Consider the following 144,179-nt stretch of genomic DNA (forward strand, 5'->3'; position numbering starts at 1 on the left):
GTCTGTAAAAATGTCAATTTTAGTCACTGTGGGGATTTAACAAATGGTTATTCAACATGAGGCACAATCCAATTGACATTTTGAATAATTTTTTCGACATTTGAAAAAAACTATTTTTGGATGAAAAACGATGACCCCGGACCTGTCTAACTTTTTCCAGATGGTCAGAAATGGTAATTTTTTATCTTTTCTCTTTTGACTGTAAATGACTACTAAATGTGAATTATCACTTTTGGAACTAAAATAGGTGTGTTAAGAGTCATTTTTCTACCAGAAATTGGTCAAAATAGAAGCTTCTGAGTAGGAGGAAAAGTCTGTTAAAATGGCAATATTGGTCACTGTGGGGCTTTAAAAAGTGGTTATTCAACATGAGGCACAATCCATTTGACATTTTGAATCATTTTTTCTACAATTGAAAAAATACATTTTTTGATGAAAAACAATGTCCCCGGACCCGTCGAACTTTCTCCAGATGGACAGAAATGGTAATTTTTTATTGTTTTCTCATTTGACTGTAAACGACTGTTAAATGTGAATTATCATGTTTGGAACTAAAATGAAGTGTTTAGAGTAATTTTTCTGCTAGGAATTTATCTAAATAGAAGCTTCTGAGTAGGAGGAAAAGTCTGTAAAAATGGCAATTTTGGTCACTGTGGGGATTTAAAAAATGGTTATTCAACATGAGGCACAATCCATTTGACATTTTGAATACTTTTTTCGACATTTAAAAAAAACTATTTTTGGATGAAAAGCGATGACCCCGGACCTGTCTAACTTTTTCCAGATGGTCAGAAATGGTCATTTTTTATGTTTTCTCTTTTGACTGTAAATGACTATTAAATGTGAATTATCACTTTTGGAACTAAAATAAATGTGTGTTTACAGTCTATTTATGCCAGAAATTGGTCGAAATAGAAGCTTCTGAGTAGGAGGAAAAGTATGTAAAAGGGCAATTTTGGTCACTGTGGGGCTTTAAAATATTCAACATGAGGCACAATCCATTTGACATTTTTAATCATTTTTTCTACAGTTGAAAAAATCTATTTTTTGATGAAAAATGATGACCCCAGACCTGTCGAACTTTCTCCAGATGATCAGAAATGGTCATTTTTTAATGTTTTCTCTTTTGACTGTAAATGACTATTAAATGTGAATTATCACTTTTGGAACTAAAATAAGTGTGTTTACAGTCTATTTATGCCAGAAATTGGTCGAAATAGAAGCTTCTGAGTAGGAGGAAAAGTATGTAAAAGGGCAATTTTGGTCACTGTGGGGCTTTAAAAAGTGGCTATTCAACATGAGGCACAATCCAATTGACATTTTGAATACTCTTTTTCGACATTTGAAAAAACTCTATTTTGTGATGAAAAACGATGACCCCGGACCTGTGGAACTTTCTCCAGATGGTCAGAATGGTAATTTTTTTAATGCTTTCTCTTTTGACTGTAAATGACTATTAAATGTGAATTATCACTTTTGGAACAAAAATAAGTGTGTTTAGAGTCATTTTTCTGCCAGAAATTGGTCAAAATAGAAGCTTCTGAGTAGGAGGAAAAGTCTGTAAAAATGGCAATTTTGGTCACTGTGGGGATTTAAAAAATTGTTATTCAACATGAGGCACAATCCATTTGACATTTTGAATCATTTTTTCGACATTTGAAAAAACTCTATTTTTTGATGAAAAACGATGACCCGGGACCTGTCTAACTTTTTCCAGATGTTCAGAAATGGTTATTTTTTAATGTTTTCTCTGTTGACTGTTAATGACTGTTAAATGTGAATTATCATGTTTAGAACTAAAATGAGTTGTTTAGAGTAATTTTTCTGCTAGAAATTCATCGAAATAGAAGCTTCGGAGTAGGAGGAAAAGTCTGTAAAAATGGCAATTTTGGTCACTGTGGGGCTTTAAAAAGTGGTTATTCAACATGAGGCACAATCCATTTGACATTTTGAATCATTTTTTCTACAATTGAAAAAATACATTTTTTGATGAAAAACAATGACCCCGGACCAGTCGAACTATCTCCAGATGGACAGAAATGGTAATTTTTTAATGTTTTCTCATTTGACTGTAAACGACTGTTAAATGTGAATTATCATGTTTGGAACTAAAATGAGTTGTTTAGAGCCATTTTTCTGCTAGGAATTTATCTAAAAAGAAGCTTCTGAGTAGGAGGAAAAGTCTGTAAAAATGGCAATTTTGGTCACTGTGGGGATTTAAAAAATGGTTATTCAACATGAGGCACAATCCATTTGACATTTTGAATACTTATTTCGACATTTTAAAAAAACTATTTTTGGATGAAAAGCGATGACCCTGGACCTGTCTAACTTTTTCCAGATGGTCAGAAATGGTCATTTTTTAATGCTTTCTCTTTTGACTGTAAATGACTACTAAATGTGAATTATCACTTTTGGAACTAAAGTAAGTATGTTAAGAGTCATTTTTCTGCCAGAAATTGGTCAAAATAAAAGCTTCTGAGTAGGAGGAAAAGTCGGTTAAAATGGCAAATTTGGTCACTATGGGGCTTTAAAAAGTGGTTATTCAACATGAGGCACAATCCAATTGACATTTTGAATACTTTTTTCGACATTTGAAAAAAACTATTTTTGGATGAAAAGCGATGACCCTGGACCTGTCTTACTTTTTCCAGATGGTCAGAAATGGTCATTTTGTAATGCTTTGTCTTTTGACTGTAAATGACTACTAAATGGGAATTATCACTTTTGGAACTAAAATAAGTATGTTAAGAGTCATTTTTCTGCCAGAAATTGGTCAAAATAGACGCTTCTGAGTAGGAGGAAAAGTCTGTTAAAATGGCAATTTTGGTCACTGTGGGGCTTTAAAAAGTGGTTATTCAACATGAGGCACAATCCAATTGACATTTTGAATAATTTTTTCGACATTTGAAAAAAACTATTTTTGGATGAAAAGCGATGACCCTGGACCTGTCTTACTTTTTCCAGATGGTCAGAAATGGTCATTTTTTAATGCTTTGTCTTTTGACTGTAAATGACTACTAAATGTGAATTATCACTTTTGGAACTAAAATAAGTATGTTAAGAGTCATTTTTCTGCCAGAAATTGGGCAAAATAGAAGCTTCTGAGTAGGAGGAAAAGTCTGTTAAAATGGCAATTTTGGTCTCTGTGGGGCTTTGAAAAGTGGTTATTCAACATGAGGCACAATCCAATTGACATTTTGAATCATTTTTTCTACAGTTGAAAAAATCTATTTTTGGATGAAAAACGATGACCCCGGACCTGTAGAACTTTTTCCAGATGGTCAGAAATGGTCATTTTTTTATGTTTTCTCTTTTGACTGTAAATGACTACTAAATGTGAATTATCAATTTTGGAACTAAAATAAGTGCGTTTAGAGACATTTTTCTGTCAGAAATTGGTCGAAACAGAATCTTCTGAGTAGGAGAAAAGTCTGTAAAAATGGCAATTTTGGTCACTGTGGGACTTTAAAAAGTGGTTATTCAACATGAGGCACAATCCAATTGACATTTTGAATACATTTCTTCGACATTTGAAAAAAACTATTTTTGGATGAAAAAAGATGACCCTGGACCTGTCTAACTTTTTCCCGATGGTCAGAAATGGTCATTCTTTATGTTTTCTCTTTTGACTGTAAATGACTACTAAATGTTAATTATCACTTTTGGAATTAAAATAAGTATGTTAAGAGTCTTTTTTCTGCCAGAAATTGGTCAAAATAGAAGCTTCTGAGTAGGAGGAAAAGTCTGTTAAAATGGCAATTTTGGTCACTGTGGGGCTTTAAAATGTGGTTATTCAACATGAGGCACAATCCAATTGACATTTTGAATAATTTTTTCGACATTTGAAAAAACTCTATTTTTTGATGAAAAACGATGACCCGGGACCTGTCTAACTTTTTCCAGATGGTCAGAAATGGTAATTTTTTAATGTTTTCTCTGTTGACTGTAAATGACTGTTAAATGTGAATTATCATGTTTAGTACTAAAATGAGTTGTTTAGAGTAATTTTTCTGCTAGAAATTCATCGAAATAGAAGCTTCCGAGTAGGAGGAAAAGTCTGTAAAAATGGCAATTTTGGTCACTGTGGGGCTTTAAAAAGTGGTTATTCAACATGAGGCACAATCCATTTGACATTTTGAATCATTTTTTCTACATTTGAAAAAATACAATTTTTTATGAAAAACAATGACCCGGGACCTGTCTCACTTTTTCCAGATGGTCAGAAATGGTAATTTTTTATGTTTTCTCTTTTGACTGTAAATGACTACTAAATGTGAATTATCACTTTTGGAACTAAAATAGGTGTGTTAAGAGTCATTTTTCTGCCAGAAATTGGTCAAAATAGAAGCTTCTGAGTAGGAGGAAAAGTCTGTTAAAATGGCAATATTGGTCACTGTGGGGATTTAAAAAGTGGTTATTCAACATGAGGCACAATCCATTTGACATTTTGAATCATTTTTTCTACAATTGAAAAAATACATTTTTTGATGAAAAACAATGACCCCGGACCAGTCGAACTATCTCCAGATGGACAGAAATGGTAATTTTTTAATGTTTTCTCATTTGACTGTAAACGACTGTTAAATGTGAATTATCATGTTTGGAACTAAAATGAGTTGTTTAGAGTAATTTTTCTGCTAGGAATTTATCTAAATAGAAGCTTCTGAGTAGGAGGAAAAGTCTGTAAAAATGTCAATTTTGGTCACTGTGGGGATTTAAAAAATGGTTATTCAACATGAGGCACAATCCATTTGACATTTTGAATACTTTTTTCGACATTTGAAAAAAACTATTTTTGGATGAAAAGCGATGACCCTGGACCTGTCTAACTTTTTCCAGATGGTCAGAAATGGTAATTTTTTATGTTTTCTCTTTTGACTGTAAATGACTACTAAATGTGAATTATCACTTTTGGAACTAAAGTAAGTATGTTAAGAGTCAATTTCAATTTTCAATTTAATTCAATTTATTGCATGATTAATAAAAATCTTTGCAATAACACTTTATAATAAAAAATAAAAATAAAATACAGGAAGAATTTCACAATCATGAGTCTTACAAAAAAAGCAGTTAAAATCGATAAAAGAAAATTCAAAGAATGAACGATAATCTATACAGAAACGCAGGCGTGGGTCTTTATGAGTCTAATTCAGTTGCTGGTCTCTGGGTTTTGGAACGTATTAACTGTTTTCATGAAGCGCACTAGTCGACAGGCCAGTTGAATATTTTCTCCTTTAAAGCTAAACAGTCACTGTGGGGCTTTAAAATGTGGTTATTCAACATGAGGCACAATCCAATTGACATTTTGAATAATTTTTTCGACATTTGAAAAAACTCTATTTTTCGATGAAAAACGATGACCCGGGACCTGTCTAACTTTTTCCAGATGGTCAGAAATGGTAATTTTTTAATGTTTTCTCTGTTGACTGTAAATGACTGTTAAATGTGAATTATCATGTTTAGTACTAAAATGAGTTGTTTAGAGTAATTTTTCTGCTAGAAATTCATCGAAATAGAAGCTTCCGAGTAGGAGGAAAAGTCTGTAAAAATGGCAATTTTGGTCACTGTGGGGCTTTAAAAAGTGGTTATTCAACATGAGGCACAATCCATTTGACATTTTGAATCATTTTTTCTACATTTGAAAAAATACAATTTTTTATGAAAAACAATGACCCGGGACCTGTCTCACTTTTTCCAGATGGTCAGAAATGGTAATTTTTTATGTTTTCTCTTTTGACTGTAAATGACTACTAAATGTGAATTATCACTTTTGGAACTAAAATAGGTGTGTTAAGAGTCATTTTTCTGCCAGAAATTGGTCAAAATAGAAGCTTCTAGTAGGAGGAAAAGTCTGTTAAAATGGCAATATTGGTCACTGTGGGGATTTAAAAAGTGGTTATTCAACATGAGGCACAATCCATTTGACATTTTGAATCATTTTTTCTACAATTGAAAAAATACATTTTTTGATGAAAAACAATGACCCCGGACCAGTCGAACTATCTCCAGATGGACAGAAATGGTCATTTTTTAATGTTTTCTCATTTGACTGTAAACGACTGTTAAATGTGAATTATCATGTTTGGAACTAAAATGAGTTGTTTAGAGTAATTTTTCTGCTAGGAATTTATCTAAATAGAAGCTTCTGAGTAGGAGGAAAAGTCTGTAAAAATGGCAATTTTGGTCACTGTGGGGATTTAAAAAATGGTTATTCAACATGAGGCACAATCCATTTGACATTTTGAATACTTTTTTCGACATTTGAAAAAAATTATTTTTGGATGAAAAGCGATGACCCTGGACCTGTCTAACTTTTTCCAGATGGTCAGAAATGGTCATTTTTTATGTTTTCTCTTTTGACTGTAAATGACTACTAAATGTGAATTATCACTTTTGGAACTAAAATAAGTATGTTAAGAGTCATTTTTCTGCCAGAAATTGGTCAAAATAGACGCTTCTGAGTAGGAGGAAAAGTCTGTTAAAATGGCAATTTTGGTCACTGTGGGGCTTTAAAAAGTGGTTATTCAACATGAGGCACAATCCAAATGACATTTTGAATAATTTTTTCGACATTTGAAAAAAACTATTTTTGGATGAAAAGCGATGACCCTGGACCTGTCTAACTTTTTCCAGATGGTCAGAAATGGTCATTTTTTAATGCTTTCTCTTTTGACTGTAAATGACTACTAAATGTGAATTATCACTTTTGGAACTAAAATAAGTATGTTAAGAGTCATTTTTCTGCCAGAAATTGGTCAAAATAGAAGCTTCTGAGTAGGAGGAAAAGTCTGTAAAAAAGGCAATTTTGGTCACTGTGGGGATTTAAAAAATGGTTATTCAACATGAGGCACAATCCATTTGACATTTTGAATACTTATTTCGACATTTGAAAAAAACTATTTTTGGATGAAAAGCGATGACCCTGGACCTGTCTAACTTTTTCCAGATGGTCAGAAATGGTCATTTTTTAATGCTTTCTCTTTTGACTGTAAATGACTACTAAATGTGAATTATCACTTTTGGAACTAAAGTAAGTATGTTAAGAGTCATTTTTCTGCCCGAAATTGGTCAAAATAGAAGCTTCTGAGTAGGAGGAAAAGTCGGTTAAAATGGCAATTTTGGTCACTATGGGGCTTTAAAAAGTGGTTATTCAACATGAGGCACAATCCAATTGACATTTTGAATAATTTTTTCGACATTTGAAAAAAACTATTTTTGGATGAAAAGCGATGACCCTGGACCTGTCTAACTTTTTCCAGATGGTCAGAAATTGTCATTTTTTAATGCTTTCTCTTTTGACTGTAAATGACTACTAAATGTGAATTATCACTTTTGGAACTAAAGTAAGTATGTTAAGAGTCATTTTTCTGCCAGAAATTGGTCAAAATAGAAGCTTCTGAGTAGGAGGAAAAGTCGGTTAAAATGGCAATTTTGGTCACTATGGGGCTTTAAAAAGTGGTTATTCAACATGAGGCACAATCCAATTGACATTTTGAATAATTTTTTCGACATTTGAAAAAAACTATTTTTGGATGAAAAGCGAGGACCCTGGACCTGTCTAACTTTTTCCAGATGGTCAGAAATTGTAATTTTTTATGTTTTCTCTTTTGACTGTAAAGGACTACTAAATGTGAATTATCACTTTTGGAACTATAATAAGTATGTTAAGAGTCATTTTTCTGCCAGAAATTGGTAAAAATAGAAGCTTCTGAGTAGGAGGAAAAGTCTGTAAAAATGTCAATTTTAGTCACTGTGGGGATTTAAAAAATGGTTATTCAACATGAGGCACAATCCATTTGACATTTTGAATACTTTTTTCGACATTTGAAAAAAACTATTTTTGGATGAAAAGCGATGACCCTGGACCTGTCTAACTTTTTCCATATGGTCAGAAATGGTCATTTTTTATGTTTTCTCTTTTGACTGTAAATGACTACTAAATGTGAATTATCACTTTTGGAACTAAAATAAGTATGTTAAGAGTCATTTTTCTGCCAGAAATTGGTCAAAATAGAAGCTTCTGAGTAGGAGGAAAAGTTTGTTAAAATGGCAATTTTGGTCTCTGTGGGGCCTTGAAAAGTGGTTATTCAACATGAGGCACAATCCAATTGACATTTTGAATCATTTTTTCTACAGTTGAAAAAATCTATTTTTTGATGAAAAACGATGACCCCGGACCTGTAGAACTTTTTCCAGATGGTCAGAAATGGTCATTTTTTTATGTTTTCTCTTTTGACTGTAAATGACTACTAAATGTGAATTATCAATTTTGGAACTAAAATAAGTGCGTTTAGAGACATTTTTCTGTCAGAAATTGGTCGAAACAGAATCTTCTGAGTAGGAGAAAAGTCTGTAAAAATGACAATTTTGGTCACTGTGGGACTTTAAAAAGTTGTTATTCAACATGAGGCACAATCCAATTGACATTTTGAATAATTTTTTCGACATTTGAAAAAAACTATTTTTGGATGAAAAACGATGTCCCCGGACCCGTCGAACTTTCTCCAGATGGACAGAAATGGTAGTTTTTTAATGTTTTCTCATTTGACTGTAAACGACTGTTAAATGTGAATTATCATGTTTGGAACTAAAATGAGTTGTTTAGAGTCATTTTTCTGCTAGGAATTTATCTAAATAGAAGCTTCTGAGTAGGAGGAAAAGTCTGTAAAAATGGCAATTTTGGTCACTGTGGGGATTTAAAAAATGGTTATTCAACATGAGGCACAATCCATTTGACATTTTGAATACTTTTTTTGACATTTGAAAAAAAACTATTTTTGGATGAAAAGCGATGACACCGGACCTGTCTAACTTTTTCCAGATGGTCAGAAATGGTCATTTTTTATGTTTTCTCTTTTGACTGTAAATGACTACTAAATGTGAATTATCACTTTTGGAACTAAAATAAGTATGTTAAGAGTCATTTTTCTGCCAGAAATTGGTCAAAATAGAAGCTTATGAGTAGGAGGAAAAGTCTGTTAAAATGGCAATGTTGGTCACTTTGGGGCTTTAAAAAGTGGTTATTCAACATGAGGCACAATCCAATTGACATTTTGAATAATTTTTTCGACATTTGAAAAAAACTATTTTTGGATGAAAAGCGATGACCCTGGACCTGTCTGACTTTTTCCAGATGGTCAGAAATGGTCATTTTTTAATGCTTTCTCTTTTGACTGTAAATGACTACTAAATGTGAATTATCACTTTTGGAACTAAAATAAGTATGTTAAGAGTCATTTTTCTGCCAGAAATTGGTAAAAATAGAAGCTTCTGAGTAGGAGGAAAAGTCTGTTAATATGCCAATTTTGGTCACTGTGGGGCTTTAAAAAGTGGTTATTCAACATGAGGCACAATCCAATTGACATTTTGAATAATTGTTTCGACATTTGAAAAAACTCTATTTTTTGATGAAAAACGATGACCCCGGACCTGTTGAACTTTTTCCAGATGGTCAGATATGGTCATTTTTTAATGCTTTCTCTTTTGACTGTAAATGACTACTAAATGTGAATTATCACTTTTGGAACTAAAATAAGTATGTTAAGAGTCATTTTTCTGCCAGAAATTGGTAAAAATAGAAGCTTCTGAGTAGGAGGAAAAGTCTGTAAAAATGGCAATTATGGTCACTGTGGGGATTTAAAAAGTGGTTATTCAACATGAGGCACAATCCAATTGACATTTTGAATAATTGTTTCGACATTTGAAAAAAACTATTTTTGGATGAAAAGCGATGACCCTGGACCTGTCTAACTTTCTCCAGATGGTCAGAAATGATCATTTTTTTATGTTTTCTCTTTTGACTGTAAATGACTACTAAATGTGAATTATCACTTTTGTAACTAAAATGAGTTGTTTAGAGTCATTTTTCTGCTAGAAATTCGTCGAAATAGAAGATTCTGAGTAGGAGGAAAAGTCTGTTAAAATGGCAATTTTGGTCACTGTGGGGCTTTAAAAAGTGGTTATTCAACATGAGGCACAATCTATTTGACATTTTGAATCATTTTTTCTACAGTTGAAAAAATCTATTTTTTGATGAAAAACGATGACCCCGGACCTGTCGAACTTTCTCCAGATGGTCAGAAATGGTCATTTTTTTATGTTTTCTCTTTTGACTGTAAATGACTGTTAAATGTGAATTATCACTTTTGGAACAAAAATAAGTATGTTAAGAGTCATTTTTCTGCCAGAAATTGGTCAAAATAGAAGCTTCTGAGTAGGAGGAAAAGTCTGTTAAAATGGCAATATTGGTCACTGTGGGGCTTTAAAAAGTTGTTATTCAACATGAGGCACAATCCAATTGACATTTTGAATAATTTTTTCGACATTTGAAAAAAACTATTTTTGGATGAAAAGCGATGACCCTGGACCTGTCTAACTTTTTCCAGATGGTCAGAAATGGTCATTTTTTAATGCTTTCTCTTTTGACTATAAATGACTATTAAATGTGAATTATCACTTTTGGAACAAAAATAAGTGTGGTTAGAGTCCTTTTTCTGCCAGAAATTGGTCAAAATAGAAGCTTCTGAGTAGGAGGAAAAGTCTGTAAAAATGGCAATTTTGGTCAGTTAGGGGATTTAAAAAATGGTTATTCAACATGAGGCACAATCCATTTGACATTTTGAATCATTTTTTCGACATTTGAAAAAACTCTATTTTTTGATGAAAAACGATGACCCCGGACCTGTCGAACTTTTTGCAGATGGTCAGAAATGGTAATTTTTAAATGTTTTCTCTGTTGACTGTAAATGACTGTTAAATGTGAATTATCATGTTTAGAACTAAAATGAGTTGTTTAGAGTAAATTTTCTGCTAAAAATTCATCGAAATAGAAGCTTCCGAGTAGGAGGAAAAGTCTGTAAAAATGGCAATTTTGGTCACTGTGGGGCTTTAAAAAGTGGTTATTCAACATGAGGCACAATCCATTTGACATTTTGAATCATTTTTTCTACATTTGAAAAAATACAATTTTTTATGAAAAACAATGACCCGGGACCTGTCAAACTTTCTCCAGATGGTCAGAAATGGTCATTTTTTAATGTTTTCTCTTTTGATGTAAACAACTGTTAAATGTGAATTATCATGTTTGGAACTAAAATGATTTGTTTAGAGTCATTCTTCTGCTAGGAATTTGTCTAAATAGAAGCTTCTGAGTGGGAGGAAAAGTCTTTAAAAATGGCAATTTTGGTCACTGTGGGGCTTTAAAAAGTGGTTATTCAACATGAGGCACAACCCATTTGACATTTTGAATCATTTTTTCTACAGTTGAAAAAATCTATTTTTTGATGAAAAACGATGACCCCGGACCTGTCGAACTTTCTCCAGATGGTCAGCATGGTCATTTTTTAATGTTTTCTCTTTTGACTGTAAATGACTATTAAATGTGAATTATCAATTTTGGAACTAAAATAAGTGTGTTTAGAGTCATTTTTCTGCCAGAAATTGGTCAAAATAGAAGCTTCTGAGTAGGAGGAAAAGTCTGTTAAAATGGCAATTTTGGTCACTGTCAGGCTTTAAAAAGTGGTTATTCAACATGAGGCACAATCCAATAGACATTTTGAATCATTTTTTCTACAGTTGAAAAAATCTATTTTTTGATGCAAAATGATGACCCCGGACCTGTCGAACTTTCTCCAGATGGTCAGAAATGGTAATTTTTTAATTTTTTCTCTTTTGACTGTAAATGACTGTTAAATGTGAATTATCATGTTTGGAACTAAAATAAGTGTGTTTAGAGTCAATTTTCTGCCAGAAATTGGTCAAAACAGAATCTTCTGAGTAGGAGAAAAGTCTGTAAAAATGGCAATTTTGGTCACTGTGGGGCTATAAAAAGTGGTTATTCAAGATGAGGCACAATCCAATTGACATTTTGAATAATTTTTTCGACATTTGAAAAAAACTATTTTTGGATGAAAAGCGATGACCCTGGACCTGTCTAACTTTCTCCAGATGGTCAGAAATGATCATTTTTTTATGTTTTCTCTTTTGACTGTAAATGACTACTAAATGTGAATTATCACTTTTGTAACTAAAATGAGTTGTTTAGAGTCATTTTTCTGCTAGAAATTCGTCGAAATAGAAGATTCTGAGTAGGAGGAAAAGTCTGTTAAAATGGCAATTTTGGTCACTGTGGGGCTTTAAAAAGTGGTTATTCAACATGAGGCACAATCTATTTGACATTTTGAATCATTTTTTCTACAGTTGAAAAAATCTATTTTTTGATGAAAAACGATGACCCCGGACCTGTCGAACTTTCTCCAGATGGTCAGAAATGGTCATTTTTTTATGTTTTCTCTTTTGACTGTAAATGACTGTTAAATGTGAATTATCACTTTTGGAACAAAAATAAGTATGTTAAGAGTCATTTTTCTGCCAGAAATTGGTCAAAATAGAAGCTTCTGAGTAGGAGGAAAAGTCTGTTAAAATGGCAATATTGGTCACTGTGGGGCTTTAAAAAGTTGTTATTCAACATGAGGCACAATCCAATTGACATTTTGAATAATTTTTTCGACATTTGAAAAAAACTATTTTTGGATGAAAAGCGATGACCCTGGACCTGTCTAACTTTTTCCAGATGGTCAGAAATGGTCATTTTTTAATGCTTTCTCTTTTGACTGTAAATGACTATTAAATGTGAATTATCACTTTTGGAACAAAAATAAGTGTGGTTAGAGTCCTTTTTCTGCCAGAAATTGGTCAAAATAGAAGCTTCTGAGTAGGAGGAAAAGTCTGTAAAAATGGCAATTTTGGTCAGTTAGGGGATTTAAAAAATGGTTATTCAACATGAGGCACAATCCATTTGACATTTTGAATCATTTTTTCGACATTTGAAAAAACTCTATTTTTTGATGAAAAACGATGACCCCGGACCTGTCGAACTTTTTGCAGATGGTCAGAAATGGTAATTTTTAAATGTTTTCTCTGTTGACTGTAAATGACTGTTAAATGTGAATTATCATGTTTAGAACTAAAATGAGTTGTTTAGAGTAAATTTTCTGCTAAAAATTCATCGAAATAGAAGCTTCCGAGTAGGAGGAAAAGTCTGTAAAAATGGCAATTTTGGTCACTGTGGGGCTTTAAAAAGTGGTTATTCAACATGAGGCACAATCCATTTGACATTTTGAATCATTTTTTCTACATTTGAAAAAATACCATTTTTTATGAAAAACAATGACCCGGGACCTGTCAAACTTTCTCCAGATGGTCAGAAATGGTCATTTTTTAATGTTTTCTCTTTTGACTGTAAACAACTGTTAAATGTGAATTATCATGTTTGGAACTAAAATGATTTGTTTAGAGTCATTCTTCTGCTAGGAATTTGTCTAAATAGAAGCTTCTGAGTGGGAGGAAAAGTCTTTAAAAATGGCAATTTTGGTCACTGTGGGGCTTTAAAAAGTGGTTATTCAACATGAGGCACAACCCATTTGACATTTTGAATCATTTTTTCTACAGTTGAAAAAATCTATTTTTTGATGCAAAATGATGACCCCGGACCTGTCGAACTTTCTCCAGATGGTCAGCATGGTCATTTTTTAATGTTTTCTCTTTTGACTGTAAATGACTATTAAATGTGAATTATCAATTTTGGAACTAAAATAAGTGTGTTTAGAGTCATTTTTCTGCCAGAAATTGGTCAAAATAGAAGCTTCTGAGTAGGAGGAAAAGTCTGTTAAAATGGCAATTTTGGTCACTGTCGGGCTTTAAAAAGTGGTTATTCAACATGAGGCACAATCCAATTGACATTTTGAATCATTTTTTCTACAGTTGAAAAAATCTATTTTTTGATGCAAAATGATGACCCCGGACCTGTCGAACTTTCTCCAGATGGTCAGAAATGGTAATTTTTTAATTTTTTCTCTTTTGACTGTAAATGACTGTTAAATGTGAATTATCATGTTTGGAACTAAAATAAGTGTGTTTAGAGTCATTTTTCTGCCAGAAATTGGTCAAAACAGAATCTTCTGAGTAGGAGAAAAGTCTGTAAAAATGGCAATTTTGGTCACTGTGGGGCTATAAAAAGTGGTTATTCAAGATGAGGCACAATCCAATTGACATTTTGAATAATTTTTTCGACATTTGAAAAAAACTATTTTTGGATGAAAAGCGATGACCCTGGACCTGTCTAACTTTTTCCAGATGGTCAGAAATGGTCATTTTTTATGTTTTCTCTTTTGACTGTAAATGACTACTAAATGTGAATTATCACTTTTGGAACTAAAATAAGTATGTTAAGAGTCATTTTTCTGCCAGAAATTGGTCAAAATAGAAGCTTCTGAGTAGGAGGAAAAGTCTGTTAAAATGGCAATTTTGGTCTCTGTGGGGCTTTAAAAAGTGGTTATTCAACATGAGGCACAATCCAATTGACATTTTGAATAATTTTTTCGACATTTGAAAAAACTCTATTTTTTGATGAAAAACGATGACCCCGTACCTGTGGAACTTTCTCCAGATGGTCAGAATGGTAATTTTGTAATGCTTTCTCTTTTGACTGTAAATGACTATTAAATGTGAATTATCACTTTTGGAACACAAATAAGTGTGTTTAGAGTCATTTTTCTGCCAGAAATTGGTCAAAATAGAAGCTTCTGAGTAGGAGGAAAAGTCTGTAAAAATGGCAATTTTGGTCACTGTGGGGATTTTAAAAAGTGGTTATTCAACATGAGGCACAATCCATTTGACATTTTGAATCATTTTTTCTACAGTTGAAAACATCTATTTTTTGATGCAAAACGATGACCCCGGACCTGTCGAACTTTCTCCAGATGGTCAGAAATGGTAATTTTTTAATGTTTTCTCTTTTGACTGTAAATGACTGTTAAATGTGAATTATCATGTTTGGAACTAAAATAGGTGTGTTAAGAGTCATTTTTCTGCCAGAAATTGGTCAAAATAGAAGCTTCTGAGTAGGAGGAAAAGTCTGTTAAAATGGCAATATTGGTCACTGTGGGGCTTTAAAAAGTGGTTATTCAACATGAGGCACAATCCATTTGACATTTTGAATCATTTTTTCTACAATTGAAAAAATACATTTTTTGATGAAAAACAATGACCCCGGACCAGTCGAACTATCTCCAGATGGACAGAAATGGTAATTTTTTAATGTTTTCTCATTTGACTGTAAACGACTGTTAAATGTGAATTATCATGTTTGGAACTAAAATGAGTTGTTTAGAGTAATTTTTCTGCTAGGAATTTATCTAAATAGAAGCTTCTGAGTAGGGGGAATAGTCTGTAAAAATGGCAATTTTGGTCACTGTGGGGATTTAAAAAATGGTTATTCAACATGAGGCACAATCCATTTGACATTTTGAATACTTTTTTCGACATTTGAAAAAAACTATTTTTGGATGAAAAGCGATGACCCTGGACCTGTCTAACTTTTTCCAGATGGTCAGAAATGGTCATTTTTTATGTTTTCTCTTTTGACTGTAAATGACTACTAAATGTGAATTATCACTTTTGGAACTAAAATAAGTATGTTAAGAGTCATTTTTCTGCCAGAAATTGGTCAAAATAGACGCTTCTGAGTAGGAGGAAAAGTCTGTTAAAATGGCAATTTTGGTCACTGTGGGGCTTTAAAAAGTGGTTATTCAACATGAGGCACAATCCAATTGACATTTTGAATAATTTTTTCGACATTTGAAAAAAACTATTTTTGGATGAAAAGCGATGACCCTGGACCTGTCTAACTTTTTCCAGATGGTCAGAAATTGTCATTTTTTAATGCTTTCTCTTTTGACTGTAAATGACTACTAAATGTGAATTATCACTTTTGGAACTAAAATAAGTATGTTAAGAGTCATTTTTCTGCCAGAAATTGGTCAAAATAGAAGCTTCTGAGTACAAGGAAAAGTCTGTAAAAATGGCAATTTTGGTCACTGTGGGGATTTAAAAAATGGTTATTCAACATGAGGCACAATCCATTTGACATTTTGAATACTTATTTCGACATTTGAAAAAAACTATTTTTGGATGAAAAGCGATGACCCTGGACCTGTCTAACTGTTTCCAGATGGTCAGAAATGGTCATTTTTTAATGCTTTCTCTTTTGACGGTAAATGACTACTAAATGTGAATGATCACTTTTGGAACTAAAGTAAGTATGTTAAGAGTAATTTTTCTGCCCGAAATTGGTCAAAATAGAAGCTTCTGAGTAGGAGGAAAAGTCGGTTAAAATGGCAATTTTGGTCACTATGGGGCTTTAAAAAGTGGTTATTCAACATGAGGCACAATCCAATTGACATTTTGAATAATTTTTTCGACATTTGAAAAAAACTATTTTTGGATGAAAAGCGATGACCCTGGACCTGTCTAACTGTTTCCAGATGGTCAGAAATGGTCATTTTTTAATGCTTTCTCTTTTGACTGTAAATGACTACTAAATGTGAATTATCACTTTTGGAACTAAAGTAAGTATGTTAAGAGTCATTTTTCTGCCCGAAATTGGTCAAAATAGAAGCTTCTGAGTAGGAGGAAAAGTCTGTAAAAATGTCAATTTTAGTCACTGTGGGGATTTAAAAAATGGTTATTCAACATGAGGCACAATCCATTTGACATTTTGAATCATTTTTTCTACAGTTGAAAAAATCTATTTTTTGATGAAAAACGATGACCCCGGACCTGTAGAACTTTTTCCAGATGGTCAGAAATGGTCATTTTTTTATGTTTTCTCTTTTGACTGTAAATGACTACTAAGTGTGAATTATCAATTTTGGAACTAAAATAAGTGCGTTTAGAGAAATTTTTCTGTCAGAAATTGGTCGAAACAGAATCTTCTGAGTAGGAGAAAAGTCTGTAAAAATGACAATTTTGGTCACTGTGGGACTTTAAAAAGTGGTTATTCAACATGAGGCACAATCCAATTGACATTTTGAATAATTTTTTCGACATTTGAAAAAAACTATTTTTGGATGAAAAGCGATGACCCTGGACCTGTCTAACTTTTTCCAGATGGTCAGAAATGGTCATTTTTTAATGCTTTCTCTTTTGACTGTAAATGACTACTAAATGTGAATTATCACTTTTGGAACTAAAATAAGTATGTTAAGAGTCATTTTTCTGCCAGAAATTGGTCAAAATAGAAGCTTCTGAGTACAAGGAAAAGTCTGTAAAAATGGCAATTTTGGTCACTGTGGGGATTTAAAAAATGGTTATTCAACTGAGGCACAATCCATTTGACATTTTGAATACTTATTTCGACATTTGAAAAAAACTATTTTTGGATGAAAAGCGATGACCCTGGACCTGTCTAACTGTTTCCAGATGGTCAGAAATGGTCATTTTTTAATGCTTTCTCTTTTGACTGTAAATGACTACTAAATGTGAATTATCACTTTTGGAACTAAAGTAAGTATGTTAAGAGTCATTTTTCTGCCCGAAATTGGTCAAAATAGAAGCTTCTGAGTAGGAGGAAAAGTCGGTTAAAATGGCAATTTTGGTCACTATGGGGCTTTAAAAAGTGGTTATTCAACATGAGGCACAATCCAATTGACATTTTGAATAATTTTTTCGACATTTGAAAAAAACTATTTTTGGATGAAAAGCGATGACCCTGGACCTGTCTAACTGTTTCCAGATGGTCAGAAATGGTCATTTTTTAATGCTTTCTCTTTTGACTGTAAATGACTACTAAATGTGAATTATCACTTTTGGAACTAAAGTAAGTATGTTAAGAGTCATTTTTCTGCCCGAAATTGGTCAAAATAGAAGCTTCTGAGTAGGAGGAAAAGTCTGTAAAAATGTCAAATTTAGTCACTGTGGGGATTTAAAAAATGGTTATTCAACATGAGGCACAATCCATTTGAAATTTTGAATCATTTTTTCTACAGTTGAAAAAATCTATTTTTTGATGAAAAACGATGACCCCGGACCTGTAGAACTTTTTCCAGATGGTCAGAAATGGTCATTTTTTTATGTTTTCTCTTTTGACTGTAAATGACTACTAAGTGTGAATTATCAATTTTGGAACTAAAATAAGTGCGTTTAGAGAAATTTTTCTGTCAGAAATTGGTCGAAACAGAATCTTCTGAGTAGGAGAAAAGTCTGTAAAAATGACAATTTTGGTCACTGTGGGACTTTAAAAAGTGGTTATTCAACATGAGGCACAATCCAATTGACATTTTGAATAATTTTTTCGACATTTGAAAAAAACTATTTTTGGATGAAAAACAATGTCCCCGGACCCGTCGAACTTTCTCCAGATGGACAGAAATGGTAGTTTTTTAATGTTTTCTCATTTGACTGTAAACGACTGTTAAATGTGAATTATCATGTTTGGAACTAAAATGAGTTGTTTAGAGTCATTTTTCTGCTAGGAATTTATCTAAATAGAAGCTTCTGAGTAGGAGGAAAAGTCTGTAAAAATGGCAATTTTGGTCACTGTGGGGATTTAAAAAATGGTTATTCAACATGAGGCACAATCCATTTGACATTTTGAATACTTTTTTCGACATTTGAAAAAAAACTATTTTTGGATGAAAAGCGATGACACCGGACCTGTCTAACTTTTTCCAGATGGTCAGAAATGGTCATTTTTTATGTTTTCTCTTTTGACTGTAAATGACTACTAAATGTGAATTATCACTTTTGGAACTAAAATAAGTATGTTAAGAGTCATTTTTCTGCCAGAAATTGGTCAAAATAGAAGCTTATGAGTAGGAGGAAAAGTCTGTTAAAATGGCAATGTTGGTCACTTTGGGGCTTTAAAAAATGGTTATTCAACATGAGGCAACATGAGGCACAATCCAATTGACATTTTGAATAATTTTTTCGACATTTGAAAAAAACTATTTTTGGATGAAAAGCGATGACCCTGGACCTGTCTGACTTTTTCCAGATGGTCAGAAATGGTCATTTTTTAATGCTTTCTCTTTTGACTGTAAATGACTACTAAATGTGAATTATCACTTTTGGAACTAAAATAAGTATGTTAAGAGTAATTTTTCTGCCAGAAATTGGTCAAAATAGAAGCTTCTGAGTAGGAGGAAAAGTCTGTTAAAATGGCAATTTTGGTCACTGTGGGGCTTTAAAAAGTGGTTATTCAACATGAGGCACAATCCAATTGACATTTTGAATAATTGTTTCGACATTTGAAAAAACTCTATTTTTTGATGAAAAACGATGACCCGGACCTGTTGAACTTTTTCCAGATGGTCAGAAATGGTCATTTTTTAATGCTTTCTCTTTTGACTGTAAATGACTACTAAATGTGAATTATCACTTTTGGAACTAAAATAAGTATGTTAAGAGTCATTTTTCTGCCAGAAATTGGTCAAAATAGAAGCTTCTGAGTAGGAGGAAAAGTCTGTTAAAATGGCAATTTTGGTCTCTGTGGGGCTTTAAAAAGTGGTTATTCAACATGAGGCACAATCCAATTGACATTTTGAATAATTGTTTCGACATTTGAAAAAACTCTATTTTTTGATGCAAAATGATGACCCCGGACCTGTCGAACTTTCTCCAGATGGTCAGAAATGGTAATTTTTTAATTTTTTCTCTTTTGACTGTAAATGACTGTTAAATGTGAATTATCATGTTTGGAACTAAAATAAGTGTGTTTAGAGTCATTTTTCTGCCAGAAATTGGTCAAAACAGAATCTTCTGAGTAGGAGAAAAGTCTGTAAAAATGGCAATTTTGGTCACTGTGGGGCTATAAAAAGTGGTTATTCAAGATGAGGCACAATCCAATTGACATTTTGAATAATTTTTTCGACATTTGAAAAAAACTATTTTTGGATGAAAAGCGATGACCCTGGACCTGTCTAACTTTTTCCAGATGGTCAGAAATGGTCATTTTTTATGTTTTCTCTTTTGACTGTAAATGACTACTAAATGTGAATTATCACTTTTGGAACTAAAATAAGTATGTTAAGAGTCATTTTTCTGCCAGAAATTGGTCAAAATAGAAGCTTCTGAGTAGGAGGAAAAGTCTGTTAAAATGGCAATTTTGGTCTCTGTGGGGCTTTAAAAAGTGGTTATTCAACATGAGGCACAATCCAATTGACATTTTGAATAATTTTTTCGACATTTGAAAAAACTCTATTTTTTGATGAAAAACGATGACCCCGTACCTGTGGAACTTTCTCCAGATGGTCAGAATGGTAATTTTGTAATGCTTTCTCTTTTGACTGTAAATGACTATTAAATGTGAATTATCACTTTTGGAACACAAATAAGTGTGTTTAGAGTCATTTTTCTGCCAGAAATTGGTCAAAATAGAAGCTTCTGAGTAGGAGGAAAAGTCTGTAAAAATGGCAATTTTGGTCACTGTGGGGATTTTAAAAAGTGGTTATTCAACATGAGGCACAATCCATTTGACATTTTGAATCATTTTTTCTACAGTTGAAAACATCTATTTTTTGATGCAAAACGATGACCCCGGACCTGTCGAACTTTCTCCAGATGGTCAGAAATGGTAATTTTTTAATGTTTTCTCTTTTGACTGTAAATGACTGTTGAATGTGAATTATCATGTTTGGAACTAAAATAGGTGTGTTAAGAGTCATTTTTCTGCCAGAAATTGGTCAAAATAGAAGCTTCTGAGTAGGAGGAAAAGTCTGTTAAAATGGCAATATTGGTCACTGTGGGGCTTTAAAAAGTGGTTATTCAACATGAGGCACAATCCATTTGACATTTTGAATCATTTTTTCTACAATTGAAAAAATACATTTTTTGATGAAAAACAATGACCCCGGACCAGTCGAACTATCTCCAGATGGACAGAAATGGTAATTTTTTAATGTTTTCTCATTTGACTGTAAACGACTGTTAAATGTGAATTATCATGTTTGGAACTAAAATGAGTTGTTTAGAGTAATTTTTCTGCTAGGAATTTATCTAAATAGAAGCTTCTGAGTAGGGGGAAAAGTCTGTAAAAATGGCAATTTTGGTCACTGTGGGGATTTAAAAAATGGTTATTCAACATGAGGCACAATCCATTTGACATTTTGAATACTTTTTTCGACATTTGAAAAAAACTATTTTTGGATGAAAAGCGATGACCCTGGACCTGTCTAACTTTTTCCAGATGGTCAGAAATGGTCATTTTTTATGTTTTCTCTTTTGACTGTAAATGACTACTAAATGTGAATTATCACTTTTGGAACTAAAATAAGTATGTTAAGAGTCATTTTTCTGCCAGAAATTGGTCAAAATAGACGCTTCTGAGTAGGAGGAAAAGTCTGTTAAAATGGCAATTTTGGTCACTGTGGGGCTTTAAAAAGTGGTTATTCAACATGAGGCACAATCCAATTGACATTTTGAATAATTTTTTCGACATTTGAAAAAAACTATTTTTGGAAGAAAAGCGATGACCCTGGACCTGTCTAACTTTTTCCAGATGGTCAGAAATGGTCATTTTTTAATGCTTTCTCTTTTGACTGTAAATGACTACTAAATGTGAATTATCCCTTTTGGAACTAAAATAATTATGTTAAGAGTCATTTTTCTGCCAGAAATTGGTCAAAATAGAAGCTTCTGAGTAGGAGGAAAAGTCTGTAAAAATGGCAATTTTGGTCATTGTGGGGATTTAAAAAATGGTTATTCAACATGAGGCACAATCCATTTGACATTTTGAATAATTTTTTCGACATTTGAAAAAAACTATTTTTGGATGAAAAGCGATGACCCTGGACCTGTCTAACTTTTTCCAGATGGTCAGAAATGGTCATTTTTTATGTTTTCTCTTTTGACTGTAAATGACTACTAAATGTGAATTATCACTTTTGGAACTAAAATAAGTATGTTAAGAGTCATTTTTCTGCCAGAAATTGGTCAAAATAGAAGCTTCTGAGTAGGAGGAAAAGTCTGTTAAAATGGCAATTTTGGTCTCTGTGGGGCTTTAAAAAGTGGTTATTCAACATGAGGCACAATCCAATTGACATTTTGAATAATTTTTTCGACATTTGAAAAAACTCTATTTTTTGATGAAAAACGATGACCCCGTACCTGTGGAACTTTCTCCAGATGGTCAGAATGGTAATTTTGTAATGCTTTCTCTTTTGAGTGTAAATGACTATTAAATGTGAATTATCACTTTTGGAACACAAATAAGTGTGTTTAGAGTCATTTTTCTGCCAGAAATTGGTCAAAATAGAAGCTTCTGAGTAGGAGGAAAAGTCTGTAAAAATGGCAATTTTGGTCACTGTGGGGATTCTAAAAAGTGGTTATTCAACATGAGGCACAATCCATTTGACATTTTGAATCATTTTTTCTACAGTTGAAAACATCTATTTTTTGATGCAAAACGATGACCCCGGACCTGTCGAACTTTCTCCAGATGGTCAGAAATGGTAATTTTTTAATGTTTTCTCTTTTGACTGTAAATGACTGTTAAATGTGAATTATCATGTTTGGAACTAAAATAGGTGTGTTAAGAGTCATTTTTCTGCCAGAAATTGGTCAAAATAGAAGCTTCTGAGTAGGAGGAAAAGTCTGTTAAAATGGCAATATTGGTCACTGTGGGGCTTTAAAAAGTGGTTATTCAACATGAGGCACAATCCAATTGACATTTTGAATAATTGTTTCGACATTTGAAAAAACTCTATTTTTTGATGAAAAACGATGACCCGGACCTGTTGAACTTTTTCCAGATGGTCAGAAATGGTCATTTTTTAATGCTTTCTCTTTTGACTGTAAATGACTACTAAATGTGAATTATCACTTTTGGAACTAAAATAAGTATGTTAAGAGTCATTTTTCTGCCAGAAATTGGTCAAAATAGAAGCTTCTGAGTAGGAGGAAAAGTCTGTTAAAATGGCAATTTTGGTCTCTGTGGGGCTTTAAAAAGTGGTTATTCAACATGAGGCACAATCCAATTGACATTTTGAATCATTTTTTCTACAGTTGAAAAAATCTATTTTTTGATGCAAAATGATGACCCCGGACCTGTCGAACTTTCTCCAGATGGTCAGAAATGGTAATTTTTTAATTTTTTCTCTTTTGACTGTAAATGACTGTTAAATGTGAATTATCATGTTTGGAACTAAAATAAGTGTGTTTAGAGTCATTTTTCTGCCAGAAATTGGTCAAAACAGAATCTTCTGAGTAGGAGAAAAGTCTGTAAAAATGGCAATTTTGGTCACTGTGGGGCTATAAAAAGTGGTTATTCAAGATGAGGCACAATCCAATTGACATTTTGAATAATTTTTTCGACATTTGAAAAAAACTATTTTTGGATGAAAAGCGATGACCCTGGACCTGTCTAACTTTTTCCAGATGGTCAGAAATGGTCATTTTTTATGTTTTCTCTTTTGACTGTAAATGACTACTAAATGTGAATTATCACTTTTGGAACTAAAATAAGTATGTTAAGAGTCATTTTTCTGCCAGAAATTGGTCAAAATAGAAGCTTCTGAGTAGGAGGAAAAGTCTGTTAAAATGGCAATTTTGGTCTCTGTGGGGCTTTAAAAAGTGGTTATTCAACATGAGGCACAATCCAATTGACATTTTGAATAATTTTTTCGACATTTGAAAAAACTCTATTTTTTGATGAAAAACGATGACCCCGTACCTGTGGAACTTTCTCCAGATGGTCAGAATGGTAATTTTGTAATGCTTTCTCTTTTGACTGTAAATGACTATTAAATGTGAATTATCACTTTTGGAACACAAATAAGTGTGTTTAGAGTCATTTTTCTGCCAGAAATTGGTCAAAATAGAAGCTTCTGAGTAGGAGGAAAAGTCTGTAAAAATGGCAATTTTGGTCACTGTGGGGATTTTAAAAAGTGGTTATTCAACATGAGGCACAATCCATTTGACATTTTGAATCATTTTTTCTACAGTTGAAAACATCTATTTTTTGATGCAAAACGATGACCCCGGACCTGTCGAACTTTCTCCAGATGGTCAGAAATGGTAATTTTTTAATGTTTTCTCTTTTGACTGTAAATGACTGTTGAATGTGAATTATCATGTTTGGAACTAAAATAGGTGTGTTAAGAGTCATTTTTCTGCCAGAAATTGGTCAAAATAGAAGCTTCTGAGTAGGAGGAAAAGTCTGTTAAAATGGCAATATTGGTCACTGTGGGGCTTTAAAAAGTGGTTATTCAACATGAGGCACAATCCATTTGACATTTTGAATCATTTTTTCTACAATTGAAAAAATACATTTTTTGATGAAAAACAATGACCCCGGACCAGTCGAACTATCTCCAGATGGACAGAAATGGTAATTTTTTAATGTTTTCTCATTTGACTGTAAACGACTGTTAAATGTGAATTATCATGTTTGGAACTAAAATGAGTTGTTTAGAGTAATTTTTCTGCTAGGAATTTATCTAAATAGAAGCTTCTGAGTAGGGGGAAAAGTCTGTAAAAATGGCAATTTTGGTCACTGTGGGGATTTAAAAAATGGTTATTCAACATGAGGCACAATCCATTTGACATTTTGAATACTTTTTTCGACATTTGAAAAAAACTATTTTTGGATGAAAAGCGATGACCCTGGACCTGTCTAACTTTTTCCAGATGGTCAGAAATGGTCATTTTTTATGTTTTCTCTTTTGACTGTAAATGACTACTAAATGTGAATTATCACTTTTGGAACTAAAATAAGTATGTTAAGAGTCATTTTTCTGCCAGAAATTGGTCAAAATAGACGCTTCTGAGTAGGAGGAAAAGTCTGTTAAAATGGCAATTTTGGTCACTGTGGGGCTTTAAAAAGTGGTTATTCAACATGAGGCACAATCCAATTGACATTTTGAATAATTTTTTCGACATTTGAAAAAAACTATTTTTGGATGAAAAGCGATGACCCTGGACCTGTCTAACTTTTTCCAGATGGTCAGAAATGGTCATTTTTTAATGCTTTCTCTTTTGACTGTAAATGACTACTAAATGTGAATTATCCCTTTTGGAACTAAAATAAGTATGTTAAGAGTCATTTTTCTGCCAGAAATTGGTCAAAATAGAAGCTTCTGAGTAGGAGGAAAAGTCTGTAAAAATGGCAATTTTGGTCATTGTGGGGATTTAAAAAATGGTTATTCAACATGAGGCACAATCCATTTGACATTTTGAATAATTTTTTCGACATTTGAAAAAAACTATTTTTGGATGAAAAGCGATGACCCTGGACCTGTCTAACTTTTTCCAGATGGTCAGAAATGGTCATTTTTTATGTTTTCTCTTTTGACTGTAAATGACTACTAAATGTGAATTATCACTTTTGGAACTAAAATAAGTATGTTAAAAGTCATTTTTCAGCCAGAAATTGGTCAAAATAGAAGCTTCTGAGTAGGAGGAAAAGTCTGTTAAAATGGCAATTTTGGTCTCTGTGGGGCTTTAAAAAGTGGTTATTCAACATGAGGCACAATCCAATTGACATTTTGAATAATTTTTTCGACATTTGAAAAAACTCTATTTTTTGATGAAAAACGATGACCCCGTACCTGTGGAACTTTCTCCAGATGGTCAGAATGGTAATTTTGTAATGCTTTCTCTTTTGACTGTAAATGACTATTAAATGTGAATTATCACTTTTGGAACACAAATAAGTGTGTTTAGAGTCATTTTTCTGCCAGAAATTGGTCAAAATAGAAGCTTCTGAGTAGGAGGAAAAGTCTGTAAAAATGGCAATTTTGGTCACTGTGGGGATTCTAAAAAGTGGTTATTCAACATGAGGCACAATCCATTTGACATTTTGAATCATTTTTTCTACAGTTGAAAACATCTATTTTTTGATGCAAAACGATGACCCCGGACCTGTCGAACTTTCTCCAGATGGTCAGAAATGGTAATTTTTTAATGTTTTCTCTTTTGACTGTAAATGACTGTTAAATGTGAATTATCATGTTTGGAACTAAAATAGGTGTGTTAAGAGTCATTTTTCTGCCAGAAATTGGTCAAAATAGAAGCTTCTGAGTAGGAGGAAAAGTCTGTTAAAATGGCAATATTGGTCACTGTGGGGCTTTAAAAAGTGGTTATTCAACATGAGGCACAATCCATTTGACATTTTGAATCATTTTTTCTACAATTGAAAAAATACATTTTTTGATGAAAAACAATGACCCCGGACCAGTCGAACTATCTCCAGATGGACATAAATGGTAATTTTTTAATGTTTTCTCATTTGACTGTAAACGACTGTTAAATGTGAATTATCATGTTTGGAACTAAAATGAGTTGTTTAGAGTAATTTTTCTGCTAGGAATTTATCTAAATAGAAGCTTCTGAGTAGGGGGAAAAGTCTGTAAAAATGGCAATTTTGGTCACTGTGGGGATTTAAAAAATGGTTATTCAACATGAGGCACAATCCATTTGACATTTTGAATACTTTTTTCGACATTTGAAAAAAACTATTTTTGGATGAAAAGCGATGACCCTGGACCTGTCTAACTTTTTCCAGATGGTCAGAAATGGTCATTTTTTATGTTTTCTCTTTTGACTGTAAATGACTACTAAATGTGAATTATCACTTTTGGAACTAAAATAAGTATGTTAAGAGTCATTTTTCTGCCAGAAATTGGTCAAAATAGACGCTTCTGAGTAGGAGGAAAAGTCTGTTAAAATGGCAATTTTGGTCACTGTGGGGCTTTAAAAAGTGGTTATTCAACATGAGGCACAATCCAATTGACATTTTGAATAATTTTTTCGACATTTGAAAAAAACTATTTTTGGATGAAAAGCGATGACCCTGGACCTGTCTAACTTTTTCCAGATGGTCAGAAATGGTCATTTTTTAATGCTTTCTCTTTTGACTGTAAATGACTACTAAATGTGAATTATCCCTTTTGGAACTAAAATAAGTATGTTAAGAGTCATTTTTCTGCCAGAAATTGGTCAAAATAGAAGCTTCTGAGTAGGAGAAAAGTCTGTAAAAATGGCAATTTTGGTCACTGTGGGACTTTAAAAAGTGGTTATTCAACATGAGGCACAATCCATTTGACATTTTGAATACTTATTTCGACATTTGAAAAAAACTATTTTTGGATGAAAAGCGATGACCCTGGACCTGTCTAACTGTTTCCAGATGGTCAGAAATGGTCATTTTTTAATGCTTTCTCTTTTGACTGTAAATGACTACTAAATGTGAATTATCACTTTTGGAACTAAAGTAAGTATGTTAAGAGTCATTTTTCTGCCCGAAATTGGTCAAAATAGAAGCTTCTGAGTAGGAGGAAAAGTCTGTTAAAATGGCAAATTTGGTCACTGTGGGGCTTTAAAAAGTTCATTATTCAACATGAGGCACAATCCAATTGACAGTTTGAATCATTTTTTCTACAATTGAAAACATCTAATTTTTTTATGAAAAACGATGGCCCGGGACCTGTCGAACTTTCTCCAGATGGTCAGAAATGGTCATAATTTATTGTTTTCTCTTTTCACTGTAAATGACTATTAAATATGAATTATCGTGTTTGGGACTAAAATAAGTGTGTTCAGTGTCATTTTTCTGCCAGAAATTGGTCGAAATAGAAGCTTCTGAGTAGGAGGAAAAGTCTGTACAATTGCAGTTTTGGTCACTGTAGGGCTTTAAAAGGTGGTTATTCAACATGAGGCAAAATATAATTGACAGTTTGAAAAAAAAATTCTAGAGTTGAAAAAATCTATTTTTTGATCAAAAACGACCCCGTACCTGTCGAACTTTCTCCAGATGGTTTGAAATGGTAATTTTTTTATGTTTTCTCTTTTGACTGTAAATGACTATTACATGTGAATTATCTCTTTTGGAACTAAAATAAGTGTGTTTAGAGTCATTGTTCTGCAAGAAATTGGTCGAAATAGAAGCTTCTGAGTAGGAGGAAAAGTCTGTTAAAATGGCAATTTTGGTCACTGGGGCTTTAAAAGGTGGTTATTCAACATGAGGCAAAATATAATTGAAAGTTTGAAACATTTTTTCTAGAGCTGAAAAAATCGATTTTTTGATCAAAAACGATGACCCCGGACCTGTCGAAGTTTCTCCAGATGGTCAGAAATGGTCATTTTTTAATCTTTTCTCTTTTGACTGTAAATGACTATTAAATGTGAATTATCACTTTTGGAACTAAAATACGTGTTTTTAGAGTCATTCTTCTGCCAGAAATTGGTCGAAATAGAAGCTTCTCAGTAGGAGGAAAAGTTTGTAAAAATGGCAAATTTGGTCACTGTGGGTCTTTATAAAGTGGTTATTCAACATGAGGTAAAAAACAATTAACATTTTGAATAATTTTTTCTACATTTGAAAAAAATTCTATTTTTTGATGAAAAACAATGACCCCGGACCTGTCGAACTTTCTCCAGATGGTCAGAATGGTCATTTTTTTATGCTTTCTCTTTTGACTGTAAATGACTATTAAATGTGAATTATCACTTTTGCAACAAAAATAAGTGTGTTTAGAGTCATTTTTCTGCCAGAAATTGGTCAAAATAGAAGCTTCTGAGTAGGAGGAAAAGTCTGTAAAATGGCAATTTTGGTCACTGTGGGGCTTTAAAAGGTGGTTATTCAACATGAGGCAAAATACAATTGACATTTTGAATAATTTTTTCTAGAGTTGAAAAAATATATTTTTTGATGAAAAACGATGACCCCGGACCAGTCGAACTTTCTCCAGATGGTCAGAAATGGTCATTTTTTTATGTTTTCTCTTTTGACTATAAATGACTATTAAATGTGAATTATCACTTTTGGAACTAAAATAAGTGTGTTTAGAGTCATTTTTCTGCCAGAAATTGGTCGAAATAGAAGCTTCTGAGTAGGAGGAAAAGTCTGTTAAAATTGCAAATTTGGTCACTGTGGGGCTTTAAAAAGTGGTTATTCAACATGAGGCTCAATCCAATTGACATTTTGAATCATTTTTTCTACAATTGAAAAAATACAATTTTTGATGAAAAACAATGACCCGGGACCTGTCGAACTTTCTCCAGATGGTCAGAAATTGTCATTTTTTAATGTTTTCTCTTTTGACTGTAAACGATGTTAAATGTGAATTATCATGTTTGGAACTAAAATGATTTGTTTAGAGTCATTCTTCTGCTAGGAATTTGTCTAAATAGAAGCTTCTGAGTAGGAGGAAAAGTCTGTAAAAATGGCAATTTTGGTCACTGTGGGGATTTAAAAAGTGGTTATTCAACATGAGGCACAATCCAATTGACAGTTTGAATAATTTTTTCTACGATTGAAAACATCTATTTTTTTATGAAAAACGATGACCCGGACCTGTCGAACTTTCTCCAGATGGTCAGAATGGTAATTTTTTTATGCTTTCTCTTTTGACTGTAAATGACGATTAATTGTGAATTATCACTTTTGGAACAAAAATAAGTGTGTTTAGAGTCATTTTTCTGCCAGAAATTGGTCGAAACAGAATCTTCTGAGTAGGAGAAAAGTCTGTAAAAATGGCAATTTTGGTCACTGTGGGGCTTTAAAAAGTTGTAGTGTAGTTCCTATTATCCCAATGGGCTCTGCGCATTGGAATAATACCTCCAATAGTATAGACCTAGACCAGACGTTAACTAGGTCTTCTACTGTCGATATTAGACTTAAAGTTTTGGGTTTGCCAGCTAGCTCAGAGTTCACTAGAAACTTTCTCGAATAGGCAAGGAGGAGTTGAACCTCCCTGGATAGACAAGAAGGGATTTAGTTTCTGACAACCATAGAACATGACAACTTTGCTCTCCCCTAATCAAGAGTGCATCTCTAGAGTCGTGTGAAAACAAAAGACAACTTATTTTACTCAGTCAGTACGTGCATTCTTAGTTTCACCAGATTGTAGAGAAAAGGAAGAGACGGGCGTGTTCAATAAAAGATGTTATTTATTGATCAGTCTCTTTTCTCGTACAAGAGAAATGGATCGATATTATCGCAATACTTATGGTTAAGTAAAGTGCATACAATAAAAGCAGAATTATAAAATAATACTGTAAAAACATTGATATGGTTTCTAAGCCATACGTTATTTAAAATGGACAGAATATATACATACACATATACATTTGACTACTAGTACTCAACTGGTGCTTCTAACTACGCCTACCCCAGTGTACCTGACCTAAGCCTAATACGTGGGCGGGGATAGAAAGTAGCAGTTTAAGTTAAGTTTGTTTTGCCAAGTGACTGACTCAAGAATTCTCTGCAAGGGGTTATTCAGCTCTGTACCTGTGATCTAGGATGGTTGAGGGATAGTATCTCTCGTCTGAGGTCTCGATATTCCAAGCTGCCTGCGAGGGCTGCTCGGAAGCGCTGGAGCTGGATTTCTCGGCCGGAGAAAACAGCGTCTCGTTCTCAGCGTGTCAGGAAGGCGGGGCAGCGCCAGTGGGCTTCGCTCTCTGCTAGGCTTCGGCAAGTCTCGCTGCTCTGATCTCGTCACCACTGCGTGTATTTGCTTAAGGCAATATCGGTAATATTTATACCTGTAAGGTGCCGAGATTGACGTAAGGATGGACATAGATACGTCAATAAGGATGTCATACGAGCTGGTCGTTAGCACATTCTTTTACTGAAGTTCTCGGTGAAATCAAAACAATGGCCGCAGGGTTTTTCCCAGGTTGTCATAGGTTTGATTTGTTTTGAGGACTCCGTATGGCTGGAGGAATATTGCTTTGCCTAATTAGATGGCAAGCGTTATGACCTAATCAGATAACGCGCTCCTGTGCCGTGGTCTGGCGTAATCAGATAACGGTTTCTGCATCATGGGATGGCTGCTAGTTAACTTGTTAACCAGAATAGGGTCAGGAATAGGGGGATCGATACAGAACCTATAGGAATACATCACACCCACTCCACGCTAACTATGGCCATATTTACGAATCTAGGCATAGTAAAACATACTGTAGAGTATCGTGTATACCTTACCACCCCAAAATACATATAATGCATTTCGAAATTATGTAATGTACGGGAAAATAAAATAGCCATATGTACTATATGCACTTAAGCAGTAGACTAATGCTAAATTAATCACGCATGTATACATTATTAGTAATCGAATATGAGAATTACACATGAAATGGCTCTTAATACAGAAGAAAAGTTCGAGACCACTTCATCACAGTTCAAGAAAAAAAAAATATTTATGAACATACCAGCGGGCAGCTAATGTCTATGAAGTTTCTAAAAACAGAAATTAGTTCTCTAAGAATAGTTCTTACTTTAAGCAGAAGAAAAGTGTCCCGTAAACTTTAAAAAAATATTTTGGGGCTGCTAAAAAAATTGCTGTCCGTGGACTGGAGGAAAAGTTGATCTTGATACTTTATTATTAAAGTTGAAGGCCAAATTCAAGGTGTCGGGAACGCCGTGTGCTAGCTTGTTCAAGAGTCATTATTTCTGCTCTGGTGAGAACATCATATCATTGAGACTACTGAAAAAGCTGTCAACAGCTTCCTGTGAGAGTTCCACTAACTCGGAAAAGGATGTAACCATGCATTCATGTGCATGATTGTCTCCATTGATGTTTTGAGTAGTATTGCTGACAGAAGGTTGTACCTGATCGATGCTGCTTTCATCTTGATCTTCACTACCCCTTAATCGTAGTGGTGAAGTTTCCACGAATGCCGTCATCAGGATTGGCAGCCGTTGAGGGCAGCACAATGCATGAGCCTTTACCGGACCCAACAATGTTTCTGCATCCATTGGCGCATCCGATTGTAGCGTCAGACAGGTGTCCAACACGCATTCTTCTCCGCACAGCATGCACCTAATACAGGTAAAACACATCTTTGCCATATCGGCCGAAATGAAAGAAACCAAGTTATCCGGTCCCGGTATCCAATGGCTCGGATTGTTTCTTCCCTTGTCGCGGGTGTTTTGTCTGTGACATGGTTTGCCATAACGAAATATAAGGACTAAGAATAGGATTCCTGCAATTAGTCCCAAAATGAGGGGAACTCCTCCAAAAATCGAATGGACGAAGTCTGGAAAAATACCCAGTATGGCTTTGAATGGTGTTAATGCCATCGAAAATACTGTCTTAAATACATTTGAGACTCCACTGGTATCAGAAATATTTAAGATTTCATTCAGGATTTCTGCAAAATGTATGGGGGAATTAGTCGATAACAATGAGTGAATCTCTGCAGTCGTCCTTGCGACTAGGAGATCGTACATTTCTTTTGATGACGTGAGCCTGGTCGGCGTCTGAAGAAGCACTGTTTTCATTCTGCTTAAAGCATCAACTCGAATAGAAGTAATTTTCAAGTTAGGCCATGCCCTTGCCTCCCTGTCTGGAAAGGAGCTGGGGAACAATAAGCGTCCACAGCACATGACCTTCGCAGTCGTACTAACGAGATAAGGAACCCCGGGCAGTAGACTACAACATCTGCGATCCACAATTAGAATGTAACTCCCGTTATAGAGTCTTTTAAAGAATGGTTCTATCTCTGTTGCAGGTGTGCCTAGCTGGTGACATGAAAGGTTATTTGAGTTCCCTTCACAGGCTCCATGCAAACTAATTCCAATACACAGAAGTGTACCGCTTAGTGACGTCGCACAATTATTGCCACTAAGAAACACTTTCTGTCCTTTATTACTGACACATGCATGTGAATAGGGCAAGTTCCATGTTGTCTTAATGTACCCTTTTCCCAATTTTTCGTACATGCCAGCCTGTATATATTTTTGGCAGTATTGAAACCTGAAAGTAGATATCGGAATATTAATTATCCCATGTATTATCCATTCAATGACAGGTCGTTCTGACATTGTCAATGGTAATCTCTCGAGTTTCTCAATGCTCAGGATTGTATAATCAGCACCCTTCTGTGCCATACTGATTTGTTTATCAGTAAGGTTAAAGATATTGAATAGTGACGTTGTGTTGATTAAACGCCAAGGCACATAGCCTGAACGCAGATTTTGTAACGTCCAGCCAAGCTGTACAATAGAACGCAATTGAGACTGACCGTGTTGTAACAACAGTAAGTCTTGCGATATTATGTCGATTGCTGATGACACAATGCTGTCCAATGAAAAGATTCTGGAGGACAGAGTCATTAACCCATTGTCCACTACAGAAAGCGATTTTTCCAAATTAATACGGTCACTTTCCCGTATACTTTCTGCTGTCTCAATTTGAGTTATCTTCCAGGCCTCGTTGTAAGCTGCATATATAGAGGCTGCTATGAAGCGTTTTTGACGCTGTTTGCGCGGTCCCATAATGAAATCACGCAAGTCAGCACCATCAGTAAGTAAAGTTAGGTGTTGCTTAATTTCTGTCAGTGTGGAAGTTTTTAGCCATTGAAGGCAGAGTTTGCCCACACTGTAGGTGGTGATTATCCCTGGGTGTTGTCTTTGGGAATATCTAGGGTCTGGCCTGGTCAATGTGAACCCCTGTGTTTTGTTCAGGAATCTGTCTTGACAGTTATTAGTATCTGTGGGCCAGATTAACCATTGTTTCCAATCAGGATTTGTTCTGTTTTGGTTTAATACATAGTTTACGTCTATCTCTTCATCCGCAGAGTTATTGCTGTTCATTGTTGGTTTTGGAATAGACGGTTTATTTAAGTCTTTGATTTTGGCTAATCCAAGACAGGTAGTTTGTTGAATAGTTTCATTCAAGAATATAATTTGTTCTGGGATCATGCAGGCTCTAAACAATGATTCTATACCTTGTACTTGCCATTCTTTTGTACCCCAAACACTTTTTACTTCAACATTTTTGTCCCAATAATCAAAACCAAATGTATTCATTTGTTCAAAAAATGAATCCGAATATATCAATTTCGTGTTTGTAAGCATGGTTTTTGTTCCTGTCTTATTTGACAATTTGAAATAAAATGTTTCAGCATTACTTGTGTTGAACCCTGAAAAGTATGAATATTTGTCATAAAAGGTTCTTGAGCTTCCTTTTGGAGGGGTTGCACAATGTTCCCATTGATTATAATTTAAAACATTTCTAGGTTGTGCTGATTTATGTAAAAAATGGTTACCATAGTGGTTGTAGCAGTACATACTATCATAATTAGATGAACCCTGAAAATAATCATGTTTGGTAAATTTAGCAGACATCACTAGGTCAGACATCATCTCATTAATACTTTCAAAGTCCCAATCATCAGCAAATGAGTTTGGTTTTACAAAGTCACTCAACGAGATCTTGATTTGATGTGGATATTTGAGGATTTCAACCGGACCATAAATTTCATAGTCAGTATTGTCCCATGCTACCCCACCCGGTATAGGATTGGCTGTGAAATTGACTGAAGAAAGTTCTCTTTTCTTGACGTGTGAAGACGTGTGTGGCTTGAGGATCAAGTTGATTTTCTGGCTTGCTGTGTCCATTTTAGCATATTTTCCCTCAATGAAGCGTCCCAAACATAGTATCATGATGAGCCAAAGTATCAGGATAAATACACCAAAGGACACCCAAAATTCAATCCATGGAGAAATCAGATAGGTTTCTTTCAGCTGTTTCAAAAGTTCCTTAGCTTTATCTTTAAAAGTTTTTGTTGATGGCTGTGTCTTTGATTCACTTAGATCTTCAGAAAAATCATCAAAGTTGATGAAGTAGCCAGATGCCGTTCTGTCTATTGTTCCAATTGCTTCAGGATTACTGTTTCTTGCAGCTTCAGCATATTCATTTGTTACTTCATTGTAGGTTGGTGTGTCTCTACTAAATGTTTTTATTTGGGTTTTCAGAGGTGTGAGTTCCATTGCATTGTTGCATAGTCCTTGTTGTTATTCTGTAGGCGTTTCGAATGTGATTAGCCTTTTAGTTAGCACCTCTGTACTTGTAGCAAACCTCGGTGTTCTACTACTTATCGGGAGTCCACTTGGCCTACTGTTTGTTATCGGCCACATGATTGTGGTTTTACCAGGTCGATGGATACAACTCGGTTCTCCTTTTTACCAGCAAGTGGCGGTAGTACAACTGATCTCGTCCCGTTGATGGACAAGACAGGAACTGCTTTTCTGTAAGAAGGACCAAATTCCTTCTTTACCGCGATCTTTTCTCTGACTAGATCCCCGATTTTTGGAATCCAGACAGGTCTTGCTGGGACAGGTGGTGGTTCTTCAGTGGTTGTTGGCTGCTGTTTCAACTTTATGTTGCTCAGGTCTTTTCTTGTTTCGTTTAAGTCCTGTAAAATAGCCAAACGATCTTAAATATCAAAGCTTTTTTCTTTCACCACTGAAGTCTGACTGTCAAGATCTAAGACTAGCATCCTAGTCCCAAACAGTAATTCGTACGGACTGAATCCCCTCAGAGAATTTCTTGGCAAGTTGTTTAGACTACATTGGACACTTATTAGATGTTTGACACACCCAGCTCCCGAACCTAATACCTTTGCTGTTATAGATTGCTTTATGCCTTGGTTTTTTCTTCACACCATCCCGTATCCCTCAGGAAGGAAGTCAGAAGAATCCCGCTTCGCTATGCTCATTTGGCCGTGCTTTCCCACAAGCTTGAGGGCTAAAGTGAAAACATTGGTCAAACGTAGCATGCTCCTAGCGTATATGCCATTTAGACTCGCAAATCTTTGTATAACAGTCCCGACGTCCCGACGTCAGCCGAGTGCTGGGGTCTACATTTATAAGTGGAAACTAGTCTTTATTTGTTAATGGGACGCATTATTTACACTTGTTTCACTGATTATTGTTTAGCCCTTATTGAGTGAAACGTCATGGTATTACCCCGTTCCTCTCGCCGCTGCGATCTCTGTTGCAGCCCGGGCATTTTTTTACAAAAATGTGATGATGCAGGCTCATGCCTGGCCACCAGTACACTGATTGTAGTTCTTCCAGAGAATCTTTTAGTTTGAGGTGTCTGAGACCCTCGCCCATATGTGCATCTGCTATTAACAAAGTTCTCCTGTCCTTGTTTGGAATTACTCTATCCCCCACTCCAGGGATTCGAGCAAAAGGAACGGAGTTCGCATCGATTATGTATGTATATTTGAGTGGGTAACTGATCGGTAATGCTGAGCAGTCGCCTTTTGATGACGTTTTCACCGCCAGCATTGTTTCACCGTCAATGTATTTTACTGCACGCTTTTTTCTAGCTACGGAAGCCGATTTAGTTGCTACCGCTGTGGCTTTCTCAGCCAATGAATTCCCTGCAACGTGAACGCCATCACGCTGATGACTCAGTGAGTGTATCACGTGAGTCTTTGGTAGTTCTTTTTTTAACAGAACTATTTGTTCCCAAAGCAGTTTTTGCTTTATTGTTGCACCTGTGTCACCTTTGTAACCGTTTTGAATCCATTTCTGTAAATCGCTGTTATATGATTTGACGCAGTAATACGAATCGGGAATTCGCGATCTGCATTATCTAGCGCCATTTTCAATGCTATTATTTCAGTCTGTTGTTCTGAATTAGTTTCTACTGAGTGTGTTTTTGTTAATAGAGGTCTTAGTATACCTCCGCGCCACACTTCTTTTGTAATCTCACATGTGGGGTTGTATGCTTGTTCTCCCCAAACAGATGGTTGAGCATGTCCGTCTGTATAGATTACACAAGCGTACTGTCGTAATGGCAGAATGTAGATTGGCAGAGGGAATATTCTTTCATATTCTAGATATTTTAGTTCCTCTAGTTCTGGATCAAAGTAGTATTTTACTTTGTCCATTGTAATGGAATTCACCCATTGTATCCATTCCGGATTCAATGCTGTTGTTGGTAAATTACACGGTGTGGTTAATGCCTCAAAGGCTGATTCTGCTGTTCTGACTGTGATGTGTCTACCGTCAGCTTTATCTTTTTCTCTAGCTATTGCGGTTTGAACTGCATGAACAATGTTTTCTTTAATGCTGAATTTCTTTTCAGCTTCTGTGTACAAGTGTGATTTGAATGCAATTGGTGTGTGTAAATCGCAACTCAAAATAAATACAAAACTATAGGTCACAATAGACAGCTATAGGTCACAGGGAAAGGTACATTCAAAGGAAACCAGCACAAGAAATAATTTTGTTTAAAAGTGAAACTGATTCATTTAATAATAATCATATTAAAAAGTAGACAACAGCTGTCATACTGACATATACATACATTTAAAAAGCAGAAGACCAATTCGACAATTTCGCTATGCTTCAATACATATAAGTTGACAAAAATTAAATATAAGAATAGAAAATAAGTGGCAATGATTATAGTTCGACGCGCGTTTCGGCGTTGCAAAAAACGCCTTCTTCAGGAGCCACAATTGTCATCTAGAGAAATACAAAATATACACATAGTCAACATAACATAAACCAAAATAGGCTTTTTCTCTAGCAATATTAATAAAACAAAAAAAGCCTGAGCTTTTTATTAATTACACTATTGATAAAATACATGACAACAATCATAGTGCAGAACCTAGAACATACTTTCCCTATATTGTCAAAGCAGTCTAAATATTGCTCGACATGATACAGACTAACATTTTTATATTTGAGCAGTTGTAAATCAATTGTCCCGAGCCCATTGGACAATAGCCTGCAATAGGCCAGGATCAATTGATAGTTTTCTATTGTTGCAATGATAAAGCAGGGGTCAACACTACATTATGGCCATTAATCCCAAGCGAACACCTAATTATACGCAAGGTATTTTCAATATAGAACCTTGATTTTACATAAACTTGTATATTTGTCACATAGGGCCTCTTTAAAAAGATACACTGTTCAATGTCTGTTGGCCCAGTTCTGTAATATGTACAACATTGATCATCCTGCAGGTATAATGCAAAATGAAACCGGATTCACGATAATTGTTACACCTAGATGGTCTTATTTATTTGTTGGTTTATACATCTTAACAACGTGGTCTCACTCTTACCAGATTGATGCTTATCGATCGCTAGTGTCAGCGTTCTAATATGTTATTAGCCAGGATTCAACACCTTTGCGGTTAGTATTTTCCACACGGATAAATTATAGATCTATGGCAGAAAATACGTAAAAATTGCATGTAAGCGTCCTGGCAGTTATTCACATAGTAAAACATTCTGATTATCGTCCCACTATTCTTACCTAAAGGGAATAGTACAGCCTCTGCATGTAGATAAAAGATGCACCTGGAAGCGGCTTGCGTCTTGTGGTTGTTAGGAAAAGTGTTGACTGCTCCTGATATGGACTTGTCTATACACTCAGGACAATGATCCCCTATCTGCCATGAACATAATAAGTCCGTATTTTACTTTTAGAGTTCGCAATTGTAGCTGTTATTCAACTTTCAGTAATTTCATTATTGGTACCAACGTTCCCAAAAAAAAATGCGTGATTGTACAAATTAAAGCGACTAGCGTTTTAAAGTCAGTTACGTTAGTTCCACCTACTACTGATCCGGGCTTATCTTTCTACTCGATATCAAAAACACTTCCCACTTAAGAGCCCATTAGGTTTAAATCTGGCTTAAAGACTTTCGCTGCATTTAACATTCGTTTAAAAGTTAGTTACATAAGTTCCACCTATTTCCGATATGAGCCTGTCTGTATATTAGATGTCAAAGAGCTGCCAGCTTGCAAGCCTATTAAGTTTAAATTTGGCCTTTAACAATCGCCGCATTCACAATCCTTATTCCTACCGTTACTTTCTGTTAGGTGTAGATAGAGCCATCGACACTCATTTTTCACTACCGTTTGCATGTAAAAATGTGGTACTATGCATATTTTCTATTTACGATGTATGACTTTGACATCAACTAGCAAGCCATCAACTTCTACACTTAGTATCAGTTTCCGACCGAGGCCCTTTAAATATTGCTAACAAATCACGTAAGGGCAGAAAAAATGTTAACCCAGGTCTCTTCAGCTGTTCTTACCCATTAGAATATCAGGCTTGTCCGCTCTGGTAATTCAAAGGTCCACTACACGCAAGCACAGCACCTTTTCGTGATGTGAAAAGGAACTGGAACACCGCTCCAAACGGAGTCTGTATGAGGGGTAACAGATGCGTGCAAAACAATTAACCATACTAAATGGAAGCTATCTGTACTTCCTAACCTAGCTCAATCGTTAAGAGCAACAAAACATTTACCGTTTAGATGATTAGATGGCGCAGAGATACGTCCGAGTGCTGCAAAGGATAACTGCTCGCGACCCGCCGACGATTAAAATGTTATCGCTTGCTGCAGTTCAAGATACGCCTATATACGCAGGGAATACGTGGCTTTTTCCCGCTCGCGTCTTACGTTCCCTTGAATCTTAAAGGGGAACCGGTGCTTAAATTATTTGCGCGAAACTAGAAACTTTCCACACCCTCTCAGGCTAATTATTCGTTTACATGGTGAACCACAAATTGGCGGCAATTCCCAAAAGTCAATTTTTTATTTTTTTTATTTTTTTTTAATGACGAAGACATGGTAACCTTCATTCCATTTTAAAATGAGAATTATTTATGAAATAACATCTCAGTGTTTTACTATTTCATTGCTTTTAACGGGGACCACTCAGAACCTAATGTAACTACTTGCAATTATTTATTTTATGAACAGATTTCCAACTAGTCTATAAAATAACAGAATCTGACCATTGCAAGTAGAAATCACCATATTTGAATACAGATCTTTATACTGTGAAATTTCATCTAGATGGATTCCCAAATTATTTTTTTCAGAAATCGACCTACACTTACTGAGGATATATTTGAAGAACATTCATGAAATAGCATTCTCCCACGGGATTTCGTTGTTCAGTCCTTTTTTAAAAGTATTAAGAACAAACACCCAATACACTTCTCTTTTCTTTCTAATAGCCTGTCCACCTTTACTGTCAGGCATCCTAATTCTCTCCAAAATTCTCCAGCTAAAATCATCAGGTTTGTGGTTTTGTTCTAGGAAATGTTTAACCAGGGGCGCTGTCAATTTACTCGTTCTTATTGCAGATCTGTGTTCGGTCAAACGTACCTGCATTGTTCTGCACGTTTCACCGACGTAGCCCATGCCGCAAGGGCATTGAAGAAAGTAAACCACATTAGTGGTTTTACAATTCCATAGCTCATTCGCTTTGGCCACAAAACCATTATGGGACAGCTCCACGCCACCAAGGATGTTTTTACACGATTTACAAGAGGAGCACGGCACTGTTCCATATACCGGACAATTGCCCAATAAAGACCTCTGTTTTAAACATGTGCCAGACTGACTGTTGCCAAGTCTCGAATGTACAATCTTGTCCTTTAGATTTCTATTCCTCCTATGCGCAAACAGTGGTTTCACTAATGACACATTAGAGGTAGGATTACAGTTAAGAATGTGCCAGTTAGCGTTGATGATTTGTCTCACACGTTCGTTCATTGTGGAGTGCGTTGTCACACAGACAAGTTGGTCTGTCACTTTTTGTTCTTTCGGACTTAGTAAAGCGTCGCGATCAAAAAAACGCGCTCTTTTATAAGAGTTCCTTATGAGCCTATGTGGATATCCACGGTCAAGAAATTTTTTCCTCATAAGAGACGCCTGTCTGTCAAAATCCGCCAAATTTGTACAGTTCCTGCGAACTCTGAGGAACTGGGAGAACGGGATGCTCTCACGTTGACTTTTCGGATGAAAACTACTGAAGTGCAGTAATGTATTTCGAGCCGTGGGTTTCACAAATAAGTCTACCTCTAATCTGTTGTTGTTTTCTCTTATCAACAAATCTAGGAACTCAACCTGCTCAGTACTATACTGAGCCGTGAATTTCAAATTGTTGTCCGTAAGATTAATCCATTCAAGGAATTCCAAGAGGGACTCTTTCCCATTGGTCCAGATAAAAAAGATGTCGTCAATGTATCTGGACCAATGGGAAATCGATTCAAAAAACTGAGCTATTTCATTATCAATGAATTTGTCTTCAAAGAGAGACATGTAAATATTTGCAACCGACGGGGCAACAGAGGCCCCCATGCTTACTCCTTTTAATTGGCGATATAAGAGGTCACCAAATTCAAAAATGTTCTCGGTCAACACGATGTACAAACAGTCAATCAAGAACTTCTTGGGGCAAGTTATTCTATGTTTGTCAATAAACCAGTCTGTGGCCCTAATGGCATCATCCAATGGATGTTACTATATAAGGACGCAATGTCCATTGTAACCATTATATCTCTGTTAGGTGCAAATTCAAGATTTTCCACTATGTTAATCATATGGCTTGTATCTTTCACATATGACTTGATCATTGGTATGCAAGGTCTTAAATAGTGATCTATGAATTTGGATAACGGTTCAGTTGGTGTGCCAATGGTAGACACAATTGGTCTATATGGGGGGTTGCTAATGTCTTTGTGTATCTTTGGAAGACCATAGATACAGGCAGTTTTATTCTTGTGACTATTTAAGAATTCAAACTCCTTGACATTGATATCCCCATTCGATAGGGCTTCATCAGTTAAAAAATGTATCTTTTTTATAACACTTTCGATGGGATTAAAGTAGATCTTAATGTAGGTAGAGCTGTCATTCAACATGGAGATCATGTTGCGTTCATAGTCATCCGAGTTGAGAACAACAATGCCTCCTCCTTTATCACATCCCTTTATGGTTAATTTTTTGTTCTCGGTAATTCTTTTCAAGGCTAAGGACTCCTCCCTATTTAAATTATATATTGGTTTAGGGATGAATCCTAAAGATCTTTCTAATTTTTGAAGGACTACTAATTCAAAAGCGGCCACTTCCGGACCTAATTGATCTAGCCCTGGGCTAAAAGTAGAAGGTAGCGATATCTCTCTCTGCCTCAAGGATTCTTGGTCTATATTTTCTAGATCTTGAAAGAACTTTCTAAGCCTAATCTTTCTGAAGAATGATATAATGTCTTTATGCAAATCAAAAATGTTGGCAGTTGTATGTGGTACAAAAGAAAGACCCTTAGACAGCAAGGCCTCGCTGTAATGATCCAGTTCGAAAGATGACAAATTGAAGATAGGAATTACATTCCTTGGCCCCAATATTGTCTGTTCCGTGTCTCTCGAATAAATTGGGGTTCTTGTGGTTGGTGTTGTTGTGGATGCTGTTGGTGTTGTATTTGATGTTGATGCTGATTCATGAGGAAGTTCCCCCTGGTTTGTCCCTGGCCTTGGAACCTCACTCTGGGGCAACCACGTCGAGGCCCCCGGTTGGATAAAAAAGGCCGCCTTTGTGCTCGTGAACCAGCATAGGAATTAAATCCTCCATCTGATTCATAATAGTTGCTATTAGAACCCTCCCCTTCAGAGTCTGATGTATCTGTGAAATTATTGACTCTCTGCTGGGTATTCCTGGACTCGTCTATATAATGATTCTGCTGATAAAAGTCTTTATGTAGAAAAGGGTAAGCTACTTCTTCTGTGTAAAATCTCTTATCCTTATTAAGTTTGTCTGTTTTCCGTTTATTTAAGTAACTACTAAAGGATTCTATTTCTTTATTGTATTCTTCTATTTTTTTCAAAGCTTCATCCACCCCATTCAGTTGCTTAAGTTTTTCTTCTAGATCATCAATTTCGCTCTTTATGGCTGCTGCCAATTCTTTTGAGGTTTCAACGATCAATATCATCAGATCGCGGGAGCATCTATTGGCGATCAAGCTCCATCTCTCTAGAAATGGTCTGTGGTGTACAAAAAGGCCAGGTATGTTTCGCACCCTCAGACCAGTAGGGATAACGCCTGTTTGAATGTTTGAATGCAATTGGTACCTTTTCTCCCTCATTAGAGGTCAGGTATGTGAATCCGCATCTTCCTGGGATGACTCGAATCACAAGGTTGCGTGTGTTATCACGTGTTTCTAATTTTGTTTTAATTAACATATCTGTTTGTAAGGATCTCAGAATTTCTGTGTGTTTTTGAGTCCAATTTGTTTTTTTAAAATCTGGTTTTATTAGATCATAAAGGGGTTTGACCCTTTCTGCGTAATTTGCAATGTATGTTCTTCCAAAATTTAGGAAGCCTAGAATTGACTGTAGGTTTTTTAGTGTTCTAGGTGCTTGGAGTACGGCACATTTCTCTAGGAAATTGTCAGCCTGGCTTTTGCCTTCACTTGATAATTCATATCCTAAGAACAGGACTGTTAGATGGGCAATTCTAGATTTTTTAAAGTTGAATTTGTAACCCTCTGCCGCGAACCCAAGTATTATGGTGTTCACTCTCTTCAAGTGAGTATCCAAGTCATCGTCTGTTAGGTATATGTCGTCAACATACGATAATGCTTCGTCATCATATGTTTGTAGTAACTCTGTTACTCTCGCTGAGAATAATCCTGGGCTGTTCTTGTACCCCTGGGGTAACCGACAGAATTCTTTTTGAGCGCCATTTATTGAGAACGCTGATAAGTATCTGCTCTCTGGTGCTATATTTTGACAAAAGAATCCATTAGAGATGTCTAATGTTGTTTTATATTTTTTGCGCACTATGTTATTCATTAGTGCAGCACTATGCGAGTTTTGTACTGCAAAAGTTTTGCAACATGAGTTAAGGTGTCTGTAATCCAAAACTAGATGATATGAATTGTCTGGTTTGGAGACAGGAAACAAAGGGTTGTTCATTTGTGAGGTGCAAGTTTCAATCACCCCCTGGTATTCTAGTTGATCTAGAATTTCTTTTACCTGTTTTTTAGCTTCTTGCTTGATTGGATACTGCCTTTGTGCAGTAGGTTGTGATTTTAACTGGATTTTGTGAGGAGGAGAGTCCTCATCCCATCCTACATGATTTTTATATAAAGCAGGAGCTTGAGCTACTGCCCACTTTCTTGCAAGTGTATATTTTTTATGAATTGGAATATGATTTGAGAAGGCAGGCATAATTATTTCTTCGCCATGTGGGCACTCCCTGACGAACTCTGGTGGCCAATCTTTTTCAGCTAGAAGGATGTCATAGCCCTTGGAGAGATTATCCCAAAAAAGGCCCCTTATTTTCCTAGTCGTATCCCCTTCTATACGTAAAGTTATTTCATATATTTTGTGAGGTTTGCTAACTCTGGTGTCTGCAGTTTCCACCTGAATGTATTCATTCGTGTCCACTGTCTCCAGATGATTCATAAGGACTTTGCGTGCTATGCTCACTTCTGCTGCGCTGTCTAGCATTGTCTGAGCCCACTCTCCGTTTTTCAGCTGTGTCCTCAGTATTCTCGGCATTGTTGAATACTTTAATACTGGCTACCTTCTTCTTTGGAAACTGTAATTTTTTATTTGGATGAGCAGGTTCCTTGTCTTTGGACTTGACGTGCCCTTCCCTGGGTTCCGATCGTCCTCTTCTTTCCGATTTCTGCAAGGAAGTCTGAAAAGATTGAGAGGGACGTGTATCAAAATCTTGATATCTATCCGGTTTCTTTATGTTATCCCTTTTTCTAAGGTTGTATTTTTTCACAGAGGGCTCCCTTTGGGGAGACTTGGGTCCTTGGTCCGGAGATCTTTCTCTCCGCCGAGGAGACCTTCCTCTGGACTGGAATCTCTTTTCTTTTGGATTGGATTGTTTGTTTCCATCCCAGTTCTTCTTTTGACTGTTTAGATTATTTTTAATAAATATTTTTTCAGGACTTTCAATTAGTTGGGGCTTTACTGGTATTCCACCCAAACTATCTCTACCTAGTTCTTCATAGGATTTTTCTATAATTCTGGCAATTTCAGCTGGTTGGTCAGCTATATCTGTCTCTTTTAACCTCTGGCGGATCGCCACATTCGCTGCTTCTCCTTTTATGTTGGCTAGTAATATTGCCGAGACCTGCTTGAAGTCTTTTAGTAATTTCATACCGAGAGTTAAAGCGGGTTCTGGACCGTATTCGTCTTGAATTTGTTTTAGCACATCTGGTATTACCGACATGGATGGTACACCATGTGTTTTTGTGTAAATGGAAGCAAAGACTGTACCCCAAGTGTCACAGTCCTCCACGTGTGGTGCGATTCCCATTGGAAGACAGATAGTCAGAATCCTGTGTTTATCCACAGGGGTGGTGTCTGGAAACACCGCCTCCATTTGGGTGATTTTTTGTGCTAACCAGAATGGTATTTGTTCCCGTTTAGCTGGTACTTTACCTAGGCAGGACTGTATGTTCTGTGGTGTAATTTTATTTGTGTTCCCCTGATGTGGGGTCAGCTGTGGAATTTTAACTACAGGTTGGATGGTTGAAGTCCGCATTACATATTGGACTAGTTGTCTATATATTTTAATTAGTTGTTTTAGTTGTACTAAAACATCTGCTGCAGACATTCTTTCGATGTCTGGATGTGGTGTGTATCCGGCTAGGACCGGCCATGTTGCTCCTGGTCTACCTAGTGGACCGAGCCTGGTGATGTGATTATTATGTTTTAGGGCGCCATTAAACAAGAGCAGGTGCTCTTGGAATTTGAGTGGTACTTCCACTTCCTCGAAAGGAGTGTAGGTATCCGGTGGTTCCTCTATTTTATAATAGTGGAACTCCTTTGTTACAGCATTTGCTGCTGGAAAGTTTATCCATGAATAGAATACCTCTGTCTGCCGATATTCGGGTGCCTCAATTACGAATATGACTGTACCACCTCTTGGTGTCAGTCCATTGTCTATAAGTTTTAACGTTATAGATCTTCTTATGTTGACCGGGATGAGTTTTATATCCGGGTCCGCTTCTTGTATAGTATTATCAGCTTCTATTAGTTCAGCTGCTAATCTAGCTCTCTCTCTTTCATCATCACTTTCTGGCATTTTACTGTCAGGAAGGTTATTCTGTTTGTTTGCAGATCAGGTTTCTTATGGAGACAAAGATTAGATGCACAATATTTTGGAACAGTGTATCCTTCAACGTTGATTGAACCAAGAACCATACATAGGAGTTCCCTCCTGCGAGGTTTGGCGGATTTTACCTCTCACCCACTCCAGACGTCTTTGGAGTATTATGGGAAAAAGGGGTCTGAGTGAAAGAGCACGACTGAGTTACTCTAAAAGTCTTGCGTTAGTTTTATCGCCTATCCAAACACGTTGGGCGCCATGTAGTGTAGTTCCTATTATCCCAATAGGCTCTGCGCATTGGAATAATACCTCCAATAGTATAGACCTAGACCAGACGTTAACTAGGTCTTCTACTGTGGATAGTAGACTTAAAGTTTTGGGTTTGCCAGCTAGCTCAGAGTTCACTAGAAACTTTCTCGAATAGGCAAGGAGGAGTTGAACCTCCCTGGATAGACAAGAAGGGATTTAGTTTCTGACAACCATAGAACATGACAACTTTGCTCTCCCCTAATCAAGAGTGTATCTCTAGAGTCGTGTGAAAACAAAAGACAACTTATTTTAATCAGTCAGTACGTGCATTCTTAGTTTCACCAGATTGTAGAGAAAAGGAAGAGACGGGCGTGTTCAATAAAAGATGTTATTTATTGATCAGTCTCTTTTCTCGTACAAGAGAAATGGATCGATATTATCGCAATACTTATGGTTAAGTAAAGTGCATACAATAAAAGCAGAATTATAAAATAATACTGTAAAAACATTGATATGGTTTCTAAGCCATACGTTATTTAAAATGGACAGAATATATACATACACATATACATTTGACTACTAGTACTCAACTGGTGCTTCTAACTACGCCTACCCCAGTGTACCTGACCTAAGCCTAATACGTTGGCGGGGATAGAAAGTAGCAGTTTAAGTTAAGTTTGTTTTGTCAAGTGAATGACTCAAGAATTCTCTGCAAGGGGTTATTCAGCTCTGTACCTGTGATCTAGGATGGTTGAGGGATAGTATCTCTCGCCTGAGGTCTCGATATTCCAAGCTGCCTGCGAGGGCTGCTTGGAAGCGCTGGAGCTGGATTTCTCGGCCGGAGAAAACAGCGTCTCGTTCTCAGCGCGTCAGGAAGGCGGGGCAGCGCCAGTGGGCTTCGCTCTCTGCTAGGCTTCGGCAAGTCTCGCTGCTCCAATCTCGTCACCACCGCGTGTGTTTGCTTAAGGCAATATTGGTAATATTTATACCTGTAAGGTGCCGAGATTGACGTAAGGATGGACATAGATACGTCAATAAGGATGTCATACGAGCTGGTCGTTAGCACATTCTTTTACTGAAGTTCTCGGTGAAATCAAAACAATGGCCGCAGGGTTTTTCCCAGGTTGTCATAGGTTTGATTTGTTTTGAGGACTCTGTATGCCTTATCAGGGGCTGGAGGAATATTGCTTTGCCTAATTAGATGGCAAGCGTTATGACCTAATCAGATAACGCGCTCCTGTGCCGTGGTCTGGCGTAATCAGATAACGGTTTCTGCATCATGGGATAGCTGCTAGTTAACTTGTTAACCAGAATAGGGTCAGGAATAGGGGGATCGATACAGAACCTATAGGAATACATCACAAAGTGGTTATTCAACATGAGGCACAATCCAATTGACATTTGGAATAATTTTTTTGACATTTGAAAAAAGCTATTTTTTGATCAAAAACGATGACCCCGGACCTGTCGAACTTTCTCCAGATGGTCAGAAATTGTCATTTTTTTATCTTTTCTCTTTTGACTGTAAATGACTATTACATGTGAATTATCACTTTTGGAACAAAAATAAGTGTGTTTAGAGTCATTTTTCTGCCAGAAATTGGTCGAAATAGAAGCTTCTGAGTAGGAGGAAAAGTCTGTAAAATGGCAATTTTGGTCACTGTGGGGCTTTAAAAAGTGGTTATTCAACATGAGGCACAATCCGTTTGACATTTTGAATAATTTTTTCTACAGTTGAAAAAATCTATTTTTTGATGAAAAACGATGACCCTGGACCTGTCGAACTTTCTCCAGATGGTCTGAAATGGTGATTTTTTAATGTTTTCTCTTTTGACTGTAAATGACTGTTAAATGTGAATTATCATGTTTGGAACTAAAATGAGTTGTTTAGAGTCATTTTTCTGCCAGAAATTCGTCGAAATAGAAGCTTCCAAGTAGGAGGAAAAGTCTGTAAAAATGGCAATTTTGGTCACTGTGGGGATTTAAAAAGTGGTTTTTCAACATGAGGCACACTCCAATTGACAGTTTGAATCATTTTTTCTACAATTGAAAACATCTATTTTTTTATGAAAAACGATCACCCTGGACCTGTCGAACTTTCTCCAGATAGTCAGAAATGGTCAAAATGTATTGTTTTCTCTTTTCACTGTAAATGACTATTAAATATGAATTATCATGTTTGGAACTAAAATAAGTGTGTTCAGTGTCATTTTCTGCCAGAAATTGGTCGAAATAGAAGCTTCTGAGTATTTTATTTATTTATTTTTGACATTTGTACAGCGCTCTGTTACCCGTAGGTGTCCTGGCGCTAACAGTAGGAGGAAAAGTCTGTAAAATGGCAATTTTGGTCACTGTGGGGCTTTAAAAAGTGGTTATTCAACATGAGGCACAATCCATTTGACATTTTGAATCATTTTTTCTACATTTGAACAAATACAATTTTTGATGAAAAACAATGACCCGGGACCTGTCGAATTTTCTCCAGATGTTCAGAAATTGTCATTTTTTAATGTTTTCTCTTTTGACTGTAAACGACTGTTAAATGTGAATTATCATGTTTGGAACTAAAAAAAGTGTGTTAAGAGTCATTTTTCTGCCAGAAATTGGTCAAAATAGAAGCTTCTGAGTAGGAGGAAAAGTCTGTTAAAATGGCAAATTTGGTCACTGTGGGGCTTTAAAAAGTGGTCATTCAACATGAGGCACAATCCAATTGGCAGTTTGAATCATTTTTTCTACAATTGAAAACATCTATTTTTTTATGAAAAACGATGACCCAGGACCTGTCGAACTTTCTCCAGATGGTCAGAAATGGTCATAATTTATTTTTTCTCTTTTCACTGTAAATGACTATTAAATATAAATTATCGTGTTTGGAACTAAAATAAGTGTGTTCAGTGTCATTTTTCTGCCAGAAATTGGTCGAAATAGAAGCTTCTGAGTAGGAGGTAAAGTCTGTAAAATGGCAATTTTGGTCACTGTGGGGATTTAAAAGGTGGTTATTCAACATGAGGCAAAATAACAATTGACAGTTTGAATCATTTTTTTCTACAATTGAAAACATCTATTTTTTTATGAAAAACGATGACCCCGGACCTGTCGAACTTTCTCCAGATAGTCAGAAATGGTCATAATTTATTGTTTTCTCTTTTCACTGTAAATGACTATTAAATATGAATTATCATGTTTGGAACTAAAATAAGTGTGTTCAGTGTCATTTTTCTGCCAGAAATTAGTCGAAATAGAAGCTTCTGAGTAGGAGGAAAAGTTTGTGAAAATGGCAAATTTGGTCACTGTGGGGCTTTATAAAGTGGTTATTCAACATGAGGCACAATCCATTTGACATTTTGAATAATTTTTTCTACATTTGAAAAAATACAATTTTTGATGAAAAACAATGACCCGGGACCTGTCGAACTTTCTCCAGGTGGTTTGAAATGGTAATTTTTTAATGTTTTCTCTTTTGACTGTAAATGACTATTAAATGTGAATTATCTCTTTTGGAACTAAAATAAGTGTGTTTAGAGTCATTGTTCTGCAAGAAATTGGTCGAAATAGAAGCTTCTGAGTAGGAGGAAAAGTCTGTTAAAATGGCAATTTTGGTCACTGTGGGGCTTTAAAAGGTGGTTATTCAACATGAGGCAAAATATAATTGAAAGTTTGAAACATTTTTCTAGAGTTGAAAAAATCGATTTTTTGATCAAAAACGATGACCCCGGACCTGTCGAACTTTCTCCAGATGGTCAGAAATGGTCATTTTTTTATCTTTTCTCTTTTGACTGTAAATGACTATTAAATGTGAATTATCACTTTTGGAACTAAAATAAGTGTGTTTAGAGTCATTCTTCTGCCAGAAATTGGTCGAAACGGAAGCTTCTGAGTAGGAGGAAAAGTTTGTAAAAATGGCAAATTTGGTCACTGTGGGTCTTTATAAAGTGGTTATTCAACATGAGGTAAAAAACAATTGACATTTTGAATAATTTTTTCTACATTTGAAAAAATCTATTTTTTGATGAAAAACAATGACCCCGGACCTGTCGAACTTTCTCCAGATGGTCAGAATGGTCGTTTTTTAATGTTTTCTCTTTTGACTGTAAACGATGTTAAATGTGAATTATCATGTTTGGAACTAAAATGATTTGTTTAGAGTCATTCTTCTGCTAGGAATTTGTCTAAATAGAAGCTTCTGAGTAGGAGGAAAAGTCTGTAAAAAATGGCAATTTTGGTCATTGTGGGGATTTAAAAAGGGGTTATTCAACATGAGGCACAATCCAATTGACAGTTTGAATAATTTTTTCTACGATTGAAAACATCTATTTTTTTATGAAAAAAAATGACCCTGGACCTGTCGAACTTTCTCCAGGTGGTCAGAAATGGTCATAATTTATTGTTTTCTCTTTTCACTGTAAATGACTATTAAATATAAATTATCGTGTTTGGAACTAAAATAAGTGTGTTCAGTGTCATTTTTCGGCCAGAAATTGGTCGAAATAGAAGCTTCTGAGTAGGAGGAAAAGTCTGTAAAATGGCAATTTTGGTCACTGTGGGGCTTTAAAAAGTGGTTATTCAACATGAGGCACAATCCAATTGACATTTTGAATAATTTTTTCGACATTTGAAAAAAACTATTTTTGGATGAAAAACGATGACCCCGGACCTGTCTAACTTTTTCCAGATGGTCAGAAATGGTAATTTTTTATGTTTTCTCTTTTGACTGTAAATGACTACTAAATGTGAATTATCACTTTTGGAACTAAAATAGGTGTGTTAAGAGTCATTTTTCTGCCAGAAATTGGTCAAAATAGAAGCTTCTGAGTAGGAGGAAAAGTCTGTTAAAATGGCAATATTGGTCACTGTGGGGCTTTAAAAAGTGGTTATTCAACATGAGGCACAATCCATTTGACATTTTGAATCATTTTTTCTACAGTTGAAAAAATCTATTTTTTGATGAAAAACGATGACCCCGGACCTGTCGAACTTTCTCCAGATGGTCAGAAATGGTCATTTTTTTATGTTTTCTCTTTTGACTGTAAATGACTATTAACCGCATGCGCGCTAGCGGGTTTTCCCGCTGTGCGCTGAAATTTAAAAATCGCGCGGTTTGTGACAAAGCCAGCTAGTCATCCGCGTAGCGCAGGTAACGCCCATGACGAGCTGGCTTTGTCATTAGCGCGGAAGGGGTTAAATGTGAATTATCACTTTTGGAACTAAAATAAGTGTGTTTACAGTCATTTTTCTGCCAGAAATTGGTCGAAATAGAAGCTTCTGAGTAGGAGGAAAAGTCTGTAAAATGGCAATTTTGGTCACTGTGGGGCTTTAAAAGGCGGTTATTCAACATGAGGCAAAATACAATTGACAATTTGAATCATTTTTTTTACAATTGAAAACATCTATTTTTTTATGAAAAACGATGACCCGGGACCTGTCGAACTTTCTCCAGATGATCAGAAATGGTCATAATTTATTGTTATCTCTTTTCACTGCAAATGACTATTAAATATAAATTATCGTGTTTGGAACTAAAATAAGTGTGTTCAGTGTCATTATTCTGCCAGAAATTGGTCGAAATAGAAGCTTCTGAGTAGGAGGAAAAGTCTGTAAAATGGCAATTTTGGTCACTGTGGGGCTTTATAAAGTGGTTATTCAACATGAGGCAAAAAACAATTGACATTTTGAATAATTTTTTCTACATTTGAAAAAATCTATTTTTTGATGAAAAACGATGACCCGGACCTGTCGAACTTTCTCCAGATGGTCAGAATGGTCATTTTTTACTGATTTCTCTTTTGACTGTAAATGACTATTAAATGTGAATTATCACTTTTGGAACAAAAATAAGTGTGTTAAGAGTCATGTTTCTGCCAGAAATTGGTCAAAATAGAAGCTTCTGAGTAGGAGGAAAAGTCCGTTAAAATGGCAATTTTGGTCACTGTGGGGCTTTAAAAAGTGGTTATTCAACATGAGGCACAATCCATTTGACATTTTGACTCATTTTTTATACATTTGAAAAAATACATTTTTTTATGAAAAACGATGACCCTGGACCTGTCGAACTTTCTCCCGATGGTCAGAAATGGTCATTTTTTTAATGCTTTCTCTTTTGACTGTAAATGACTATTAAATGTGAATTAACACTTTTGGAAATAAAATAAGTGTGTTTAGAGTAATTTTTCTGCCAGAAATTGGTCAAAATAGAAGCTTCTGAGTAGGAGGAAAAGTCTGTAAAAATGGCAATTTTGGTCACTGTGGGGATTTAAAAAGTGGTTATTCAACATGAGGCACAATCCAATTGACAGTGTGAATCATTTTTTCTACAATTGAAAACATCTATTTTTTTATGAAAAATGATGACCTGTCGAACTTTCTCCAGATGGTCAGAAATGGTCATAATTTATTGTTTTCTCTTTTCACTGTAAATGACTATTAAATATAAATTATCGAGTTTGAAATTAAAATAAGTGTGTTCAGTGTCATATTTCTGCCAGAAATTGGTCGAAATAGAAGCTTCTGAGTAGGAGGAAAAGTCTGTAAAATGGCAATTTTGGTCACTGTGGGGCTTTAAAAAGTGGTTATTCAACATGAGGCACAATCCATTTGACATTTTGAATCATTTTTTCTACAGTTGAAAAAATCTATTTTTTGATGAAAAACGATGACCCCGGACCTGTCGAACTTTCTCCAGATGGTCAGAAATGGTCATTTTTTTATGTTTTCTCTTTTGACTGTAAATGACTATTAAATGTGAATTATCACTTTTGGAACTAAAATAAGTGTGTTTACAGTCATTTTTCTGCCAGAAATGGGTCGAAACAGAATCTTCTGAGTAGGAAAAAAGTCTGTAAAAATGGCAATTTTGGTCACTGTGGGGCTTTAAAAAGTGGTTATTCAACATGAGGCACAATCCAATTGACATTTTGAATAATTTTTTCGACATTTGAAAAAAACTATTTTTGGATGAAAAACGATGACCACGGACCTGTCTAACTTTTTCCAGATGGTCAAAAATGGTAATTTTTTATGTTTTCTCTTTTGACTATAAATGACTACTAAATGTGAATTATCACTTTTGAAACTAAAATAGGTGTGTTAAGAGTCATTTTTCTGCCAGAAATTGGTCAAAATAGAAGCTTCTGAGTAGGAGGAAAAGTCTGTTAAAATGGCAATATTGGTCACTGTGGGGCTTTAAAAAGTGGTTATTCAACATGAGGCACAATCCAGTTGACATTTTGAATCATTTTTTCTACAGTTGAAAAAATCAATTTTTTTTTTCAAAACCGTACAGTTGAAAAAAATCTATTTTTTGATGAAAAACGATGACCCCGGACCTGTCGAACTTTCTCCAGATGGTCAGAAATGGTCATTTTTTTATGTTTTCTCTTTTGACTGTAAATGACTATTAACCGCATGCACGCTAGCGGGTTTTCCCGCTGTGCGCTGAAATTTAAAAATCGCGCGGTTTGTGACAAAGCCAGCTCGTCATCCTCGTAGCGCAGGTAACGCCCATGACGAGCTGGCTTTGTCATTACCGCGGAAGGGGTTAAATGTGAATTATCACTTTTGGAACTAAAATAAGTGTTTTTACAGTCATTTTTCTGCCAGAAATTGGTCGAAATAGAAGCTTCTGAGTAGGAGGAAAAGTCTGTAAAATGGCAATTTTGGTCACTGTGGGGCTTTAAAAGGCGGTTATTCAACATGAGGCAAAATACAATTGACAATTTGAATCATTTTTTTTACAATTGAAAACATCTATTTTTTGATGAAAAGCGATGACCCGGGACCTGTCGAACTTTCTCCAGATGATCAGAAATGGTTATAATTTATTGTTTTCTCTTTTCACTGCAAATGGCTATTAAATATAAATTATCGTGTTTGGAACTAAAATAAGTGTGTTCAGTGTCATTATTCTGCCAGAAATTGGTCGAAATAGAAGCTTCTGAGTAGGAGGAAAAGTCTGTAAAATGGCAATTTTGGTCACTGTGGGGCTTTATAAAGTGATTATTCAACATGAGGCAAAAAACAATTGACATTTTGAATAATTTTTTCTACATTTGAAAAAATCTATTTTTTGATGAAAAACGATGACCCGGACCTGTCGAACTTTCTCCAGATGGTCAGAATGGTCATTTTTTACTGCTTTCTCTTTTGACTGTAAATGACTATTAAATGTGAATTATCACTTTTGGAACAAAAATAGGTGTGTTAAGAGTCATGTTTCTGCCAGAAATTGGTCAAAATAGAAGCTTCTGAGTAGGAGGAAAAGTCTGTTAAAATGGCAATTTTGGTCACTGTAGGGCTTTAAAAAGTGGTTATTCAACATGAGGCACAATCCATTTGACATTTTGACTCATTTTTTATACATTTGAAAAAATACATTTTTTTATGAAAAACGATGACCCTGGACCTGTCGAACTTTCTCCCGATGGTCAGAAATGGTCATTTTTTAATGCTTTCTCTTTTGACTGTAAATGACTATTAAATGTGAATTAACACTTTTGGAAATAAAATAAGTGTGTTTAGAGTAATTTTTCTGCCAGAAATTGGTCAAAATAGAAGCTTCTGAGTAGGAGGAAAAGTCTGTAAAAATGGCAATTTTGGTCACTGTGGGGATTTAAAAAGTGGTTATTCAACATGAGGCACAATCCAATTGACAGTTTGAATCATTTTTTCTACAATTGAAAACATCTATTTTTTTATGAAAAACGATGACCTGTCGAACTTTCTCCAGATGGTCAGAAATGGTCATAATTTATTGTTTTCTCTTTTCACTGTAAATGACTATTAAATATAAATTATCGAGTTTGAAATTAAAATAAGTGTGTTCAGTGTCATTTTTCTGCCAGAAATTGGTCGAAATAGAAGCTTCTGAGTAGGAGGAAAAGTCTGTAAAATGGCAATTTTGGTCACTGTGTGGCTTTAAAAAGTGGTTATTCAACATGAGGCACAATCCATTTGACATTTTGAATCATTTTTTCTACAGTTGAAAAAATCTATTTTTTGATGAAAAACGATGACCCCGGACCTGTCTAACTTTTTCCAGATGGTCAGAAATGGTCATTTTTTATGCTTTCTCTTTTGACTGTAAATGACTTCTAAATGTGAATTAGCTCTTTTGGAACTAAAATAAGTGTGTTAAGAGTCATGTTTCTGCCAGAAATTGGTCAAAATAGAAGCTTCTGAGTAGGAGGAAAAGTCTGTAAAATGGCAATTTTGGTCACTGTGGGGCTTTAAAAAGTGGTTATTCTGTAGTGTAGTGTAGTTCCTATCTTCCCAATAGGCTCTGCGCATTGGAATAATACCTACAGCAGTAAAGGCCTAGGCCAGACGTTAACTAGGTCTACTACTGTCGATACTAGACTTAAAGTTTTGGGTTTGCCAGCGTAGCTCAGAGTTCACTAGAAACTTACTCGAATGTTCAAGGAGGAATTAACTTCCCTGATTAGACAAGAAGGGATTTAGTTTCTGACAACCATAGAACATGACAACTTTGCTCTCCCCTAATCAAGAGTCAATCTCGAGAGTCGTGTGAACAAAAGGCAAATTATTTTACTCAGTCAGTACGTGCATTCTTAGTCTCATCAGAATGTAGAGAAAAGGAAGAGAAGGGCGTGTTCAATAAAAAGGTGTTATTTATTGATCAGTCTCTTTTCTCATACAAGAGAAATGGATCGATATTATTGCAATACTTATAGTTAAGTAAAGTGCATACATTAAAAGCAATAGTATAAAATAATACTGTAAGCCATAAGATGTTTTAAAATGAATAAAATATATTATATACACATATACATTTGACTAAACGTACTCAACTGGTGTTTCTAGATACGCCTACCCCGTGTACCTGACCTAAGTCTAATACGTGGGCGGGAATAGATAGTTACAGTTTAAGTTAAGTTTGTTTTTGCCAAGTGAATAACTAAAGAATTCTCTGTGAGGGGTTATTCAGTTCTGTACCTGGAATTTAGGATGAATGAGGAATGGTATCTCTCTCTCTGGTCTCGATATTCCAGGCTGCCTGCGAGGGCTACCCGGAAACGCCGGTGCTGGATTCTCGGCAGGAGAAAGCAGCGCGTCTCTCAGCGCGTCAGGAAGGCGGGGCTGCGCCAGCGGGGTCTGCTCTGCTCTTCGCTTCGGCAAGTATGGCTGCTCCGTCTCGTCACCACGCGTGTGTTTGCATATGGCAAGATCGGTAATATTTATACCTTTAAGGTGCCGAGATTGACGTAAGGATGGACATAGATACGTCAATAAAGATGTCATACGACTTGCTCGTTAGCACATTCTTTTACTAAAGTTCTCGGTGAAATCAAAACAATGGCCGCAGGGTTTTGCCCAGGTTGTCATAGGTTTGATTTGTTATGAGAACTCCGTATGCCTTATCAGGGGCTGGAGGAATATCGCTTGTCTAATTAGATCGCAAGCGTTATGACCTAATCAGATAACACGTTCCTGTGCCGTAGTGTGACTGCGTCAGATAACGGTATCTGCATCATGGGGGTTTTCTGCCTCATGGGCTGACTGCTAGTTAACTTGTTGGTTTGTTTAACTAGAATAGGGTCAGGAATAGGGGGATCGATTCAGGACCTATAGGAATACATGACACCCACTCCACGCTAACTATGGACATATTTACTAATCTAGGCATAGTATAACATAGTACAACATAATATAGAGTAGTGTGTATACCTTACCACCCCAAAATACATAAATGCATTTTGAAATTTTCAAATATACTGAAAAAAATTGCAGACATATATATATGGTATGCACTCAAGCTGTAGAAAAATGCCAAAGTAATCGCATTTGTATACATTATTGCTTATTTGGTATATGAGAATTACACATGAAAGGGTTTCTTACAGAAAAAAGTTTCGAGACCATTCCATCACAGAATAAAATATCTTTATGAACATGCCAGCGGGCAGCTAATGTCTATAAGCTATCTAAAATTTAGAAACCTTAGTTCTCTAAGAATAGTTCTTACTTTAAGCAGAAGATAGTGTCCCGAAAAATATGCAAAAATATTTGGGGCTGCTGAAAAAACTGCTGTCCGTGAACTGGAGCGAAAATGTTCATGTGACTTTATTTTTAAAGTTGAAGGCCGAATTCAGGGAACGCCGTGTGCGAGCTTGCTCAAAAGTCTCTATTTCTGTTCGGGTGAGAACATCATATCATTTAGGCTTTCGAAAAAACTGTCAACAGCTTCCTGGGAAAGTTCCACTAACTCGGAAATAGGTGTAATCATGCATTCTTGCGCATGATTGTCTCCATTGACATTCTGATTTGCATTACTGACAGAAGGTCGTACCTGTTCGATGCTGCTTTCATCTTGATCTTCACTACCCATCAATCGTAGTGGTGAAGCTTCCACGAATGCGGTCATCAGGATTGGTAGCCTTTGAGGGCAGCACAAAGCATGAACCTTGATCGGGCTCAACAATGTTTCTGCATCCATCGGCGCATCCGATTGTAGCGTCAGACAGGTGTCTAACACGCATTCTTCTCCGCATAGCAGACACCTCAATACAGGTAAAACACATCTTTGCCACATTGGTCGAAATGATAGAAACCAAGTCATGTTCAGGTCTCTAAGCCGGGAGAGTCCCAGGATTTTTTATATCCGGTCCCGGTATCCAATGGCTAGGATTGTTTCTTCTCTTGTCGCCAGAGTTTTGTCTGTGACATGGGTTGCCATAACGAAAAATAAGGACTAAGAATAGGATTCCTGCAATTAGTCCCAAGATCAGGGGAAGTCCGCCAAAAATCGAATGGACGAAATCTGGAAAAATACCCAGTATGGCTTTGAATGGTGTTAATGCCATCGAAAATACTGTCTTAAATACCTTTGAGACCCCATTGGTATCAGAAATATTTAAGATTTCATTCAGGATTTCCGCGAAATGTACGGGGGAATTAGTTGATAATAATGTATGTATCTCTGCAGTCGTCCTTGCGACTTGTAGATCATACGTTTCTTTTGATGACGAGAGCCTGGTAGGCGTCTGAAGAAGGACTGTTTTCATTCTGCTTAAAGTATCTATTCGAATAGAAGTAATTTTCAAATCGGGCCATCCCCTTGCCTCCCTGTTTGGGAAGGAGCTGGGGAACAATGTGCGTCCACAGCACTTGACCTTCGCAGTAGTAGTTACTAGATAAGGAGTCCCGGGCATAAGACTACAACATCTGCGGTCTACAATAAGAATGTAACTCCCATTATAGAGTCTTTGAAAGAATGGTTCTATTACTGTTGCAGGTGCGCCTTGCTGGTGACATGAAAGGTTGTATGAATTCCCTTCACAGGCTCCATGCAAACTAATTCCGTTACACAGGAGTGTGCCACTCAGTGACATCGCACAATTGTTGCCACTAAGAAACACTTTCTGTCCTTTATTACTGACACATGCATGTGAATAGGGCAGGTTCCATGTTGTTTTAAGGTACCCCTTTCCCAATTTCTCGTACATGCCAGCCTGTATATATTTTTGGCAGTATTGAAACCTGAAGGTTGAGATTGGAATATTTATTATCCCATGTATTATCCATTCACTGACAGGTCGTTCTGACATTGTCATTGGTAATCTTTCTAGTTTTTCAATGCTCAAGATTGTATAATCAGCACCCTTTTGCGCCATACTGATTTGTCTATCAGTAAGGTTAAAGATTTGGAATAGTGACGTTGTGTTGATTAAACGCCAAGGCACATAGCCTGAACGCAGATTTTGTAACGTCCAGCCAAGCTGTACAATAGAACGCAATTGTGACTGACCGTGTTGTAATAGCAGTAAGTCTTGCGATAATATATCGATTGCTGACGACACAATGCTGTCCAAAGAAAAAATTCTGGAGGACAGAGTCATTAACCCATTGTCCACTACAGAAAGTGATTTTTCCAAATTAATAGGGTCAATTTCCCGTATTCTCTCTGCTGTTTCAATTTGAGTGACCTTCCAGGCCTCATTGTATGCTGCATATACAGAGGCTGCTATGAAACGCTTTTGACGCTGTTTGCGTGGTCCCAAAGTGAAATCACGCAAGTCAGCACCATCAGTAAGTAAAGTTAGGTGTTGCTTAATTTCTGCCAGTGTGGAAGTTTGTAGCCACTGAAGGCATAATTTGCCCACACTGTAGGTGGTTATTATCCCTGGGTGATGTCTTTGGGGATATCTAGGGTCTGGCCTGGTCATTTTGAACCCCTGCGTTTTGTTCAGGAATCTGTCTTGACAGTTATTAGTATCTGTGGGCCAGATCAACCACTGTTTCCAATCAGGATGTGTTCTGTTTTGGTTTAATATATGGTTTACGTCTATCTCTTCATCTGTATCAGAGTTATTGCTAAACATTGTTGGCTTTGGAATAGACGGTTTAATTAAATCTTTGATTTTGGCTAAGCCAAGGCAGGTGGTCTGTTGAACAGTGTCATTTAAAAATATCATTTGTTCTGGGATCATGCAGGCTCTAAACAAAGCTTCTATACCCTGTACTTGCCATTCTTTTGTACCCCAAACACTTTTCAATTCAACATTTTTGTCCCAATAATCAAATCCAAAGGTATTCATTTTTTCAAAGAATGAGTCTGAATATAACAATTTTGTGTTGGTTATCATGGTCTTGGTCCCTGTCTTATTTGACAATTTAAAATAAAATGCTTCAGCATTACTTGTGTTAAACCCTGAAAAATATGAATATTTGTCGTAAACGGTTCTTGAGCTCCCTTTTGGAGGTGTTGCACAATGTTCCCATTGATTATAATTTAAAACATTTCTAGGTTGTGCAGATCTATGTAAAAAATGGTTACCATAGTGGTTATAACAGTACATACTATCATAATTGGTAGAACCCTGCAAATAATCATGTTTGGTAAATTTAGCAGACATTACTAATTCAGACATCATATTATTAATGCTTTCGAAGTCCCAATCATCAGCAAATGAGTTTGGTTTTACAAAGTCACTCAAGGAGATCTTAATTTGGTGTGGATATTTCAGGATCTCGACCGGACCATAAATGTCATAGTCAGTGTTGTCCCAGGCTACCCCACCAGGTATCGGATTGGCTGTGAAGTTGGCTGAAGAAAGTTCTCTTTTCTCGACGTGTGAAGATGTGTGTGGTTTGAGGATCAAGTTGATTTTCTGACTTGCTGTGTCCATTTTAGCATATTTTCCCTCAATGAAGCGTCCCAAAGTAAGTACCATGATGAGCCAAAGTATGAGGATAAATGCACCAAAACCCACCCAAAATTCAATCCATGGAGAAATCAGATATGTTTCTTTCAGTTTAAAGCATTGACCTATATGTTTAGGATCAAGGCAGGGACTGCACCAAAGTATTTGCAGAATTTGGTTAGGCCTTACATCCCTGGACGAAACCTCCGTTCTTCAAATGGAGCCAACTTTGTGGTTCCCAGATTTAAACTGGCCCGGATGGGGGGAAAGTCGTTCTCCCATTTGGGACCAGTCCTATGGAACTCCTTGTCTTTGGCCCTGCGTAAGGAGGAAAATTTTGCCAGTTTCAAGAAAGGTGTAAAAACCTGGCTTTTTAACAAATAATAGCAGGCTTTCAAATGGGGTGTTTTTCTGCGTTTTTTGGTTGCTTTTCTCAGCTCTTACATCTGTTGCGCCGGGAAACCCTTTGTGGGTATCTGCGCGCATTATAAGTGTAAAAAATAAATAAATAAATAAATAAATAAGTTGTCTCAAAAGTTCCTTAGCTTTGTCTTTAAAGGTTTTTGATGATGGCTGTGTCTTTGATTCGCTGAAGCCCTCAGAGGAATCATCGAAGTTAATGAAGTAGCCGGATGCAGTTCTGTCAATTGTTCCAATTGGTTCATTGGTTGCATTTTCACTTGGTACTTCATTATAGATTGGTGTGTCTCTGCTAAATGTTTTTATTTGGGTTTTCAGAGGTCTGAGTTCTATTGCATTGCTGCATAGTCCTTGTTGTTCTTCTGTAGGCGTTTCGAATGTGATGAGCCTCTTCGTAAGAACCTCTGTACTGGTAGCAAACCTTGGTGTTCTGCTACTTATTGGGAGTCCACTTGGCCTACTGTTTGTTATCGGCCACATGTTGTGGTTTTACCAGGTCGATGGATACAACTCGGTTCTCCTTTTTACCAGCAAGTGGCGGTAGTACAACTGATCTTGTCCCGTTGACAGACAAGACAGGAACTGCTTTTCTGTAAGAAGGCCCAAATTCCTTCTTTACCGCAATCTTTTCCCTGACTAGATCCCCGACTTTTGGAATCCAGACAGGTCTTGCTGGGACAGGTGGTGGTTCTTCAGTGGTTGTTGGCTGTTGTTTCAACTTTATGTTGCTCAGGTCTTTTCTTGTTTTGTTTAAGTCCTGCAAAATAGCCAAACGGGCTTTGATATCAAAGGTTTTTTCTTTCACCACTGAAGTCTGACTATCAATGTCAGAGATCATCATCCTAGTTCCAAATAATAATTCGTACGCACTGAATCCCTTCAGAGAATTTCTTGGCAAGTTATTGAGACTACGTTGGACACTTATTAGATGTTTGACCCACCCAGCTCCCGAACCTAATACCTTTGCCGTTATAGATTGCTTTATGTCACGGTTTTTTCTTTCAACAATTCCGTTCCCCTCAGGGTGAAATGGACAAGAGTACCGCAATTGCACGCCCATGCTGACCATGGCCTCCTTATAAGCCCGAGAGCTAAAAGCAGGACCATTGTCCGAATGCAGCATGCCAATTGCGTATGTGCCGATAAAGACTCACAAATCTTTTATAACAGTTCTGGCGTCAGCCGTTCGCTGGGGCCACATCCATATGAATCTCGTGCATGAATCCACTGCGACCAAGATATATTTATAGTTACCATCCCTTTGTAAGGGACCGCAGTGGTCTAGATAAACACAGGCTAATGGTTTATCCGAGATTAGAAGGGGCGTCTGCGCTGGACGTCTCACCGTTGATACTTTCATTTTTTGACATATTTCACATTCTAGAACATAGTTCCTTGTTTGTCTTCTCATTTGTGGCCACCAGTATCTCTGTTTTAATAATGATACTGTGGCTGAGACGCCAGCATGAATAGAAGCAAGCCCTTCATGTGCCGCTAATATTAGTCCTAACCTATGTTCCATGTTTGGAATTGCCCTATCCCCCACTCCAGGGATTCGGGCAAAAGGAACATTGTTTGCATCAGTTATGTATGAGTATTTTACTGGAAAGCCTTTAGGGAGTGGTTCTATCGAATCCTTTTCTGAAGCGCTGACAGCTTGTAATATTTCGCTGTCTATTTTTGTTTTTGACCGGGTGACGGCAGCTACGGAAGCCGTTTGCACAGCTGCCTTCGCGACCTCATCAGCCAATGAATTCCCTGCAACGTGAACGCCATCACGTTGATGACTCAGTGTGTGTATCACGTGAGTCTTTGGTAGTTCTTTTTGTAAAAGAACTACTTGTTCCCAGAGCATTTTATGCTTGATTGTGCCACCTTTCACATCCTTGAAACCATTCTGAAGCCAGATCTGCAAGTATTCATTGTAAGACTGAACGCAATAATACGAATCGCACACTATGAGTGTGGGGAATTCTCGATCGGTATTTTCAAGCGCCATCTTGAACGCCAGTAGTTCAGCTCGCTGAGCTGTACAATCTCCTAAAGATTGTGTTTTAGTGATTGCTGGTTTAAATTTTCCTTCGTGCCAGCGACCTTTAACGATCGCACACGCAGCACTGTAAGCTTGCTTACCCCCCACTGCGGGTTGTGCTGATCCGTCTGTATATATTATACAGCCGTAGTGGTCTAGAGGCAGAATTTCGGTTGGCGGAGGACATTCAAATTCATATTGGAGAAATTCTTGTGTTTTTAAGTAAGGATCAAATTCGTACACCACGTCTGTTGCAGCAAGAGAATTAGCCCATTGTATCCATCTCGGATGGAGTGCTTTAGCATTTGGAATGCTTGCCTTTGTTATAGGGCTGGTATTGGTGTCACGATTATTATTCGTTTACCTTGTGCCAGGGCTCGTTTTTTTGCTATAGCTGTCTGTGTTGCTGTAAGAATTTTTTCCGTTGGGCTAAATTTCATTTCAGCCTTAGTGTACAAGTGTGATTTGAATGCAATTGGTACCTTTTCCCCCTCATTAGAGGTCAGGTATGTGAATCCGCATCTCCCTGGGATGACTCGAATCACAAGATTGCGTGTGTTATCACGTGTTTCTAATTTTGTTTTAATTAGCATGTCTGTTTGTAAGGATCTCAGAATTTCTGTGTGTATTTGAGTCCAATTGGATTTTTTAAAATCTGGTTTAATTAGATCATAAAGGGGTTTGACCCTTTCTGCGTAATTTGCAATGTATGTTCTTCCGAAATTTAGGAAGCCTAGAATCGACTGTAGGTTTTTTAGTGTTCTAGGTGCTTGGAGTACGGCACATTTCTCTAGGAAATTGTCAGCCAGGCTTTTGCCTTCGCTTGATAATTCATATCCTAAGAACAGGACTGTCAGATGGGCAATTCTGGATTTTTTAAAGTTGAATTTGTAACCCTCTGCAGCGAACCCAAGTATTATGGTGTTCACTCTTTTCAAGTGAGTCTCCAAGTCATCATCTGTTAAGTAAATGTCATCGACATAAGATAATGCTTCATCATCATATAGTTGTAGTAATTCTGTTACTCTCGCTGAGAATACCCCCGGACTGTTCTTGTACCCCTGGGCTAACCGACAGAATTGTTTTTGAGTGCCATTTACTGAGAATGCAGTTAAATATCTGCTCTCTGGTGCTATGTTTTGACAAAAGAATCCATTAGAGATGTCTAAGGTTGTTTTGTATTTTTTGCGCACTATGTTATTCATTAGTGCAGCACTGTGTGAGTTTTGCACTGCAAAAGTTTTGCAACATGTGTTAAGGTGTCGGTAATCCAAAACTAGACGATATGAATTGTCTGGTTTGGAGACCGGAAACAAAGGATTGTTCATTTGTGAGGTGCAAGTTTCAATCACCCCCTGGTAATCTAGCTGATCTAGTATTTCATTTACCTGTTTTTTAGCTTCTTGCTTAATTGGGTACTGCCTTTGTGCAGTAGGTTGTGATTTTAACTGGATTTTGTGAGGAGGGGAGTCCTCATCCCATCCTACATGATTTTTATATAAAGCAGGTGCTAGAGCCACTGCCCACTTTCTAGCAAGTGTGTATTTTTTATGAATTGGAATTTGATTTGAGAAGGCAGGCATAATTACTTCTTCGCCATGAGGGCACTCCCTGACAAACTCTGGTGGCCAGTCTTTTTCAGCTAGAAGGATGTCATAACCCTTGGAGAGGTTATCCCAAAATAGTCCCCTTATTTTCCTAGTCTTATCTCCCTCTATACGTAATGTTATCTCGTATATCTTGTGAGGTTTGCTAACCCTGGTGTCTGCAGTTTCCACTTGAAGATATTCATTCGTGTCCACTGTCTCCAGATGATTCATAAGGACTTTGCGAGCTATGCTCACTTCTGCTGCGCTGTCTAGCATTGTCTGAGCCCACTCTCCGTTTTTCAGTTGTGTCCTCAGTATTCTCGGCATTGTTAACTACCTTGATACTGGCTACCTTCTTTTTTGGAAATTGTAATTTCTTTTTTAGTTGAGCAGGTTCCTTGTCTTTGGACTTGGCGTGCTCTTCTCTTTGTTCTGATCGTCCTCTTCTTTCCGATTTCTGCGAGGAAGTCTGAAAAGATTGAGAGGGACGCGTATCAATGTCTTGATATCTATCAGGTTTTTTTATATTATCCCTATTTCTAAGGTTATATCTTTTCCCAGAGGGGTCACTCTGGGGTGACCTGTGTCTTTGGTTTGGAGATTTCTCTCTTCGCCTAGGAGACCTTCCTCTGGACTGGAATTTCTTTTCTTTAGGATTGGATTGTTTGTTTCCATCCCAGTTCTTTTTTGGTGAATTATTATTAAAAAATATTTTTTCTGGACTTTCAGTCAGTTGCGGTTTTACTGGTATTCCACCTAAACTATCTCTACCTAGTTCCTCATAGGATTTTTCTATGATTCTGGCAATTTCAGATGGTTGGTCTGCTATATCTGTCTCTTTTAACCTCTGGCGGATCGCCACGTTGGCTGCTTCACCTTTTATGTTGGCTAATAATATAGCCGAGACCTGCTTGAAGTCTTTCAGTAATTTCATACCAAGAGTTAAAGCGGGTTCTGGACCGTATTCGTCTTGAATTTGTTTTAGCACATCTGGTATCACCGAAATGGATGGAACACCGTGCGTTTTTGTGTAGATGGAAGCAAAGACTGTACCCCAAGTGTCACAGTCCTCTATGTGTGGTGCGATTCCCATTGGGAGACAGATAGTCAGAATCCTGTGTTTTTCTAGTGGGGTGGTGTCAGGAAACACAGCCTCTATTTGGGTAATTTTCTGTGCCAACCAGAATGGTATTTGTTCCCGTTTAGCCGGTACTTTACCTAGGCAGGATTGGATGTTCTGTGGTGTAATTTTATTTGTGTTCCCCTGGTGATGGGTCAGCTGTGGAAGTTTAATCGCTGGCTGAATTGTTGAAGTCCACATCACATACTGAACTAATTGTCTATGAATTTTTATTAATTGTTTTAGCTGTGTTAACAGCTCTGCTGCAGACATCCCATTGATGTCTGGATGTGGTGTGTATCCGGCTAGGACCGGCCACGTTGCTCCTGGTCTACCTAAAGGACCGAGCCTGGTGATGTGATTATTATGTTTTAGGGCGCCATCAAATAAGAGCAAATGCTCTTGGAATTTGAGTGGTACTTCCACCTCCTCGAAAGGAGTGTACTCATTAGGAGGTTCCTCTATTTTGTAATAGTGGAAGTACTTTGTTACAGCATTTGCTGCTGGAAAATGTATCCATGAATAATATACCTCTGTCTGCCGATATTCGTGTGCCTCAATTACGAATATGACTGTGCCACCTCTAGGTGTCAGTCCATTTTCTATAAGTTTCAAGGTTATAGATTTTCTTTTAATGACCGGGATGAGTATTATATCCGGGTCTGCATTTTGTAGTGCAGTATCAGCTTCTGCTATGTCAGCTGCTAATCTAACTGCCTCTCTTTCTTCATCACTGTCTGTCATTTTACCGACAGGATGGTTATTTTGTTTGTTTGCAGATCAGGTTTCTTATGGAAACAAAGATTAGATGCACAATATTTTGGAACTGTTTATCCTTCAACGTTGACTATACCAAGAACCATACATAGGAGTTCCCTCCTGCGAGGTCTGGCGGATATAACCTTTCACCCACTCCAGACGTCTTTGGAGTATTTGGGAAAAGGGGTCTGAGTGAGAAAGCACGACTGAGTTACTCTAAATGTCTTACGTTAGTTTTATCGCCCTTTCCAAACACGTTGGGCGCCATGTAGTGTAGTTCCTATCTTCCCAATAGGCTCTGAGCATTGGAATAATACCTACAGCAGTAAAGGCCTAGGCCAGACGTTAACTAGGTCTACTACTGTCGATACTAGACTTAAAGTTTTGGGTTTGCCAGCGTAGCTCAGAGTTCACAAGAAACTTTCTCGAATGTTCAAGGAGGAATTAACTTCCCTGATTAGACAAGAAGGGATTTAGTTTCTGACAACCATAGAACATGACAACTTTGCTCTCCCCTAATCAAGAGTCAATCTCGAGAGTCGTGTGAACAAAAGGCAAATTATTTTACTCAGTCAGTACGTGCATTCTTAGTCTCATCAGAATGTAGAGAAAAGGAAGAGACGGGCGTGTTCAATAAAAAGGTGTTATTTATTGATCAGTCTCTTTTCTCATACAAGAGAAATGGATCGATATTATTGCAATACTTATAGTTAAGTAAAGTGCATACATTAAAAGCAATAGTATAAAATAATACTGTAAAAACATTGATATGGTTTCTAAGCCATAAGATGTTTTAAAATGAATAAAATATATTATATACACATATACATTTGACTAAACGTACTCAACTGGTGTTTCTAGATACGCCTACCCCGTGTACCTGACCTAAGTCTAATACGTGGGCGGGAATAGATAGTTACAGTTTAAGTTAAGTTTGTTTTTGCCAAGTGAATAACTAAAGAATTCTCTGTGAGGGGTTATTCAGTTCTGTACCTGGAATTTAGGATGAATGAGGAATGGTATCTCTCTCTCTGGTCTCGATATTCCAGGCTGCCTGCGAGGGCTACCCGGAAACGCCGGTGCTGGATTCTCGGCAGGAGAAAGCAGCGCGTCTCTCAGCGCGTCAGGAAGGCGGGGCTGCGCCAGCGGGGTCTGCTCTGCTCTTCGCTTCGGCAAGTATGGCTGCTCCGTCTCGTCACCACGCGTGTGTTTGCATATGGCAAGATCGGTAATATTTATACCTTTAAGGTGCCGAGATTGACGTAAGGATGGACATAGATACGTCAATAAAGATGTCATACGACTTGCTCGTTAGCACATTCTTTTACTAAAGTTCTCGGTGAAATCAAAACAATGGCCGCAGGGTTTTGCCCAGGTTGTCATAGGTTTGATTTGTTATGAGAACTCCGTATGCCTTATCAGGGGCTGGAGGAATATCGCTTGTCTAATTAGATCGCAAGCGTTATGACCTAATCAGATAACACGTTCCTGTGCCGTAGTGTGACTGCGTCAGATAACGGTATCTGCATCATGGGGGTTTTCTGCCTCATGGGCTGACTGCTAGTTAACTTGTTGGTTTGTTTAACTAGAATAGGGTCAGGAATAGGGGGATCGATTCAGGACCTATAGGAATACATGACAATTCAACATGAGGCACAATCCATCTGACATTTTGAATAATTTTTTCTACATTTGAAAAAATACAATTTTTGATGAAAAACAATGACCCGGGACCTGTCGAACTTTTTCCAGATGGTCAGAAATGGTCATTTTTTTATGTTTTCTCTTTTGACTGTAAACAACTGTTAAATGTGAATTATCATGTTTGGAACTAAAATGATTTGTTTAGAGTCATTCTTCTGCTAGGAATTTGTCTAAATAGAAGCTTCTGAGTAGGAGGAAAAGTCTGTAAAAATGGCAATTTTCGTCACTGTGGGGATTTAAAAATTGGTTATTCAATATGAGGCACAATCCAATTGACTGTTTGAATCATTTTTTCTACAATTGAAAACATCTATTATTTTATGAAAAACGATGACCCCGGACCTGTCGAACATTCTCCAGATAGTCAGAAATGGTCATAATTTATTGTTTTCTCTTTTCACTGTAAATGACTATTAAATATAAATTATCGTGTTTGGAACTAAAATAAGTGTGTTCAGTGTCATTATTCTGCCAGAAATTGTTCGAAATAGAAGCTTCTGAGTAGGAGGAAAAGTCTGTAAAATGGCAATTTTGGTCACTGTGGGGCTTTATAAAGTTCAACATGAGGCAAAAAACAATTGACATTTTGAATAATTTTTTCTACATTTGAAAAAATCTATTTTTTTATGAAAAACGATGACCCGGACCTGTCGAACTTTCTCAAGATGGTCAGAATGGTAATTTTTTACTGCTTTCTCTTTTGACTGTAAATGACTATTAAATGTGAATTATCACTTTTGGAACAAAAATAAGTGTGTTAAGAGTCATGTTTCTGCCAGAAATTGGTCAAAATAGAAGCTTCTGAGTAGGAGGAAAAGTCTGTTAAAATGGCAATTTTGGTCACTGTGGGGCTTTAAAAAGTGGTTATTCAACATGAGGCACAATCCATTTGACATTTTGACTCATTTTTTATACATTTGAAAAAATACATTTTTTTATGAAAAACGATGACACTGGACCTGTCGAACTTTCTCCCGATGGTCAGAAATGGTCATTTTTTAATGCTTTCTCTTTTGACTGTAAATGACTATTAAATGTGAATTAACACTTTTGGAAATAAAATAAGTGTGTTTAGAGTAATTTTTCTGCCAGAAATTGGTCAAAATAGAAGCTTCTGAGTAGGAGGAAAAGTCTGTAAAAATGGCAATTTTGGTCACTGTGGGGATTTAAAAAGTGGTTATTCAACATGAGGCACAATCCAATTGACAGTTTGAATCATTTTTTCTACAATTGAAAACATCTATTTTTTTATGAAAAACGATGACCTGTCGAACTTTCTCCAGATGGTCAGAAATGGTCATAATTTATTGTTTTCTCTTTTCACTGTAAATGACTATTAAATATAAATTATCGAGTTTGAAATTAAAATAAGTGTGTTCAGTGTCATATTTCTGCCAGAAATTGGTCGAAATAGAAGCTTCTGAGTAGGAGGAAAAGTCTGTAAAATGGCAATTGTGGTCACTGTGGGGCTTTAAAAAGTGGTTATTCAACATGAGGCACAATCCAATTGACATTTTGAATCATTTTTTCTACAGTTGAAAAAATCTATTTTTTGATGAAAAACGATGACCCCGGACCTGTCTAACTTTTTCCAGATGGTCGGAAATGGTCATTTTTTATGCTTTCTCTTTTGACTGTAAATGACTATTAAATGTGAATTATCACTTTTGGAACTAAAATAAGTGTGTTTACAGTCATTTTTCTGCCAGAAATGGGTCGAAACAGAATCTTCTGAGTAGGAAAAAAGTCTGTAAAAATTGCAATTTTGGTCACTTTGGGGCTTTAAAAAGTGGTTATTCAACATGAGGCACAATCCAATTGACATTTTGAATAATTTTTTCGACATTTGAAAAAAACTATTTTTTGATGAAAAACGATGACCCCGGACCTGTCTAACTTTTTCCAGATGGTCAGAAATGGTCATTTTTTATGCTTTCTCTTTTGACTGTAAATGACTATTAACCGCATGCACGCTAGCGGGTTTTCCCGCTGTGCGCTGAAATTTAAAAATCGCGCGGTTTGTGACAAAGCCAGCTCGTCATCCGCGTAGCGCAGGTAACGCCCATGACGAGCTGGCTTTGTCATTAGCGCGGAAGGGGTTAAATGGGAATTATCACTTTTGGAACTAAAATAAGTGTGTTTACAGTAATTTTTCTGCCAGAAATTGGTCGAAATAGAAGCTTCTGAGTAGGAGGAAAAGTCTGTAAAATGGCAATTTTGTTCACTGTGGGGCTTTAAAAGGCGGTTATTCAACATGAGGCAAAATACAATTGACAATTTGAATCATTTTTTTTACAATTGAAAACATCTATTTTTTGATGAAAAATGATGACCCGGGACCGGTCGAACTTTCTCCAGATGATCAGAAATGGTCATAATTTATTGTTTTCTCTTTTCACTGCAAATGACTATTAAATATAAATTATCGTGTTTGGAACTAAAATAAGTGTGTTCAGTGTCATTATTCTGCCAGAAATTGGTCGAAATAGAAGCTTCTGAGTAGGAGGAAAAGTCTGTAAAATGGCAATTTTGGTCACTGTGGGGCTTTATAAAGTGGTTATTCAACATGAGGCAAAAAACAATTGACATTTTGAATAATTTTTTCTACATTTGAAAAAATCTATTTTTTTATGAAAAACGATGACCCGGACCTGTCGAACTTTCTCAAGATGGTCAGAATGGTAATTTTTTACTGCTTTCTCTTTTGACTGTAAATGACTATTAAATGTGAATTATCACTTTTGGAACAAAAATAAGTGTGTTAAGAGTCATGTTTCTGCCAGAAATTGGTCAAAATAGAAGCTTCTGAGTAGGAGGAAAAGTCTGTTAAAATGGCAATTTTGGTCACTGTGGGGCTTTAAAAAGTGGTTATTCAACATGAGGCACAATCCATTTGACATTTTGACTCATTTTTTATACATTTGAAAAAATACATTTTTTTATGAAAAACGATGACACTGGACCTGTCGAACTTTCTCCCGATGGTCAGAAATGGTCATTTTTTAATGCTTTCTCTTTTGACTGTAAATGACTATTAAATGTGAATTAACACTTTTGGAAATAAAATAAGTGTGTTTAGAGTAATTTTTCTGCCAGAAATTGGTCAAAATAGAAGCTTCTGAGTAGGAGGAAAAGTCTGTAAAAATGGCAATTTTGGTCACTGTGGGGATTTAAAAAGTGGTTATTCAACATGAGGCACAATCCAATTGACAGTTTGAATCATTTTTTCTACAATTGAAAACATCTATTTTTTTATGAAAAACGATGACCTGTCGAACTTTCTCCAGATGGTCAGAAATGGTCATAATTTATTGTTTTCTCTTTTCACTGTAAATGACTATTAAATATAAATTATCGAGTTTGAAATTAAAATAAGTGTGTTCAGTGTCATATTTCTGCCAGAAATTGGTCGAAATAGAAGCTTCTGAGTAGGAGGAAAAGTCTGTAAAATGGCAATTGTGGTCACTGTGGGGCTTTAAAAAGTGGTTATTCAACATGAGGCACAATCCATTTGACATTTTGAATCATTTTTTCTACAGTTGAAAAAATCTATTTTTTGATGAAAAACGATGACCCCGGACCTGTCTAACTTTTTCCAGATGGTCGGAAATGGTCATTTTTTATGCTTTCTCTTTTGACTGTAAATGACTATTAAATGTGAATTATCACTTTTGGAACTAAAATAAGTGTGTTTACAGTCATTTTTCTGCCAGAAATGGGTCGAAACAGAATCTTCTGAGTAGGAAAAAAGTCTGTAAAAATTGCAATTTTGGTCACTTTGGGGCTTTAAAAAGTGGTTATTCAACATGAGGCACAATCCAATTGACATTTTGAATAATTTTTTCGACATTTGAAAAAAACTATTTTTTGATGAAAAACGATGACCCCGGACCTGTCTAACTTTTTCCAGATGGTCAGAAATGGTCATTTTTTATGCTTTCTCTTTTGACTGTAAATGACTATTAACCGCATGCACGCTAGCGGGTTTTCCCGCTGTGCGCTGAAATTTAAAAATCGCGCGGTTTGTGACAAAGCCAGCTCGTCATCCGCGTAGCGCAGGTAACGCCCATGACGAGCTGGCTTTGTCATTAGCGCGGAAGGGGTTAAATGGGAATTATCACTTTTGGAACTAAAATAAGTGTGTTTACAGTAATTTTTCTGCCAGAAATTGGTCGAAATAGAAGCTTCTGAGTAGGAGGAAAAGTCTGTAAAATGGCAATTTTGTTCACTGTGGGGCTTTAAAAGGCGGTTATTCAACATGAGGCAAAATACAATTGACAATTTGAATCATTTTTTTTACAATTGAAAACATCTATTTTTTGATGAAAAATGATGACCCGGGACCGGTCGAACTTTCTCCAGATGATCAGAAATGGTCATAATTTATTGTTTTCTCTTTTCACTGCAAATGACTATTAAATATAAATTATCGTGTTTGGAACTAAAATAAGTGTGTTCAGTGTCATTATTCTGCCAGAAATTGGTCGAAATAGAAGCTTCTGAGTAGGAGGAAAAGTCTGTAAAATGGCAATTTTGGTCACTGTGGGGCTTTATAAAGTGGTTATTCAACATGAGGCAAAAAACAATTGACATTTTGAATAATTTTTTCTACATTTGAAAAAATCTATTTTTTGATAAAAAACGATGACCCGGACCTGTCGAACTTTCTCCAGATGGTCAGAATGGTCATTTTTTACTGCTTTCTCTTTTGACTGTAAATGACTATTAAATGTGAATTATCACTTTTGGAACAAAAATAAGTGTGTTAAGAGTCATGTTTCTGCCAGAAATTGGTCGAAACAGAATCTTCTGAGTAGGAAAAAAGTCTGTAAAAATTGCAATTTTGGTCACTTTGGGGCTTTAAAAAGTGGTTATTCAAAATGAGGCACAATCCAATTGACATTTTGAATAATTTTTTCGACATTTGAAAAAAACTATTTTTTGATGAAAAACGATGACCCCGGACCTGTCTAACTTTTTCCAGATGGTCAGAAATGGTCATTTTTTATGCTTTCTCTTTTGACTGTAAATGACTATTAACCGCATGCACGCTAGCGGGGTTTCCCCGCTGTGCGCTGAAATTAAAAAATCGCGCGGTTTGTGACAAAGCCAGCTCGTCATCCGCGTAGCGCAGGTAACGCCCATGACGAGCTGGCTTTGTCATTAGCGCGGAAGGGGTTAAATGTGAATTATCACTTTTGGAACTAAAATAAGTGTGTTTACAGTCATTTTTCTGCCAGAAATTGGTCGAAATAGAAGCTTCTGAGTAGGAGGAAAAGTCTGTAAAATGGCAATTTTGGTCACTGTGGGGCTTTAAAAGGCGGTTATTCAACATGAGGCAAAATACAATTGACAATTTGAATCATTTTTTTTACAATTGAAAACATCTATTTTTTGATGAAAAACAATGACCCGGGACCTGTCGTACTTTCTCCAGATGATCAGAAATGGTCATAATTTATTGTTTTCTCTTTTCACTGCAAATGACTATTAAATATAAATTATCGTGTTTGGAACTAAAATAAGTGTGTTTACAGTCATTTTTCTGCCAGAAATGGGTCGAAACAGAATCTTCTGAGTAGGAAAAAAGTCTGTAAAAATGGCAATTTTGGTCACTGTGGGGCTTTAAAAAGTGGTTATTCAACATGAGGCACAATCCAATTGACATTTTGAATAATTTTTTCGACATTTGAAAAAAACTATTTTTGGATGAAAAACGATGACCACGGACCTGTCTAACTTTTTCCAGATGGTCAGAAATGGTCATTTTTTATGCTTTCTCTTTTGACTGTAAATGACTTCTAAATGTGAATTAGCACTTTTGGAACTAAAATAAGTGTGTTAAGAGTCATGTTTCTGCCAGAAATTGGTCAAAATATAAGCTTCTGAGTAGGAGGAAAAGTCTGTTAAAATGGCAATTTTGGTCACTGTGGGGCTTTAAAAAGTGGTTATTCAACATGAGGCACAATCCATTTGACATTTTGACTCATTTTTTATACATTTGAAAAAATACATTTTTTTATGAAAAACGATGACCCTGGACCTGTCGAACTTTCTCCAGATGGTCAGAAATGGTCATTTTTTAATGCTTTCTCTTTTGACTGTAAATGACTATTAAATGTGAATTAACACTTTTGGAAATAAAATAAGTGTGTTTAGAGTAATTTTTCTGCCAGAAATTGGTCAAAATAGAAGCTTCTGAGTAGGAGGAAAAGTCTGTAAAAATGGCAATTTTGGTCACTGTGGGGATTTAAATTTAAAAAGTGGTTATTCAACATGAGGCACAATCCAATTGACAGTTTGAATCATTTTTTCTACAATTGAAAACATCTATTTTTGGATGAAAAACGATGACCTGTCGAACTTTCTCCAGATGGTCAGAATGGTCATTTTTTAATGCTTTCTCTTTTGACTGTAAACAACTGTTAAATGTGAATTATCATGTTTGGAACTGAGTTGTTTAGAGTAATTTTTCTGCTAGGAATTTGTCTAAATAGAAGCTTCCGAGTAGGAGGAAAAGTCTGAAAAAATGGCAATTTTGGTCACTGTGGGGATTTAAAAAGTGGTTATTCAACATGAGGCACAATCCAATTGACAGTTTGAATATTTTTTCTACAATTGAAAACATCTATTTTTTTATGAAAAACGATGACCTGTCGAACTTTCTCCAGATGGTCAGAAATAGTCATAATTTATTGTTTTCTCTTTTCACTGTAAATGACTATTAAATATAAATTATCGAGTTTGAAATTAAAATAAGTGTGTTCAGTGTCATATTTCTGCCAGAAATTGGTCGAAATAGAAACTTCTGAGTAGGAGGAAAAGTCTGTAAAAATGAAAAACGATGACCCCGGACCTGTCGAACTTTCTCCAGATGGTCAGAAATGGTCATTTTTTAATGCTTTCTCTTTTGACTGTAAATGACTACTAAATGTGAATTATCACTTTTGGAACTAAAATGTTAAGAGTCATTTTTCTGCCAGAAATTGGTCAAAATAGAATCTTCTGAGTAGGAGGAAAAGTCTGTTAAAATGGCAATTTTGGTCACTATGGGGCTTTAAAAAGTGGTTATTCAACATGAGGCACAATCCAATTGACATTTTGAATAATTTTTTTGACATTTGAAAAAATAAATTTTTTGATGAAAAACAATGACCCCGGACCTGTCGAACTTTCTCCAGATGGTCAGAAATTGTATTTTTTTAATGTTTTCTCTTTTGACAGTAAATGACTGTTAAATGTGAATGATCATGTTTGGAACCAAAATGAGTTGTTTAGAGTCATTTTTCTGCTAGAAATTCGTCTAAATAGAAGCTTCCGAGTAGGAAGAAAAGTCTGTAAAAATGGCTATTTTGGTCACTGTGGGGCTTTAAAAAGTGGTTATTCAACATGAGGCACAATCCATTTGACATTTTGAATCATTTTTTCTACAGTTGAAAAAATCTATTTTTGATGAAAACCGATGACCCCGGACCTGTAGAACTTTCTCCAGATGGTCAGAAATGGTCATTTTTTTATGTTTTCTCTTTTGACTGTAAATGACTATTAAATGTGAATTATCACTTTTGGAACTAAAATAAGTGTGTTTACAGTCATTTTTCTGCCAGAAATGGGTCGAAACAGAATCTTCTGAGTAGGAAAAAAGTCTGTAAAAATGGCAATTTTGGTCACTGTGGGGCTTTAAAAAGTGGTTATTCAACATGAGGCACAATCCAATTGACATTTTGAATAATTTTTTTGACATTTGAAAAAATAAATTTTTTGATGAAAAACAATGACCCCGGACCTGTCGAACTTTCTCCAGATGGTCAGAATGGTCATTTTTTAATGCTTTCTCTTTTGACTGTAAATGACTATTAAATGTGAATTATCACTTTTGGAACAAAAATAAGTGTGTTTAGAGTCATTTTTCTGCCAGAAATTGGTCAAAATAGAAGCTTCTGAGTAGGAGGAAAAGTCTGTTAAAATGGCAATATTGGTCACTGTGGGGCTTTAAAAAGTGGTTATTACACATGAGGCACAATCCATTTGACATTTTGAATAATTTTTTCTACAGTTGAAAAAATCTATTTTTTGATGAAAAACGATGACCCCGGACCTGTCGAACTCTCTCCAGATGGTCAGAAATGGTCATTTTTTTATGTTTTCTCTTTTGACTGTAAATGACTATTAATCGCATTCGCGCTAGCGGGTTTTCCAGCTGTGCGCTGAAATTTAAAAATCGCGCGGTTTGTGACAAAGCCAGCTCGTCATCCGCGTAGCGCAGGTAACGCCCATGACGAGCTGGCTTTGTCATTAGCGCGGAAGGGGTTAAATGTGAATTATCACTTTTGGAACTAAAATAAGTGTGTTTACAGTCATTTTTCTGCCAGAAATTGGTCGAAATAGAAGCTTCTGAGTAGGAGGAAAAGTCTGTAAAATAGCAATTTTGGTCACTGTGGGGCTTTAAAAGGCGGTTATTCAACATGAGGCAAAATACAATTGACAATTTGAATCATGTTTTTTTACAATTGAAAACATCTATTTTTTGATGAAAAACGATGACCCGGGACCTGTCGAACTTTCTCCAGATGATCAGAAATGGTCATAATTTATTGTTTTCTCTTTTCACTGCAAATGACTATTAAATATAAATTATCGTGTTTGGAACTAAAATAAGTGTGTTCAGTGTCATTATTCTGCCAGAAATTGGTCGAAATAGAAGCTTCTGAGTAGGAGGAAAAGTCTGTAAAATGGCAATTTTGGTCACTGTGGGGCTTTATAAAGTGGTTATTCAACATGAGGCAAAAAACAATTGACATTTTGAATAATTTTTTCTACATTTGAAAAAATCTATTTTTTGATGAAAAACGATGACCCGGACCTGTCGAACTTTCTCCAGATGGTCAGAATGGTCATTTTTTACTGCTTTCTCTTTTGACTGTAAATGACTATTAAATGTGAATTATCACTTTTGGAACAAAAATAAGTGTGTTAAGAGTCATGTTTCTGCCAGAAATTGGTCAAAATAGAAGCTTCTGAGTAGGAGGAAAAGTCTGTTAAAATGGCAATTTTGGTCACTGTGGGGCTTTAAAAAGTGGTTATTCAACATGAGGCACAATCCATTTGACATTTTGACTCATTTTTTATACATTTGAAAAAATACATTTTTTTATGAAAAACGATGACCCTGGACCTGTCGAACTTTCTCCCGATGGTCAGAAATGGTCATTTTTTTAATGCTTTCTCTTTTGACTGTAAATGACTATTAAATGTGAATTAACACTTTTGGAAATAAAATAAGTGTGTTTAGAGTAATTTTTCTGCCAGAAATTGGTCAAAATAGAAGCTTCTGAGTAGGAGGAAAAGTCTGTAAAAATGGCAATTTTGGTCACTGTGGGGATTTAAAAAGTGGTTATTCAACATGAGGCACAATCCAATTGACAGTGTGAATCATTTTTTCTACAATTGAAAACATCTATTTTTTTATGAAAAATGATGACCTGTCGAACTTTCTCCAGATGGTCAGAAATGGTCATAATTTATTGTTTTCTCTTTTCACTGTAAATGACTATTAAATATAAATTATCGAGTTTGAAATTAAAATAAGTGTGTTCAGTGTCATATTTCTGCCAGAAATTGGTCGAAGCTTCTGAGTAGGAGGAAAAGTCTGTAAAATGGCAATTTTGGTCACTGTGGGGCTTTAAAAAGTGGTTATTCAACATGAGGCACAATCCATTTGACATTTTGAATAATTTTTTTGACATTTGAAAAAATAAATTTTTTGATGAAAAACAATGACCCCGGACCTGTCGAACTTTCTCCAGATGGTCAGAATGGTCATTTTTTAATGCTTTCTCTTTTGACTGTAAATGACTATTAAATGTGAATTATCACTTTTGGAACAAAAATAAGTGTGTTTAGAGTCATTTTTCTGCCAGAAATTGGTCAAAATAGAAGCTTCTGAGTAGGAGGAAAAGTCTGTTAAAATGGCAATATTGGTCACTGTGGGGCTTTAAAAAGTGGTTATTACACATGAGGCACAATCCATTTGACATTTTGAATAATTTTTTCTACAGTTGAAAAAATCTATTTTTTGATGAAAAACGATGACCCTGGACCTGTCGAACTTTCTCCCGATGGTCAGAAATGGTCATTTTTTAATGCTTTCTCTTTTGACTGTAAATGACTATTAACCGCATTCGCGCTAGCGGGTTTTCCAGCTGTGCGCTGAAATTTAAAAATCGCGCGGTTTGTGACAAAGCCAGCTCGTCATCCGCGTAGCGCAGGTAACGCCCATGACGAGCTGGCTTTGTCATTAGCGCGGAAGGGGTTAAATGTGAATTATCACTTTTGGAACTAAAATAAGTGTGTTTACAGTCATTTTTCTGCCAGAAATTGGTCGAAATAGAAGCTTCTGAGTAGGAGGAAAAGTCTGTAAAATGGCAATTTTGGTCACTGTGGGGCTTTAAAAGGCGGTTATTCAACATGAGGCAAAATACAATTGACAATTTGAATCATTTTTTTACAATTGAAAACATCTATTTTTTGATGAAAAACGATGACCCGGGACCTGTCGAACTTTCTCCAGATGATCAGAAATGGTCAAAATTTATTGTTTTCTCTTTTCACTGCAAATGACTATTAAATATAAATTATCGTGTTTGGAACTAAAATAAGTGTGTTCAGTGTCATTATTCTGCCAGAAATTGGTCGAAATAGAAGCTTCTGAGTAGGAGGAAAAGTCTGTAAAATGGCAATTTTGGTCACTGTGGGGCTTTATAAAGTGGTTATTCAACATGAGGCAAAAAACAATTGACATTTTGAATAATTTTTTCTACATTTGAAAAAATCTATTTTTTGATGAAAAACGATGACCCGGACCTGTCGAACTTTCTCCAGATGGTCAGAATGGTCATTTTTTACTGCTTTCTCTTTTGACTGTAAATGACTATTAAATGTGAATTATCACTTTTGGAACAAAAATAAGTGTGTTAAGAGTCATGTTTCTGCCAGAAATTGGTCAAAATAGAAGCTTCTGAGTAGGAGGAAAAGTCTGTTAAAATGGCAATTTTGGTCACTGTGGGGCTTTAAAAAGTGGTTATTCAACATGAGGCACAATCCATTTGACATTTTGACTCATTTTTTATACATTTGAAAAAATACATTTTTTTATGAAAAACGATGACCCTGGACCTGTCGAACTTTCTCCCGATGGTCAGAAATGGTCATTTTTTTAATGCTTTCTCTTTTGACTGTAAATGACTATTAAATGTGAATTAACACTTTTGGAACAAAAATAAGTGTGTTTAGAGTCATTTTTCTGCCAGAAATTGGTCAAAATAGAAGCTTCTGAGTAGGAGGAAAAGTCTGTAAAATGGCAATATTGGTCACTGTGGGGCTTTAAAAAGTGGTTATTACACATGAGGCACAATCCATTTGACATTTTGAATAATTTTTTCTACAGTTGAAAAAATCTATTTTTTGATGAAAAACGATGACCCCGGACCTGTCGAACTTTCTCCAGATGGTCAGAAATGGTCATTTTTTTATGTTTTCTCTTTTGACTGTAAATGACTATTAACCGCATTCGCGCTAGCGGGTTTTCCAGCTGTGCGCTGAAATTTAAAAATCGCGCGGTTTGTGACAAAGCCAGCTCGTCATCCGCGTAGCGCAGGTAACGCCCATGACGAGCTGGCTTTGTCATTAGCGCGGAAGGGGTTAAATGTGAATTATCACTTTTGGAACTAAAATAAGTGTGTTTACAGTCATTTTTCTGCCAGAAATTGGTCGAAATAGAAGCTTCTGAGTAGGAGGAAAAGTCTGTAAAATGGCAATTTTGGTCACTGTGGGGCTTTAAAAGGCGGTTATTCAACATGAGGCAAAATACAATTGACAATTTGAATCATTTTTTTTACAATTGAAAACATCTATTTTTTGATGAAAAACGATGACCCGGACCTGTCGAACTTTCTCCAGATGGTCAGAATGGTCATTTTTTACTGCTTTCTCTTTTGACTGTAAATGACTATTAAATGTGAATTATCACTTTTGGAACAAAAATAAGTGTGTTAAGAGTCATGTTTCTGCCAGAAATTGGTCAAAATAGAAGCTTCTGAGTAGGAGGAAAAGTCTGTTAAAATGGCAATTTTGGTCACTGTGGGGCTTTAAAAAGTGGTTATTCAACATGAGGCACAATCCATTTGACATTTTGACTCATTTTTTATACATTTGAAAAAATACATTTTTTTATGAAAAACGATGACCCTGGACCTGTCGAACTTTCTCCCGATGGTCAGAAATGGTCATTTTTTTAATGCTTTCTCTTTTGACTGTAAATGACTATTAAATGTGAATTAACACTTTTGGAAATAAAATAAGTGTGTTTAGAGTAATTTTTCTGCCAGAAATTGGTCAAAATAGAAGCTTCTGAGTAGGAGGAAAAGTCTGTAAAAATGGCAATTTTGGTCACTGTGGGGATTTAAAAAGTGGTTATTCAACATGAGGCACAATCCAATTGACAGTGTGAATCATTTTTTCTACAATTGAAAACATCTATTTTTTTATGAAAAATGATGACCTGTCGAACTTTCTCCAGATGGTCAGAAATGGTCATAATTTATTGTTTTCTCTTTTCACTGTAAATGACTATTAAATATAAATTATCGAGTTTGAAATTAAAATAAGTGTGTTCAGTGTCATATTTCTGCCAGAAATTGGTCGAAATAGAAGCTTCTGAGTAGGAGGAAAAGTCTGTAAAATGGCAATTTTGGTCACTGTGGGGCTTTAAAAAGTGGTTATTCAACATGAGGCACAATCCATTTGACATTTTGAATAATTTTTTCTACAGTTGAAAAAATCTATTTTTTGATGAAAAACGATTACCCCGGACCTGTCGAACTTTCTCCAGATGGTCAGAAATGGTCATTTTTTTATGTTTTCTCTTTTGACTGTAAATGACTATTAGATGTGAATTATCACTTTTGGAACAAAAATAGGTGTGTTAAGAGTCATGTTTCTGCCAGAAATTGGTCAAAATAGAAGCTTCTGAGTAGGAGGAAAAGTCTGTTAAAATGGCAATTTTGGTCACTGTAGGGCTTTAAAAAGTGGTTATTCAACATGAGGCACAATCCATTTGACATTTTGACTCATTTTTTATACATTTGAAAAAATACATTTTTTTATGAAAAACGATGACCCTGGACCTGTCGAACTTTCTCCCGATGGTCAGAAATGGTCATTTTTTTAATGCTTTCTCTTTTGACTGTAAATGACTATTAAATGTGAATTAACACTTTTGGAAATAAAATAAGTGTGTTTAGAGTAATTTTTCTGCCAGAAATTGGTCAAAATAGAAGCTTCTGAGTAGGAGGAAAAGTCTGTAAAAATGGCAATTTTGGTCACTGTGGGGATTTAAAAAGTGGTTATTCAACATGAGGCACAATCCAATTGACAGTGTGAATCATTTTTTCTACAATTGAAAACATCTATTTTTTTATGAAAAATGATGACCTGTCGAACTTTCTCCAGATGGTCAGAAATGGTCATAATTTATTGTTTTCTCTTTTCACTGTAAATGACTATTAAATATAAATTATCGAGTTTGAAATTAAAATAAGTGTGTTCAGTGTCATATTTCTGCCAGAAATTGGTCGAAATAGAAGCTTCTGAGTAGGAGGAAAAGTCTGTAAAATGGCAATTTTGGTCACTGTGGGGCTTTAAAAAGTGGTTATTCAACATGAGGCACAATCCATTTGACATTTTGAATAATTTTTTCTACAGTTGAAAAAATCTATTTTTTGATGAAAAACGATTACCCCGGACCTGTCGAACTTTCTCCAGATGGTCAGAAATGGTCATTTTTTTATGTTTTCTCTTTTGACTGTAAATGACTATTAGATGTGAATTATCACTTTTGGAACAAAAATAGGTGTGTTAAGAGTCATGTTTCTGCCAGAAATTGGTCAAAATAGAAGCTTCTGAGTAGGAGGAAAAGTCTGTTAAAATGGCAATTTTGGTCACTGTAGGGCTTTAAAAAGTGGTTATTCAACATGAGGCACAATCCATTTGACATTTTGACTCATTTTTTATACATTTGAAAAAATACATTTTTTTATGAAAAACGATGACCCTGGACCTGTCGAACTTTCTCCCGATGGTCAGAAATGGTCATTTTTTAATGCTTTCTCTTTTGACTGTAAATGACTATTAAATGTGAATTAACACTTTTGGAAATAAAATACGTGTGTTTAGAGTAATTTTTCTGCCAGAAATTGGTCAAAATAGAAGCTTCTGAGTAGGAGGAAAAGTCTGTAAAAATGGCAATTTTGGTCACTGTGGGGATTTAAAAAGTGGTTATTCAACATGAGGCACAATCCAATTGACAGTTTGAATCATTTTTTCTACAATTGAAAACATCTATTTTTTTATGAAAAACGATGACCTGTCGAACTTTCTCCAGATGGTCAGAAATGGTCATAATTTATTGTTTTCTCTTTTCACTGTAAATGACTATTAAATATAAATTATCGAGTTTGAAATTAAAATAAGTGTGTTCAGTGTCATTTTTCTGCCAAAAATTGGTCGAAATAGAAGCTTCTGAGTAGGAGGAAAAGTCTGTAAAATGGCAATTTTGGTCACTGTGGGGCTTTAAAAAGTGGTTATTCAACATGAGGCACAATCCATTTGACATTTTGAAACATTTTTTCTACAGTTGAAAAAATCTATTTTTTGATGAAAAACGATGACCCAGGACCTGTCGAACTTTCTCCAGATGGTCAGAAATGGTCATTTTTTTATGTTTTCTCTTTTGACTGTAAATGACTATTAAATGTGAATTATCACTTTTGGAACTAAAATAAGTGTGTTTACAGTCATTTTTCTGCCAGAAATGGGTCGAAACAGAATCTTCTGAGTAGGAAAAAAGTCTGTAAAAATGGCAATTTTGGTCACTGTGGGGCTTTAAAAAGTGGTTATTCAACATGAGGCACAATCCAATTGACATTTTGAATAATTTTTTCGACATTTGAAAAAAACTATTTTTGGATGAAAAACGATTACCCCGGACCTGTCGAACTTTCTAGAGATGGTCAGAAATGGTCATTTTTTTATGTTTTCTCTTTTGACTGTAAATGACTATTAGATGTGAATTATCACTTTTGGAACAAAAATAGGTGTGTTAAGAGTCATGTTTCTGCCAGAAATTGGTCAAAATAGAAGCTTCTGAGTAGGAGGAAAAGTCTGTTAAAATGGCAATTTTGGTCACTGTAGGGCTTTAAAAAGTGGTTATTCAACATGAGGCACAATCCATTTGACATTTTGACTAATTTTTTATACATTTGAAAAAATACATTTTTTTATGAAAAACGATGACCCTGGACCTGTCGAACTTTCTCCCGATGGTCAGAAATGGTCATTTTTTAATGCTTTCTCTTTTGACTGTAAATGACTATTAAATGTGAATTAACACTTTTGGAAATAAAATAAGTGTGTTTAGAGTAATTTTTCTGCCAGAAATTGGTCAAAATAGAAGCTTCTGAGTAGGAGGAAAAGTCTGTAAAAATGGCAATTTTGGTCACTGTGGGGATTTAAATTTAAAAAGTGGTTATTCAACATGAGGCACAATCCAATTGACAGTTTGAATCATTTTTTCTACAATTGAAAACATCTATTTTTGGATGAAAAACGATGACCTGTCGAACTTTCTCCAGATGGTCAGAAATGGTCATAATTTATTGTTTTCTCTTTTCACTGTAAATGACTATTAAATATAAATTATCGAGTTTGAAATTAAAATAAGTGTGTTCAGTGTCATATTTCTGCCAGAAATTGGTCGAAATAGAAGCTTCTGAGTAGGAGGAAAAGTCTGTAAAATGGCAATTTTGGTCACTGTGGGGCTTTAAAAAGTGGTTATTCAACATGAGGCACAATCCATTTGACATTTTGAATCATTTTTTCTACATTTGAAAAAATACAATTTTTGATGAAAAACAATGACCCGGGACCTGTCGAACTTTTTCCAGATGGTCAGAAATGGTCATTTTTTTATGTTTTCTCTTTTGACTGTAAACAACTGTTAAATGTGAATTATCATGTTTGGAACTAAAATGATTTGTTTAGAGTCATTCTTCTGCTAGGAATTTGTCTAAATAGAAGCTTCTGAGTAGGAGGAAAAGTCTGTAAAAATGGCAATTTTGGTCACTGTGGGGATTTAAAAATTGGTTATTCAATATGAGGCACAATCCAATTGACTGTTTGAATAATTTTTTCTACAATTGAAAACATCTATTATTTTATGAAAAACGATGACCCCGGACCTGTCGAACATTCTCCAGATAGTCAGAAATGGTCATAATTTATTGTTTTCTCTTTTCACTGTAAATGACTATTAAATATAAATTATCGTGTTTGGAACTAAAATAAGTGTGTTCAGTGTCATTATTCTGCCAGAAATTGTTCGAAATAGAAGCTTCTGAGTAGGAGGAAAAGTCTGTAAAATGGCAATTTTGGTCACTGTGGGGCTTTATAAAGTGGTTATTCAACATGAGGCAAAAAACAATTGACATTTTGGATAATTTTTTCTACATTTGAAAAAATCTATTTTTTTATGAAAAACGATGACCCGGACCTGTCGAACTTTCTCCAGATGGTCAGAATGGTAATTTTTTACTGCTTTCTCTTTTGACTGTAAATGACTATTAAATGTGAATTATCACTTTTGGAACAAAAACAAGTGTGTTAAGAGTCATGTTTCTGCCAGAAATTGGTCAAAATAGAAGCTTCTGGGTAGGAGGAAAAGTCTGTTAAAATGGCAATTTTGGTCACTATGGGGCTTTAAAAAGTGGTTATTCAACATGAGGCACAATCCATTTGACATTTTGACTCATTTTGTATACATTTGAAAAAATACATTTTTTTATGAAAAACGATGACCCTGGACCTGTCGAACTTTCTCCCGATGGTCAGAAATGGTCATTTTTTAATGCTTTCTCTTTTGACTGTAAATGACTATTAAATGTGAATTAACACTTTTGGAAATAAAAGAAGTGTGTTTAGAGTAATTTTTCTGCCAGAAATTGGTCAAAATAGAAGCTTCTGAGTAGGAGGAAAAGTCTGTAAAAATGGCAATTTTGGTCACTGTGGGGATTTAAAAATTGGTTATTCAATATGAAGAACAATCCAATTGACTGTTTGAATCATTTTTTCTACAATTGAAAACATCTATTATTTTATGAAAAACGATGACCCCGGACCTGTCGAACATTCTCCAGATAGTCAGAAATGGTCATAATTTATTGTTTTCTCTTTTCACTGTAAATGACTATTAAATATAAATTATCGAGTTTGAAATTAAAATAATTGTGTTCAGTGTCATATTTCTGCCAGAAATTGGTCGAAATAGAAGCTTCTGAGTAGGAGGAAAAGTCTGTAAAATGGCAATTTTGGTCACTGTGGGGCTTTAAAAGTAGTTATTCAACATGAGGCACAATCCATTTGACATTTTGAATCATTTTTTCTACAGTTGAAAAAATCTATTTTTTGATGAAAAACGATGACACCGGACCTGTCGAACTTTCTCCAGATGGTCAGAAATGGTCATTTTTTTATGTTTTCTCTTTTGACTGTAAATGACTATTAAATGTGAATTATCACTTTTGGAACTAAAATAAGTGTGTTTACAGTCATTTTTCTGCCAGAAATGGGTCGAAACAGAATCTTCTGAGTAGGAAAAAAGTCTGTAAAAATGGCAATATTGGTCACTGTGGGGCTTTAAAAAGTGGTTATTCAACATGAGGCACAATCCAATTGTCATTTTGAATCATTTTTTCTACAGTTGAAAAAATCTATTTTTTGATGAAAAACGATGACCCGGACCTGTCGAACTTTCTCCAGATGGTCAGAAATGGTCATTTTTTAATGTTTTCTCTTTTGACTGTAATCTACTGTTAAATGTGAATTATCATGTTTGGAACTAAAATGAGTTATTTAGAGTCATTTTTCTGCTAGGAATTTGTCTAAATAGAAACTTCAGAGTAGGAGGAAAAGTCTGTAAAAATGGCAATTTTGGTCACTGTGGGGCTTTAAAAAGTGGTTATTCAACAACAGGCACAAACCAATTGTCATTTCGAATCATTTTTTTGACATTTGAAAAACCTATTTTTGGATGAAAAGCGATGACCCCGGACCTGTCGAACTTTCTCCAGATGGTCAGAATGGTCATTTTTTAATGCTTTCTCTTTTGAGTCATTTTTCTGCCAGAAATTGGTCTAAATAGAAACTTCTGAGTAGGAGGAAAAGTCTGTAAAATGGCAATTTTGCTCACTGTGGGGCTTTAAAAAGTGGTTATTCAACATGAGGCACAATCCATTTGACATTTTGAATCATTTTTTCGACATTTGAAAAAAACTATTTTTTAATGAATAACGATGACCACGGACCTGTCTAACTTTTTCAAGATGGTCAGAAATGGTCATTTTTTATGTTTTCTCTTTTGACTGTAAATGACTACTAAATGTGAATTAGCAATTTTGTAACTAAAATAGGTATGTTAAGAGTCATGTTTCTGCCAGAAATTGGTCAAAATAGAAGCTTCTGAGCAGCAGGAAAAGTCTGTAAAAATGGCAATTTGTTCACAGTGGGGCTTTAAAAAGTGGTTATTCAACATGAGGCAAAAAACAATTGACATTTTGAATAATTTTTTCTACATTTGAAAAAATCTATTTTTGGATGAAAAACGATGACCCCGGACCTGTCGAACTTTCTCCAGATGGTCAGAATCGTCATTTTTTAATGCTTTCTCGTTTGACTGTAAATGACCATTAAATGTGAATTATCACTTTTGGAACAAAAATAAGTGTGTTTAGAGTCTTTTTCTGCCAGAAATTGGTCAAAATAAAAGCTTCTGAGTAGGAGGAAAAGTCTGTAAAAATGGCAATTTGTTCACAGTGGGGCTTTAAAAAGTGGTTATTCAACATGAGGCAAAAAACGATTGACATTTTGAAAAAAATATTCTACATTTAAAAAAATCTATTTTTTGATGAAAAACGATGACCCCGGACCTGTCGAACTTTCTCCAGATGGTCAGAAATGTTAATTTTTTATGTTTTATCTTTTGACTGTAAATGACTATTAAATGTGAATTATCACATTTGAAACTAAAATAAGTGTGTTTAGAGTCATTTTTCTGCCAGAAATGGGTCGAAACAGAATCTTCTGAGTAGGAAAAAAGTCAGTAAAAATGGCAATTTTGGTCACTGTGGGGCTTTAAAAAATGGTTATTCAACATGAGGCACAATCCAATTGACAGTTTGAATAATGTTTTCTACAATTGAAAACATCTATTTTTTTATGAAAAACGATGACCCCGACCTGTCGAACGTTCTCCAGATTGTAAGAAATGGTCATAATTTATTGTTTTCTCTTTTCACTTTAAATGACTATTAAATATAAATTATCGTGTTTGGAACTAAAATAAGTGTGTTCAGTGTCATTTTTCTGCCAGAAATTGGTCGAAATAGAAGCTTCTTAGGAGGAAAAGTCTGTAAAAATTGCATTTTGGTCACTGTGGGGCTTTAAAAAGTGGTTATTCAACATGAGGCACAATCCAATTGTCATTTTGAATCATTTTTTTTTATTTGAAAAAATATTTTTTTTTATGAAAAATGACGACCCCGGACCTGTCGAACTTTCTCCATATGGTCAGAATGGTCATTTTTTAATGCTTTCTCTTTTGAGTAATTTTTCTGCCAGAAATTGGTCCAAATAAAAACTTCCGAGTAGGAGGAAAAGTCTGTAAAATGGCAATTTTGGTCACTGTGGGGCTTTAAAAAGTGGTTATTCAACATGAGGCACAATCCATTTGACATTTTGAATCATTTTTTCGACATTTGAAAAAAACTATTTTTGGATGAATAACGATGACCACGGACCTGTCTAACTTTTTCCAGATGGTCAGAAATGGTCATTTTTTATGTTTTCTCTTTTGACTGTAAATGACTTCTAAATGTGAATTAGCACTTTTGGAACTAAAATAAGTGTGTTAAGAGTCATGTTTCTGTCAGAAATTGGTCAAAATAGAAGCTTCTGAGTAGGAGGAAAAGTCTGTAAAAATGGCAATTTGTTCACAGTGGGGCTTTAAAAAGTGGTTATTCAACATGAGGCAAAAAACAATTGACATTTTGAATAATTTTTTCTACATTTGAAAAAATCTATTTTTTGATGAATAACGATGACCCCGGACCTGTCGAACTTTCTCCAGATGGTCAGAAATGTTCATTTTTTATTTTTTCTCTTTTGACTGTAAATGACTATTAAATGTGAATTATCACCGTTGGAACTAAAATAAGTGTGTTTAGAGTCATTTTTCTGCCAGAAATGGGTCGAAACAGAATCTTCTGAGTAGGAAAAAAGTCTGTAAAAATGGCAATTTTGGTCACTGTGGGGCTTTAAAAAGTGGTTATTCAACATGAGGCAAAAAACAATTGACATTTTGAATCATTTTTTCTACATTTGAAAAAATCTATTTTTGGATGAAAAACGATGACCCCGGACCTGTCGAACTTTCTCCAGATGGTCAGAATCGTCATTTTTTAATGCTTTCTCTTTTGACTGTAAATGACCATTAAATGTTGTTAGACCTGGCACCTTTGGCGTGGTTTCCCCCTATCTTTTTGCCTCTACCTCCTGTATTTTTGATGCTGTGCTGGATTTCGTTTTTGCTGGTTTAGATGCTTTGGACACTCTGCCACTGCTGATCAGTGCCAGAGTGTAAGTGCTCCCTGTGTAAATTGTTATTCTGATTGAATATACATGTTTGGCATATTTGTATCACCATGAAGTCCCTAGTAAAGTGCACTGGGTGTGCCAGGGCTGGTGATGACAAATGCTACTAGTGGGCCTGCAGCACGGATTGTGCCACCCACAGGAGTAGCTCTAAAATGGTGTCTCAGGCCTGCCACTGCAGTGCCTATGGGCAGTTTAGAACTGCCATGTCCTCCTGGTCAGTGTCCCCACTGACCAGGCCTAACCCTTCCCTTTTCATGCACATCAGCCACTCCTATGGAAGGCCCAAGGTACCCCCCTGGGCAGGGTGCAGTGTATGTGAAAGGTAGAGCATGTACTGGTGCAGGTAACATGTTCTGGTAGTGAATTACAGTCATTTTCGTTTTTCACTATTGTAAGGCTATCTTGCTCCATAGATGAACATGGGGGATGCTGGCTACAGTGGTTAACAGCATTTCTTCCCATAGGAACAAGATAGGACATAAGTATCTAGTATCCCTGAACTCATAATTTAATAACACATCTTTTAGGAAAGGTTGTTTTTAAATCCTGGGTTTGAGAACAGCACTTTTAGAAAGTTGCTGTTCTCTTGTCTGACCCTTCTGTGTGCCTGGGCCTGTTTGTGTATTGACTGTCTGGTTTGTGAGTGACAGGGGCTGGGGAATTCCCCAGCAGGATGGATGAGTCAGCACTAGGCTGAATGACTGCATTTGCAACTGGAGTGGTGGGAGGAGTTAGCACCTGGGCTGAATAGGGCTGTGCCTGCCTTCCACAATGCTGGCTCCACCCCCTTGCTGGGCGGCTGAGGACCCTGCCCCTCACTCTGAAAGGAAAGATGCAGCCAGCAAAACAAAGTGCTCAGGATCCACCCAGAACTGGTTCAGGCCGGGCTCAGGGCCCACATGCACCAAGAGAACAAAGACTTTAGGGGTATAAGTACAGGACCCCTGACAACAGAAAATTAGATCATCCTGGAAATCAAGAAGGAACCTCTGCTAAGGAGAAAGCTGAACTGAAGAAGGAAGACTGTCCTGCTGTTGCTCTGCTGGACTGACCTGTTGCTTTGCTGCCAAGGAGAGGGGAAGGACTTTGCTGCTGAGCTGTGTCCCCTGTCTTGAAGGAATCTCCAAGGGCCTGAGTAGAGCTGGCTCCCTGTTTTGAAGTCCCAGGAACAAAAGGACTTCACCCCCAGCTTCCCTGAACTCTGCTGAGAGAGTTCTGTCCTCCCTAGAGTGCTTGATCCAGTTGTGGGGCCTCTGGAAGTTGTACCTGAGCTGGGAAGCTTGAAACTAAGCTTGAGTGACTTTTGAACTTGAAAAGTGTCACATCGCTCGCTTGCGGAGCGCATCCCCGACAGTGCGAGAAGTTTCCCGCCGCTACGGAGGTCGAAATCGTCGCAGCGCCTGACGCCGCTGCCAGAGACGCCGCATCCTCCGTTTGCGGGACGCACCAGACCGGTGCGGGAGAATCGAACATCGCTGCGAGTATCGTCGCAGAGCCTGTCGTCGCTGGGCTAGAACGCCGCACCGCTTGCTTGCGGACCGCATCACGTCACTGCAAGCATCGTCGCAGAATCAACGCATCGAGGAGCTGCGAGAGAGAGGATCACCGCTGGACCGCGCATCGTCGCCCTGGAGATCATCGCAGCCCCTTCGAGATTGTCGCATCGTGCCTTTGCGAGAACAGACTTCCTACGGAACCTATGCACCGGAATCCATACAAGTGGCCTTACTCCCCATACAGACCGGATTCGTCGCAACACGCCTGCTGCTGCAGCGGGGCTGTCGCATCGCCTCCCCAGGGTCTCAGGAGCAACGCATCGCTTGTTTTCCACCGCACCAGCTTCTGCGTTTGGAACTTTGTTGCAACTAAAAGGTACTAAGCATGGGGGGATCTAGCGGATCTCGCGTACGCGAAATTGCGGATTTACGGATTCGCAATCCGCGAAGATACACGAACTCTCGCGGATTTGCGGATTTTCCCGTTTTTTGTGTTGGCGAGCGTTCGCGCCGATTTTGGGACAATTTCGCAATTGCAAACTTACTTTTCGGCACGCAACGGCCGCGACTATGTTGTTTCTACGTCTGGTTTATCTCACAGGTTCACAGCACCCTCTGTTTCACCACTGCCACCCTCTGGGACACCCATGCCACCCTCTGGTACATCCTCCCTGCCACCCATTAGGTTTGTTTATCACTGTAGTTTATGGGGGGTGAAAAAAGCAAGCACACCTCCCCTACTTCAACTGCCATGAATTAATTTGGGGTTGATTAATGTGTCAGTTATTTAGAAAGTTCCAGTCTGGCTGGCACCTGCTTCCTTCCTTATCTGTAAATTGCTTTCTGTTGCAGTGAAATTTTTTTTCACAGGACCTTTATGGTCTACTTGTAGCTATTCTATGAGCCTGCTGTTTGGGTCATAGCAGGGTCATAGAATAGTTGCAAACTCTGGAGGGGCCCCTCAGGAAGCACTACAGTGAATGTTACAAATGTTAAGTTTGAACTTTTGCACCTGCTCATTGCTTTCAGTTTAGCAAAAATCGTTTTTTCTGCAATTTCGCGAGTTTTTTGGGGCGCGAATCCGTGCGAGATCGATTTCGGAAGCCGCGAATGCTTGTGAATACACTAATTTTTTTTTTGCGACGCGTATGTTCGCGTGCTTTTGTGCGTGTTCGCGAGGCGCTTGTAGCTATACGTTTGCCAAGTTACCCTAGCGGTCGTACACGGGCGCGGCCATCTTGTTTGCGTGACGTAATTCCGTTTCCGGCCGCTATGTGTAATCTCGCAAACTGTGCTGCTCGCTAGTACAATTTCGCGCGTGCTCGCGAGGAAAATCTCGCGCGAACTTACCCACGCGGTCGTGAACGGGCACGGCCATCTTGTTTCTCATTCATTACTATGGTTCTGGGCATGCTTTCTGTATCCTCTCTGAATCTCTGCCATCCTTTGCTTGTTTGAAGTTTATTTAATCTATTTTACTTATTATCTATCCCTCTATTTTTCTAGCTGTATATTTTTGTGTTTTCTGCTACTTTTAGTTACTTTTAAACTACTTTTTTAAACTCTTTTCTTTTCTTCTACACTATTCTATTTCTTCTTTATCATTTAAGTTTATTTCTGCCCAGACCATGGTAAAGGGAGCCGGGAAGCACCCTGAGAAGGGGAAGGGTCCCGCACCCCGTGCCCGGCTCCCGTGCGGGCGTTTGAGGGGGGAGCAAGTGGTGCCACGGGAGATCTTCAGCGCGGAGGAGGTGGCCGCGCTCATCTTCCACGTCCAGCGCCGCCTCCCCAAGACGATCCTGGGAGGCGGCAAGATCGCAACTGGCTATGGCATCCGGGAGCGCCGGAAGCGGTGGGAGAAGGTGTGCCGGGCCATGTATAAGCTCTCTGGGGTCCGGCGCACATATAACCAGGCCACCCACCGCTGGACCGATGTCATGGACCGGGAACGGGACTTGCTGGACGCGCTCGGCGTAGAGGTCCCCGGGCTTGGTGAGTAGTAGTAGCTATTCATCACTACTCTGTTTTATCCGGCTCTGTTATTTGCAAATCTTTGTTCTTTACCAAGAGCAATAATGCTGCCGATTACATTGTAGGTAAATTATATTTCAAAATCTTCTATGCATTTCAGGTGCACTGCTCTCCTTCTCAGTAGCCTTGCTTGCTACTATGCTTATTTGTTTTGTAAATTGTGTTAATTTCATTGGCCTGAGAAATTATGTATGAGTGTAGTGTAAAGATAAGAACTGCGTAATGCTAGACACTAAGGGTCATATTTTCAATTACCGGCGCATCCCTGCAAAGTAGCAGGGATGCGGCAGTAATTGTGTGCCATGCCACCACCACCCATTGGCCCAAAACGTCACAGAAGCCTTACGCATCTGTGCCGTAAAGGCGGCGCATTGCTGGAGTTGCGTGCCAATGATGGCGTAGCTCCAGCAATGCTCTGGGGTACCCTATCTCCCCAATGCTGCATCAAGCCGTACGTCGGCTTCAAGCGCGCAGGGTTTGACTCATGCATCATTGTCTTAAAAGTGACTGATTGACATCTTGTAGATTTCCCTCAGCCACTTTTAGGATTCGTCCCTGCGCAGGTACGCCCTCCCTTGCGCCGGAACGCCCCCTGATGGCGCAGGGCTTTACAACGTGATGCATCGCCCATAAAATTTTTTTTTAATATATACGCCGCACCAACACCATGGCGAGTCTTTTGTTCTGCCGCTGCGTCACAAAAGTCACGCAACAATGGAGGAAAATGAGCCGCAAGGGACTTCTAAATCAGCCCCAACAGACTGAAGTCCAGTCCTTCCTTTAGACACATGGCTATAAGAAGAAATAGTGGTGGTGGTGGGTGGATTGATTAGTTTGAGTATTCACTGATCTGCAAGCAGGATGGACTTTGTCTGTCACTTCGCGTGCTGCGGACTGCTGCCTGCAGTGCCAGGCCTAGGCAAACCTCTTTAGTAGTCTGTTTATTGAGTTACATATGAACTTTCTAAGTCAACGGTCCGCAAATCAGGCAATACGAATAACGTAGTATACCACATGAGATAGATCCCGTGGAATAGTTGTCTATCTATTTGCTATTTCTCCAAAAAATGTTGTTATTGTTCTTTTGAAATGGTTGATTTGGTTGACAAATCTCATCCATGTTTTCTGGTCTTTCTTTCTTTCATGTTGTACATCAGCTCCCCCCAAGGGCAAGAGGACACAGGAGGAGGAGGGTGCTGTTCAGGATGCAGGCCAGGATCGGGCAGGCGAGGGCTCCTTTGCTGGCCCCAGTAAGTTTTAATTGTAATAAAGAGTACCTATTTTTTCCTAGCGTTCCTCATTCGATTTTTTCTAAATCGTCTTTGATCTTCTTGTAGACTGGATATAAATTCTTATCCTGGCTCGAATATGACTCCCTGTGGTATTACTAGATTATTCTTATTAGTCTGTCTGTGTAGCTAACTAAGATTGGACATTTGGCAATTCCATTGGACTCCCATTCTATTCAGCAATAGCTCTATGCACTGTCTCCTTACTGACTAGATAGTGTGGCAGAGTCATTCAGCTCCCGAAGTCACCGATGATTGATCCCCAATGATCTCTAGATTATCGTACGCAGGACAAGAGAGTACGGAGTCACAGCACAGTCAAGAAGTGTCAGAGGCACTCATGCTTGCAAAAATTCCAAAACCTTTAGCTCATCCACTCTAGTCTGGAGGACCAAAAACCACAGAGTCTATTTAAGTTTAAAAGCTTTATTAAAAGTAAACATATTTATTAAAATCTACTTTGTCATAAAACTATTTAACTGAAAACGGAAAAGTGCTTAGTGCTGACGATTAATTGGACACATTTCTTGTGGTCGAGCCGAGCTCTCACCTGGTTTGAACTTGATCCTGGTCGTGTTCTTAGGAGTCAAGCTTCTGTCTGTTAGGAGAAAAAGTGGTGTGTGTTAAAAATAAAAAGCAAGCATTCATCAGTTGTGCATAAAAGTGCAGCAAGACAACAGCCTTCCCTGGAAAAAGGGACATTTTTACTTTAGAGTAGACAGTCACAAATTATTACATTGTATTCTGTTTTTTTAACATTTCTCCTAGACCAAATATTATATAGTAGTGAGTGGTGTATTCTAACATTCTTAAATGTACTTTGTAGGTGTAACATCTGGTGACGGGGCCAGCGCGGAGGTGGCGGTGTTGGGCGAGGACTCGGAGGACTCTGGGGAGGAGGCGGTGCAAGAGCCGGCGGACGGTCCTGTGGGGGTTCGCACGGTGGTGGCGGGAACAGGTAAGCTATATATTCCTTACTTATTGAGATTGAAGACTGCATAGTGTGCTTTCTGCACGGGTGTATTACAAATCAACCAGGTAGTAGCCTCCTCGAAATGTACTTCGACTTAGATGTGAAGTTTTTGGTGAGAAGAATCCCAATAAGTTCTTAGACGAACGTGATGGATGGGATGAACGAAAAGCGAAAGAAGGGTGTAAGTAAGTGGGACGCGAAATTGTATGATGACTGGCAAAGAAGAACGATATGTGTTTGCTTGGCCCCCGAGGTGGCTGGGAAGGAAAGAATATGGTATGGTGCATGGCTGGGTCAATGATGAAGCAAGGATGGGTGGAAGGACATCAGCCTGGGTGGGTGAAACAGAAACTGTATGTGTGCGTATACTTTGAATGAATGGATGCCTGGAGCATGGTATTCTCTGACTCTTAGATAGCACATGTGTATCTATAGAGAGTAGATGGTCGCTGGATGAACTAAGTGTTACCTTGAAGAGCATGTACCACCGCACCCGCACGTCCGTTCCATTGTAGGGAAGGCAAGGAAAAGAAATTGTAAATGTGTCCAATACTACCATGAATAGTAGCAGTACTTTGTATTACAACTGCAAGCACAGCATATATCTGGTTATTACGGTGGACACTCCGTACCTCTCTTAATAACTTTAGTTTAGTTGTAGTGCGTCATTCATGTGTGGGTGTATCACTGTTCACTCAATATTAAGCAAAGCACCTAAAGTCATCCCATATGTCATCAAATACGTCCCATGTGAAGTGATAGATAATCAAATTATTTAGCTTCTTCATTTTCCTTTTCTAGTACTCATTTGCACTGTAGGGTGAAAGGTAAATTAATTAAGCAGTAGCCCTTGTAACAGAGTATTCTCAGTGCCACCTGTAATAGAAAAGTAATAGCTTCACCACCCGCATGTACTGGACGGGTACAGTAACGCAAGTCTGTCTCACTCATCATGGTGTGCAACTGTTTTTCTCGGGTGCAAGTTCACTGTGCTGCCATTCTGCCGGCTTGCATAAGATAACGTACCAATTTTCCTAAACAAGAGAGAAGAAGAAGAATAAGACTGGTGTACTGTCATAGTCGACTGTAATGGAAGTCCATAGTGGTCGTAGAATTTGTTCATTAAACTACCACTAATGTTAGAGCAAGGATGCAGAAGTGGGAGGTTACATAGATACTGTCCTCAATAGTTATGTACTGTGCTTTCAATTTGCTACTTGTACTGTGACCCAACTTTCGGCTCAATCACTTTGTGTTATTAATGCTAAGGAGCATTGGTTACAGACTATGTCTTTCTTTCTTCATATAGTTGCTCCTTCCAAATCAACATCACGGAGGGAGCAGGTGCGAATGGCCCGGCAACGGAGCCTGGATGGCACTGTCGCCGAATATCGGCGGCTGGTGGCCCTGGAGGAGGAGGAGGACACGCAGTCGACCGGTGCAACAACAACATCCTCGACTGGGACCGCTGCATCCTCCTCCGTGACCCCACGGGACGCCAGCATGCGCAGTGCTCCAGCGGGACCGAGCCGGGCTAACAAAGCCAACCGCCACCGCCAAGCAACAGATAGACCAGCTGCCCCCCACAGGAGCTGCAAGGCACGCCAACGCCGCCTAGGAGTCCGAATGTCCTACCTGGAGCAGGAGGTCCAGAACTATAAGAACTTGGTAGAGGGCCTCCTCTTCGAGCTTGCCACCCTCCGCAAGGAGTATGATGCCCATGCCGCAAAATGCACCAGGTCCAGCACCCTCCAGTAGTGGAGTGTCCCTTGCCCTTTTTTTATAGACTTTTGGGGGGTGGGATTTGGGAGTTGGGATCGTTTTGGGACTTTTCAAAGACAATCGTTGGGGTTAGGGTGGGTCTTGAGGGAGATTATTTTGTTAGGGCTACATAAATATACATTTTTAAACTTTATCTGACCATACCTGTTTTTTACTGCTTTTCAGTCTGGTGGGTGGGGGACGGGGGTGTAACAGTAAGTTTGTTTTCCTGAACAGTCGTAGGACTTTAGTAGTACTACCGTCAATCTCTCGTCTAGTCCTAAATAATACTCCATTATACTACCTCCCACCAAACGCTTATCTTACCTGTAATTTGTGTTAGAAATTAGGGCTAGGCCCAGGGCTGGCTCCACGTGAAATGGGGATTAACGTTGGCAATCCTGGGCGGGTGAAATTTCCTCATTGCGGTGGTACTAGTGGTGTGACACAGTGGCAGTTGCATGCCTATGGAAAAAAAGAAAACGAAACCTGGTTTGTCCTTACTGTAGCATTACAACGGTTACGGTACCATCGAGAATATAGCAGGTGACAGTACACTAGAACAGTGCCATAATGTAGCCTAACAAATGGTAAAGTATTTGCTTGCAAGTATAACTAGTACTTGCGTTGAATTTATTTGACATTGGCTCCTACTACTAGAAGATATAGTACTGAAGCTGAGTAAGTCTAGAAGATATCCTCGTATTCCTTCACCAGCCTGTTGCTATGACCTTATCCTCCCCAGCAAGTGTGTGGAATTATTGATGTCATTTTAGTCAGACATCAAGCAAAACAACACAGCCCGGGGGAAGAGGGTTAGGGTTTGGAAAATGGATGGGAATGGGGGTTTCTTTTTGGGTAGGTTTTGTTGAGAGAAGAAAAAAAAAGCACAGCATGGACAAACAATAATTGAAGATAAAGAGAATCTTTGGGTACAAACTAAAGCTAAGCACATGCAGTCACACTCATAGAATAAAACAATGGATACTGTATCTGTATTGCGTATGTTGTTGGAGTTGTCCTGTTGAATTTGGTAAGTAAGTTGCATGCAGCAAACAATTCCTCTTATTGGCGGCACTCCTCCATTCCAGCTGACGCTTCGTCCATCAATGTTGGTGACCACTGACAGAAGACACCCTGTCCACTGCCTGCCTGGCGGATGTTGACTGAAACCCGGCCTGTAATTATTGAACGGAAAACAGGAAGTGCTATTACAATACCACTGATAAATAAATGAAAGGTATGTACGCTGTGTGGTGCAAAAAGTGACACTTTGATTTCCCTAATAGACAGTACAATATTTTTGAAATTGCGTGCTCTGTCTGAGTCACCTTTTTAAGGATAAATAAGTATGGCCAAAATATTATAGCGGATCTTTCCCCTCAAGGTAGGTGTACTGTAAACTGTGTTTTAGAACAAAATTTGACCTTCCCAGCAATGCTCCCACCAAGACCCTTACTAAAGCCAGTCGCAAAAATATAGAAGACCCCCAATCAGATCTCCAAAAACGATGCCTAGCAGAAAAATGGTGACAAAACGTACTTTGAAAGTAACAGTAGGCCCAAATACAGACCGTGGATTGTATTCAAACCACTTGCAAGCAAGCAAAAGTATCCATAGCCAGCATCGCTCCAACAGTGCTCTAAAACCCCAGAACTGCGTTGCAATAGAACCCCCCGAAACACATGCAATCCTGCTGCTAGGGCGAACCCTAACAAACCCTAACTTACAAAAAGTGCCAAAACTGGTGTTTCCTTATGGATTTTGTCCAAAACACTTCTATCCGGTATTAGGCCTTCCCAGGAATGCCCCAGGCAAGACCCGCCAACCCACCTGCAAAAAACCACCCGACAACACCCCCAAACAGCGAAAAAGCTAAATCTCATACTTACAATATCTCTCGGCCTTCGGTCCAAACGCGGCGCTGTGCAGCTAGGTCATCATCAATCATCATAACTCCTGTTTTCCACCACGGATTTCCTGAAAAGCAAATGCAATCAAGATTAGACTGTCGCAGCAGTGCTTCGACAGAGACCCCGGCCGCAACCCACCCACGAACAGCAGGAAGCCCCCCAAAACGCTACATTGAGCAAGATGTCAGAAGAAATAGCAAAAAAAGGCTGTTCCTTAAGGATTTTGTCCAAAACACTTCTATCCGGTATTAGACCTTCCCAGGAATGCCCCAGGCAAGACCCGCCAACCCACCTGCAAAAAACCACCCGACAACGCCCCCAAACAGCGAAAATGCTAAATCTCATACTTACAATATCTCTCGGCCTTCGGTCCAAACGCGGCGCTGTGCAGCTAGGTCATCATCATCAATCATCATAACTCCTGTTTTCCACCACGGATTTCCTGAAAAGCAAATGCAATCAAGATTAGACTGTCGCAGCAGTGCTTCGACAGAGACCCCGGCCGCAACCCACCCACGAACAGCAGGAAGCCCCCCAAAACGCTACATTGAGCAAGATGTCAGAAGAAATAGCAAAAAAAAGGCTGTTCCTTAAGGATTTTGTCCAAAACACTTCTATCCGGTATTAGGCCTTCCCAGGAATGCCCCAGGCAAGACCCGCCAACCCACCTGCAAAAAACCACCCGACAACACCCCCAAACAGCGAAAAAGCTAAATCTCATACTTACAATATCTCTCGGCCTTCGGTCCAAACGCGGCGCTGTGCAGCTAGGTCATCATCAATCATCATAACTCCTGTTTTCCACCACGGATTTCCTGAAAAGCAAATGCAATCAAGATTAGACTGTCGCAGCAGTGCTTCGACAGAGACCCCGGCCGCAACCCACCCACGAACAGCAGGAAGCCCCCCAAAACGCTACATTGAGCAAGATGTCAGAAGAAATAGCAAAAAAAGGCTGTTCCTTAAGGATTTTGTCCAAAACACTTCTATCCGGTATTAGACCTTCCCAGGAATGCCCCAGGCAAGACCCGCCAACCCACCTGCAAAAAACCACCCGACAACACCCCCAAACAGCGAAAATGCTAAATCTCATACTTACAATATCTCTCGGCCTTCGGTCCAAACGCGGCGCTGTGCAGCTAGGTCATCATCATCAATCATCATAACTCCTGTTTTCCACCACGGATTTCCTGAAAAGAAAATGCAATCAAGATTAGACTGTCGCAGCAGTGCTCCCAGACACCAAAAATCACCCACAAACACCCGGAACCCCGCCAAAGAGCACCTCAAAGGCAAGGAAGTCAGCAAAAACGGCAAGAAATTTCCACCTCATATTTGGTCCAAAACACTTTTGTCCATTATTAGAGCTTCACAGCAATGGGCCCAAATCCGTCAACTCACCCGCAAAGAAGTACAACACCCCCACAAGTGCTGAGTCTTTCTTCATTGGGCGTAATCCAGCACTCTGCTTTGAGGGAAATCGCAGTCTGGAGGAGGAGGATAGAGGAGCATGTTCTTCAGAACTTGTGAACCTGAGGAATGTAGACTGCGGCACCTTCAAATCAATAAGCAAACAAGTGAAGACAGTTCTGCTGATGGTCTTGTTTTTGGGATTAGGTGATTAAAGTTTGAATTAAATTAACTGTGCAAAACAAAGAAAGAGAGACACACAGGAATAAAAGTGAATAAGGACGAAAAAGAAAGTTCTTGATTCATTGTCTCATTTTCAGGGCTCGGTGTCAGGGAATAAGAAGAAGATTTCGTCATCACACTCTGCGAATTCAGGCAGGATGAGGTCAGTGCCACCGAACAGAGAACAAATCCCCTCATCTACGTTGCCGTCCTCCTCGTCTTCATGCGGCGTGCTTTCTCGTACTTTGTAATCTGGTGGTATGAGGTGCTGAATCATCTTGATCATTGTCAGCCGCTCCACATTTTTGGGCGAGAGGCGGCTCCGTTTGGGAGTTACAATGCCACCAGCAGCACTGAAAACACGTTCAGAAGACACACTTGCGAGTGGGCAAGACAAATAGTTTATAGCCAGGTTGGAGAGCTGTGGCCACAATTGTTTTTTGCCATGCCAATACTGCAATGGCTCATCATTAAGAAAGACCTCTGTTGAGTCATTCATATAGTCCTGCACCATCGACTCAAGGTAATCAACGGTTCCTCCACTTTGCTTACTTTTTGCTGTGCCTTTGACATTTTTTCGAGAACCATACCCAAGCAAACTTAGCCAATCCTCCTCAGCAGCCACTGTTAGTGTTGTGTGTGGTGCAGATGATCCAGTTGCCGGTGTCTTTAACGGCTGGGAGGTCACTTGTGCCCCAGCCACAGGTGCAGAAGTGGATTCTTGTGACTGGGGATGGCCTGCTGATGCTGATGTACTGTCTTCTCCTTCAATAACCTGCCGTTCTTTTTCAAACCTCTTGGCTGACCAGGCTAACCAATGTTTGTACTTTTGAACATCTGCATCAGCAAAAGGAAAGAATGCTTCGCCTGCCAGCGCCTTTTTGTAGCGTGGATCCAGAATAGTAGCACAAATGTAATGCTGATCTGACTTGATCTTTTGAAGACGTTCATCACCACGTAGGCGCTCTAATAATTTCTCAGACAAAATAAAATGGTCTTTTTTTTGTACATCTTTTTGAAACTCAGAAGACACCGCCATCAGTTGGTGCTCCAGCATGCACAACAATGGGATAGCTTTTCCCAAATTACAGTCCTCCTGGCTGACTGCACGCGTGAAGAACTCAAAAGGACGAAGCATGTCTGTCAGGCTTTTAACTATGTCCCATTGCGCCGCAGCCATCCGCAGGTCCTCCTTCTGAGTTGTACCCTCTGTTAAGAAACAGTGATCGAGTACCGTATACTGCTCATACAGACGCTCAAGCATGTAGAAGGTTGAGTTCCAACGTGTTGCCACCTCCTGGATGAGTGCTTTCACTGGTATTCGACTTTGAAGTAGCAGCCTCCTCAGATGCTTCCGGGCCTTAAAAGAATGGCTGAAATGGTTGCACATTTTGCGGCAGGTGGCCATTACCGCGAACGCTGCACTGTCTCTATCACTCAAGAATTTTTGAACTACCAGGTTGATACAGTGCGCCAAACACGGCACTCTAACATAGTCACCCAGCGACATGGCCTTAACTATATTGGCGCCATTATCCGTGGAAACATAACCAATCTTGCGTTTTATTGGAGATAGCATTTTCAAGACCTTTTTGTCAAACTCGTCCAAAATGTTTTGGGATGTGTGACTTTTCTCCAAGCCAAACATGGCTAGTGTTGCATGTTTCCGAGCAGCTTTGAAAACTTTGTCCGGGTCAACACCTGCGTTTAGCTTTGCTTTAACACCTGAAAAAGAGACCCAGTGTGCAGTGATGCACATGTAATCAGCGCCTGCGCCACTGGTCCACATGTCTGTTGTCAGATGTATTGTGTGAACAGCACTCTTCTGCAAAGCTGGCCCAATCGCCTCCAGCACATCTTCATGTAGTGCTGGAACCGCAACTCTGGCAAAATAGAACCGGCTAGGAACCTTCCATTTAGGGCAGAGCGTTGCCACTAATTCTAGAAAACCTACCGCTTCTACAAAAGAAAAAGGGAGAAGGTCCACAGCTAGCATTTTAGCCAGCTTAGTGTTATACAGACGCGTCAGTGGGTGGTTGCGTTCATATGGCACGTCTGAAGTAAGCATTGTTCTAATGTTGCCCTGGACCAAGCATTTACGGGCTGATAATGACTTCGTTGACCCAATTTTGCTCGCTGGTGAACTTTTGTGCGTTGGTGTCTCACTCGCTCCAACACTCTTAGTGTGCCTCACATTGGGTGTGCTGCTGACAGGGGTACTGGGTGTAAGGGAAGTGTTTGACACGTCTTCTTCCTCCTCGTCATCATCAGATGCAACATCAACGTTTCCTTGAATTCGGCCTTTCTTGATCGCATCTAGGTGCGCAAACCATTGGACAGTGTGCTGTCTCCTAAGATGACCTCTCTGGCCTCCGGTACCATAGTTGGTACCTGGCTTACCACGACTAACTGCAAGCTTACAAAGGGTACAAATGGCAAACTTTGGATTTTTTTGACAAACAGTAAAGAAGTCCCAAACTGGGGACTTGAAGTGTCTGTGGGACCTGGAGGAGGCGGCGATACTGGTGGTGGTGGTCATGAAGCTAATGCCAGATGAAGTGGAGGATCTGGATTGCCCAACTTTTGTACGTTGTGCACTTTCACCGCCACTAATTAAGGTCGAGGTGGATGGAGGTCTCTTCTTGCCAGAAAGAAATATGGAAGCGGGACGAGTTGGTGTACTACTTAACTCCAATGATTGTGGTGTTTCCACTGCCTCCTCATCGACAACATCATCATCATCACGCTCAGCAGCTCTTCGGGCTAGGGTCAAAATGTCTGTTTGCTGCATGCCCGCTGGGGCTGCAGTGACCTTTATGATGACTGGGTCGTCGTTGGCAGAGTCTTCATCAGCAGCAGTATCCGCCACTTCTTGTTGAGCCTCATCACACTCCATAACTCTGAGACTTTGGACGAGCTTCCTTTTACGCTTAACTACCTTTGTCGGATCATGGTGTGCCTCACTCTCAGACGGCAGTGGTGCTGGTTCCCAAGTTTGATCCGTATCATCAGAAGGAGGTGTGCTTGAAGAAGATGTAGACACCACCCTTGATCTCTTCCTTGCTAGGGGTGTGGAAGACAATGAAGGATCATCAGGAGGAGTGGCTTCCTCAAATGATACCTCGCCTTGATTGTCGATTTCCTGATGTGCCCCTACTTCGGGAGGGACAACTATTGTGGGCACTTGTGACCCTCCATGCACCTCTGCTTGCGCATCTCCTTGCGCTGCCTCTCCTTCCACATGTACTTGGGCTTGTACTTGCACATGTGATTGTTGTTGCGGCTGTGGTTGTTCAACACTCGTCAGATGAGCTACAACAACCTGTGTTGATTGAGGGACATTGCTGCTGCTTTCTTGCGATGAGCCAACATCACTGGTCGATGGTGATTGAACAACTATACTGGCTGCCTCTGCAGCACTCAAGGGCTTGGACTTAAGTTGGCGTGGTGGTGGTGGTGGCACTGAGCCCAATGGAGCGGGGGTGCTGCTGCCAGCTTGGTCCCCAGCAGATCCCGCTGCTGCTGCAGGCATACTTTTTTTTTACCACTAAAAAAAGGGGCGGGCGGCACACCAGTCTCCTTGGTAACTTGCTTCTTCTGCTCCTTACTGGCACCTTTCTTGCTAGAGGAGCTACGGGTTACTTTTTTTGGGGCCATCTTCTTCAGAGCAGGTCAGAACAGCAGGCAGCAGTTGCACGAGTTGCAGAGTTGTCTGTGTCCAGACGTGACGTCGCGTGACGTTATGCTGCACACACACACCGCTGCAGGACTTCTTCCTGGCACTGGTGGTTCTCTTGAGTCTTGTGCACCTAAAAGCAATGGAAGACAGAGGAACATCAGTTCAGTTATACACCCCAAAAAATCGACAAAACACAGAAAAATGAGCACAATCCCATGCCATCCATGATGTTTACATTGAAGACACCCCACAGAAAGACTAGGGACATGCAAGTATGCAACACTCACTACCCCTGGGCATAATGGATGAAAAGTAGGCAAAATAAGTGCAGGCCTCAGACACTGCCTCTCCTCAAAATGGCCCCTTACACCCCAAGCACATGTTGCCTGTACCAGCCAGCAGCACTCAAGATGGCCACCACCACCACCACCCACATGGCCAGTCCACATCAACAGTACACCCCAAAAAACACAGAAAAACAGCCAGAAATCACCACAATCCAATGCCATCCATGATGTTTACATTAAAGAGAGTGAGACCACACTACAGGCACACTCAGTCCATGCACCACTACCCCTGGGCAAAGGGCCCCACCAGCAGCCCCAAAAAAACGACAAAAAACAATAAAATCAGCACAATCCCAGCCCATCCATGGCCTCAATGGTGTTTAAATTCAAGAAGACACCCCTCAGAAACACTAGGCCCATGCAACACTCACTACCCCTGGGCATAATGGATGAAAATGAGGCAAAATAAGTGCAGGCCTCAGACACTGCCTCTCCTCAAAATGGCCCCTTACACCCCAAGCACATGTTGCCTGTACCAGCCAGCAGCACTCAAGATGGCCACCACCACCACCCACATGGCCAGTCCACATCAACAGTACACCCCAAAAAACACAGAAAAACAGCCAGAAATCACCACAATCCAATGCCATCCATGATGTTTACATTAAAGAGAGTGAGACCACACTACAGGCACACTCAGTCCATGCACCACTACCCCTGGGCAAAGGGCCCCACCAGCTGCCCCAAAAAAACGACAAAAAACAATAAAATCAGCACAATCCCAGCCCATCCATGGCCTCAATGGTGTTTAAATTCAAGAAGACACCCCTCAGAAACACTAGGCCCATGCAACACTCACTACCCCTGGGCATAATGGATGAAAAGTAGGCAAAATAAGTGCAGGCCTCAGACACTGCCTCTCCTCAAAATGGCCCCTTACACCCCAAGCACATGTTGCCTGTACCAGCCAGCAGCACTCAAGATGGCCACCACCACCACCACCCACATGGCCAGTCCACATCAACAGTACACCCCAAAAAACACAGAAAAACAGCCAGAAATCACCACAATCCAATGCCATCCATGATGTTTACATTAAAGAGAGTGAGATCACACTACAGGCACACTCAGTCCATGCACCACTACTACCCCTTGGCAAAAGGCCCCACCAGCAGCCCCAAAAAAACGACAAAAAAACAATAAAATCAGCACAATCCCAGCCCATCCATGGCCTCAATGGTGTTTAAATTCAAGAAGACACCCCTCAGAAACACTAGGCCCATGCAACACTCACTACCCCTGGGCATAATGGATGAAAAGTAGGCAAAATAAGTGCAGGCCTCAGAAACTGCCTCTCCTCAAAATGGCCCCTTACACCCCAAGCACATGTTGCCTGTACCAGCCAGCACTCAAGATGGCCACCACCACCACCCACATGGCCAGTCCACATCAACAGTACACCCCAAAAAACACAGAAAAACAGCCAAAAATCACCACAATCCAATGCCATCCAGGATGTTTACATTAAAGAGAGTGAGACCACACTACAGGCACACTCAGTCCATGCACCACTACCCCTGGGCAAAGGGCCCCACCAGCAGCCCAAAAAAAACGACAAAAAACAATAAAATCAGCACAATCCCAGCCCATCCATGGCCTCAATGGTGTTTAAATTCAAGAAGACACCCCTCAGAAACACTAGGCCCATGCAACACTCACTACCCCTGGGCATAATGGATGAAAAGTAGGCAAAATAAGTGCAGGCCTCAGACACTGCCTCTCCTCAAAATGGCCCCTTACACCCCAAGCACATGTTGCCTGTACCAGCCAGCACTCAAGATGGCCACCACCACCACACACATGGCCAGTCCACATCAACAGTACACCCCCCAAAAACAGAAAAACAGCCAGAAATCACCACAATCCAATGCCATCCATGATGTTTACATTAAAGAGAGTGAGACCACACCACAGGCACACTCAGTCCATGCACCACCACCCCTGGGCAAAAGGCCACACCAGCAGCCCCCAAAAAACGACAAAAAACAATAAAATCAGCACAATCCCAGCCCATCCATGGCCTCAATGGTGTTTAAATTCAACAAAACAGTTGTATCATGCACCCCTAACCAACCCTGGTCCTACTGGATACTGTGGCTACCCACAATATAATTTATTTAATGTTCTGAAAAAGTTCCAAAATTGTACTTGCACCAACTGTAATGCCCCAAACAAACTTACTTGTGAAAGTTGATTTCTAATCCAAAAGTGATCCAAAGACAGTCAAAAAGGCCTCAAATCCAAATATCCAGCAGCACCCACAAAAAGTAATCCTTCCAGCTCCAGATCCAAATGAAAGTGACCAGGAGATGGACAAAGCACTGGGAGGAGCCTGCTGGACAGGAACAGGAAGTTGGAGACTGTGGGGCACTTCCTTCCTCCCCCCCCCAAAAATGGACTCCTTGCAAAAAAAAAGGCCATGCAAATGTCAACCTGAGCAGTGATTCTGATAAAAATCATAATTTTCTGAAGGTTTATCCTGTTTGCTGGTGATTTTCTTGTGCAGAATTGCAAAATCTCTATTTCGCGAGTGCGAGATTGTTCCTTTCCGCCGCAACTACGTGTTCGCAATTGCGAACTCTCGCGAGGTGTGCTGTGCAAGGTGGCAAGCCGCGATTACGTATTCGCGGGCGCCAAACTCCCGCGGGATCACGCAGCAAGATCCAAAATGGCGCGGCACTCGCAAAGAAAAACAACTCGGCAAACGCTAAATGACGGAAAGTGAACGCCGTGCACCACGCCGCGCGCCGCAACCAAGCAAAAAATCCGCCGCGAGCGGATTCACGGATTTTCGACAAATTCGCGAGAGTTCGCGGATTGCGAATTTGCCGGAAATCCGAAAAATCCGGGATCGGAGCGGATTTTACACCCATGCTTAACTGTGAGTAAACGTGACGCAACTGTGAACTTTTCACGCAACTGTAGAGAATTCTATCGCAACGTAGAGAATTCTAACGCAACCTTAAGAACTCTTTTTGAAACCATATTCTTGAACTGTGTATGTTGGAATTTTGTCGTTTTGGTCTTGTGTAGTTTAGATTAAAAATACCTTTATTTTTCTAAACTGTTGTGGAGTCAGTTTGTGGTGTTTTCACTGTGTTGCTGTGAGTGCTGGTACAAATACTTTACGCATTGCCTCTGGTTAGCCTAGACTGCTCGTGCCAAGCTACCTAGAGGGTGAGCAGGGGTTATCTCAGAGGGTTATCTCCTTGCCCTGACTAGAAGCAAGGGTCCCTATTTGGACAGTGGTACCTACCTCTGCCAACTAGAGACCCCCAGATGTAACATTGGTGGTCAGGCGGTGGGATTTGAACTTGTATTTGTACTTGACCCACAGTAATTGGTGTACATCACTAGTGAGTGCAGACCACTACGCCACCGCATACTACTGGTTTTGGATTTTTCTATTTTTTAGTAACTCTTCCAAGCATCATGTCTTTGAATGGGAAAGCACCCAGTAAGGAGGCGGAAGTAGAATTGGAGTTTGCCATTGGAGATTTGTATTCATACAAAGTTGAGCAACTTAGGAAATTCTGCCTTGAGTTTGAGTGCCCCATAAAGAGCGCCTACAGAAAGGAGGAGCTGCAGAGAATCTTGAAGGCCCATTGGGAGGCACAAGAGGGAGATGATGATGTAAATGGAGGGAATGGTTTTCAAGTCAAAGATCTGCCAGTGGGCAGAGTAGGCTCAGGAGCTGGCAGCAACCACTCCGGTAGGGGCCTCGCCCCAGAAGAGTTACAAGAAAATCAGAGAATGAGAGAATATGACTTGGAAGTCATGAAAATGAAACTGAGGCAATTGGAATTGGAGAAAGAAAGGGCAGCGGAAGACAAGAGAGAGGCTCGTGCCCTAGAGGAAAAGAAATTGCTTTTGGCTCATGAGTTGAGCATGAAAGAACTGGATCTTAAAGCCAAGGAGGTGGATGCCAGTTCAAATGGTGGCAGCGCGCAGCCAGTGCATGGGGGTAAAGTATATATTCCCAAGGACCTGGTACAGAATTACCATAGGGGTGAGGATATTTATGCCTGGTTCACTTCGTATGAAATTGCATTGAAGATGAATGGTGTGCCTGATCAGCATTGGGGGGCGGGCCTGTGGAAACATTTTGAGGCTTCTGGGAGGAGTGCTCTAGAGCCCTTAGAATTAGCAGGTGCCATGACCTACCCCAATATGAAGGAGGCCTTATGTCTCAGGTATGGCCTCACCCCAGAGCAGTACAGACTGCAGTTTAGGAACTCCAAGAAGAGAGAGTCTGAGACTTGGATGGAGTGTGTGAATTTGTACTCGCGTGCACAGGAAGGTTGGATGAAGGGCAGTAAAGTAACTGATTTTAAGGGGTTGTTGCATTTAATCAGTTGGGAGCACTTGAGTAGTCTTTGTGTTCCAGAGCTGCGCCAGCATCTTTTAGACAGCAAGCTGACAGACCCCATTGAGCTTGCTAAGGAGGCGGACCGCTGGACCAGTACCAGGGTCCACAGAGGAATTGTGGGTACCACAGCCAAAGGTGGGCAGGGTCCCCAGCAGAAAAGTGGGGGGGACAAGAGTAACCAAAAGGAGTTCTCAGAAGGGCCCCAAAATAATTCCCAGGGAAAGGAATCCCAACCCCCCAAACCTAAACAGCCATGGCCCTCTAAGGGCAGGCGGGACAATAAAGACAACAGGGGCCCACCTACCTTCTATCACTGCAATGAGGTGGGCCACATTGCGCCAAAATGTCCCAAGAAGAAGCAAGCACCCACTGGTGACAGCGTTAGCTAGTGTAGCTTTGGGAGGGAATTTGGTTTCTAGTGATTGGGGGGAGCTAGCAGTTATGACCCTTGTCTCTCTAGGAGACCAAGAAGTGGTCCAAGAAACCTTACTGCCCTCTAACACTAAGAAATATGGGCAGAAGGTGACCATCAATGGGAGGGAGATTGAGGCTCTGAGAGACACAGGAGCCAGCGTGACATCCGTGAGGTGTCAGTGGGTGTCTGAAGAGCAAATCATCCCTGGTGTACTCCGCCCTGTAGTGGCAGCTGACAGTTCAGTGCGCTTCAGCAAGCTGGTGCGTGTTCCCTTTGAATGGGGGAAGTCTCTGGTCTTTTGGAGGTAGTTGTCAGTGATGTCTTGCCTGTAGACTGTCTGTTAGGTAACGACCTGGAGAGTTCTCCATGGAAGGATGTAGAACACAGAACTCACTTGGAGATGTTGGGTTTGCCTGCGTGGATCTGTGTGTCCACACGTGCTATGACAGCCAGTAGGGGGGAGTCAGCAGAACTGGAGTCTGAAACAGTGGCCCAGAGACCTGCCAGGAGAGGAAGAGGCAGAGGGCGCGGGAAACCAGCCCCAGCCATTCCCACGGTCCAGGAGGAAGCAGAACCTGAGGGGGAGGCCCTGGAACCTACAGGGGAACAGGTAGCCGAACTGGTAGACTTGCCTGAGCTGACCCATTGGCAGCAGGAAGGTGGTCCCTCCAGGGATGAATTCTGCAAGGCGCAGAAGGAGTGCCCTTCCCTCATTGGTCTGCGGCAACAGGCTGTAGATCAGGTAGCAGGTGGAGCAGCCAGAGATCACTTCATCTACTGGGAAGATGACTTGTTATATAGCGAACCTAAGTTTGCTGAGCCCGGTGCAGCCCGTGTGCTGGTGGTACCCGAGCGCTTCAGAAACTTCCTAATGGGTCTGGCTCATGACGTGCCTCTTGCAGGACATCTGGGGCAAGACAAGACCCTAAACCGGCTTGTCACCCACTTCCACTGGCCCCAGATGAGAAAGCACGTTGGTTCCTTTTGCAGATCTTGCCAAACCTGTCAAGCCAGTGGCAAGACTGGAACAAAGTTGAAGGCACCCCTTCAACCCTTCCCAGTAGTGAGCACCCCTTTCGAGCGGGTGGGCATAGACATTGTAGGGCCCCTGGTCCCCAAGACAGCCTTAGGCAACAGGTTCATCCTGGTCTTGGTGGACCATGCCACCCGGTACCCAGAAGTAGTCCCTCTCAGGACAATCACAGCACCCGTGGTGGGCCGTGCATTGATGGGGATCTTTTCCCGTGTGGGGTTCCCCAGAGAGGTGGTCTCCGACCGGGGTACCAACTTCATTTCTAAGTTCATGAAATCTCTGTGGGAGGAGTGTGGGGTAACTTATAAGTTCACCACTCCTTACCACCCTCAAGTAAATGGGTTGGTTGAAAGGTTCAACCGGACCCTGAAAGGTATGATTATGGGCCTAGCGGAGCCCATGAGACGCAAGTGGGACGTCTTGTTACCATGCCTGTTGTTTGCCTACAGGGAGGTGCCTCAGAAGTCCTTAGGGTTCAGTCCCTTTGAACTCATGTATGGCCACCCTGTTAGAGGACCTCTCTCACTGGTGAAGGAGGGTTGGGAAAAGTCCCGTGGGAAAACCCCCCAGGATGTGTTCAGCTATGTGCTGGCCATCCGCAACCAGACACAACGCTTCAGGAAGCTCGCTCAGGCGAACCTGGAAGCAAGCCAGGAAGAAATGAAAAGATGGTACGACCAGAATACCACTCTGGTCGAATTTCAACCTGGGCAGGAAGTGTGGGTGATGGCGCCAGTGGAGCCTTGTGCGCTCCAAGACAAGTGGACTGGGCCATATGAGGTGGTGGAAAGGAAGAGTGAGGTAACCTACCTGGTTAACCTGAAGACTCCCAGGCAGCCCCTGAGAGTCTTGCATGTGAACCGCCACAAACCACACTTTAAGAGGTCTGAAGTAACCATGCTCCTGGCTACAGATACAGGAATGGAAGAGGATAGTGATCCTCTCCCTGACCTCCTGACAGTTAAGGAGCAAGATGGGTCAGTGGATGGTGTGGTCCTCTCGCCCACCCTGACCCCAGAACAGCAGAGTGACTGTCGCCAAGTGTTGGGTCAGTTCTCCTCCCTGTTCTCCCTGACCCCAGGAGTCACCAACTGGTGCGTCCATGATGTGGACACTGGAGACAGTCTGCCTGTGAAACAGAAATTTTACAGGGTAGCTGACAAGGTCAGGGCCAGCATCAAGGAAGAGGTTTCCAAGATGTTGGCGCTAGGGGTGATTGAGCCCTCCAGCAGCCCCATGGCTAGCCCGGTGGTCTTGGTACCCAAGAAAGCTGCTACCCCCGGTGGCCCTCCAGAACTCCGGTTTTGCGTGGACTACCGTGGGCTCAATGCGGTCACGAAGACTGACGCACACCCTATCCCCAGAGCTGATGAGCTCGTGGATCGGTTGGGAGCTGCCCAGTACCTCAGTACATTTGATTTGACTTCGGGGTACTGGCAGATTGCCCTAACTGATGGGGCCAAAGAGAGGTCTGCATTTTCAACGCCAGAGGGGCACTTCCAGTTCCGTGTCATGCCCTTTGGGTTGAAGAATGCCCCTGCCACATTCCAGAGACTGGTTAACCAGGTACTGACCGGGCTGGAGGAATTCAGCGCCGCATACCTGGATGACATTGCTGTGTTCAGCTCCACGTGGGAGGAACACCTGCAACACCTCTGCGAAGTGTTGAAGGCTCTGCAAAGAGCAGGCCTCACTATCAAGGCCAGCAAGTGCCAGATAGGGCAGGGATCTGTGGTGTATTTGGGACACCAGGTGGGGAGCGGCCAGGTGGCGCCCCTACAGGCCAAGATTGATACCATTCTGGCTTGGGAGCCCCCCAAGACCCAGACAGAGGTGAGAGCCTTTTTAGGACTCACCGGGTATTACAGACGGTTTGTCAAGGGATATGGCACCATTGTCGCCCCCTTGACAGAACTCACTTCCAAGAAGTTGCCCAAAAGAGTTGACTGGACTGACGCCTGCCAAACTGCTTTTGATGCCCTGAAAACTGCAATGTGCACAGCACCGGTGCTCAAGGCACCTGACTTTTCCAGTGAGTTCATAGTTCAGACGGACGCTTCAGAGCATGGTGTGGGAGCAGTACTCTCACAAGTCACTGAGGAGAACGGAGACCAGCCGGTAGCTTTCATTAGTCGGAGGCTACTCCCCAGGGAACAGAGGTGGAGTGCGATTGAGAGAGAAGCATTTGCTGTGGTCTGGGCTCTGAAAAAGTTGAGGCCCTACCTGTTTGGGACTCACTTCCGTGTTCAGACCGACCACAGGCCCCTCAGATGGTTAATGCAGATGAGGGGTGAGAATCCAAAGCTGTTGAGGTGGTCCATCTCCCTACAGGGAATGGACTTTACGGTGGAACACCGCCCTGGTACAGAACACGCCAACGCTGATGGTCTGTCCAGGTTTTTCCGCCTCAGTGAAGAGAACTCCCAAGAGGGTGGGTTGTTCTCCCCACTTTCAGCTGGAGGGGACACGTGTTAGACCAGGCATCTTTGGCGTGGTTTCCCTCTATCTTTTTGCCTCTACCTCCTGTATTTTTGATGCTGTGCTGGATTTCGTTTTTGCTGGTTTAGATGCTTTGGACACTCTGCCACTGCTGATCAGTGCCAGAGTGTAAGTGCTCCCTGTGTAAATTGTTATTCTGATTGAATATACATGTTTGGCATATTTGTATCACCATGAAGTCCCCAGTAAAGTGCACTGGGTGTGCCAGGGCTGGTGATGACAAATGCTACTAGTGGGCCTGCAGCACGGATTGTGCCACCCACAGGAGTAGCTCTAAAATGGTGTCTCAGGCCTGCCACTGCAGTGCCTATGGGCAGTTTAGAACTGCCATGTCCTCCTGGTCAGTGTCCCCACTGACCAGGCCTAACCCTTCCCTTTTCGTGCACATCAGCCACTCCTATGGAAGGCCCAAGGTACCCCCCTGGGCAGGGTGCAGTGTATGTGAAAGGTAGAGCATGTAATTGTGTTTAAAGTCATTTCTGTGCTTGAAATTGGTCAAAATTGAAGCTTCTGAGCAAGCAAAACTCTGTAAAAATGGCAATTTTGGTCACTGTGAGGGTTTAAAAAGTGGTTATTCAACACGAGGCACGATCCAAATGACATTTTGAATCATTTTAGGTACAGTCCAAAAAATCAATTTTCTGATGAAAACCTATGACCCCGGACCAGTCGAACGTTCCTAAAATAGTCAATTTCGATGAAATTTTAACATTTAATCTTTTGACTGTAAATTACTGTTGGATGTGAATTATTACTTTTTCAACTAAAATAATTGTGTTTAAAGTCATTTTTCTGTGCCTCAAATTGGTCAAAATTGAAGCTTCTGAGCAAGCAAAACTCTGTACAAATGGCAATTTTGGTCACTGTGAGGGTTTAACAAGTGGTTATTCAACATGAGGCACGATCCAAAAGACATTTTGAATGATTTTTGGTACAGTCCAAAAAATCAATTTTCTGATGAAAAACAATGACACCGGACCAGGCGAACGTTCCTAAAATGGTCAATTTGGATGAAATGTTAACATTTAATCTTTTGAATGTAAATTACTGTTGCATGTGAATTATTTTTTTTTCAACTAAAATAATTGTGTTTAAAGTCATTTCTGTGCCTGAAATTGGTCAAAATTGAAGCTTCTGAGCACGCAAAACTCTGTAAAAATGGCAATTTTGGTCACTGTGAGGGTTTAAAAAGTGGTTAGTTAACATGAGGCACGGTCCAATTGACATTTTGAATCATTTTTGTTACAGTCCAAAAAATCAATTTTCTGATGAAAAACGATGACCCCGCACCAGTGGACTGTTCCTAAAATGGTCGATTTCGATGAGATTTTAACATTTAATCTTTTGACTGTAAATTACTGTTGGATGTGAATTTTTACTTTTTCCACTAAAATAATTGTGTTTAAAGTCATTTCTGTGCCTGAAATTGGTCAAAATTGAAGCTTTGAGCAAGCAAAACTCTGTAAAAATGGCAATTTTGGTCACTGTGAGGGTTTAACAAGTGGTTATTCAACATGAGGCACGATCCAAATGACATTTTGAATCATTTTTGGTACAGTCCAAAAAATCAATTTTCTGATGAAAAACGATGACCCCGGACCAGGCGAACGTTCCTAAAATGGTCAATTTGGATGAAATGTTAACATTTAGTCTTTTGAATGTAAATTACTGTTGCATGTGAATTTTTACTTTTTCAACTAAAATAATTGTGTTTAAAGTCATTTCTGTGCCTGAAATTGGTCAAAATTGAAGCTTCTGAGCAAGCAAAACTCTGTAAAAATGGCAATTTTGGTCACTGTGAGGGTTTAACAAGTAGTTATTCAACATGAGGCACGATCCAAAAGACATTTTGAATAATTTTTGGTACAGTCCAAAAAATCAATTTTCTGATGAAAACTGATGACCCCGGACCAGTCGAATGTTCCTAAAATGGTCAATTTCGATGAAATTTTAACATTAAATCTTTTGAATGTAAATTACTGTTGGATGTGAACTATTACTTTTTCAACTAAAATAATTGTGTTTAAAGTCATTTCTGTGCCTGAAATTGGTCAAAATTGAAGCTTCTGAGCAAGCAAAACTCTGTAAAAATGGCAATTTTGGTCACTGTGAGGGTTTAACAAGTGGTTATTCAACATGAGGCACGATCCAAAAGACATTTTGAATCATTTTTGGTACAGTCCAAAAAATAAATTTTCTGATGAAAAACAATGACCCCGGACCAGGCGAACGTTCCTAAAATGGTCAATTTGGATGAAATGTTAACATTTAGTCTTTTGAATGTAAATTACTGTTGCATGTGAATTTTTACTTTTTCAACTAAAATAATTGTGTTTAAAGTCATTTCTGTGCCTGAAATTGGTCAAAATTGAAGCTTCTGAGCGAGCAAAACTCTGTAAAAATGGCAATTTTGGTCACTGTGAGGGTTTAACAAGTAGTTATTCAACATGAGGCACGATCCAAAAGACATTTTGAATAATTTTTGGTACAGTCCAAAAAATCAATTTTCTGATGAAAACTGATGACCCCGGACCAGTCGAATGTTCCTAAAATGGTCAATTTCGATGAAATTTTAACATTTAATCTTTTGACTGTAAATTACTGTTGGATTTGAATTATTACTTTTTCAACTAAAATAATTGTGTTTAAAGTCATTTCGTGCCTGAAATTGGTTCAAATTGAAGCTTCTGAGTAAGCAAAACTCTTTAAAAATGGCAATTTTGGTCACTGTGAGGGTCTAAAAAGTGGTTAGTTAACATGAGGCACGGTCCAATTGACATTGTGAATCATTTTTGTTACAGTCCAAAAAATCAATTTTCTGATGAAAAACGATGACCCCGCACCAGTGGAATGTTCCTAAAATGGTCGATTTCGATGAGATTTTAACATTTAATCTTTTGACTGTAAATTACTGTTGGATGTGAATTTTTACTTTTTCCACTAAAATAATTTTGTTTAAAGTCATTTCTGTGCCTGAAATTGGTCAAAATTGAAGCTTCTGAGCAAGCAAAACTCTGTAAAAATGGCAATTTTGGTCACTGTGAGGGTTTAACAAGTGGTTATTCAACATGAGGCACGATCCAAATGACATTTTGAATCATTTTTGGTACAGTCCAAAAAAATCAATTTTCTGATGAAAAACGATGACCCCGGACCAGGCGAACGTTCCTAAAATGGTCAATTTGGATGAAATGTTAACATTTAATCTTTTGAATGTAAATTACTGTTGCATGTGAATTTTTACTTTTTCAACTAAAATAATTGTGTTTAAAGTCATTTCTGTGCCTGAAATTGGTCAAAATTGAAGCTTCTGAGCAAGCAAAACTCTGTAAAAATGGCAATTTTGGTCACTGTGAGGGTCTAAAAAGTGGTTATTCAACACGAGGCACGATCCAAATGACATTTTGAATCATTTTTGGTACAGTCCAAAAAATCAATATTCTGATGAAAACCGATGACCCCAGACCAGTCGAACGTTCCTAAAATGGTCAATTTCGATGAAATTTTAACATTTAATCTTTTGACTGTAAATTACTGTTGGATGTGAATTATTACTTTTTCAACTAAAATAATTGTGTTTAAAGTCATTTTTCTGTGCCTGAAATTGGTCAAAATTGAAGCTTCTGAGCAAGCAAAAGTCTGTAAAAATGGCAATTTTGGTGACTGTGAGGGTTTAACAAGTGGCTATTCAACATGAGGCACGATCCAAAAGACATTTTGAATCATTTTTGGTACAGTCCAAAAAATCAATTTTCTGATGAAAAACAATGACCCCGGACCAGGCGAACGTTCCTAAAATGGTCAATTTGGATGAAATGTTAACATTTAACCTTTTGAATGTAAATTACTGTTGCATGTGAATTATTACTTTTTCAACTAAAATAATTGTGTTTAAAGTCATTTCTGTGTCGGAAATTGGTCAAAATTGAAGCTTCTGAGCAAGCAAAACTCTGTAAAAATGGCAATTTTGGTCACTGTGAGGGTTTAACAAGTGGTTATTCAACATGAGGCACGATCCAAAAGACATTTTGAATCATTTTTGGTACAGTCCAAAAAATAAATTTTCTGATGAAAAACGATGACCCCGGACCAGTCGAACGTTCCTAAAATTGTCAATTTCGATGAAATTTTAACATTTAATCTTTTGACTGTAAATTACTGTTGGATGTGAATTATTACTTTTTCAACTAAAATAATTGTGTTTAAAGTCATTTCTGTGCCTGAAATTGGTTCAAATTGAAACTTCTGAATAAGCAAAACTCTGTAAAAATGGCAATTTTGGTCACTGTGAGGGTTTAAAAAGTGGTTAGTTAACATGAGGCACAGTCCAATTGACATTTTGAATCATTTTTGGTACAGTCCAAAAAATCATATTTCTGATGAAAAACGATGACCCCGCACCAGTGGAATGTTCCTAAAATGGTTGATTTCGATGAAATTTTAACATTTAATCTTTTGACTATAAATTACTGTTGGATGTGAATTTTTACTTTTTCAACTAAAATCATTGCGTTTAAAGTCATTTCTGTGCCTGAAATTGGTCAAAATTGAAGCTTCTGAGTAAGCAAAACACTGTAAAAATTGCAATTTTGGTCACTATGAGGGTTTAAAAAGTGGTTAATTAACAAAAGGCACAATCCCATTGACATTTTGAATCATTTTTGGTGCAGTCCAAAAAAATCAATTTTCTGATGAAAAAAGATGACCCCGGACCAGTCAAACTTTCCTAAAATGGTCAATTTGGATGAAATTTTAACATTTAATCTTTTGAATGTAAATTACTGTTGCATGTGAATTTTTACTTTTTCAACTAAAATATTTGTGTTTAAAGTCATTTCTGTGCCTGAAATTGGTCAAAATTGAAGCTTCTGAGCAAGCAAAACTCTGTAAAAATGGCAATTTTGGTCACTGTGAGGGTTTAACAAGTGGTTATTCAACATGAGGCACGATCCAAATTACATTTTGAATCATTTTTGGTACAGTCCAAAAAATCAATTTTCTGATGAAAAAAGATGACCCCGGACCAGTCAAACTTTCCTAAAATGGTCAATTTGGATGAAATTTTAACATTTAATCTTTTGAATGTAAATTACTGTTGGATGTGAATTATTACTTTTTCAACTAAAATAATTGTGTTTAAAGTCATTTCTGTGCCTGAAATTGGTCAAAATTGAAGCTTCTGAGCAAACAAACTCGGTAAAAATGGCAATTTTGGTCACTGTGAGGGTTTAACAAGTGGTTATTCAACATGAGGCACGATCCAAAAGACATTTTGAATAATTTTTGGTACAGTCCAAAAAATCAATTTTCTGTTGAAAAACGATGACCCCGGACCAGTCGAAAGTTCCTAAAATGGTCAATTTCGATGAAATTTTAACATTTAATCTTTTGAATGTAAATTACTGTTGCATGTGAATTATTACTTTTTCAACTAAAATAATTGTGTTTAAAGTCATTTCTGTGCCTGAAATTGGTTCAAATTGAAACTTCTGAGTAAGCAAAACTCTTTAAAAATGGCAATTTTGGTCACTGTGAGGGTTTAAAAAGTGGTTAGTTAACATGAGGCACGGTCCAATTGACATTTTGAATCATTTTTGTTACAGTCCAAAAAATCAATTTTCTGATGAAAAACGATGACCCCGCACCAGTGGAATGTTCCTAAAATGGTTGATTTCGATGAAATTTTAACATTTAATCTTTTGACCGTGAATTACTGTTGGATGTGAATTTTTACTTTTTCAACTAAAATCAGTGCGTTTAAAGTCATTTCTGTGCCTGAAATTGGTCAAAATTGAAGCTTCTGAGTAAGCAAATCACTGTAAAAATTGCAATTTTGGTCACTATGAGGGTTTAAAAAGTGGTTAATTAACATAAGGCACAATCCAATTGACATTTTGAATCATTTTTGGTGCAGTCCAAAAAATCAATTTTCTGATGAAAAACGATGACCCCGGACCAGTCGAACTTTCCTAAAATTGTCAATTTTTATGAAATTTTAACATTTAATCTTTTGACTGTAAGTTACTGTTGGATGTGAAATATTACTTTTTCAACTAAAATAATGGTGTTTAAAGTCATTTTTGTGCCTGAAAAAGGTAAAAATTGAAGCTTCTAAGCAAGCAAAACTCTGTAAAAATGGCAATTTTGGTCACTGTGAGGGTTTAACAAGTGGTTATTCAACATGAGTCACGATCCAAAAGACATTTTGAATAATTTTTGGTACAGTCCAAAAAATCTATTTTCTGTTGAAAAACGATGACCCCGGACCAGTCAAACTTTCGTAAAATTGTCAATTTGGATGAAATTTTAACATTTAATCTTTTGAATGTAAATTACTGTTGGATGTGAATTATTACTTTTTCAACTAAAATAAATGTGTTTAAAGTCATTTCTGTGCCTAAAATTGGTCAAAATTGAAGCTTCTGAGCAAGCAAAACACTGTAAAAATGGCAATTTTGGTCACTGTGAGGGTTTAACAAGTGGTTATTCAACATGAGGCACGATCCAAAAGACATTTTGAATCATTTTTGGTACAGTCCAAAAAATAAATTTTCTGATGAAAAACGAGTCGAACGTTCCTAAAATGGTCAATTTGGATGAAATGTTAACATTTAGGGGCAGATTTATGAAGGCCTTGCGCCGCCGGTGCGTCACTTTATTTGACACAACGGCGGCGCAAACAATGCGCCCTATTTACAACGTGACGCATCTAGGAGATGCGTCACGTTGTAAAGCCCTGCACCATAAGGAGGCGTTCCTGCGCAGGGGGGGCATTCCTGCACAGGAACGCCTCCTAAAAGTGGCTGAGTGAAATCTATGAGATTTCACTCAGTCACTTTCAAGACAATGCTGCGTCAAAACCCTGCGCCTGCTTGAAGGAGGCGTAGGTCTTGACGCAGCATTGTGGAGATGGGGCACCCCCGAGCCTTGCTGGAGCTGCGTCGCGCCTGCAAAGCAGTTCCAGCAATGCGCCACCTTTACGGCACAGATGCGTCACGCATCTGTGCCGTTTTTGCCCCATGGTGCGCCGCATTGTAAATGCGGCGCACCATGGGTGGCGGAGCAGCGGCTCAGGATGACTGGCGCATCCCTGGGGATGCGCCAGTCATCAGAAATCTGCCCCCCAAATCTTTTGACTGTAAATTACTGTTGGATGTGAATTATTACATTTTCAACTAAAATAATTGTGTTTAAAGTCATTTCTGTGCCTGAAATTGGTCAAAATTGAAGCTTCTGAGCAAGCAAAACTCTGTAAAAATGGCAATTTTGGTCACTGTGAGGGTTTAACAAGTGGTTATTCAACATGAGGCACGATCCAAAAGACATTTTGAATAATTTTTGGTACAGTCCAAAAAATCAATTTTCTGTTGAAAAACGATGACCCCGGACCAGTCAAACTTTCCTAAAATGGTCAATTTGGATGAAATTTTAACATTTAATCTTTTGAATGTAATTTACTGTTGGATGTGAATTTTTTCTTTTTCAGCTAAAATAATTGTGTTTAAAGCCATTTCTGTGCCTGAAATTGGTCAAAATTGAAGCTTCTGAGCAAGCAAAACTCTGTAAAAATGGCAATTTTGGTCACTGTGAGGGTTTAATAAGTGGTTATTCAACATGAGGCACGATCCAAATGACATTTTGAATAATTTTTGGTACAGTCCAAAAAATCAATTTTCTGTTGAAAAACGATGACCCCGGACCAGTCAAACTTTCCTAAAATGGTCAATTTGGATGAAATTTTAACATTAAATCTTTTGAATGTAAATTACTGTTGGATGTGAACTATTACTTTTTCAACTAAAATAATTGTGTTTAAAGTCATTTCTGTGCCTGAAATTGGTCAAAATTGAAGCTTCTGAGCAAGCAAAACTCTGTAAAAATGGCAATTTTGGTCACTGTGAGGGTCTAAAAAGTGGTTATTCAACACGAGGCACGATCCAAATGACATTTTGAATCATTTTTGGTACAGTCCAAAAAATCAATATTCTGATGAAAACCGATGACCCCAGACCAGTCGAACGTTCCTAAAATGGTCAATTTCGATGAAATTTTAACATTTAATCTTTTGACTGTAAATTACTGTTGGATGTGAATTATTACTTTTTCAACTAAAATAATTGTGTTTAAAGTCATTTTTCTGTGCCTGAAATTGGTCAAAATTGAAGCTTCTGAGCAAGCAAAAGTCTGTAAAAATGGCAATTTTGGTGACTGTGAGGGTTTAACAAGTGGTTATTCAACATGAGGCACGATCCAAAAGACATTTTGAATCATTTTTGGTACAGTCCAAAAAATCAATTTTCTGATAAAAACAATGACCCCGGACCAGGCGAACGTTCCTAAAATGGTCAATTTGGATGAAATGTTAACATTTAACCTTTTGAATGTAAATTACTGTTGCATGTGAATTATTACTTTTTCAACTAAAATAATTGTGTTTAAAGTCATTTCTGTGTCGGAAATTGGTCAAAATTGAAGCTTCTGAGCAAGCAAAACTCTGTAAAAATGGCAATTTTGGTCACTGTGAGGGTTTAACAAGTGGTTATTCAACATGAGGCACGATCCAAAAGACATTTTGAATCATTTTTGGTACAGTCCAAAAAATAAATTTTCTGATGAAAAACGATGACCCCGGACCAGTCGAACGTTCCTAAAATTGTCAATTTCGATGAAATTTTAACATTTAATCTTTTGACTGTAAATTACTGTTGGATGTGAATTATTACTTTTTCAACTAAAATAATTGTGTTTAAAGTCATTTCTGTGCCTGAAATTGGTTCAAATTGAAACTTCTGAATAAGCAAAACTCTGTAAAAATGGCAATTTTGGTCACTGTGAGGGTTTAAAAAGTGGTTAGTTAACATGAGGCACAGTCCAATTGACATTTTGAATCATTTTTGGTACAGTCCAAAAAATCATATTTCTGATGAAAAACGATGACCCCGCACCAGTGGAATGTTCCTAAAATGGTTGATTTCGATGAAATTTTAACATTTAATCTTTTGACTGTAAATTACTGTTGGATGTGAATTTTTACTTTTTCAACTAAAATCAGTGCGTTTAAAGTCATTTCTGTGCCTGAAATTGGTCAAAATTGAAGCTTCTGAGTAAGCAAAACACTGTAAAAATTGCAATTTTGGTCACTATGAGGGTTTAAAAAGTGGTTAATTAACAAAAGGCACAATCCAATTGACATTTTGAATCATTTTTGGTGCAGTCCAAAAAAATCAATTTTCTGATGAAAAAAGATGACCCCGGACCAGTCAAACTTTCCTAAAATGGTCAATTTGGATGAAATTTTAACATTTAATCTTTTGAATGTAAATTACTGTTGCATGTGAATTTTTACTTTTTCAACTAAAATATTTGTGTTTAAAGTCATTTCTGTGCCTGAAATTGGTCAAAATTGAAGCTTCTGAGCAAGCAAAACTCTGTAAAAATGGCAATTTTGGTCACTGTGAGGGTTTAACAAGTGGTTATTCAACATGAGGCACGATCCAAATGACATTTTGAATCATTTTTGGTACAGTCCAAAAAATCAATTTTCTGATGAAAAAAGATGACCCCGGACCAGTCAAACTTTCCTAAAATGGTCAATTTGGATGAAATTTTAACATTTAATCTTTTGAATGTAAATTACTGTTGGATGTGAATTATTACTTTTTCAACTAAAATAATTGTGTTTAAAGTCATTTCTGTGCCTGAAATTGGTCAAAATTGAAGCTTCTGAGCAAACAAACTCGGTAAAAATGGCAATTTTGGTCACTGTGAGGGTTTAACAAGTGGTTATTCAACATGAGGCACGATCCAAAAGACATTTTGAATCATTTTTGGTACAGTCCAAAAAATAAATTTTCTGATGAAAAACGAGTCGAACGTTCCTAAAATGGTCAATTTGGATGAAATGTTAACATTTAGGGGCAGATTTATGAAGGCCTTGCGCCGCCGGTGCGTCACTTTATTTGACACAACGGCGGCGCAAACAATGCGCCCTATTTACAACGTGACGCATCTAGGAGATGCGTCACGTTGTAAAGCCCTGCACCATAAGGAGGCGTTCCTGCGCAGGGGGGGCATTCCTGCACAGGAACGCCTCCTAAAAGTGGCTGAGTGAAATCTATGAGATTTCACTCAGTCACTTTCAAGACAATGCTGCGTCAAAACCCTGCGCCTGCTTGAAGGAGGCGTAGGTCTTGACGCAGCATTGTGGAGATGGGGCACCCCCGAGCCTTGCTGGAGCTGCGTCGCGCCTGCAAAGCAGTTCCAGCAATGCGCCACCTTTACGGCACAGATGCGTCACGCATCTGTGCCGTTTTTGCCCCATGGTGCGCCGCATTGTAAATGCGGCGCACCATGGGTGGCGGAGCAGCGGCTCAGGATGACTGGCGCATCCCTGGGGATGCGCCAGTCATCAGAAATCTGCCCCCCAAATCTTTTGACTGTAAATTACTGTTGGATGTGAATTATTACATTTTCAACTAAAATAATTGTGTTTAAAGTCATTTCTGTGCCTGAAATTGGTCAAAATTGAAGCTTCTGAGCAAGCAAAACTCTGTAAAAATGGCAATTTTGGTCACTGTGAGGGTTTAACAAGTGGTTATTCAACATGAGGCACGATCCAAAAGACATTTTGAATAATTTTTGGTACAGTCCAAAAAATCAATTTTCTGTTGAAAAACGATGACCCCGGACCAGTCAAACTTTCCTAAAATGGTCAATTTGGATGAAATTTTAACATTTAATCTTTTGAATGTAATTTACTGTTGGATGTGAATTTTTTCTTTTTCAGCTAAAATAATTGTGTTTAAAGCCATTTCTGTGCCTGAAATTGGTCAAAATTGAAGCTTCTGAGCAAGCAAAACTCTGTAAAAATGGCAATTTTGGTCACTGTGAGGGTTTAATAAGTGGTTATTCAACATGAGGCACGATCCAAATGACATTTTGAATAATTTTTGGTACAGTCCAAAAAATCAATTTTCTGTTGAAAAACGATGACCCCGGACCAGTCAAACTTTCCTAAAATGGTCAATTTGGATGAAATTTTAACATTAAATCTTTTGAATGTAAATTACTGTTGGATGTGAACTATTACTTTTTCAACTAAAATAATTGTGTTTAAAGTCATTTCTGTGCCTGAAATTGGTCAAAATTGAAGCTTCTGAGCAAGCAAAACTCTGTAAAAATGGCAATTTTGGTCACTGTGAGGGTTTAACAAGTGGTTATTCAACATGAGGCACGATCCAAAAGACATTTTGAATCATTTTTGGTACAGTCCAAAAAATAAATTTTCTGATGAAAAACGATGACCCCGGACCAGTCGAACGTTCCTAAAATTGTCAATTTCGATGAAATTTTAACATTTAATCTTTTGAATGTAAATTACTGTTGCATGTGAATTATTACTTTTTCAACTAAAATAATTGTGTTAAAGTCATTTTTGTGCCTGAAATTGGTCATAATTGAAGCTTCTGAGCAAGCAAAAGTCTGTAAAAATGGCAATTTTGGTGACTGTGAGGGTTTAACAAGTGGTTTTTCAACATGAGTCTCGATCCAAAAGACATTTTGAATCATTTTTGGTACAGTCCAAAAAATCAATTTTCTCATGAAAAACAATGACCCCGGACCAGGCGAACGTTCCTAAAATGGTCAATTTGGATGAAATGTTAACATTTAACCTTTTGAATGTAAATTACTGTTGCATGTGAAATATTACTTTTTCAACTAAAATAATTGTGTTTAAAGTCATTTCTGTGTCGGAAATTGGTCAAAATTGAAGCTTCTGAGCAAGCAAAACTCTGTAAAAATGGCAATTTTGGTCACTGTGAGGGTTTAACAAGTGGTTATTCAACATGAGGCACGATCCAAAAGACATTTTGAATCATTTTTGGTACAGTCCAAAAAATAAAATTTCTGATGAAAAACGATGACCCCGGACCAGTCGAACGTTCCTAAAATTGTCATTTTCGATGAAATTTTAACATTTAATCTTTTGACTGTAAATTGCTGTTGGATGTGAATTATTACTTTTTCAACTAAAATAATTGTGTTTAAAGTCATTTCTGTGCCTGAAATTGGTTCAAATTGAAACTTCTGAATAAGCAAAACTCTGTAAAAATGGCAATTTTGGTCACTGTGAGGGTTTAAAAAGTGGTTAGTTAACATGAGGCACAGTCCAATTGACATTTTGAATCATTTTTGGTACAGTCCAAAAAATCATATTTCTGATGAAAAACGATGACCCCGCACCAGTGGAATGTTCCTAAAATGGTTGATTTCGATGAAATTTTAACATTTAATCTTTTGACTGTAAATTACTGTTGGATGTGAATTTTTACTTTTTCAACTAAAATCAGTGCGTTTAAAGTCATTTCTGTGCCTGAAATTGGTCAAAATTGAAGCTTCTGAGTAAGCAAAACACTGTAAAAATTGCAATTTTGGTCACTATGAGGGTTTAAAAAGTGGTTAATTAACATAAGGCACAATCCAATTGACATTTTGAATCATTTTTGGTGCAGTCCAAAAAAAATCAATTTTCTGATGAAAACGATGACCCCGGACCAGTCGAACTTTCCTAAAATTGTCAATTTTTATGAAATTTTAACATTTAATCTTTTGACTGTAAATTACTGTTGGATGTGAAATATTACTTTTTCAACTAAAATAATGGTGTTTAAAGTCATTTCTTTGCCTGAAAAAGGTAAACATTGAAGCTTCTGAGCAAGCAAAACTCTGTAAAAATGGCAATTTTGGTCACTCTGAGGGCTTAACAAGTGGTTATTCAACATGAGGCACGATCCAAAAGACATTTTGAATCATTTTTGTTACAGACAAAAAAATCAATTTTCTGTTGAAAAACGATGACCCCGGACCAGTCGAACATTCCTAAAATGGTCAATTTCGATGAAATTTTAACATTTAATCTTTTGAATGTAAATTACTGTTACATGTGAATTATTACCTTTTCAACTAAAATAATTGTGTTTAAAGTCATTTCTGTGCCTGAAATCTGTCAAAATTGAAGCTTCTGAGTAAGCAAATCACTGTAAAAATTGCAATTTTGGTCACTATGAGGGTTTAAAAAGTGGTTAATTAACATAAGGCACAATCCAATTGACATTTTGAATCATTTTTGGTGCAGTCCAAAAAATCAATTTTCTGATGAAAAACGATGACCCCGGACCAGTCGAACTTTCCTAAAATTGTCAATTTTTATGAAATTTTAACATTTAATCTTTTGACTGTAAGTTACTGTTGGATGTGAAATATTACTTTTTCAACTAAAATAATGGTGTTTAAAGTCATTTTTGTGCCTGAAAAAGGTAAAAATTGAAGCTTCTAAGCAAGCAAAACTCTGTAAAAATGGCAATTTTGGTCACTGTGAGGGTTTAACAAGTGGTTATTCAACATGAGTCACGATCCAAAAGACATTTTGAATAATTTTTGGTACAGTCCAAAAAATCTATTTTCTGTTGAAAAACGATGACCCCGGACCAGTCAAACTTTCGTAAAATTGTCAATTTGGATGAAATTTTAACATTTAATCTTTTGAATGTAAATTACTGTTGGATGTGAATTATTACTTTTTCAACTAAAATAAATGTGTTTAAAGTCATTTCTGTGCCTAAAATTGGTCAAAATTGAAGCTTCTGAGCAAGCAAAACACTGTAAAAATGGCAATTTTGGTCACTGTGAGGGTTTAACAAGTGGTTATTCAACATGAGGCACGATCCAAAAGACATTTTGAATCATTTTTGGTACAGTCCAAAAAATAAATTTTCTGATGAAAAACGAGTCGAACGTTCCTAAAATGGTCAATTTGGATGAAATGTTAACATTTAGGGGCAGATTTATGAAGGCCTTGCGCCGCCGGTGCGTCACTTTATTTGACACAACGGCGGCGCAAACAATGCGCCCTATTTACAACGTGACGCATCTAGGAGATGCGTCACGTTGTAAAGCCCTGCACCATAAGGAGGCGTTCCTGCGCAGGGGGGGCATTCCTGCACAGGAACGCCTCCTAAAAGTGGCTGAGTGAAATCTATGAGATTTCACTCAGTCACTTTCAAGACAATGCTGCGTCAAAACCCTGCGCCTGCTTGAAGGAGGCGTAGGTCTTGACGCAGCATTGTGGAGATGGGGCACCCCCGAGCCTTGCTGGAGCTGCGTCGCGCCTGCAAAGCAGTTCCAGCAATGCGCCACCTTTACGGCACAGATGCGTCACGCATCTGTGCCGTTTTTGCCCCATGGTGCGCCGCATTGTAAATGCGGCGCACCATGGGTGGCGGAGCAGCGGCTCAGGATGACTGGCGCATCCCTGGGGATGCGCCAGTCATCAGAAATCTGCCCCCCAAATCTTTTGACTGTAAATTACTGTTGGATGTGAATTATTACATTTTCAACTAAAATAATTGTGTTTAAAGTCATTTCTGTGCCTGAAATTGGTCAAAATTGAAGCTTCTGAGCAAGCAAAACTCTGTAAAAATGGCAATTTTGGTCACTGTGAGGGTTTAACAAGTGGTTATTCAACATGAGGCACGATCCAAAAGACATTTTGAATAATTTTTGGTACAGTCCAAAAAATCAATTTTCTGTTGAAAAACGATGACCCCGGACCAGTCAAACTTTCCTAAAATGGTCAATTTGGATGAAATTTTAACATTTAATCTTTTGAATGTAATTTACTGTTGGATGTGAATTTTTTCTTTTTCAGCTAAAATAATTGTGTTTAAAGCCATTTCTGTGCCTGAAATTGGTCAAAATTGAAGCTTCTGAGCAAGCAAAACTCTGTAAAAATGGCAATTTTGGTCACTGTGAGGGTTTAATAAGTGGTTATTCAACATGAGGCACGATCCAAATGACATTTTGAATAATTTTTGGTACAGTCCAAAAAATCAATTTTCTGTTGAAAAACGATGACCCCGGACCAGTCAAACTTTCCTAAAATGGTCAATTTGGATGAAATTTTAACATTAAATCTTTTGAATGTAAATTACTGTTGGATGTGAACTATTACTTTTTCAACTAAAATAATTGTGTTTAAAGTCATTTCTGTGCCTGAAATTGGTCAAAATTGAAGCTTCTGAGCAAGCAAAACTCTGTAAAAATGGCAATTTTGGTCACTGTGAGGGTCTAAAAAGTGGTTATTCAACACGAGGCACGATCCAAATGACATTTTGAATCATTTTTGGTACAGTCCAAAAAATCAATATTCTGATGAAAACCGATGACCCCAGACCAGTCGAACGTTCCTAAAATGGTCAATTTCGATGAAATTTTAACATTTAATCTTTTGACTGTAAATTACTGTTGGATGTGAATTATTACTTTTTCAACTAAAATAATTGTGTTTAAAGTCATTTTTCTGTGCCTGAAATTGGTCAAAATTGAAGCTTCTGAGCAAGTAAAAGTCTGTAAAAATGGCAATTTTGGTGACTGTGAGGGTTTAACAAGTGGTTATTCAACATGAGGCACGATCCAAAAGACATTTTGAATCATTTTTGGTACAGTCCAAAAAATCAATTTTCTGATGAAAAACAATGACCCCGGACCAGGCGAACGTTCCTAAAATGGTCAATTTGGATGAAATGTTAACATTTAACCTTTTGAATGTAAATTACTGTTGCATGTGAATTATTACTTTTTCAACTAAAATAATTGTGTTTAAAGTCATTTCTGTGTCGGAAATTGGTCAAAATTGAAGCTTCTGAGCAAGCAAAACTCTGTAAAAATGGCAATTTTGGTCACTGTGAGGGTTTAACAAGTGGTTATTCAACATGAGGCACGATCCAAAAGACATTTTGAATCATTTTTGGTACAGTCCAAAAAATAAATTTTCTGATGAAAAACGATGACCCCGGACCAGTCGAACGTTCCTAAAATTGTCAATTTCGATGAAATTTTAACATTTAATCTTTTGACTGTAAATTACTGTTGGATGTGAATTATTACTTTTTCAACTAAAATAATTGTGTTTAAAGTCATTTCTGTGCCTGAAATTGGTTCAAATTGAAACTTCTGAATAAGCAAAACTCTGTAAAAATGGCAATTTTGGTCACTGTGAGGGTTTAAAAAGTGGTTAGTTAACATGAGGCACAGTCCAATTGACATTTTGAATCATTTTTGGTACAGTCCAAAAAATCATATTTCTGATGAAAAACGATGACCCCGCACCAGTGGAATGTTCCTAAAATGGTTGATTTCGATGAAATTTTAACATTTAATCTTTTGACTGTAAATTACTGTTGGATGTGAATTTTTACTTTTTCAACTAAAATCAGTGCGTTTAAAGTCATTTCTGTGCCTGAAATTGGTCAAAATTGAAGCTTCTGAGTAAGCAAAACACTGTAAAAATTGCAATTTTGGTCACTATGAGGGTTTAAAAAGTGGTTAATTAACAAAAGGCACAATCCAATTGACATTTTGAATCATTTTTGGTGCAGTCCAAAAAAATCAATTTTCTGATGAAAAAAGATGACCCCGGACCAGTCAAACTTTCCTAAAATGGTCAATTTGGATGAAATTTTAACATTTAATCTTTTGAATGTAAATTACTGTTGCATGTGAATTTTTACTTTTTCAACTAAAATATTTGTGTTTAAAGTCATTTCTGTGCCTGAAATTGGTCAAAATTGAAGCTTCTGAGCAAGCAAAACTCTGTAAAAATGGCAATTTTGGTCACTGTGAGGGTTTAACAAGTGGTTATTCGACATGAGGCACGATCCAAATGACATTTTGAATCATTTTTGGTACAGTCCAAAAAATCAATTTTCTGATGAAAAAAGATGACCCCGGACCAGTCAAACTTTCCTAAAATGGTCAATTTGGATGAAATTTTAACATTTAATCTTTTGAATGTAAATTACTGTTGGATGTGAATTATTACTTTTTCAACTAAAATAATTGTGTTTAAAGTCATTTCTGTGCCTGAAATTGGTCAAAATTGAAGCTTCTGAGCAAACAAACTCGGTAAAAATGGCAATTTTGGTCACTGTGAGGGTTTAACAAGTGGTTATTCAACATGAGGCACGATCCAAAAGACATTTTGAATAATTTTTGGTACAGTCCAAAAAATCAATTTTCTGTTGAAAAACGATGACCCCGGACCAGTCGAAAGTTCCTAAAATGGTCAATTTCGATGAAATTTTAACATTTAATCTTTTGAATGTAAATTACTGTTGGATGTGAATTATTACTTTTTCAACTAAAATAAATGTGTTTAAAGTCATTTCTGTGCCTAAAATTGGTCAAAATTGAAGCTTCTGAGCAAGCAAAACACTGTAAAAATGGCAATTTTGGTCACTGTGAGGGTTTAACAAGTGGTTATTCAACATGAGGCACGATCCAAAAGACATTTTGAATCATTTTTGGTACAGTCCAAAAAATAAATTTTCTGATGAAAAACGAGTCGAACGTTCCTAAAATGGTCAATTTGGATGAAATGTTAACATTTAGGGGCAGATTTATGAAGGCCTTGCGCCGCCGGTGCGTCACTTTATTTGACACAACGGCGGCGCAAACAATGCGCCCTATTTACAACGTGACGCATCTAGGAGATGCGTCACGTTGTAAAGCCCTGCACCATAAGGAGGCGTTCCTGCGCAGGGGGGGCATTCCTGCACAGGAACGCCTCCTAAAAGTGGCTGAGTGAAATCTATGAGATTTCACTCAGTCACTTTCAAGACAATGCTGCGTCAAAACCCTGCGCCTGCTTGAAGGAGGCGTAGGTCTTGACGCAGCATTGTGGAGATGGGGCACCCCCGAGCCTTGCTGGAGCTGCGTCGCGCCTGCAAAGCAGTTCCAGCAATGCGCCACCTTTACGGCACAGATGCGTCACGCATCTGTGCCGTTTTTGCCCCATGGTGCGCCGCATTGTAAATGCGGCGCACCATGGGTGGCGGAGCAGCGGCTCAGGATGACTGGCGCATCCCTGGGGATGCGCCAGTCATCAGAAATCTGCCCCCCAAATCTTTTGACTGTAAATTACTGTTGGATGTGAATTATTACATTTTCAACTAAAATAATTGTGTTTAAAGTCATTTCTGTGCCTGAAATTGGTCAAAATTGAAGCTTCTGAGCAAGCAAAACTCTGTAAAAATGGCAATTTTGGTCACTGTGAGGGTTTAACAAGTGGTTATTCAACATGAGGCACGATCCAAAAGACATTTTGAATAATTTTTGGTACAGTCCAAAAAATCAATTTTCTGTTGAAAAACGATGACCCCGGACCAGTCAAACTTTCCTAAAATGGTCAATTTGGATGAAATTTTAACATTTAATCTTTTGAATGTAATTTACTGTTGGATGTGAATTTTTTCTTTTTCAGCTAAAATAATTGTGTTTAAAGCCATTTCTGTGCCTGAAATTGGTCAAAATTGAAGCTTCTGAGCAAGCAAAACTCTGTAAAAATGGCAATTTTGGTCACTGTGAGGGTTTAATAAGTGGTTATTCAACATGAGGCACGATCCAAATGACATTTTGAATAATTTTTGGTACAGTCCAAAAAATCAATTTTCTGTTGAAAAACGATGACCCCGGACCAGTCAAACTTTCCTAAAATGGTCAATTTGGATGAAATTTTAACATTAAATCTTTTGAATGTAAATTACTGTTGGATGTGAACTATTACTTTTTCAACTAAAATAATTGTGTTTAAAGTCATTTCTGTGCCTGAAATTGGTCAAAATTGAAGCTTCTGAGCAAGCAAAACTCTGTAAAAATGGCAATTTTGGTCACTGTGAGGGTTTAACAAGTGGTTATTCAACATGAGGCACGATCCAAAAGACATTTTGAATCATTTTTGGTACAGTCCAAAAAATAAATTTTCTGATGAAAAACGATGACCCCGGACCAGTCGAACGTTCCTAAAATTGTCAATTTCGATGAAATTTTAACATTTAATCTTTTGAATGTAAATTACTGTTGCATGTGAATTATTACTTTTTCAACTAAAATAATTGTGTTAAAGTCATTTTTGTGCCTGAAATTGGTCATAATTGAAGCTTCTGAGCAAGCAAAAGTCTGTAAAAATGGCAATTTTGGTGACTGTGAGGGTTTAACAAGTGGTTTTTCAACATGAGTCTCGATCCAAAAGACATTTTGAATCATTTTTGGTACAGTCCAAAAAATCAATTTTCTCATGAAAAACAATGACCCCGGACCAGGCGAACGTTCCTAAAATGGTCAATTTGGATGAAATGTTAACATTTAACCTTTTGAATGTAAATTACTGTTGCATGTGAATTATTACTTTTTCAACTAAAATAATTGTGTTTAAAGTCATTTCTGTGTCGGAAATTGGTCAAAATTGAAGCTTCTGAGCAAGCAAAACTCTGTAAAAATGGCAATTTTGGTCACTGTGAGGGTTTAACAAGTGGTTATTCAACATGAGGCACGATCCAAAAGACATTTTGAATCATTTTTGGTACAGTCCAAAAAATAAAATTTCTGATGAAAAACGATGACCCCGGACCAGTCGAACGTTCCTAAAATTGTCATTTTCGATGAAATTTTAACATTTAATCTTTTGACTGTAAATTGCTGTTGGATGTGAATTATTACTTTTTCAACTAAAATAATTGTGTTTAAAGTCATTTCTGTGCCTGAAATTGGTTCAAATTGAAACTTCTGAATAAGCAAAACTCTGTAAAAATGGCAATTTTGGTCACTGTGAGGGTTTAAAAAGTGGTTAGTTAACATGAGGCACAGTCCAATTGACATTTTGAATCATTTTTGGTACAGTCCAAAAAATCATATTTCTGATGAAAAACGATGACCCCGCACCAGTGGAATGTTCCTAAAATGGTTGATTTCGATGAAATTTTAACATTTAATCTTTTGACTGTAAATTACTGTTGGATGTGAATTTTTACTTTTTCAACTAAAATCAGTGCGTTTAAAGTCATTTCTGTGCCTGAAATTGGTCAAAATTGAAGCTTCTGAGTAAGCAAAACACTGTAAAAATTGCAATTTTGGTCACTATGAGGGTTTAAAAAGTGGTTAATTAACATAAGGCACAATCCAATTGACATTTTGAATCATTTTTGGTGCAGTCCAAAAAAAATCAATTTTCTGATGAAAACGATGACCCCGGACCAGTCGAACTTTCCTAAAATTGTCAATTTTTATGAAATTTTAACATTTAATCTTTTGACTGTAAATTACTGTTGGATGTGAAATATTACTTTTTCAACTAAAATAATGGTGTTTAAAGTCATTTCTTTGCCTGAAAAAGGTAAACATTGAAGCTTCTGAGCAAGCAAAACTCTGTAAAAATGGCAATTTTGGTCACTCTGAGGGCTTAACAAGTGGTTATTCAACATGAGGCACGATCCAAAAGACATTTTGAATCATTTTTGTTACAGACAAAAAAATCAATTTTCTGTTGAAAAACGATGACCCCGGACCAGTCGAACATTCCTAAAATGGTCAATTTCGATGAAATTTTAACATTTAATCTTTTGAATGTAAATTACTGTTACATGTGAATTATTACCTTTTCAACTAAAATAATTGTGTTTAAAGTCATTTCTGTGCCTGAAATCTGTCAAAATTGAAGCTTCTGAGCAAGCAAAACTCTGTAAAAATTGCAATTTTGGTCACTGTGAGGGTTTAACAAGTGGTTATTCAACATGAGGCATGATCCAAAAGACATTTTGAATCATTTTTGGTACAGTCCAAAAAATCTATTTTCTGATGAAAAACGATGACCCCGGACCAGGCGAACGTTCCTAAAATGGTCAATTTGGATGAAATGTTAACATTTAATCTTTTGAATGTAAATTACTGTTGGATGTGAATTATTACTTTTTCAACTAAAATAATTGTGTTTAAAGTCATTTCTGTGCCTGAAATTGGTCAAAATTGAAGCTTCTGAGCAAACAAACTCGGTAAAAATGGCAATTTTGGTCACTGTGAGGGTTTAACAAGTGGTTATTCAACATGAGGCACGATCCAAAAGACATTTTGAATAATTTTTGGTACAGTCCAAAAAATCAATTTTCTGTTGAAAAACGATGACCCCGGACCAGTCGAAAGTTCCTAAAATGGTCAATTTCGATGAAATTTTAACATTTAATCTTTTGAATGTAAATTACTGTTGCATGTGAATTATTACTTTTTCAACTAAAATAATTGTGTTGAAAGTCATTTCTGTGCCTGAAATTGGTCAAAATTGAAGCTTCTGAGCAAGCAAAACTCTGTAAAAATGGCAATTTTGGTCACTGTGAGGGTTTAACAAGTGGTTATTCAACATGAGGCACGATCCAAAAGACATTTTGAATCATTTTTGGTACAGTCCAAAAAATAAAATTTCTGATGAAAAACGATGACCCCGGACCAGTCGAACGTTCCTAAAATTGTCAATTTCGATGAAATTTTAACATTTAATCTTTTGACTGTAAATTGCTGTTGGATGTGAATTATTACTTTTTCAACTAAAATAATTGTGTTTAAAGTCATTTCTGTGCCTGAAATTGGTTCAAATTGAAACTTCTGAATAAGCAAAACTCTGTAAAAATGGCAATTTTGGTCACTGTGAGGGTTTAAAAAGTGGTTAGTTAACATGAGGCACAGTCCAATTGACATTTTGAATCATTTTTGGTACAGTCCAAAAAATCATATTTCTGATGAAAAACGATGACCCCGCACCAGTGGAATGTTCCTAAAATGGTTGATTTCGATGAAATTTTAACATTTAATCTTTTGACTGTAAATTACTGTTGGATGTGAATTTTTACTTTTTCAACTAAAATCAGTGCGTTTAAAGTCATTTCTGTGCCTGAAATTGGTCAAAATTGAAGCTTCTGAGTAAGCAAAACACTGTAAAAATTGCAATTTTGGTCACTATGAGGGTTTAAAAAGTGGTTAATTAACATAAGGCACAATCCAATTGACATTTTGAATCATTTTTGGTGCAGTCCAAAAAAATCAATTTTCTGATGAAAAACGATGACCCCGGACCAGTCGAACTTTCCTAAAATTGTCAATTTTTATGAAATTTTAACAATTAATCTTTTGACTGTAAATTACTGTTGGATGTGAAATATTACTTTTTCAACTAAAATAATGGTGTTTAAAGTCATTTCTTTGCCTGAAAAAGGTAAACATTGAAGCTTCTGAGCAAGCAAAACTCTGTAAAAATGGCAATTTTGGTCACTCTGAGGGCTTAACAAGTGGTTATTCAACATGAGGCACGATCCAAAAGACATTTTGAATCATTTTTGTTACAGACAAAAAAATCAATTTTCTGTTGAAAAACGATGACCCCGGACCAGTCGAACATTCCTAAAATGGTCAATTTCGATGAAATTTTAACATTTAATCTTTTGAATGTAAATTACTGTTACATGTGAATTATTACCTTTTCAACTAAAATAATTGTGTTTAAAGTCATTTCTGTGCCTGAAATCTGTCAAAATTGAAGCTTCTGAGCAAGCAAAACTCTGTAAAAATTGCAATTTTGGTCACTGTGAGGGTTTAACAAGTGGTTATTCAACATGAGGCACGATCCAAAAGACATTTTGAATCATTTTTGGTACAGTCCAAAAAATCTATTTTCTGATGAAAAACGATGACCCCGGACCAGGCGAACGTTCCTAAAATGGTCAATTTGGATGAAATGTTAACATTTAATCTTTTGAATGTAAATTACTGTTGGATGTGAATTATTACTTTTTCAACTAAAATAATTGTGTTTAAAGTCATTTCTGTGCCTGAAATTGGTCAAAATTGAAGCTTCTGAGCAAACAAACTCGGTAAAAATGGCAATTTTGGTCACTGTGAGGGTTTAACAAGTGGTTATTCAACATGAGGCACGATCCAAAAGACATTTTGAATAATTTTTGGTACAGTCCAAAAAATCAATTTTCTGTTGAAAAACGATGACCCCGGACCAGTCGAAAGTTCCTAAAATGGTCAATTTCGATGAAATTTTAACATTTAATCTTTTGAATGTAAATTACTGTTGCATGTGAATTATTACTTTTTCAACTAAAATAATTGTGTTGAAAGTCATTTCTGTGCCTGAAATTGGTCAAAATTGAAGCTTCTGAGCAAGCAAAACTCTGTAAAAATGGCAATTTTGGTCACTGTGAGGGTTTAACAAGTGGTTATTCAACATGAGGCACGATCCAAAAGACATTTTGAATCATTTTTGGTACAGTCCAAAAAATCTATTTTCTGATGAAAAACGATGACCCCGGACCAGGCGAACGTTCCTAAAATGGTCAATGTGGATGAAATGTTAACATTTAATCTTTTGAATGTAAATTACTGTTGCATGTGAATTTTTACTTTTTCAACTAAAATAATTGTGTTTAAAGTCATTTCTGTGCCTGAAATTGGTTCAAATTGAAACTTCTGAATAAGCAAAACTCTGTAAAAATGGCAATTTTGGTCACTGTGAGGGTTTAAAAAGTGGTTAGTTAACATGAGGCACAGTCCAATTGACATTTTGAATCATTTTTGGTACAGTCCAAAAAATCATATTTCTGATGAAAAACGATGACCCCGCACCAGTGGAATGTTCCTAAAATGGTTGATTTCGATGAAATTTTAACATTTAATCTTTTGACTGTAAATTACTGTTGGATGTGAATTTTTACTTTTTCAACTAAAATCAGTGCGTTTAAAGTCATTTCTGTGCCTGAAATTGGTCAAAATTGAAGCTTCTGAGTAAGCAAAACACTGTAAAAATTGCAATTTTGGTCACTATGAGGGTTTAAAAAGTGGTTAATTAACATAAGGCACAATCCAATTGACATTTTGAATCATTTTTGGTGCAGTCCAAAAAAATCAATTTTCTGATGAAAAACGATGACCCCGGACCAGTCGAACTTTCCTAAAATTGTCAATTTTTATGAAATTTTAACAATTAATCTTTTGACTGTAAATTACTGTTGGATGTGAAATATTACTTTTTCAACTAAAATAATGGTGTTTAAAGTCATTTCTTTGCCTGAAAAAGGTAAACATTGAAGCTTCTGAGCAAGCAAAACTCTGTAAAAATGGCAATTTTGGTCACTCTGAGGGCTTAACAAGTGGTTATTCAACATGAGGCACGATCCAAAAGACATTTTGAATCATTTTTGTTACAGACAAAAAAATCAATTTTCTGTTGAAAAACGATGACCCCGGACCAGTCGAACATTCCTAAAATGGTCAATTTCGATGAAATTTTAACATTTAATCTTTTGAATGTAAATTACTGTTACATGTGAATTATTACCTTTTCAACTAAAATAATTGTGTTTAAAGTCATTTCTGTGCCTGAAATCTGTCAAAATTGAAGCTTCTGAGCAAGCAAAACTCTGTAAAAATTGCAATTTTGGTCACTGTGAGGGTTTAACAAGTGGTTATTCAACATGAGGCACGATCCAAAAGACATTTTGAATCATTTTTGGTACAGTCCAAAAAATCTATTTTCTGATGAAAAACGATGACCCCGGACCAGGCGAACGTTCCTAAAATGGTCAATTTGGATGAAATGTTAACATTTAATCTTTTGAATGTAAATTACTGTTGGAGGTGAATTATTACTTTTTCAACTAAAATAATTGTGTTTAAAGTCATTTCTGTGCCTGAAATTGGTCAAAATTGAAGCTTCTGAGCAAACAAACTCGGTAAAAATGGCAATTTTGGTCACTGTGAGGGTTTAACAAGTGGTTATTCAACATGAGGCACGATCCAAAAGACATTTTGAATAATTTTTGGTACAGTCCAAAAAATCAATTTTCTGTTGAAAAACGATGACCCCGGACCAGTCGAAAGTTCCTAAAATGGTCAATTTCGATGAAATTTTAACATTTAATCTTTTGAATGTAAATTACTGTTGCATGTGAATTATTACTTTTTCAACTAAAATAATTGTGTTGAAAGTCATTTCTGTGCCTGAAATTGGTCAAAATTGAAGCTTCTGAGCAAGCAAAACTCTGTAAAAATGGCAATTTTGGTCACTGTGAGGGTTTAAAAAGTGGTTATTCAACACGAGGCACGATCCAAATGACATTTTGAATCATTTTTGGTACAGTCCAAAAAATCAATTTTCTGATGAAAACCGATGACCCCGGACCAGTCGAACGTTCCTAAAATGGTCAATTTCGATGAAATTTTAACATTTAATCTTTTGACTGTAAATTACTGTTGGATGTGAATTATTACTTTTTCAACTAAAATAATTGTGTTTAAAGTCATTTCTGTGCCTGAAATTGGTTCAAATTGAAGCTTCTGAGTAAGCAAAACTCTTTAAAAATGGCAATTTTGGTCACTGTGAGGGTTTAAAAAGTGGTTAGTTAACATGAGGCACGGTCCAATTGACATTTTGAATCATTTTTGTTACAGTCCAAAAAATCAATTTTCTGATGAAAAACGATGACCCCGCACCAGTGGAATGTTCCTAAAATGGTTGATTTCGATGAGATTTTAACATTTAATCTTTGGACTGTAAATTACTGTTGGATGTGAATTTTTACTTTTTCCACTAAAATTATTGTGTTAAAGTCATTTCTGTGCCTGAAATTGGTCAAAATTGAAGCTTCTGAGCAAGCAAAACTCTGTAAAAATGGCAATTTTGGTCACTGTGAGTGTTTAACAAGTGGTTATTCAACATGAGGCACAGTCCAAAAAATCAATTTTCTGTTGAAAAACGATGACCCCGGACCAGTCGAAAGTTCCTAAAATGGTCAATTTCGATGAAATTTTAACATTTAATCTTTTGAATGTAAATTACTGTTGCATGTGAATTATTACTTTTTCAACTAAAATAATTGTGTTTAAAGTCATTTCTGTGCCTGAAATTGGTTCAAATTGAAACTTCTGAGTAAGCAAAACTCTTTAAAAATGCCAATTTTGGTCACTGTGAGGGTTTAAAAAGTGGTTAGTTAACATGAGGCACGGTCCAATTGACGTTTTGAATCATTTTTGTTACAGTCCAAAAAATCAATTTTCGGATGAAAAACGATGACCCCGCACCAGTGGAATGTTCCTAAAATGGTTGATTTCGATGAAATTTTAACATTTAATCTTTTGACCGTGAATTACTGTTGGATGTGAATTTTTACTTTTTCAACTAAAATCAGTGCGTTTAAAGTCATTTCTGTGCCTGAAATTGGTCAAAATTGAAGCTTCTGAGTAAGCAAATCACTGTAAAAATTGCAATTTTGGTCACTATGAGGGTTTAAAAAGTGGTTAATTAACATAAGGCACAATCCAATTGACATTTTGAATCATTTTTGGTGCAGTCCAAAAAAATCAATTTTCTGATGAAAAACGATGACCCCGGACCAGTCGAACTTTCCTAAAATTGTCAATTTTTATGAAATTTTAACATTTAATCTTTTGACTGTAAGTTACTGTTGGATGTGAAATATTACTTTTCAACTAAAATAATGGTGTTTAAAGTCATTTCTGTGCCTGAAAAAGGTAAAAATTGAAGCTTCTGAGCAAGCAAAACTCTGTAAAAATGGCAATTTTGGTCACTGTGAGGGTTTAACAAGTGGTTATTCAACATGAGGCACGATCCAAAAGACATTTTGAATAATTTTTGGTACAGTCCAAAAAATCTATTTTCTGTTGAAAAACGATGACCCCAGACCAGTCAAACTTTCGTAAAATTGTCAATTTGGATGAAATTTTAACATTTAATCTTTTGAATGTAAATTACTGTTGGATGTGAATTATTACTTTTTCAACTAAAATAAATGTGTTTAAAGTCATTTCTGTGCCTAAAATTGGTCAAAATTGAAGCTTCTGAGCAAGCAAAACACTGTAAAAATGGCAATTTTGGTCACTGTGAAGGTTTAACAAGTGGTTATTCAACATGAGGCACGATCCAAAAGACATTTTGAATCATTTTTGGTACAGTCCAAAAAATAAATTTTCTGATGAAATACGAGTCGAACGTTCCTAAAATGGTCAATTTGGATGAAATGTTAACATTTAGGGGCAGATTTATGAAGGCCTTGCGCCGCCGGTGCGTCACTTTATTTGACACAACGGCGGCGCAAACAATGCGCCCTATTTACAACGTGACGCATCTAGGAGATGCGTCACGTTGTAAAGCCCTGCACCATAAGGAGGCGTTCCTGCGCAGGGGGGGCGTTCCTGCGCCGGAACGCCTCCTAAAAGTGGCTGAGTGAAATCTATGAGATTTCACTCAGTCACTTTCAAGACAATGCTGCGTCAAAACCCTGCGCCTGCTTGAAGGAGGCGTAGGTCTTGACGCAGCATTGTGGAGATGGGGCACCCCCGAGCCTTGCTGGAGCTGCGTCGCGCTTGCAACGCAGTTCCAGCAATGCGCCACCTTTACGGCACAGATGCGTCACGCATCTGTGCCGTTTTTGCCCCATGGTGCGCCGCATTGTAAATGCGGCGCACCATGGGTGGCGGAGCAGCGGCTCAGGATGACTGGCGCATCCCTGGGGATGCGCCAGTCATCAGAAATCTGCCCCCCAAATCTTTTGACTGTAAATTACTGTTGGATGTGAATTATTACATTTTCAACTAAAATAATTGTGTTTAAAGTCATTTCTGTGCCTGAAATTGGTCAAAATTGAAGCTTCTGAGCAAGCAAAACTCTGTAAAAATGGCAATTTTGGTCACTGTGAGGGTTTAACAAGTGGTTATTCAACATGAGGCACGATCCAAAAGACATTTTGAATAATTTTTGGTACAGTCCAAAAAATCAATTTTCTGTTGAAAAACGATGACCCCGGACCAGTCAAACTTTCCTAAAATGGTCAATTTGGATGAAATTTTAACATTTAATCTTTTGAATGTAATTTACTGTTGGATGTGAATTTTTTCTTTTTCAGCTAAAATAATTGTGTTTAAAGCCATTTCTGTGACTGAAATTGGTCAAAATTGAAGCTTCTGAGCAAGCAAAACTCTGTAAAAATGGCAATTTTGGTCACTGTGAGGGTTTAATAAGTGGTTATTCAACATGAGGCACGATCCAAATGACATTTTGAATAATTTTTGGTACAGTCCAAAAAATCAATTTTCTGTTGAAAAACGATGACCCCGGACCAGTCAAACTTTCCTAAAATGGTCAATTTGGATGAAATTTTAACATTAAATCTTTTGAATGTAAATTACTGTTGGATGTGAACTATTACTTTTTCAACTAAAATAATTGTGTTTAAAGTCATTTCTGTGCCTGAAATTGGTCAAAATTGAAGCTTCTGAGCAAGCAAAACTCTGTAAAAATGGCAATTTTGGTCACTGTAGGGGTTTAATAAGTGGTTATTCAACATGAGGCACGATCCAAATGACATTTTGAATCATTTTTTGGTACAGTCCAAAAAATCAATTTTCTGTTGAAAAACGATGACCCCGGACCAGTCAAACTTTCCTAAAATGGTCAATTTGGATGAAATTTTAACATTAAATCTTTTGAATGTAAATTACTGTTGGATGTGAACTATTACTTTTTCAACTAAAATAATTGTGTTTAAAGTCATTTCTGCGCCTGAAATTGGTCAAAATTGAAGCTTCTGAGCAAGCAAAACTCTGTAAAAATGGCAATTTTGGTCACTGTGAGGGTTTAACAAGTGGTTATTCAACATGAGGCACGATCCAAAAGACATTTTGAATCATTTTTGGTACAGTCCAAAAAATAAATTTTCTGATGAAAAACGATGACCCCGGACCAGTCGAACGTTCCTAAAATTGTCAATTTCGATGAAATTTTATCATTTAATCTTTTGAATGTAAATTACTGTTGCATGTGAATTATTACTTTTTCAACTAAAATAATTGTGTTAAAGTCATTTTTGTGCCTGAAATTGGTCATAATTGAAGCTTCTGAGCAAGCAAAAGTCTGTAAAAATGGCAATTTTGGTGACTGTGAGGGTTTAACAAGTGGTTTTTCAACATGAGTCTCGATCCAAAAGACATTTTGAATCATTTTTGGTACAGTCCAAAAAATCAATTTTCTCATGAAAAACAATGACCCCGGACCAGGCGAACGTTCCTAAAATGGTCAATTTGGATGAAATGTTAACATTTAACCTTTTGAATGTAAATTACTGTTGCATGTGAATTATTACTTTTTTTTACATTCAAAAGATTAAATGTTAAAATTTCATCGAAATTGACCATTTTAGGAACTTTCGACTGGTCCGGGGTCATCGTTTTTCATCAGAAAATTGATTTTTTGGACTGTACCAAAAATGATTCAAAATGTCATTTGGATCGTGCCTCATGTTGAATAACCACTTATTAAACCCTCGCAGTGACCAAAATTGCCATTTTTACAGAGTTTTGCTTGCTCAGAAGCTTCAATTTTGACCAATTTCAGGCACAGAAATGACTTTAAACACCATTATTTTAGTTGAAAAAGTAATATTTCACATCCAACAGTAATTTACAGTCAAAAGATTAAATGTTAAAATTTCATAAAAATTGACAATTTTAGGAAAGTTCGACTGGTTTGGGGTCATCGTTTTTCATCAGAAAATAGATTTTTTTGGACTGCACCTAAAATGATTCAAAATGTCAATTGGATTGTGCCTTATGTTAATTAACCACTTTTTAAACCCTCATAGTGACCAAAATTGCAATTTTTACAGTGTTTTGCTTACTCAGAAGCTTCAATTTTGACCAATTTCAGGCACAGAAATGACTTTAAACGCACTGATTTTAGTTGAAAAAGTAAAAATTCACATCCAACAGGAATTCACGGTCAAAAGATTAAATGTTAAAATTTCATCGAAATCAACCATTTTAGGAACATTCCACTGGTGCGGGGTCATCGTTTTTCATCAGAAAATTGATTTTTGGGACTGTACCAAAAATGATTCAAAATGTCAATTGGACTGTGCCTCATGTTAACTAACCACTTTTTAAACCCTCACAGTGACCACAATTGCCATTTTTACAGAGTTTTGCTTATTCAGAAGTTTCAATTTGAACCAATTTCAGGCACAGAAATGACTTTAAACACAATTATTTTAGTTGAAAAAGTAATAATTCACATCCAACAGTAATTTACTGTTGAATTATTACTTTTTCAACTAAAATAATTGTGTTTAAAGTCATTTCTGTGCCTGAAATTGGTCAAAATTGTAGCTTCTGAGCAAGCAAAACTCTGTAAAAATGGCAATTTTGGTCACTGTGAGGGTTTAAAAAGTGGTTATTCAACACGAGGCACGATCCAAATGACATTTTGAATCATTTTTGGTACAGTCCATAAAATCAATTTTCTGATGAAAACCGATGACCCCAGACCAGTCGAACGTTCCTAAAATGGTCAATTTCGATGACATTTTAACATTTAATCTTTTGACTGTAAATTACTGTTGGATGTGAATTATTACTTTTTAAACTAAAATAATTGTGTTTAAAGTCATTTCTGTGCCTGAAATTTGTCAAAATTGAAGCTTCTGAGCAAGCAAACTCTGTAAAAATGGCAATTTTGGTCACTGTGAGGGTTTAACAAGTGGTTATTCAACATGAGGCACGATCCAAAAGACATTTTGAATAATTTTTGGTACAGTCCAAAAAATCAATTTTCTGTTGAAAAACGATGACCCCGGACCAGTCAAAATTTCGTAAAATGGTCAATTTGGATGAAATTTTAACATTTATTTTTTTGAATGTAAATTACCGTTGGATGTGAATTATTACTTTTTCAACTAAAATAATTGTGTTTAAAGTTATTTCTGTGCCTGAAATCTGTCAAAATTGAAGCTTCTGAGCAAGCAAAACTCTGTAAAAATGGCAATTTTGGTCACTGTGAGGGTTTAACAAGTGGTTATTCAACATGAGGCACGATCCAAAAGACATTTTGAATCATTTTTGGTACAGTCCAAAAAATCAATTTTCTGATGAAAACCGATGACCCCGGACCAATCGAATGTTCCTAAAATGGACAATTGCGATGAAATTTTAACATTTAATCTTTTGACTGTAAATTACTGTTGGATTTGAATTATTACTTTTTCAACTAAAATAATTGTGTTTAAAGTCATTTCAGTGCCTGAAATTGGTTCAAATTGAAGCTTCTGAGTAAGCAAAACTCTTTAAAAATGGAAATTTTGGTCACTGTGAGGGTTTAAAAAGTGGTTAGTTAACATGAGGCACGGTCCAATTGACATTTTGAATCATTTTTGTTACAGTCCAAAAAATCAATTTTCTGATGAAAAACGATGACCCCGCACCAGTGGAATGTTCCTAAAATGGTCGATTTCGATGAGATTTTAACATTTAATCTTTTGACTGTAAATTACTGTTGGATGTGAATTTTTACTTTTTCCACTAAAATAATTGTGTTTAAAGTCATTTCTGTGCCTGAAATTGGTCAAAATTGAAGCTTCTGAGCAAGCAAAACTCTGTAAAAATGGCAATTTTGGTCACTGTGAGGGTTTAACAAGTGGTTATTCAACATGAGGTACGATCCAAAAGACATTTTGAATCATTTTTGGTACAGTCCAAAAAATCAATTTTCTGATGAAAAACGATGACCCCGGACCAGGCGAACGTTCCTAAAATGGTCAATTTGGATGAAATGTTAACATTTAATCTTTTGAATGTAAATTACTGTTGCATGTGAATTTTTACTTTTTCAACTAAAATAATTGTGTTTAAAGTCATTTCTGTGCCTGAAATTGGTCAAAATTGAAGCTTCTGAGCAAGAAAAACTGTAAAAATGGCAATTTTGGTCACTGTGAGGGTTTAACAAGTGGTTATTCAACATGAGGCACGATCCAAATGACATTTTGAATCATTTTTGGTACAGTCCAAAAAATCAATTTTCTGATGAAAAACGATGACCCCGGACCAGTCAAACTTTCCTAAAATGGTCAATTTGGATGAAATTTTAACATTTAATCTTTTGAATGTAAATTATTGTTGGATGTGAATTATTACTTTTTCAACTAAAATAATTGTGTTTAAAGTCATTTCTGTGCCTGAAATTGGTCAAAATTGAAGCTTCTGAGCAAGCAAAACTCTGTAAAAATGGCAATTTTGGTCACTGTGAGGGTCTAAAAAGTGGTTATTCAACACGAGGCACGATCCAAATGACATTTTGAATCATTTTTGGTAAAGTCCAAAAAATCAATATTCTGATGAAAACCGATGACCCCGGACCAGTCGAACATTCCTAAAATGGTCAATTTCGATGAAATTTTAAAATTTAATCTTTTGACTGTAAATTACTGTTGGATGTGAATTATTACTTTTTCAACTAAAATAATTGTGTTTAAAGTCATTTTTCTGTGCCTGAAATTGGTCAAAATTGAAGCTTCTGAGCAAGCAAAACTCTGTAAAAATGGCAATTTTGGTGACTGTGAGGGTTTAACAAGTGGTTATTCAACATGAGGCAGGATCCAAAAGACATTTTGAATCATTTTTGGTAAAGTCCAAAAAATCAATTTTCTGATGAAAAACAATGACCCCGGACCAGGCGAACGTTCCTAAAATGGTCAATTTGGATGAAATGTTAACATTTAACCTTTTGAATGTAAATTACTGTTGCATGTGAA

The sequence above is a fragment of the Lissotriton helveticus genome, chromosome 8 (assembly GCF_964261635.1).
Source record: "Lissotriton helveticus chromosome 8, aLisHel1.1, whole genome shotgun sequence".
Classification (NCBI taxonomy): domain Eukaryota; kingdom Metazoa; phylum Chordata; class Amphibia; order Caudata; family Salamandridae; genus Lissotriton; species Lissotriton helveticus.